The sequence below is a fragment of the Scyliorhinus torazame genome, chromosome 4 (genome assembly GCF_047496885.1).
Source record: "Scyliorhinus torazame isolate Kashiwa2021f chromosome 4, sScyTor2.1, whole genome shotgun sequence".
Taxonomy (NCBI): domain Eukaryota; kingdom Metazoa; phylum Chordata; class Chondrichthyes; order Carcharhiniformes; family Scyliorhinidae; genus Scyliorhinus; species Scyliorhinus torazame.
In genome coordinates, this window is record NC_092710.1 from 226073014 (window position 1) to 226217192 (window position 144179).

Sequence of the window (144179 nt, forward strand, 5' to 3'; positions counted from 1 at the left end):
GACCTGATAGAGGTCTACAAGATTATGAGTGGCATGGACAGAGTGGATAGTCAGATCCTCTTTCCGAGGGTAGGAGAGTCAAGCACTAGGGGACATAGGTTTAAAGCACGTGGAGAAAAGTTTAGAACAGGTGTGGGAGGCAAGTTTTTTACACAGAGTGTGGTAAATATATGGAACGCGCTGTCTGGGGAGGTGATGGGAGCAGGTACGATAGTGGCATTTAAGGGACATCGAGCCAAATATATGAATAGGGTGGGAATGGAAGAATACGGACTTTGTAAGTGGAAATGATTTTAGTTTAGGCAGGTACAATGGTTGGCGCAGACTTGGAGGGCCGAAGGGCCTGTTCCTGTGCTCATTGTTCTTTGTTCTTCAGGGTTCCCAGCTGCTGTCGCTGGGAATTTACTCACGAGGGCAGGAGACCGGCACCAAGTGTTCAGTCCGGCAAGTAAAATCTGACAAACTGGTGGCTGGGCAAGAATTCCCTGTACCAATTGGAGGGACCCCAATTCTCTTCCTCTGCATTCTCCCTCACCCCCTGCCCTGCCCACCCCACCCCCTACTCCACTTGCCAGGACCTGTCAGCCTGGCCCTGGAGAGAGCCTTGACTGACCTTCAAGTCCAGCTCCATCAGAGTTTGCTTATTTCAGGGACTCGCTGCAGTCCCAACAATAGCCACTGCTTCTGGTGGCACTGCTGGGAGCAGCCAATCAAATGTCTGGCTGCTATCGGAGGCTCATAGGTGGAGTTGGAAGACCCGCCTCAAGCCAATTGATAGCCGACAGTTGTGATATGGCTCTGGGGGGAGCCAGCAAAGTGGAGACAGGCTTACACTACTTTAATGCCAGCAGGCCAAATCCGAGCCCCAGAGCAAAATTCATCCCAGAGTGTGGGTGATGTAAACAAATTCTCTGATATGCAAAGACACAGATTTTTCTGTTGCAAAGACTCATGTTGTCATATCAGTTAAATTGAACAAATTGGGAGGCCTGCATGGGCTTTTCTCCAATTGGTGGCTTTGCAACAGGCAACACTTATTATGTGATTCTGGTCATGTACACAAGGTGGGTTAGGAGCAGTAAACTGCTCCATGATGATTTAGTACCACTCAGAGGGATGAAAGTAGAGCATATCTACAGCATGTACAACACTGACGCCTGGAGTCCAAGAGCCACATTAGTAGAGAGCCGAAACTGAAGGGGATCAGCAGTAGGTGATACTTCTGGATTCACCTAATCCGTTGCTACTTCTACTTACATTGTCAGTTCAATGAAATGTCTGATGGATTACTTTGTCGATGAGGCAAACAGAGCATCTTGAACTGATCCCAGTTAATGCTTTTGCCTGACCCTGGTGTGCTTCAGCCTCTTCACACCTGACTTTCAGACTCCTGCGAAGTGTTTGCAGTGCAGGGGAGAGCATTGTGAAAGGAGGAAAAAGGAGAATTGGAGTTGCGATCATGGGCGGCAGGGTGGCACAGTGGTTAGCACTGCTGCCTCACAGCGCTAGGGACCTGGGTTTAATCCTGGCTTGGGTCACCGTTTGTGTGGATTTTGCACTTTCTCCCCGTGTCTGTGTGAGTTTCATAGAACATAGAACATAGAACAATACAGCGCAGTACAGGCCCTTCGGCCCACGATGTTGCACCGAAACAAAAGCCATCTAACCTACACTATGCCATTATCATCCATATGTTTATCCAATAAACTTTTAAATGCCCTCAATGTTGGCGAGTTCACTACTGTAGCAGGTCGGGCATTCCACGGCCTCACTACTCTTTGCGTAAAGAACCTACCTCTGACCTCTGTCCTATATCTATTACCCCTCAGTTTAAAGTTATGTCCCCTCGTGCCAGCCATATCCATCCGTGGGAGAAGGCTCTCACTGTCCACCCTATCCAACCCCCTGATCATTTTGTATGCCTCTATTAAGTCTCCTCTTAACCTTCTTCTCTCCAACGAAAACAACCTCAAGTCCATCAGCCTTTCCTCATAAGATTTTCCCTCCATACCAGGCAACGTCCTGGTAAATCTCCTCTGCACCCGCTCCAAAGCCTCCACGTTCTTCCTATAATGCGGTGACCAGAACTGTACGCAATACTCCAAATGCGGCCGTACCAGAGTTCTGTACAGCTGCAACATGACCTCCCGACTCCGGAACTCAATCCCTCTACCAATAAAGGCCAACACTCCATAGGCCTTCTTCACAACCCTATCAACCTGGGTGGCAACTTTCAGGGATCTATGTACATGGACACCTAGATCCCTCTGCTCATCCACACTTTCAAGAACTTTACCATTAGCCAAATATTCCGCATTCCTGTTATTCCTTCCAAAGTGAATCACCTCACACTTCTCTACATTAAACTCCATTTGCCACCTCTCAGCCCAGCTCTGCAGCTTATCTATATCCCTCTGTAACCTGCTACATCCTTCCACACTATCGACAACACCACTGACTTTAGTATCGTCTGCAAATTTACTCACCCACCCTTCTGCGCCTTCCTCTAGGTCATTGATAAAAATGACAAACAGCAACGGCCCCAGAACAGATCCTTGTGGTACTCAACTTGTGACTGTACTCCATTCTGAACATTTCCCATCAACCACCACCCTCTGTCTTCTTTCAGCTAGCCAATTTCTGATCCACATCTCTAAATCACCCTCAATCCCCAGCCTCCGTATTTTTTGCAATAGCCTACCGTGGGGAACCTTATCAAATGCTTTGCTGAAATCCATATACACCACATCAACTGCTCTACCCTCGTCTACCTGTTCAGTCACCTTCTCAAAGAACTCAATAAGGTTTGTGAGGCATGACCTACCCTTCACAAAGCCATGCTGACTATCCCTGATCATATTATTCCTATCTAGATGATTATAAATCTTGTCTCTTCTAATCCCCTCCAAGACTTTACCCACTACAGACGTGAGGCTCACCGGTCTATAGTTGCCGGGGTTGTCTCTGCTCCCCTTTTTGAACAAAGGGACCACATTTGCTGTCCTCCAGTCCTCTGGCACTATTCCTGTAGCCAATGATGACATAAAAATCAAAGCCAAAGGTCCAGCAATCTCTTCCCTGGCCTCCCAGAGAATCCTAGGATAAATCCCATCAGGTCCCGGGGACTTATCTATTTTCAGCCTGTCCAGAATTGCCAACACCTCTTCCCTACGTACCTCAATGCCATCTATTCTATTAGCCTGGGGCTCAGCATTCTCCTCCACAACATTATCTTTTTCCTGAGTGAATACTGACGAAAAATATTCATTTAGTATCTCGCCTATCTCTTCAGACTCCACACACAATTTCCCATCCCTGTCCTTGACTGGTCCTACTCTTTCCCTAGTCATTCGCTTATTCCTGACATACCTATAGAAAGCTTTTGGGTTTTCCTTGATCCTTCCTGCCAAATACTTCTCATGTCCCCTCCTTGCTCGTCTTAGCTCTCTCTTTAGATCCTTCCTCGCTACCTTGTAACTATCCATCGCCCCAACCGAAACTTCACACTTCATCTTCACATAGGCCTCCTTCTTCCTCTTAACAAGAGATTCCACTTCCTTGGTAAACCACGGTTCCCTTGCTCGACGCCTTCCTCCCTGTCTGACCGGTACATACTTATCAAGAACACGCAGTAGCTGATCCTTGAACAAGCCCCACTTATCCAGTGTGCCCAACACTTGCAGCCTACTTCTCCACCTTATCCCCCCCCAAGTCACGTCTAATGGCATCATAATTGCCCTTCCCTCAGCTATAACTCTTGCCCTGCGGTGTATACTTATCCCTTTCCATCATTAACGTAAACGTCACCGAATTGTGGTCACTGTCCTCAAAGTGCTCTCCTACCTCCAAATCCAACATTACCCAAAACCAAATCCAACGTGGCCTCGCCTCTTGTTGGCCTGTCAACATATTGTTTCAGGAAACCCTCCTGCACACACTGTACAAAAAACGACCCATCTATTGTACTCGAACTATATCTTTTCCAGTCAATATTTGGAAAGTTAAAGTCTCCCATAATAACTACCCTGTTACTTTCGCTCATATCCAGAATCATCTTCGCCATCCTTTCCTCTACATCCCTAGAACTATTAGGAGGCCTATAAAAAACTCCCAACAGGGTGACCTCTCCTTTCCTGTTTCTAACTTCAGCCCATACTACCTCGGAAGAAGAGTCCCCATCTAGCATCCTCTCCGCCACCGTAATACTGCTCTTGACTAGCAGCACCACACCTCCCCCTCTTTTGCCTCCTTCTCTGAGCTTACTAAAACACCTAAACCCCGGAACCTGCAACATCCATTCCTGTCCCTGCTCTATCCATGTCTCCGAAATGGCCACAACATCGAAGTCCCAGGTACCAACCCATGCTGCCAGTTCCCCTACCTTGTTTCGTATACTCCTGGCATTGAAGTAGACACACTTCAAACCACCTACCTGAACACTGGCCCCCTCTTGCGACGTCAAATCTGTGCTCCTGACCTCTATATTCTCATTCTCCCTTACCCTAAAACTACTATCCAGGTTCCCATGCCCCTGCTGCATTAGTTTAAACCCCCCCAAAGAGCACTAACAAATCTCCCCCCCAGGATATTTGTGCCCCTCAGGTTCAGATGTAGACCATCCTGTCTGTAGAGGTCCCACCTTCCCCAGAAAGAGCCCCAGTTATCCAAAAGTCTGAATCCCTCCCGCCTGCACCATCCCTGTAGCCACGTGTTTAAATGCTCTCTCTCCCTATTCCTCATCTCACTATCACGTGGCACGGGCAACAACCCAGAGATAACAACTCTGTTTGTTCTAGTTCTGAGCTTCCATCCTAGCTCCCTGAAAGCCTGCCTGACATCCTTGTCCCCTTTCCTACCTATGTCGTTAGTGCCAATGTGGACCACGACTTGGGGCTGCTCCCCCTCCCCCCTAAGGACCCGGAAAACACGATCCGAGACATCACGTACCCTTGCACCTGGGAGGCAACATACCAAACGTGAGTCTCTCACGCTCCCACAAAATCTCCTATCTGTGCCCCTGACTATAGAGTCCCCAATTACTAATGCTCTGCTCCTCTCCCCCCTTCCCTTCTGAGCAACAGGGACAGACTCCATGCCAGAGGCCCGTACCCCATGGCTTACCCCTGGTAAGTCGTCCCCCCCACAAGTATCCAAAGCGGTATACTTGTTTCTCAGGGGAACGACCGCAGGGGATCCCTGCACTGACTGCTTTTTCCCTGTCCCTCTTACAGTTACCCACCTATCTCCAATCTTTGGTGTAACTAATTCCCTGAAGCTGCTATCTATGACCCCTTCTGCCTCCCGAATGATCCGAAGTTCTTCCAACTCCAGCTCCAGTTCCCTAACTCGGTCTTGGAGGAGCTGGAGATGGCAGCACTTCCTGCAGGTAAAATCAGCAGGGACACTAACTGCATCCCTCACCTCAAACATCCTGCAGGAGGAACATTGCACTCCCTTCCCTGCCATTCCTCTAACTTTCTACCAAGATCTGGCTAAAAACTAAATTAAATTTTTATAAAAAATAATAATAATATAATAAAATATGGTACTTACCTCAGACCAATGGGTTTTATTATTAGGTTAGAGGAGGAGGGTGGGTGGGAGACAGTACACGTGTAGCGTCTCGGGTTTCCTCTCCACCAGAATTTATTGGTGAGGGTCTTCCCAGACGTCCGCGGGTCGACTTCCTGTTCCCGCCTAAAAAAAACTAATTTAAAAATTAGCCCCTGCAAAGACAAGTGCTTTTAAAGGTTGACTTACCTCCCAGCAACCTCCTTCCGCAAAGCTCCCGCTGAAACTGACTCACCAGCTGTTCTCACGCCGAAATCGACTGGCCTGCCCCTGCAAAGACAAGTGCTTTTAAAGGTTGACTTACCTCCCAGCAACCTCCTTCCGCAATGCTCCCGCTGAAACTGATTCACCAGCTGTTCTCCCGCCGAAATCGACTGGCCTGCCCCTGCAAAGACAAGTGCTTTTAAAGGTTGACTTACCTCCCAGCAACCTCCTTCCGCAATGCTCCCGCTGAAACTGACTCACCAGCTGTTCTCACGCCAAAATCGACTGGCCTGCCCCTGCAAAGACAAGTGCTTTTAAAGGTTGACTTACCTCCCAGCAACCTCCTTCCGCAAAGCTCCCGCTGAAACTGACTCACCAGCTGTTCTCACGCCGAAATCGACTGGCCTGCCCCTGCAAAGACAAGTGCTTTTAAAGGTTGACTTACCTCCCAGCAACCTCCTTCCGCAATGCTCCCGCTGAAACTGACTCACCAGCTGTTCTCACGCCGAAATCGACTGGCCTGCCCCTGCAAAGACAAATGCTTTTAAAGGTTGACTTACCTCCCAGCAACCTCCTTCCGCACTGCTCCCGCTGAAACTGACTCACCAGCTGTTCTCACGCCGAAATCGACTGGCCTGCCCCTGCAAAGACAAGTGCTTTTAAAGGTTGACTTACCTCCCAGCAACCTCCTTCCGCAATGCCTCCGGGTGCTCCGGTTTCCTCCCACAATCCAAAGATGTACGGGTTAGGTGGATTGGCCATGCTAAATTGCCCCTTATTGTCCAGGGATGTGCAGGTTAGATTATGGGTTACGGGAATAGGGAGGGGTGGCTGGGTGAGTGGATATGGGTAGAGTGCTCATTTGAAGGGTTGGTGCAGACTCAATGGGCCAATTGGCCTTCTACTGCACTGTAGGGATTCGATGATTCTATGATCTTTTGCCAATGGGTGTGAGTTTATTATTTTAGAAAAATGCTTAAACCAGACAGATCAAACATTTATGCTGACGTGAACATTTTGCTATCTGTGGAGGTGGCAGGTTTGCACATTGCCCCCTCCATCTGCACCTGCTCCCAGCCTCCATGTCACTGTGTCTGCTGAACAGCAGGTGGCCAGACATTGCAGAAGCTAGAAAACATCGCTTTCCGCGATTCCAGAATTCAACCAAGGCACCTCCTCAGATGCATCAGTAAATTTGCTAGTTATTCCTGCTGCTGGTCCTGATAGATCCCACCCTCCTGAGGGTGTTGCTCCGTGAGACATCTGGCAGTCTCTGTGACCAGAAAATGTGTCACCTCCTTTAGCTGACTGCAGCTTTTTAATGGTTGCCTGAGTACAAGAGTTTTCAACCTTCCTCTGGAACAATCCTAGTGGGAGCAATGTCACAGCTCCCTATCTGCCTTGCACAGTAAATAATGACTTCAGGAGGAAATTGCAGGGGATAATCAGCAGACATGTGTGGGTGTTAGGTATTCTTGCTCCATTGCTAACCTGCCACTAATTAGAGAACTTAACAAACACCTTCAATTTTAAAAAATTATTTTTTTAAACTTAGAGTACCCAATTATTTTATTTTATTTTTTCAATTCAGGGGCAATTTAGTGTGGCCAATCCACCTAACCTGCACATCTCTGGGTTGTGGGGGTGAAACCCTTGCAGACATGGGGAGAATGTGCAAACTCCACACAGACAGTGACCCAGGGACGGGGTTTGAACCCAGGTCCTCAGCGTCGCAGTCCCAGTGCACCAAATGCCGCACAACCAACACCTTCAAAAGGTGGGAGCATCACTCATAAACTGAAGGAATTTAGAAATTGCTGTGTCCTGAAATTAGAAAACAAAGACTTAACACATTGGGGCCATTTTGAGCCCAATACAGCCGTCAACGAGAATGGCGACACGGGCAGGGAGTTCGGCGAGAATCGGAAAGTGCGATTCTCTAAGGCGAGGTCACGATTTCTGATTTTCCAGGCCCCTCACCGACAGCATAATGAGAAATCCTCCACAGGAGATCCAGAGCCTCATTTTAATACATTATAATATTATTAGCAAACACTCCCTCCGGGACTTCCCCACTCACTGAATATTCATTGGCCGTTGGCGTGACGTCTAGTCGACGCGATTTACAACAGCTGAATGAAAACGAGGACCTGGTGTTGCCAATCGGCACCGGAGTAATGTTGCCAATTAATAATGATACTGTTTTTAATGAGTGGAATACTATCCCACCAGCGCCACCAATAATGTTGCCAAATTAACTACATTTGGCAGTTATTAATGATACCACCACAAGGCTTTACCGGATATCGATCAAAGACCAAACAACCAGTTAGTCAGTTCAAGTTCAAAGATAGTTTATTTACACACAAGGATTACTCCGACATGCAACATAAAACACTACAAGTTAAACTACACCTAACAACTACAGTAACCTATACTTAACTTCAGGGCAACCGGCTCTTTGCAGATGAACAAGGCCTTTGTTCGGATCTTGCGTGGCTGGGTAGAAGAAGTGGCTTCGTTTCCGCTGGGCTCATCCGTCTGGTAGCGATCGTTGGTCTTGAACTTATCTTCTGGTAGTAATGCTACACTTGGTTTTAGGCGTAGGTCGGGACCAAGAGAGACAGAAATCATGGCTGCATTATCTTTTAACTGGCTTGAGTTTTCCCTGCCCCTTTTGTGGGCAGTTTCTGGGTCACTGTCGATCAATTCCTCAGGGCTCCACCCTCTGATTAGTCACATCCAATCAGGGGCTGCCACATCACTTTTGGGGTGGACATCAGTGGCCAATCCTGGGAGGGCTCCGAGCAGGAGCTCGGTGCTGCCTAGTCTGGAAGATGATGCGATGGACCTGATGGTCCCATTGTTACTTTAATCGCCTTGAAAGGCCCATTTGCAGGTGTGAATTCCTGCAGACTTCTGGACTGCCGTTTGCAAAGATACAAGCTGCAGCTTGTCTGTGTCCCAAACCTGGCCATAATTCCCATCATTCTTTGCGGGTGGCCATACTTCCCGGGATCCTTTGTAAGCGGCCATCCCAGATGGCTACACTGGTGACCTCACCTCCTAAGGAGATAGCGGAGGTGAAAACACAGGTTGATATTACCATTCAATGTGGCAGTCACAGAGTGGGAGGCAGAGTGGATGCGGGGAACCGAGTTAAGTTCAATTTATGGCCGGGAGTTGGATGTCAATCTTGGCATCTCAGGGATGGGGTTGCTCGTAGGCCTTAGTGGCCCTTCATGCCTGCGAACCTCTCGTTTTAAAGGTGGCTGGGATATAAACAGCGCTTCCCGTGTCCTCATTGCTGTGCTTGTGGTGATATTGCCCTTCCAGAGTGGCAGCTGGAAAGTGGGTGGGTGCAGCTGAATCCATACGGTCAGCACTGGGGATGCCTATGAGGTTCTTTGGTGGGATCCCATGAGAGGCCAGGCACTCTGAGAAGGGGTGTTTTCCAGACTCATGAAGCCTGAAGACTCTCACATGGGAGTAAGATGTGTGCATTCAGAATGAACCCCCACATTCAGGCAGCACTGTGAAGCCAGAGGGCATGAGCTGAATAGAAGTTCCAGGCCAAATGGTTATGGAGGCTAGGCTGTCAGAGATTAGTGTCTGGGTGGCTGGCTGTTCGAGTTGGAAGGCTTGTTTAATCCAGAGCCCTTGGGACCTGGGGTAATAAGGGTGCCCCCTAAGGGTGAAGTTGACAGACTAATTGCAATGTTCATATGAATCAGGGGCGTCATTCTCCGCCGGCGGGAGTCTCCGTTTTGCCGGCGCCCGGGGGTTTCCCGACGGCGTGGGGCTGCCCCACAATGGGAAACCCCATTGACCGGCCGGTGTTACGGAGACTCCCGCCGGCCGGTCGGGGCAAAAATGTGGCGGGGCGGGTAGGAGAATTTCGCCCCAGGTGTGCCACAAGGGGAAACCAGGGACGGAATTCTCCGACCGCCTGCCGGGTCGGAGAATCGGCGCGGCACCGCCGAATCGCGTCACGCCGCCCTGATGCCGGGACGCAATTCACCGCATTCCGCCATTGGCGCCGCCGCCAGTTGGGGTAAGCGCCGCCTTTCTGGCCCGAGCCAGCATGGGCAGGCCGCTGATTCTCCAGGCCGGATGGGCTGAGCGGCCGTCAACAAAAAGCCGAGTCCCGCCGGCACCATTCTAACCTGCTGTGGGCCAGCGGGGTCTCGGCGTTGAAGGGTCCAGGTGCGGCCTGTGGGGGGGGAAGGGGGTTCCGACCCCGGGGGGGTGCTCCGTAGTGGCCTGTCCCACGATCGGGGCCCACCAGTCAGCGGGCCTGCCTCTCTGCCCCCCGGCCTCCTTTCCTCCGCGCTGGCTCCTGTAGCCCTGCGCCATTTGGCGTCGGGGCCACCGCAGGGAAGAAGGCCACTGCGCATGAGCTAGTTGGCGCCGGCTCAACTGCACATGCGCGGACCCCGCAGCGTCGGGTTCAGGCCAGGATCGGCAGCTGGGGCAGCAGAGGCCACTCCTGTGCCGTCCTAGCCCCCTGTGGGCTGCAGAATGGGGTCCCGGAACGGGCCGACGCCGGAGTAAAACACTCCCGTTTTTACTCCGGTGTCGGCACTTAGCCACCCATTGGGAGAATCCCACCCCAGTTACCTGATCAGCTCTTTGACCCTTCCTTGATGAGTCAATTGTGCCAAAAAAGTCAGCATTGCAATGCATGAGTGTGTTACCGATTGGTGCCCAATTTTTAACCATTTGGAAGTGTAGCTGCCAAGCATTGAAATCCGAGGCTCATTTTTAAGTCTGCATAACAGAAAGGGGACACAGATGTGGCACCCAATGCAAGGCATTTCAGTGAAGTCTCTCATCAGTCAGTCCATTCAAGGGATGACGGGGTGCAGAGTCTTGTTCCCCCGAGAAGTTAGAACATACGTCAATTGAATGCATTCAATTGTCCTAACTCCTCACCCTAAGGGTGGCACACGGGCCAATGAGGCTCTCACGGGTCAATGCACTTCATTCAGCTGGAGTTGAGAGGGACAGCTATGGGGAAGTGACTATTGTGTGACAGGGGAGGGAGTGAGGCTCAGTGGAAAGGCACCCACAGAGGGGGATGCACATGTGATAGGTTATTGATTTATTTGATGTCTTTAGGTACTGATTGCACAGCTAGAGAATGGACTTATTCAAAAGGCTAGGACTGTGAAAAGATAGTCATTGTTTCAGATAATGAATAAACTATTGAACTTTAGGGTCATGTCTGCAGAAATTCAGATATTGTTTTGACAAATGTTTCATATAAATGAATAGACCATTGTATCCCAGTGCAGTTAGTAATAAGAATGCATCAAATAATTAGTTACAACAAGGTTGATGGCTAGCTGTGGTGTGAGAATCTCATTCTTGTAAGTTGACACACGAAGACACTGACGTATTCCTGATTGATACCAGTCAATCTTAAGTAATGGCCAATGTTTGATTAATAAATTGTCCTCCAAGTAACAGACATCTAGTTCAACTAACCAGCAGGTCTCAGCTGAGAATTCGAAACCAATGAGAGTAAATGAGGGACTAGACCATAGATAAGGATTCCATTAAGAGTAAGACTTCATGGTCAAGGATTCGTTCCTGAGTTCCTGCCTTCCCGAATTCTTGAATCATTTCATTTGTTTATTTTAAAGTAATTTCTTTATGCTTTTGTGATTAATGAATTCCTTAGCCATTTATTTCACCAACTTATATTCTGTTTGATATTTTGTTTCTAGGTTTTGATTTAATTCTTATACAAGTGTATTTAAGTGAATAATTAGCAATAAAGTTGTATTTTGGACACCTCAAATTAATCAGACTTTCGATTCTCTTATTAGAAGGTAGAATAAGAGATCTTACAACATGGGTGGATGTCCCAGATCCTGAGAGGACTGTGGGTTAGGTAATTGGCAGGAATCCTCATCGCTCATTTTGATGTTCTTTTCCTTGCAAATTTTGCTTCTGGAGAATCATGGCAGCAGTCAAGGTGGCAATTCTTTTGATTTTGATCAGTAACATTGACATGTCGCTGCATGTGGTGAGGAACAGCGCCCTGCAGAGGAGGGAGAGGCAGGGCCCATTGCTCCTCAGGTAGCTAGGCCACAGTTGGCAGAACCTCAGAGGAGACACTACTGGCCAAATGTATTCTGGCATTGAACTTCCTACTTCCATATGTCAGATGTGCAATGTCGGAGAAGACTGTGTCACCTGCATCACCCGCGTCAGCAGGTGTCGCAAGAGTTGAGACCACATGAACTGGGAGGTCATCCGTTGCGTGTGGCCCTTAAGGTTACTGCTGCTCTGAACTTCTACGCCAATGGTTCATTTCAGGGCTGCACGGGTGACCTATGCGGCATCTCCCAGTCAGCAGTGCACAAGTGTATAACAGAGGTCCCAGAAACGCTATTTTCAAGGGTCCACATGTACATCAATTTGGACTGGGACCAGGTGACCAGGATGCAAGCTTCATGGGCTTCGCCTTCATTGCAGTCATGCCGCAGATGCAGGATGTCATCGACTGCACCCACATGGCTCTGCGCTTTCCATGGTAGTATGGGACACCATTTGTGAAACGCATAGGATACCAATCCCTCAATATGCAGATCGCCTGTGACCACACAATGCTCAACATGAAGGTATGTGCTTGCTTCCCAGGGAGTGTCGATGATAGTTACAACTCAGAGCGCTAGCAGACCCCAGTCATTTTTGAGGGAGTGCAACAGCTGGAGGGATGGCTTCTCGGTGACAAAGGGTACCCATTAGGGAGGTGGCTGATGGCACCAGTGTGGACGCCACAAACACACATTGAGATTTGCTATAACAAGGCTCATGCGCCAACGTGTGCGCTGGTCGGACAGACGATTGGATTGCTCAAGATGGGAGCTCTCCAATACAGCCCCCAGAAGGTGTCCCACATCATAGTGGTCTGTTGCACTCTGCATAATCTGGCATTGCAGCGTGGAGAGCAGTTGGATCAGGAGGACACGGCGGAGCGCCACATCTCGGATCTGGAGGATGTCGAGGAGGGAGACAAGGGACAACCTGCAGGAGAGGAGAAGGCTGTGGCCCGCATGGGGCGCAGAGCCACAGGCACCCTCATTGACTCTCGATTTGGTGATGACCAAGCCTAAATTGTGATAGTTGCTTTGCAAGAGGCTGCTAAAGCGATTGTCAGATGCTGCTGGAGAATGATGGTAACTTGCACGGAGGATAGAGCAATACTCCTCTTATCCTCTGCAAAATATCTGATATCTAGTTGACAGAGAGCAGAACGCGCCATACCAATGAACAGGCTTAACATGGGGTCCAGAGACACCGGATAACAAACCTCAGCTGCCAGTGCCTTCTTCGAGGTAATGGATCCTGGTGATTTTCTCACCGAGTAAGGCTCTCAACATGTTCTCAGCCATTTACATCCTCATCATTGGAGAGGACTGGCAGACATGAGAGGCCTGGACGTTGATGTTGGGGGAAGGGAGGGGTTTAACCTTCCATGGATGGCGGGGTGAGGCTGCGGGGAGGAGTGTGTGGTGTGGCCTGCTTGCAGTGGTGCATCTTTACTGTGTCGTCATTGTGGGACGTGTGAGATACATTACACTGCTTTTCTCTCACTCCACAGGGATGAAGTGCCGAGTATGAGAGGGTTTGCAGAGCATGACACCATGAAAGGATAGCGTGGAGAATCTGTAAGGGTGAACAAAGTGATTTTTAATGCAAGAACGATATATCACAGGCCATCAACGGGGTACATAACCTACAACCAGAATGGGGAAGTCTTACCCTCCACATTCTGGGAGGCATTGAAGATGGTGATCAGAGGGGAGATTATTGCATCTCGCATGCTCAAAAATAGGAAGGAGTGGGCGGCTAGGCAACAGCTACTTTACTCCATACTGGAGGTGGATCGACTGTACTCCACGGCCCCAACAGTGGAATTACTGGCGGAGAGGAAAAAGCCTTTGGCCTGCTCTCCATTGGGAAAGCAGTACACCAGCTCTGCCAGACACGGGGACTGTTTATAAACATGGAGACAAGGCCAGACACCTACTGGATTACCAGCTGGGAAAGCAGGCAGCCATGAGGGAAATAGTTCGGGTTAAGGATAGGAATTGAAAACTAGTCGCGGCACCAGATGAGATTAATGAGGCCTTTGCGACCTTCTACCAAGAGCTGTGAACCTTCGAGCCCCTGGAGGAGGACTCGAAGATGAAGCAGTTCCTCAATGGACTGGACATGCCGGTAGTGGGAAAGGACGGGAGATGGGACCTGGAAGCACCATTAGAAATGAGGGAAATCATGGAGAGCATTAACTCAATGCAGGCGTGAAGACGCCATGGCTGGCTGCATTGCTGGCAGACTTCTACAAAACATTTGTGCCAGCACCGGCCCCTCACCTGCTGACTCACTATCAAGAGGAACTCTGCCACCAATGCTGGCTCAGGCCTCAATATCACTGATCCCCAAAAAGGACAAAGACACAGCAGAGTGCAGGTCATACAGACCCACCTCACTCCTTAATGCTGACGCCAAGATCCTGACGGAGGCCCTTCCGAGGCGAATGGAGAGCTGCATGCCAGAGGTAGTTGCAGATGATCAGACAGGCTTTGTCAAATGCAGACAAGTAACAGCGAACATCAGGCGCCTGCTGAACATGGTCATAACCACTTCCAGGGAGAGAACACTGGAGGTGATCATTTCCCTGGACATAGAAAAGTCCTTCAACCCCCCCCCCCCCCTCACCCTTCCCAAACCCCACCCCCTCCAGCCAAATACTCAAAAATTACAGTGGTCATAGCCACAATTCAAACATGGAACCAAATGCGACATCACTTCAGCCTGACCGAGATGTCCACCATGCCCTCCATCTGCAAAAACCACAAGTTCACCCCCACGACAATGGATGCCTCCTTCAAATGGTGGAGACAGGACAAAGGTTAGAGACAACAAAGAACAAAGAACAAAGAAATGTACAGCACAGGAACAGGCCCTTCGGCCCTCCAAGCCCGTGCCGACCATACTGCCCGACTAAACTACAATCTTCTACACGAGACATATACATAGAAGACAGAATCGTGATGTTCCAGTACCCGGAAGGGAACAAACTAAGATGTAACCAAGTGAAAAACTTCCTCCACAAACAAACAATGACATTCCTTCACAATCCCAGGACACTCATTATTGGACAGACTATTGAGTGTGAGTGAGCAAAGAAACGGGAACTGTGCGGACATATATGGATGATTATTGGAAGACGCATGCTCACCCCTGGAAGAGACAAGGGAGAAATGGGAGGAAGAACTAGGCATGGAGTTAGGGGGAGGACTATGGATCGAAGCACTGCATAGGGCAAACTTAATCTCCACATGTGCAGGGCTGAGTCTAACGCAACTAAAGGTGGTGCACAGGGCACACCTAACCAGGACGAGAATGAACGGATTCTTCTGGAGGTGGAGAACAAATGTGAACAGTGTCAGGGAGGCCCAGTCAACCACATGTTGCCACCTTTAATGATTTGTATACACCCAGGTCCCTCTGCTCCTGCATCCCTTTAGACTTGTACCATTTATTTTACTTTGTCTCTCAGCATGCTTCCAACCAAAATTAATCACTTCACACTTCTCTGCATTAGATTTATTCTGCCATTTATTCCCCCATTCACCGACCTGTCCACATTCTTTTGACATTCTAAACTAGCCTCCTCGCAGTTTACAATGCTTCCAAATTTCATACTGCAAATTCTGAAATCGTAATTGTACACCAAGGTCTAAGTCATTAATATATATCAGGAAGATAGTCCTAATACTGAACCCGAGGCAAAACTCCAACACCAGTCCAAAAAGTAATTATTAACCGCTACTCACTCTTGACTATAACTCAATTAATTTCATATCTATATTGCTACTATTCCTTTTATTCCACAAGCTCTAAATTTGTTCATAAGTCTGTATTGCGGCACTTTTTCAAAAGCCTACTGGAAGTCCATGTACACCACTTTACCTTCACCAATCCTCTCTATTATCTCATTAAAAAACTCCAGCAAGTTATTTAAACAAGATTTGACCTCAACAAATCCTTAATCCTTAATGCTTTCCTTAATGAACCTACAATTTTCCAAGGTCTATTAATTGTGTCATGAATTATCGTTTCTAGAAACTTCTGAGGTAAAACTGACTGGCCTCTGGTTGCTCGATTTAGCTTTATATTTGCAATTCTCCAGTCCTCTGGCACCAATTCTGAGTTGTAGGAAAATTGGAAGTTTATGACCAGTGCCTCAGTGATTTTTACCCTCACTGTCAGTGTCCTTGGATACATTCCACCTGGTCCAGCATGCCTATCCAATACATCCTCCTTTTATATTTTATCCCAGTAAGTGTCTCAACCACCTTCTCTTTTGTCATGACCTGCAAAGCATCTTCTTCCTTGGGAAAGACAGATGCAAAGCATTCATTGATACCTTAGCCATGAGTCCTGCCTCCATGTCTAAATACCTTGTTGGTCTCTCATCGCCTCACTACTGTTACCACCTGTTTAATGTTTATATGTATATAGAAGACTTTTGATTCCCTTTTATGTTAGCTGCCAGTCTCTTTTCATATTCCCTCACTGCTTCTCTTCAATGCTTTTATTCCTCTTTGAACTTTCTATGTTTGACTTGGTTCTCAACTGTATTATCCACCTAACATCTGTCATAAACTCACTTTTTCTTTTTTATCTTAATTGCCATCTCTTTTTCATCCAGAGGGCTCTACCTTTCCACTTCATGGGAATGCACTGCATGTCTGCTTGAACTATCTGTTCTCCAAAAACAGCTCATTCTTCAAATACCTTGGGCAAGATTCTCCACTCCCGCGCCGTTTGGGAGAATCGCCTGGTCCGCCAAAATTTCCCGGGACGCCGGTCCGACGCCCTCCCACGATTCTCCCAAGCGGCGGGAATGGCCCATTCGAGTTCCGCGGGCCGCAGGCCGGAGAATCGCCGGAGACACCCAAAATGGCGATTCTCCGGCACCCCCGCTATTCTCAGGCCCGGATGGGCCGAGCGGCCAGGCCAAAACGGTGTGTTCCCCCGGCGGCGTCCATACCTGGTCGCTGCCGTCGGCAACAGCGCGGGAACGCTGAAGTTGGTTTTGCCCCAGCTAATCTCATACTCTGGATTGTTACTTGTCCTTATCCATAACTAACTTGAAATTTATGACACAATGATCACTGACCCCTAAATGTTCTCCTGCTGTCACTTCATCCACTTGGCTAACCTTTTCCCAAGAACCAAGCTTTCTTGTTAGACTGGAAACATACTGCTGTAAAAAAAATTTCGACACACCTTAAGATCTCTTGCCCCTTTCCCCCATTTAATATCTCTGTCAGTGTTTGTATTATTAAAGTTTCCAGTCAACTCCGGTTTCAATGAACAAGGCAATGGGGAAACATCGGCTCCCGATGCTTCAGGGTAACTCAAAATAAATGCAAGGTTTGAACATATTACTTTTGTTTGCAGAGAATGGGTCCCTATGTATCAATGTATGTCACTTCTAGCAAGCGTCGATGAGCCACGTTAGACGCTTTACTGATTATCTTAAATTGGTTGTTCGCATTGCATTTCAAGAACTCAGCATTGTTCAGCAAGTGCTGTACAATCATGGAATCCTATTTAAAAGTAGACATTTTGTTTTGGACTTTGTAAGCAGAGATAGGTTAAGTATGGTCTATGTTGTCTATTATGAACAGCTGGAGGAGCATGGTATTTAATTTGATTAGCCAATAATTAGGACAAAAAGGCTACGTACCCTGCATCACACCATCATTGAAATTCATACACACAGTATGTAAAATGCCTTTTTTGCAATGAAAGTTGCATCCTATTAGTGGAAAATACCACTCCAATCATCACTGCATTGTAGCAGGGTGAAAAGGCTTGCATAACCTATTCTTTCCAGGATAATTTGATACAAACCAAGCATTCTACAGGTAGAAAAGAGGCAACCTTTGGCCCATTACGAATTTGCACAATACAATATGAACAATGATGTGATCAGGATAGCCACTGTCCCACAGGATAGCTTTGTTGTGCTTTATTTCTGCATCGAGCTATCAAGGTGAGCAAATGGCTGGAGCCCTAGTTACAAGATTGTGGATAAGGACAATTTTATAGTCCGTGGATTCAGGTTCAGTTTTAATGACACCATGTATGCCCAAATGAATGGTGTCGCCATGAGATCTGCTCTAGATCCAGCACTTACTAATATTTTTGTAGGTTTCCACGAGAAATGTACATTTGATTAAATGAGCCCTGACTTCCTCCTGGGAATATTTTCTATTTCTAGACGATACATTCAGGTTATTTAAATCTGCAGCTCTATGCAAGTTCTTACGCACCTTAATACGCTCCATCCCATACACCAATTCACTTTTGAGATGGAGCAGACTAACACCCCCCCTTTTTGGTGGATGATTTGAGAAATTCCGAATGACTTCCCCACTATTGTTTACCGTAAGCCTACCTTTGCACGTCAATATACACATTGGGATTTGTATAGCTCCAAGTGAACATTGACTGCTGACATAGTTTATGCCTCCACCTCTAATCCTGTAACTGAATTCAATGGTCTCACAATTTATAAAGGTTTTTCGCATGTTCTCAGTTTTAAATGATTTGCATTTAATCTTGTATTGTCTCCCTTTTTTCAACCTTCAATTACTGGTCTGTTGGCCAAGAAGGAAATCCTGTTTGCCTCAACTGCCAAACTGGTGCCATACCAAATAAGGTATAAAGAGAGATTACACATTTCAAATGAACTTCCCTGTCATGAACTCCGCTGCTGTTATCTGCGAGGGTATTCCAACTTGGAACACTGGTTCGTGGGATGTATATTTTTGTTTATGGAATAGTTTGAGGAACCAAGTGAAAACCCCAGTGAGCTTAAGCCGTCCAGCTGTTGTGTAACAATTATTGAAGATTTTTAATTAAATTAAAGACAAATACACATGAACAAGACTGTACTACACCAAGACAATTAATTATATCAATTACTAAACACACACATAGTTAATGTAAAACGTACCCTTTATTCCAAAATATATCTACGATCCCTGAACTCCTAAGATCCCCTTTCCCCCAAACAACACCTAGATTAAAAACATCGCTAAGTCAAAAACAACTTATAGTTATCACACAATACAGGGAGGATAATCAAGTCTGGGAAATGTCTTGCCCTGATCCAGTAAAGATATTTAAACTGCCTTTATGAACGCTTTCTGCACTGCCTTTGAGACTTATCGGCTGTTAGATGCAAAACTGGCCTTCAGGCTGCTAGATGTAAACTGGTGTCTCTGCTTCTGAGGGTGCTGGCAATTCGACCATTTCGCCCCTTTGATTCGGCATTCTATGTATTTGGCTGTCTGCCTCTCTTAACTCTAGAAATCAGCATGTGTATGCCTCCTTGATCTTCAATCATCTAGGTGAGCTGTTTCTACTAATAGACAATCCACGCACAATCCACACAGATTCTATCTGTGAAGCCTGCTAATCTCATTACTGGGAAAAACGCATCTCATTCTGCCTTTTGAAGGCTGGTTACTGCTGCCACTCTGTTGCTGGGAAGGTCACATCCCATTATGTCTTGTTAAGTTCATGTTTTGCAGTTACTAGGCAAATCCATGACATCCCCCAAATCTAAAGGGATGGTGTGGGAAAAAACCCCAAGGAAATTCACCCCTGCAATGCAATTACTGCCCTACAGTGGTTCCTGGATCAACTCAAAATTATTTATTATCTGCATATTGAGATTCTTTTTCAATCTCCAAAGGTTACTTTAATTGTGCTTAGTATATTAGTTGGATTTCGTGATGGATATAGACCGCCCCCAGCCTAACATGCTTGTCTATAATTGGATTTTATCTCCCACTCATGACGTCAAAGGATTGTGAGGCGTTGGTAGGAACATCTTTGTTTTGGTTGCTGAAAATTACAATAATTAACCAGTCCTCCTTGCAATATTCATTGTCTCTGAATCTGTCAGGTTATGGAGACAGCTCTTGTACCATTGCAAAATGTTTTTACAAATTTGCATGACACTTCAAATCAGCCTTTTTGTGTTGCATCAATAGCCTTCAAACATCTACAATTTGCATTATATTTAAAGTTTAAGGGGGGCAGTAATTGGTGATGCAATCACATCATTATGTTGCCTGTGATGCTCTGAGTTTCTTTTCTATCAGACATATTTTCCTCAGACATATGGCATATTAAACAAGTAAATGTTATTAACACAAAGATGAAAAATAGCTGTACTCCCCATGTAACACCTGCATGTCTTCTCTTTGTACCCTACTGCGTATATAAAGCAATATCACTGCTCTCTGTGGCTCCTAAACTAGCACCTTAATAAACTGGTAATCATAGAATCTACGGCATGGAGACAGGCCCTTCAGTCTTAACTGGCTCATGCCAACCGAGCCTATATAATACCCTATATAACCTAATCACTAACATTATTACGTAAAGAATCTGTAACCCTTATTTAAAACCTGTGTTATGATGACATTGAAGGTGGCAGGACAGTTGGAGAGAGCAGTTAATAAACATATAGTATTCTAGGCTTTATTAATAGGGGCATAGAGCACAAGAGCAAGGAGGTTATACATGACACTAGTTAGACCTCAGCTGGAATATTGTGTACAGTTCTGGGCACCACACTATGGGATGGATGTGAACACATTGGAGCACAGAAGAGGTTTGCAAGAATGGTTGCAGGTTTGAGAAACTAGATTGGAGAGGTTAGGGGTGTTCTCCTTGAAGCGAAGAAGACAGAGGAGATCTGATCGAGGTATTCAAAATCATGAGCAGGCTGGTTAGAGTAGATAGGGAGAAACTGTTCCCACTCATAAAAGGATCAATAATGAGAGGGAACAGATTCAAGGTGATTTGCAAGCGAATGGTTCAGGTCTGGAATACACTGCATAGAAGTGTGGTGGAGGCAAGTTCAATTGAGGCATTCAAGAGGGCATTAGATAATCACTTGAATAGAAACAATATGAAGGGGTATGAAGAAAGGCAGGGGGATGTCACTAAGCCATAATGCTTGTTTGGGGAGCCAGTGCAGACAAGATGGGCCAAATGGCCTCCTTCTGTACCATTACAATTCTATGATTCTGTGATTCTGTGATGCAGAATTTTGCAAGATGATAACCAATGCATCCAGTATTTCCATTATCATCCCCTTTAGTACCCGAGGATGTAAATTATTAGTCCCTGGGGATTTATCCTGAGGCTTTCAGCCCCACTGATTGCTATTGTACTATTTAAAAATTTCCCTCAATCCCTCCTTCTCACTTGATGCTTGGTTCCTCAGCATTTCTGGGAAGTTACTTGTGTATTCCTCCATGAAGACAGAATTAAGGTAGCTGTTTAATTGCTCTGCCGTTTCCTTGTTCTGTATTATAAATTCTCCCATTTCGGACTGTAAAGGACCGACATTTATCTTCACAAATGGTTTTCTTTTTGCATACTTATGATGGTTTTACAATCCATTTTTATGGTCTTTGCCAGTTTACTCTCCTACTCTATTTTTCCCCTCTTAATAATCTCTTGCTGCTTCTTTGCTGATTTCTAAACTTCTCCCAATCCTCAGGCTTGTTAATTTTTCAAGCAACTTTATGTACTCCTCTTTAGATCTAATACCATCCTTAATTTATTTTGTTAGACATAGTTGAGCCACATTTCTTGTTGTGTTCTTGTGCCAGAAAAGAATGTATAACTGTTGCAATATATTCATTCCTTAAATATTCACCATTGCCTAGCCGCCCCAATGCCTTTTGATGAATTCCAAAATCTATGCTAGCCTATTCAAACTTCATACCTTTGTAGTTTCCTTTGCTTAGATTTCAGATCGGACTTCGTCACTTTCTAACCTAATTAAGAATTCTATCATGTTATGGTCACTATTCCCTCAATTATTCTGCACAATAAGATTATTAATTAACTGCATCTCATTGCACAATGCAAAATCCAGGATAGTTGGTTCCTCGACTTACTGGTCTAAAATGCAGTCTTGAGGGCAGCACAGTTGCGCAGTGGTTAGCAGTGCTGCCTCATGGCGTCGAGGTCCCAAGTTCGATCCCGGCTTTGGGTCCATGTGGAGTTTGCACATTCTCCCCGTGTTTGAGTGGATTTCACCCCCACGACCCAAAGAAGTGCAGGGTAGGTGGATTGACCACTCTAAATTTTCCCTTAATTGGAAAAAAAAAATTGGGTGCTCTAAATTAAAAATAAATAAATAAATAAATTGCAATCTCGTACACAATATCTGCCACAATATTATTGCTAATTTGGTTTTCCCAGTCTATATATGAACACACAAATAGTGATCAGGAATAGGCAACTCAGCCACTCGAGCCTGCTTTGCCATTTAATAAAATTATGGCTGATCGAGGAATACCCTCAAATCGGCATCCTGTGTACCCCTGATAACCTATCACCCTCTTGCTTACCAAGAATCTATCCACCTCTGCCTTAAAAATATTCAAAGAATCTGGTGCGACATTCTCCGACCCCCCGCCGGGTCGGAGAATCGCCGGGGGCTGGCGTGAATCCCGCCCCCACCGGTTGCCAAAGTCTCCGGCACCTGAGATTCGGCAGGGGTGGGTATCGCACCGCGCCAGTCGGCGGGCCCCCCCGCTCGATTCTCCGGCCCGGATGGGCCGAAGTCCCGCCGCTAAAATGCTTGTCCCGCCGGCGTAAATTAAACCACTTACCTTACCGGCGGGACAAGGCGGCGCGGGCGGGCTCCGGGGTCCTGGGGGGTGCACGGGGTGATCTGGCCCCAGGGGGTGCCCCCACGGTGGCCTGGCCCGCGATCGGGGCCCACCGATCCGCGGGCAGGCCTGTGCCGTGGGGGCGCTCTTTCCCTTCCGCCTCCGCCACGGTCTCCACCATGGCGGAGGCGGAAGATACTCCCTCCACAGCACATGCGTGGGAAACTGTCAGCGGCCGCTGACGCTCCCGCGCATGCGCCGCCCGGAGATGTCATTTCCGCGCCAGCTTGCGGGGCAACAAAGGCCGTTTCCGCCAGCTGGCGGAGCGGAAATTCCTCCGGCGCCGGCCTAGCCCCTCAATGTTGGGGCTCGGCCCCCAACGATGCGGAGCGTTCCGCATCTTTGGGGCGGCGCGATGCCCGTCTGATTGGCACCGTTATGGGCGCCAGCCGGCGGACATCGCGCTTTTTCCGGAGAATTTCGCCCCTGTTTCCAGCACCTTTTCACAAAGTGAGTTCCAAAGATTAAGAACACTCTGATTAAATGTTTTTGCCTCATCTACATTTTATCAGGTGACCCATTATTTTTAAACAATTCTAGATTCTACCGTAAGAGTGTCGGGTGGCACGGTGGCACAGTGGTTAACACTGCTGCCTCACAGCACCAGGGACCTAGGTTCAATTCCGGTCTTGGGTGACTGGGAATCTGCACGTTCTCTCCTTGTCTGCATGGGTTTCCTACGTGTGCTCCACTTTCCTCCCACAGTCCAAAGATGTACAGGTTAGGTGGATTGACCAGGCTAAATTGTCCTTTAGTGTCCAGGGTTGCGCCAGTTAGGTTAAGAGGGTAGGGCAGGGTGCAGGTGAGTGTACCTAGGTAGAGTGTGTGGAGGGTCAGTGCAGACTCGATAGGCTAATTGGCCTCCTTCTGCAATGTAGGGATTTTATGATTCTATAATTTTATAACAAAGAGGAAACATCCTCTCCATATTTAGCCTCAGGAACTTGTATGTTTCATTCAAGTCACCTCTTACTCTTCTAACCTCCAGCGGATACAAACCTAGCTTATCTAACCTTTCCTTATAAAACAACTTACCCATTCCATATATTAGTCTGGTAAACATTCTCTGAACTGCCTCCAATGCAGTTTCATCTTTCCTTAAATTAAAAAAAATATTTTTTTAATTAAAGTTTTGCAAAGTTTTTCATAATAAATAATAATAATCCTAACACAGCAAAATAGAGTGAACATTAACATAGTGCAAAAAGAGAATTTACAATAGCAATTGACTAGACGTGACCCCACATGCCTCAGTCTTCCCACAACCTCCCAACGGAGCACTCGCCCCCCCTCCTCTAAGGGTCGCTGCTGCTGCCGACGTTTTAATTTCCCTGAGAAGCCATCGGACAGTATTATGCCCTCACCCAACAGCAGCAGCTCTGTACACTTGGCAAAATTATTTACACACATAAGTAGGCATCTGTTCGTGGTGTTGTCGTCCTTTGCTTCTCCCAGACCGAGTTCGCTGCCGTTGTCGTCTCGTTCCGCTTCTGCGCACTTCCGCTTCTGCGGCCCTCCCGTCTTCCCCGTTTTCTCTGTTCCTGTGGACGTTAAGTTTGTTAACGTTTCCCTGCCTCCCCCCTCCCTGGCTCTCCTCATCTTTCCTTAAATAAGGTGACCAATATTGTACACAGTACTCCAAATGTGGTCTCACTATGCCCTGTAGAACTGAAGCCTATATTTGTATTCACTTCCCCTTGCAATAAATGATAACATTCCTAAGTGCTTGCTATACTAACATTTTGTGATTAATGCACAAGGACAACCAGATCCCTCTGCACCTCAGAGCTCTGCAATCTCTCACCATTTAGACAATATGTTTCCTTTTTATCCGTCTCACTGAGCTCTCTCAATGTTGCGCTAATTTCATCCTTAAACAACAATGCCACTCCGCCTCCTTTCCCTTTATTCCTGTCCTTCCTAAATATTGGAAAACCTGGATATTCAGTTCCCAGCCTTCGCCACCCCACAACCATGTTTCGGTAATCACAATCAATTGTATCCATTTACATCTATTTGTGCTGTTAACTCATCTATTTTATTGCGAACGATCTGTACATTCAGATATAGTTAAACTTGTCTTTTTAACATTATTACACTTTAATATATACTGTGGCCCTATGCTGCTAGCTTTTTCAACATTTTATCATTGAAAGCTGACATCTTGGCTACAAGTGAGATATCGATGATTATTCCTTAAAGGTGGGTGGAATGTTGTTTCTTGTTTCTGTAGCATCGCCTTCATAGATGTGTTGCAAAACAGTTAACTGCAGCTATATATTCACACAACTGCACATAACCTTTGTTGAATCCGCAGTATTTAGAGTATTTTTTCTGATGATGGATAAGATGATCACTGGAGTCGGGAATTACAATATTGGTGCTCTCTGGATACCTTCTCTGTTTTTATTTCTGATTTGACCCTAATGACTGATTCAGAGATGCCAGACTGGCTGCCAGTGGCAATTGGGGTCAAATGCACTGTCATAATGAGCTCCTGACTGCTGCAGAGCTTGTGATGCGCAGTAGTCTGTGAGGGAAGATTTTCACTTGAACCATCTATGACAGAACATCTTACAAACTCGGGTGGGGTGATTAATTCTATTTCATCTTGTCACTGTGGCAGAATGGCAAATATCATTCACATGGGACAAACTAAAAATTCTCCAATGAAATGAAAAGAAATGAAATGAAAATCGCTTATTGTCACAAGTAGGCTTCAAATGAAGTTACTGTGAAAAGTCCCTAGTCTCCACATTCCGGCCCCTGTTCGGGGAGGCTGGTACGGGAATTGAACACATGCTGCTGGCCTGCTTTGGTCGTCTTTAAAAGCCAGCTATTTAGCCCTGAGCTAAGCCAGCCCCTGTCCAATTGCAAGAGCATAAAAACTATATTCCAAGACTTCATTTTCATAAGAAAATTATTAAAATATTAAAAGTCCTACTTTATCCCTTTTCTCACCACTAAGCCAAGTTTCCAATTTAGTTGATTTGTAAACCTTATTTGAAATTAAATCTACAGCTCATTAGCTATCTTTCATTTTCGGGGAAAACATGGAAAAGCAAAATAGGTCAGGCCTTTTATTCACAGATTTGCTGGGAGTTAGGTTTCATTTTAAATCAGATGGATCTACCAATTGAGAGCCAGTGATGTCAACATACTGCAGAGGTTCAGCCAACGCTGAGAAATATCCACCTATTTTGTTACCTTTCTCTATTCTTTCCATATGTGGAATCAGATTGATCAAAACACTCACTGCATTTTTTTTGAATACGGTTGCTGGCATTTTAGGCTGTAGGTTTTCACAATTATAACCAAAAAAATCAGGAAATCCATTTCTGATGCTTGAAAACAAGTTTGATTTACATTGCCTGACCTTTGTCATAGACTAAAGATATTACTGATTTGCAAACTGAAAACAACTTTGACAATTGTAAACGACATTGTACACATTTTATTCGCACAACGTTGGAAATTCATCACACTCTCAAGACTTTCACAGTTTACATGAGAAGTGCAAGTCACAATGAATATGGCATGCCTAAATCCTTCGAAAAATCAATCTGGTTAAATATAATATGGCTACATCGGTAAAAGCAAGATGCACCTATGGTATTCATTCTCAAAACTGAAATTCAATTAATGTATGTCATTATATTAATGATATGTTTTTAATAACAGTTGAATCAGGTTCCATAGCGTTGCATGGAGTCACATGATAAATGCACAATCTATTTTTAGCCCCTGTGCTGGTTCACTAATGCTACCTCTACATTCAAATTCCTTCCTCAAGGAATGTATTTTGAACAACTCTCCTGAATTTTGCCTGCATTCTCAGAGGTCGAAAAATATTCAAGACTGTTCTTCATGAGAACAATTAACCTTATAATTTAGAGGCACACATGAACTGTTCAAGCTTGACTCTTGCACTTTATGTCATTGTCCTTTCTCAGTGTATATTTCCATATTTTTAAAAAATGTATATGTGATATGTATACATGGGTTTCAGATCTGTATTTATTAATATCAAATGTTTAAAATAGTATCAATGCCAATAACATTTGAAATCTTTCCTCTAATAATGATATTAGTACCTACTGGTTGATAGATAAACTACATTGAACTGAAGGAATCCTGATATCTGTTAAAAAATGTAGTTTCAATCATTTGCATGAAGGTTTGCCACAAGGTTTCAAAATAAAATGAGACAAATACGAAAATACTACTCCTCGTTGGATAATAATAAACAGTTTTGTTTCAACATACTGCAAATCCTCTGTCATGCTTTAATAAAAATAAAAGATTTACAGCAATACTTCATCTTACATTAAGTGGTAAAGATCCATAAATTAAAAGTGGAAGATTGGAATGACATCCGAGGATGAAGCTGATTCTGATACAGTTTCCGTGGCAACATAGTTATGTTGGAAAGCACACGCATCAGTTCTCTTTTCTTTAACGTATATCAGGATTCCTTCAGTTCAATGTAGTTTATCTATCAACCAATAGGTACCAATGTCATTATTGGAGAAAAGATTTTAATTGTCATTTTGACATCTCACCATAGAAGCTGAATGGTCCAAATAAAATAATCCAGAAATACCCAAGGATGTTGGATGATTGGAGCAAGCAGGGCGAGGAGGAGAGAAAGGTCATTTTTATTAATAGCAGTACGGGAACAGCTTACATAGCTCTATTATGGCAAGCCCAGGATTGTAACATTTATAGCTACAGCCTTTTAAGTAAAATAAAAATCTTTTCGTAACTTTGGATTTTGTAACAATAATTATAAATGAAAAGCTGAAGAAAAAAAGACCCTCTGCTTCGAGCATCTCCTTGTCTTCAGCGACTTTAGCCTTCCTCTAAAGCTCTGCTCTCTTTCAAAGTCGCTGCATTACTGTCTTCACTTAACATCATTGCCAAGATATCCATACGTTCCCACTTAACCTTTGCATCTTGAAATGCTTTCCCACCTCTGAGGTTTCTGGCTGTAAAACGGGCTGTGTAGAGCTAGTAGTTGCAGCACTAAAGGAGCTGGTTCAGTTAGAAAATGACACGGTGTCCACCGTGACGACTTCCAGCATCATTTGTGCCGATCGCCATGTTTTGAATTGCATGGGTGCTCATCCATGCACCAGACATTAGCAAATTAGGCGAATCATGACAAAACAGTCAGTGTCTGGCTTTGATTTGGTGCATGATCTAACATTTTTTACTTTGCCAATCCAGTTAACACTCTCTCTTAAACGCACATTCATTCAGCTACAAGAGAGAATAGCACCCCCCTCCGCAACACCCCCACACCCCCAATCCTGCACGCCACCACTATTTACAGGCGTCATCCAACTTTCAGGTGAGGTGCTATTGAGTGCAATTAGTCAAAGCTCTGCTGTTGGAGGAGTTGATATTGTTCTTTCAGTCAGGTGGGAGTGGTGCTGGACTTTAGGAGGACTGGTATGAGTTTGAAAGGCCCCTGAGTACATGATCTGTTCCCAGTAATGGGGCTATATTTGCAGTTCCTCTTTTATTGCAGCATCTGAAGGAGATGGAGTAAAGGCAGAAGAGATGAGAAGCTGTTTGCAGAGTGAGTTAGAGGAGAAGGAGGGCTCTTAGCCGGAACTTGTACCTGTCCAAGATCTACAGAGAACGCTTCTCGGACCTGGATTTTAGCCAGGAGCCATGTCTGGGATGGCTGCACTTCATCAAGCCAGTGGCCAGTGAACTATGATACCTGGTTTAATAGGACCGATACCCCCAGAGTAGGGCAAGGATGTCATGGCACTGACCCTGACCCTGAATTTTTATGCCAGCCAATCATTCCAGGCTGCAGCCGATCACTACTATATCTCAGTTTGTCGTGCATTGCTGCATCAGGGTGGTTACTGAGGTCTTGTACACCAAGATACTGGACTTCATTATTTTCTGTCAAACAACTGAAAGAACCAGGAGGTGTGGACATGTGGCTTGACCAAGATAGCAGGCTTCCCTATAGTGCAGGGTGCCATTAACTACATACATGTGACCTTGCGGGTCTGCAATTGGAAAGGGCTGTTCTTCCTGAATATGCAGTTCATGTGCGACCACATCCAGAACACATTGATAGTGAATTCCCATTAACTTATGAATCTTTCATTCTGCACAGCATCTGTCATTCCAGCAATTCCTGAGTCACCATATTGAACCAGAGAATGGCTGTTTGGTAACAAAGATTACCTACCATACATGTCGCTGATGACTCCCCTCCACAACACAGGGAAGGAACACTTACAATGTTAGGCATGCTAAACTAGAAATATCGTAGAACAGAGCACATTTTTGATGCCGGGACCACTCATAGCCGGGAGCTCTCCAACAGTCTCCACAGCAAGTATCCTGATTCATGGTGGTCTGCAACCTAACCACGATGTGGGTGCACCCTTGCGATGAGGAGGAAGAGGAGAAGGGAGGAGACAGCAGCTGCATCCACATTCCAGATGGTTTGTTTGTGAGTGCATCATTAGGCATTGGTTCTTCTGAATGAAACTTTGATGTTCAACATTGTCCCACATTACCATCTCTATTACACATCATCATTGTGTCCTCTTGGCTACAATCCTGAAATAAAAGACAATACAAATCAGCCATTCCATACTAATGTTATCCAACTAATATTCCTATAATATATACAACATTGAACGAATCACCCTTGTGTATTCCCTTAGTGACTGTATTGTGGGTGTCGTTGTTGGGTGTAGTGTTACTCTAGTGGCTGCAGCAAGGCTGGTGAAAGGCTTTGACTTTCAATGGGGAAGACTGCAGATGCAGGGCACGATGGGCTGGGTTTACGACAGCGCGGTTCACTTGTGCTCTCAATTTTTGTGAACATGGCGTGGTGGCTGTGGACTGTGTCCAGCGCCGTCACAGTCGGGAGTGGGGGGGGGAGCTGTGCCGCTGGCAGAGGAGGGCTTCAGCGAGGGCTGGGTTTCTGGTGGGGGGCCGTACGATCTGGCAGGTCGGGTCCGCGCGTGGCCGGTGCCATGTTGTAGGTTGCCGCCGTGTGCATGCGCGACCACGAACCCGGCCTTTTATTTCGTGAAGGCCGTGTGTTTTGCATGGCTAGCCCCTCACCAGTCGGAGGCTCGGCGTTGGGGCCTCGCCGATTGTTTCAGTGTAGAACAAGACACATTCTCCGGACGTAGCCGCAAAATCGGAGGATCCAACCCCCTGCTGTTCAACGGCACTTTGACGATTGGCTTCGGCGAGTTTCTCTCCACCGAAGTCGCACTTGAGTAATTTCCCGCTGGCAAGCCCAGCAGGAAAGGTTCTTCACAGATTGGGGTGCCATTTTGTCTGGCTGCCCTGATTGTTTCCCCCCTCATTTGTGAAACCCCCTGCCCCCCAACTCAGGGAGACCCCCCAAGAACATAACTTCACGCCCCCATCCATCCGGGATCCCCCCGGGTCCAATCCCAAGCAGTGCTAACCTGGCCCCTGGGCACCTTGGCACTGCCAAGGTTCCTGGGTGCCAGAGGGAATGCCAGAGTACTATCCTACCCTGCCCCCGACAACCAGAGGTCTCTAATGACCTGGGAGACCCCCTCCAAGTGCCATTATGACTGGTCTGCATTTGTTGAAATCATTAGTGAACTGCTCCCTAACAAAGTCTCCCTGGTGCGTCCATTAGATTCTGACGGCCGGGAGAATACCGTGAATGCATATTTAAATGAACCTAATGGATAATTTAAATATGCAGATTTGGGTCACGCCCAGTGATGCCGAAATCCAGATCATGACGTCTCACGAGATTTTGTTAAATCTCGCAAGGCGCTTCGAGCGTCACAAATCTCGCAAGAGACCTCTTGCGAGGTTCAATGGCCTCATCCCGACACTAAGTAGTGGGCAAAGAGTTTGCTGAATCGCATCCTACATCAGTATTTAAAAAAAACTCTAGTTACCCATTAAATGGCGAAGGGGTTAAAACGCTTCTGTATGATCTGTATTACACACATCAGCTGTTTAGCTGTAGGAAATCAGCCCAAGGACACATCGTGCTGACAGTGGTCATTATCAAGAATGCTAAGAAGTCTTACAATACCAGGTTAAAGCCCAACAGGTTTGTTTCCAGTCACTAGCTTTCAGAGCACTGCTCCTTGAAGCTCCGGAAGCTAGTGATTTGAAACAAACCTGATGGACTTTAACCTGATGTAAGACTGCTTACTGTGCTCACCCCAGTCCAATGTCGGCATCTCCACATCATAATTATCAAGAATGACAATGAACAATGTGGGATCTTTTCACCATTTGTATTGGCGTCAGTTTGTCTGGACGGACGACATAATCATCCAGAATTGTTATTGCAGTGGACATTTCTACCTTGGGAAGGCCATCAAGTGAGGTGATTGAAACCCATATTCTTGATATCGGGGAGCCGGTGATAAATATTAGGAGACAGCATGTACATGTCTTTGCACTGATTGGATATAATAATCAAGTAAGCATCCACTTGTTGGAATTAGTTAATTGTCCTCATTTACTATGCATGGTGGAAACCTAATCACCTGCATTACTTTTAGTGGGCAAAGGTCAACCAGTTATTGCTGCACTCATTCGTAGCCTTTATCCAATTGTTAGGTATCTGTGTTTCCCAGAACCAGCTTTGAACCGTACCATAGTTTCTTGACTGTCTTTGGGTCCAAATCCTGGAACTTCCTTTCTGACAGCATTATGAGTGCACCTACACCAGATGGACTGCAAGTTCAAGAATGCAACTCATCACCAGTTTCTCAAGGACAATTGGGGATAGGGCCTCGTCGGTAATGCTTATATCCCATGAACAAATAAAAGCAACAATAATTTCCTCCATTCAATTAAGAACAAGATTTCCAATTTTGCCTTTACAAATACTGAAAAAGACTATACCAGCTCTCCCTCAAACTTCATTGTCTGTTTCGCTGGCACTCATTCTCCTCACATCTCCTTTAATCTTGAAGTAGTCTGTGTCAGATTATAGCAGAACCATGTCAAATTCTAGGCATGATAAACTGAAGGCAATAATTTTAAGATGTATGTGGCTGTCAATGACAATCTCCAACAATATCACCAATCTCACTTTATCAAGCATTATCCTGGCAGATAAGGGAGACCCAGACAAGAAACCATTCCCTTCTAATTTATTCTTCCGATTCGCTCTCATTGCATCCAACATTGAATTTCAGAAAATCATAGATTTCTTCATCTCAGTGATTAAGACTAGCTGCTCAGATGTCTCCTCCTTCATCTGTTACCTTACCCAGGATTTCCACAGACCCTGCATAGCTTTGAACCGACTCCTGCCTCAACAATTTTTCATGATATTTAGATCCTGCAGATTTAACACCCCCACCATCAACATACTAAGGGGCCAGCACCGGCCTCACGTGGAACACAATCGATTCCAATGAGAAACAGTGCTGGGTTTGCCGGGTTCACGATTGACACTCAGGAGGCTGACAAGCTGCAGCCACTTATACACACTTCACACCTCTCCAGATGAGGAGGATGGGGACGAGGGGGGCAACAGACACGACATGGGGGTTGGATATGGACGGGAGGCTGCACGACGCCACCGGCTTGGCCAGCGAGCACGTGAGGCATTGATCGCCGCACGTTTCACCAACTAGGAGGGTAGGGGCTCTCTGAGCAGGGGCACTGGCACAACCGTACCACCCCACCTCACCACCCAGCACCCCCACCTCCCACCCTACCTGACAACCTTACTTCCCACACTACCACATGCAGAGCACCCTCCAACTGCGGCACAAGGGGCTGGTCTCACACGATTGCTTGTAGAAGCGGGTGTGATCAATGCCATGGTGAATGATGACAACCCGCTCTGCGATGAGCTGTGAGCTCCACATCATTAGCCAATGTCTGACTCATGGCCCCAGCTACACCCTCTACCTGGATGGTCCCTGTATGCATTACGGACACTCCATCACATGGACATGTTGGGCAGCTGGCGGCGGTGTTCCGAGGACGGCGGGGGGAGGATTTACACACACCTGGGCTCACCGTCCCACCGACCTTCGAACACAGTGTCAATCAGTCCCCTACACGACCCCGCAGGCACCGGACATAGCACAGAGGCATCTTGCATTGGTGTAACAGTGAATTTAATTGGAATGGTAACATACAAGTACCCTAGCCCCTATAACTATACTGTGCCCTGCACCTAGGTGTCAAACTTCTTGGCCTTACGGGCCCTACCACTACGTTTCGGTGTTTCCCCAGACGGTACAGCAGGAGTGGAGGCGGACTGCTGAGACTCCTGCCCTGCGACCTGGCTCCCCGCTGGCGTGCGTTTCCTGGGGCAGCGCAGCTTGGATGGGCCAGGCTGCTCCGTGGGCGTGCTGGATGGCTTGGTGCCACCCTGTTCTGCCCGCTGCCCACCAGATGCACCAGGGACGGAATGGGGGGAGTCCGAGGATCCGCTGTGTTCCGGGACCTCCCTTGCAGGAGTCATCAGAACGGGTCCCAGAACCTCCTCCTCCCTCGGGGTGCCTGGTGGCCCCCGGGCCTCTCTATGGGGCGGGGGGTGCGAGCGGAGACAAGTCCCGAGGCACACCAACACCTGGCGCTGCCAGTCCTGGAGGCCCGCTGTGGTATCGACCAGGGCCTGAATGTTTGCAGCGGTGGAACTCAGGGAGTGGGCCATCCCTGTCTGGGACTGCGCCACCTCCCTCTGGGCTTGTGTGACGCCATCCAGCATCGGGGCGAGGCCGCCGATGCTCTCAGCGATGGCTTGCTGAAACTGAGCCATCATCTGAGCAATGTCGCCGATGCTCTCAGCGATGGCCTTCTGAGACTGGGCCGCAGCCTGCTGAGACTGGGCCACAGCCTGCTGAGACTCGGCCAGACTGCGGAGCGCGGCTGCAATGTCCAGTTGGCTCTGGCACATGGCTGCGTGTGAGAGGGCAGCCCTGTCCTGGGAGACGAATAACAGGTGCACATGGAGCCCCATGCCTTGTATAACCTGACCCATGGCCGAAACCGTTGTACCCATTGCCTCCACCGCGGATGCCACCCGTGCGGTGTAAGCCTGGGTGGCAGCCATGACCGGCACCATGCCCTGCTCCTGGACGCGGATGGACCAACAGCGTCTGCAGCTGCTGGAAGCTGGCCGTCATCCCGTTGTCTAGTCCCTGGGTGTCCACGTGCATCAGGTCTGTGAGTGGGTCTGGAAAGTCCAGGAAGCCAGGAATCATCTGGGCGGCAGCTGGGTGCTGGGGCTGGACTGCCCTCCGACTGTCCTGCCCCTCGGCTGCTCCTACCTCTACCTGCTGTACCGGTACGGCTGTGTGGTGTGCACAAATCAGTGTCCCAGAAGCCCCATCACTAAAATGCCCAACCGAGGTGAGAGTCTCTGCGATGGTGGAGGGTATGGGTGACAGCAGTGACGCCAAGTCTATGTCCTCACCAGACCCAAAGTCAGGGGTCTCCTGCGTCGAGCCTTGGCCCGATGTTCTTTGTGTCGCCCCCATCTGAGGGGCACCGTCCGGTCTGTCCGTCATCTGTCTCACCATCCTCTGTGTGTCACTGTCCTGAGTCATTGTCCTCTGTGTGTCACTGTCCTGGCTGTCGTGCGCGTCAGTGTCCAGCGTGTCCGTGTGCTGGCTGTCGCTGCCCTGGGTGTCCGTCCTCTGTTCATCACTGTCCTGGGTCTCAGTCCTCTGTGCGTCCGTGTCCTGGGTCCCAGTGTCGGAGGAAGACCTCCCTTGCCGTCTGCCATCCCCGCCATGCCGTGTGTCCCTGGGGGCACCTGGATCTGGCACTGGCCGTGGGCATGGAGCGCCAGACGGGCCGGGATGATCGGCGGAAGCTCCTGGAAGACACAATACAGCATATATCGTTAGACAAACAGACTGGGGTGAGGGGGTGGAGGGTGTGTGGGGTGATTGGGAGGGGGTGTAGTGGGGGGGGGGGAATGGGGTGAGGGGGTGGAGTGGGGGGGATTAGGGTGAGGGGGTGGAGTGGGGGGGGAAATGGAGTGAGGGGGTGGAGCCAGGCAGGGGAGTTTCACTTGCTGGTGCGCCTCCCATCTGGCAAGGGGCAACCTCCCGGTCCCTGGCTCCGTCAACAAGGTCCAGTGCCCTCTGCTTGTGTACTGTGAGGGGGTGCAGTACAGGTGAACCCCCTCCAGTTCTCGCATGCTCCCTGTGGTTGTGGCCTGTCTTATCCTGGGGGGGGGGGAGGCAAAGCATCAGAGTTAGGCGGTCCGCAGCATCCCGCGCAGATGTTGGCTAGATGATGGCATGGGAGCACTGGGCACCCAGCCAAGGCGGCTCTCAGGGGTGTGTGCAGCCCATGTGTGTCAGGCGGGGGGTTTGGCAACCCTCCTGGGGGAGGGGGGGGATTCCTGTCAGATGTATGGGTGGTAGTGGTTGGGTGATGCCAGGGGCACGTCTCGGTGTACTCACCCTGGCTGCCGTGCATCGTCAGGTCGTGCATCTTATTGCGGCACTGTTTGCCCATCCGTGGGGTGTGCCCCACCGTGCTTACAGCATTGCCCACCTCACCACAGTTCCGCCAGACTGTGCTGGCAGGGTGCCGGTGGCCACGTCTACAGCACAGGACCGCCTTCCTCTCCTCGACTGCATCCAGCAGCCTCTCAAGGTCATGATCCCTGACCTCGGGGCGGTACGGCGGGGGGCGGCTATCTCGCCGGTCTCGGGGCTGTGCGCCGCTCGCGCACATTTTATGTGATGCAGCGCCGAGTCATCGGGGCGTCACGCGAATGACGCTGGCCTGGCACCATGGCGCCCACGCTTCTCGCGCCGCCCGTGCTGGCCCAATCTGCAGGCCAGAATTAGTCCTCGGAGCGCCCGGTTCACGCCGTTGTAGAACGCGACGGCATTTACGACGGCGTGGACACTCTGTCGCGTGATTAGAGAATCCCACCCCCGGTGCTTCCAGGTAACTATAACAGCTGGAATTCTTTTCACTGCCGCTGGACTGGACTGCTTATTGTATGCCAGACATGGGATCTTTTTTCTGGGGCAGCTGTGGGGGCTTCCTCTATTTAGGTGGTCCCTGTGGGGGGTCTCCCTATTTAGGGGTTCCCTGTGGAGAGTCTCCCTGGTTAGGGGGTCTCTGTGTGACGTTCCTTTAGCTAGGGGGTTACTGTGCGCGGTCACTTTTGTTAGTGGGTCCCTGTGGAAGGTCCCCCTAGTTATAGGGCCCCTGTGGGGGTCTCCCTAGTTAGCAGTCAAGGAGAGTCTCCCTATTAGAGGAGTCCCTGGGGGGATCTCCCATTCTACCATTCTAAGGGGTCTCTGTGGGTGGATAGAGGGCTGAGTGGGTGGCGTGGGGGTCTGGTAGGGGAGGGGTGGGAAGGCTGTGCTTTGTCGGGGGGAAGGGTGGCCCTCGGATGGGTGAGTAAACCCAAAAGGAGTTTACCCACCACGAGGGCCACCACGTCAGGTTCACATTCGATTGTAAATTCCACTCAGGTGATTCCCAGTCCAGAGGCCCACTAAATGCATGCTCCTGCTGGCACGGGGGCACCATTCCCGATCCTGCTACCAGCGCGGGACGGGAGCATTGCAATCGGTTTGGCGCTCGGTGCAAACCTCGACTTCGTACAGACCCCCGATTCTCTGCCCGATCATGATTACTGATCCTGGCACCAAGGGGTGAAGAATTTATTCCGATAGCTCCCAATTTTCAAAAGACACAACTATTTCACACTTCACTTTCCTTATTACAGTCTCTGAATATGTCTTCCCCATTCGGCGTCCCACCCCTCTCTCATATTAATCTCTCTTTGAATCTCATGAATCTTATTTCTACCTTGTTACTGTGACCACAATGTGCTCTCCTCGGTCATTCAGCATAATTAAACACTCCATTTGTCTTCACTATCCCCTCTTCTGTCCATCTACATACTAAGGCAATGGTATGTATGCTCAGATTGCCTTAACGCTACTGACTGAGGGGAAAAAAAATCTACCAGTGTTTCCATTCTTCACACCATTTCTGGTCACTATTTGGCAAACTCTGTTGGAAGTGTATGGGTATGAGCCAGGAGAGGATAGATTAAACTTCATTATGATGTTCACACAGTCAAACATTCTGTCAAACATTCACTATCAAAATTGACACATGGCACGGTAACACAGTTGTTAGCCCTGCTGCCTCACAGCTCCAGGGACCCGGGTTCAATTCCGGCCTTGGGTGACTGTTTGTGTGGAGTTTGTACATCCTCCCCGTGTGTGCGTGGGTTTCCTCCGGGTGCTCTGATTTCCTCCCACAGTCCAAAGATGTGCAGGTTAAGTGGATTGGCCATGTAAATTGTCTCTTAGCATCCAAAATGTTAGGTGGGGTTACTGGGTTACGGGGATAGGGTGGAGGCATGGACTTAAGTAGGGTGCTTTTTCCAATGACCGGTGTGAACTCGATGGGCTGAATGGCCTCCTTCGGCACTATAAATTCTATGATAATGGCTTCTCAGGCAAGGGTATTGGAATGCAACTGCCCTCCCTAGCAAGATGTTAATCACTTCAGAAAGGACAGGGAATAGACAAACCATGCATTTATTTTATTAAATTCTGTTTTCAATAAGACAGAATTAAGCTTGAACTTAAATAAAGACAGAAAATACTGAAACCATTCAGCAGGTCAGCCAGCATCTTTGGAGAGAAAAACAGATGTTTCAGATCAAGGATCTTTCCCTTTGCACAAAGGGAAGTTTTCTTGAAATGGGCATACATATATAATATGTACGTTTTGTAAAAATGGAGCAAAATAATTAGGCAGCTATCAAAGGTGTAAGTTCCAAAAAATCTTTAGGATTCAAGGGGATAATCCACATAATTTTATTTCAGTGACAGGTTTGTCCACAACACGGTGCTTCTCCATTGTTCCTATTTTAATGAGTGATCTATACAAAGAAAACCATCATAGACATAACAGATTTGAAATTGCAACACTTATTAGTTTGGAAATATAAAACTAAATATTCTTGTTGGAGAAAGTCAGGAAAGATTAATGAGAGTGTCTGGTATTTTAACTCACAACATAATCAATTCATAGACTCAAGACACAAGGAAATACATCAGTAGGGCCAACTCCGAGGTCACATTAAGAAAGCGCATTTACTACACATAAAAAAAATGCTAAACTACATAAATTGAACTATTGGAAAACAGGGTTTGCTATTAGTTTGTGAATATATCATATAGTACTGTTGAGTAACTAGAAGTATATAATTGTTTGTGTACATTATCCCAAATGTCTAAATCTCACCCAACTCATGTGTCGGATCATAAGTAAACACCCACAAATATCTGGAGGCTGAAAATGGACAGGAAATGAACTCAATTGAACTTGGCAGATGTTTTACTGCTGGAACTGGTGATGGGCCCCTGGGACCCAGTAGGCTTCCTTCCTGAAAAATAATAAAAGAAGATGCCAATAGCTACCGTAATTAATTGACGGAAACTGAGACTGTAAGAATAGACCCATAAAACTGTATACGTGTGTATGTATCATGCATAAGCTCTATTAAATGTGAGGGCTTAGGGTAGGTTGAATTAACCCTCAATATTTGTGTTCAGAACAATCGCTTTCCAAGACGATAAAAAATACAGTCGTAGGTTTTTGAACACATTTTATGAAAGGGGTGTGCCTCAGATGATTTGATACATTGTTCTGTAAATTGTGAAGATATTTCAATCCTGGACTGCAGCATCCTGGTGCAAGGCTGTTCTATAAATGGGTAATTAAATATTGTGGGCTTTTGCAAAAAAAATGGATGCACAAGAAAAATGGTCGCAAAAATGCTGAAGCAAGACAAGAAATCCAAAATGACTGAATTAATTAATAATTTCTGTGCTTTACTACATAGCCATTTCAGAATTAACCCCCATTCATAGGCTGTGAGAGTCTTTAGAGCTGCTATTGCTTCACCTCAGATTTCGGCATGAAGGCCCATTCTGTCGAGCACAATGTTACTAAAATTGAAGGGATTGAAAACCCTGGGCGGGACTCTTCGTCTCTGTTGACGCCGACGCAGAATTCGTGGACTTTCACAGCAGCAAATCTAGCACCGAATCTGAATCGATTCAGCAACTGTGGAGGGGCTAGCACCGGCGCCACATGGAACATAATCAATTGCAATGAAAACAGTGCAAGATTCACCGTGTCCGTGATTGACACTCGGGAGGCTGACAAGCTGCAGCCACATATACACATTACACTCCTCAGATACACTCATTCCAGCCAACAAGGTGGCACTGGTTGTGCTGGAGCGTGCCCATACAGCTGATGGGTCGACTGGGGCCAGAGGACACTTATGGGGGATTGGCCTTGGGGGGGGTACCTATATGACCCGTGGCCCTAAGTTCACATCGAGCATGGCTGCTTTATCGGCTGTAGCAATGGTGTTCTGTGCCCATCCACCCTGACCCCACATCCCACCTCCTGGCCACCCCTGCTGCTCTACCCCCCCCCACCCCCCCCCCATCCCCCCAGCCCTGGTCGAAGCCCCCAGACCAGAAGCACATCTGTCAGCACACTATGGTGATGTTGGACACTTTCCATACCCCCTCTCTTACCCTCAGCAGCCATGGCACTGGTTTCACGATTTTTAAAAGCACAAGTATGACCCAGTTTATTGTAAGACATCTTATTGTGCCCACCCCAGTCCAATGCCGGCATCTCCACATCATGACTCTGGTATGGAGGGATATGGGCCAAATGCGGGCAATTGTGACCAGCTTAGTGGTAAAAACATGGACAAGTTGGGCTGAAAGACCTGTTTCCACCTGTAAACCTCTATCACTCTATAAGTGAATCACGCCATTGGGAACTCAGCCCATCGGAGGCAGAGCATCACGGAGGCCCCGGAGAATACCGGGTCGGGGCCGCTAGTGACATGCAAACAATGTTTATTGTACCTGCGTTCTGTAACGCATTGACTCTGCTGTCGAGGCGATGGAGAATTGCGATTTGGCATGAAATCAGCGTCCATCACAATTTTGGCGTTGGAACCGATTCTTTGTCCAGTCGTGCTTCCCAATTCCAGCATCAGCCGTTGGAGACTCCTGCCCAATGGTGGAAGTGTGTTGTAAAAAAGCAAGAAAAGCACTGAATGTGACAGAAACAGGAGATTCCAAATTTTTTCCGAACATTGCCATCTTCTAACATGAACGGTGCCATGGGGAATGCGGGTGAACCCAGCACGCAGGTCAATGGAGGATAGAATTGTGGCCCATTCAGGACTCCAATTCTGGAACTTGAAGAATTCAGACTGATTATAGAGGGTGGTTTGGCATCAAATAATGATCATGCACACTGTCACTTTGCCTGCCACACACCCCAAACCCCTGCCTACTGTCCAACAAACACTGATGTTGTTTTCATGGTGGCCTGGACTTCTATCCGACATATGCAAAGCAATTTGACCCTGGGTACTTTGGGACTGGTTAGGGTCAGGAGTGGAGTTCATCACAATTCAGTTAATGGAAGAACAGAATGTTTGGGATTTTGAAAACCGGAGTGTGTATAAGAAATCAAAATTAATCTGATTCTAATCAAAACTCAATAATGTCACCATGGATGCAATAGCAACTTGACAGATAAATCTAACAGTTAGAAAATGAACATGGAACCAAACTCAATACTACAAAACTGAGCGTAACTAATGCATGATTAGCGTAGCTGTATATTGCCAGATCTGGCTCAGAATCGACAGTGCTTGTTGGGTGTTGGGCAGGGGATGCGGGTGGTGGGGGAGGAGGAGGAGCTGGATGGTGTCAGGTAAAGTGATAATCACCTGGACAGGATGGGCTACATCCCAGGGTTCTAAAGGAGATAGCTGAGGAGATTGATGGAGATCTTTCAGGAATCATTGGAGGCAGAGAGGTTGAAGAGGACTGGAAAATGGCTAATGTAACACCACTGTTTAAGAAGGGAGGGAGGCAGAAGACAGGAAATTATAGGCCAGTTAGCCTGACTTCTATCATTGGTAAGATTTTAGAGTCCATTATTAAAGACGAGTTTGCGGAGTGATGCACTATCAATTACAAGACGAGAGTAGAGAGTAATCGAGGCTTTATTACACAGAGATGTGAGGCCTCCTACAGCTGCTGCCGAAATGGCTGCAGCTCGGTGCGCACACACATTTATACTCCGCCTCCTGCCAGCAGGCAGGGATCTACCCCCGTACCTGTAGTACAGGAGCCTTACCGTATTACATCGCATACGTGCACTATATACAACAGTGGTGACTACCACACGGAGTACCTGGAAGTGCATGATAAAAAGGACTGAGTCAGCATGGCTTCATCAAGGGGCAGTCATGTCTGACAAATCTGTTAGAATTCCTTGAGGATGGAACAAGAAAGTTAGGGAAAGGAGAACCAGTGGATGTGATCTATTTAGTTTTCCAGAAGCCCATTGACAAGGTGCTATATGGGAGGCTGTTAAATAAGTTAAGAGTCCATGGTATTCAAGGTAAGATTCTGGCATGGATTGAGGATTGTCTGACTGGCAGAAGGCAGAGAGTGGAGATAAAGGGATCTTTTGCAGGATGGCAGCTGGTGACTAATGGTGTACCTCAGGGGTTCAATTACATTATTGCATAACACATTACATTACACAAGCCAATGGTGTTACTATGATACATAACACCCCTTCCTCTTTACCCCTTTATTGACCTTGGCATTTTTACCTAATCAAACACTTTAACACAGGTCCAACACATTATGCCATAACTAACACAGTTATGCTATGGATACATATGTACATTAGTAAGACAGTCTCTTGGTTGGACACCTGTCTCATTTTGGAAGAACACAACGTTTAGGAACTTGGCTTTTGTGGGTACCAGGAGTGTCTTCCTGTACACTGGTCAGTGTTACTTCTGGAGAAATCAGCTCAGAAACTGTCTCTGGTTGTGTGGATGGTTCTGTCGTAACACGGGGCGAGATTCTCCGACCCCCCGCCGGGTCGGAGAATCGCCGGGGGCTGGCATGAATCCCGCCCCCGCCGGTTGCCGAATTCTCTGGCACCGGATATTCGGCGGGGGTGGGAATCGCGCCGCGCCGGTTGGAGGGCCCACCCCCCGCGATTCTCCGGCCCGGATGGGCTGAAGTCCTGCCGCTAAAATGCCTGTCCCGCTGGCGTAGATGAAACCACCTACCTTACCGGCGGTACAAGGCGGCGCGGGCGGGCTCCGGGGTCCTGGGGGGGGGGGGTGATCTGGCCCCGGGGGGTGCCCCCACGGTGGCCTGGCCCGCGATCGGGGCCCACCGATCCGCGGGCTGGCCTGTGCCATGGGGGCACTCTTTCTCCACCATGGCGGAGGCGGAAGAGACTCCCTCCACTGCGCATGCACGGGAATGCCGTCAGCGGCCGCTAACGCTCCTGCGCATGCGCCGCCCGGAGATGTCATTTCCGCGCCAGCTGGCGGGGCACCAAAGGCCTTTTCCACCAGCTGGCGGGGCGGAAATTCATCCAGCGCCAGCCTAGCCCCTTAAGGTTGGGGCTTGGCCCCCCAAGATGCGGAGCATTTCGCACCTTTGGGGCGGCGCAATGCCTGACTGATTTGCGCCGTTTTGGGCACCAGTCGGCGGACATCGCGCCGATACCGGAGAATTTTGCCCACGTTCTGTAATTTTGGCAGGTGTAGTTCTCAAGTCAGGCATGTCACTGTCCGCACTCTCTGTGGTGGAAACATCTGATACAGATTCTGTACTCTCACTGCATGCAGACAATAATTGGTCAGCATGTCAATGCCAAATTCATTAAATGTCAGATTGTACCGTATATGAAATCGGACCTGTTTTGGCTAGTACAATTGCTGCAGTCAATTTTTCACCTGAGGCGTTATTTCTCACAAGAACATGTTTCCCATTTTCAAAGACTCTGCTTTTGGAATGTTCTTCCCTTCCAGCCACTTACTTCTGGTGTTGTTGTCTGACTATCTCTGAAGTTGATGTGGGAGTCAAAAGGTTGAACTGTGTGCGTAGTTTCCTTGTGAACATCAGTATAGCCGGTGAGCTTTGTGTTGTTGAATGCACAGTGTATGTCTATATCATTAGAAAGCTATTAACACGTTTACATAAAGAGCCTTTATCCCTCAAAACCTTCACTGCATGCTTGAGTGACTGGATGAAAAGTTCGGATAAGCTGCTGGTATCTGAATGGTAGGGGGCAGATTTGCTGTGACGGATGCCATACTTCTTCATGTAGTCCTCGAATTTGGCTGATGTGAACTAAGTATGGTTATCGTTCACAAGTTGCTCAGGTCACCCGAATCTTGCAAATATCTAGTCAAGCCTGTCTATGGTCTGTTCGATTTCATGATGGTAACCTCTGGCCACTTTGAATACGCGTCAACCATGGCCAAAAACAGGTGTCCTTCGACTGGTCCTGCATAATCAACATGGATTCTTTGCCATGGCTTGGCAGGCCATTCCCATGGATGCTAAAGTTGTAGTGGAGGTACGCTTCTCAACACAGCACAGCACTGGCATAACCTCACCTTCTCCTCCATTTGGGCATCCAACCGAGGCCTCCAGAAGTAGCTTGTTGCCAACTCTTTCACTATAACTACACCAGGATGGCCCTCGTGGAGCTGTTCCAGGATTCTACTTTGTAGACATGGCAGAATGATTGCTCTAATACCCCACAACAATACTCCATTTTGTCCTGTCAACTCAGATGTCTGGTAAGATAGGGTTTAAGATCTGGATTCTTTCTGTGTCCTTGTGTTAGAGTTTCTTTTTGAATCATGTCCAGCACCTTCCCCATCAGATCTGTTTGGGTAAATTTCCGCATCTGAGAAGACGTTTCTGGAACATTTTTCACATGAAACAGATAGAGTATGCCGTTGAAGTGTTCATCAGATTCATGCTTATGTTTTTGGCCTTGTTGATCTTGCAGCAGCAGTCTAGACAAAGCGTCCGTGTTCACATGCTGTCCCGACCTAGGATATTCAATGACATATTGTGTGCTGACAAGATTAATGCCCAACATTGTAAGTGACTAGTAGTAAGCAAGGGATCCCCTTATGTGACCCAAAAATTGTTGTGAAGGGACAATGGTCGGTCAATAGAATAAATTGTTGACAAAATCGGTGGAACTTTTGAATACCAAAAATAATGCTGAGAGCTGGGGCTTCATTCAACCAAAAGAGATGCAAGTCCCGAGCGAATGCGTTTAGCCGAGTGTTTCCTGACGTTCGCAATGCTGAGAGACACATGGCTATTCAAAGCGACTCACATTATATAAAGGGCCTCAATGGGGAATGAGTGGCTGAGGCCGTACATAGCCCCATTTTGTACACTCGGGAGCTCCGCTCTTTACCCTCTTTTCCCCTTCCCCATTTCCCCCTTCCTTTTCTATCCTACACTTCTATTCCCCTTTCCCCATTCCAAAACCCCATTTCTCTCCCCCTTTCCTCCACTTCCCCTTCCTACTCTTCCTATTCCATGGCCCTTTTCCCCCTTTCCTTTCCCCTTGCACCTCCCCCTTTTCTCCCTCTCCCATTTACCCCTTACTTTCGCCCCTTCCCCCTCTCACTCCCCTTCATCCTCCACCTCACTCCGTCCCACCCCACCACCACGAGGATTTCCAGTTACAGGGATGGCTGGAGACTGGAAATGACGTTTTCTGGGGCAACGCTGAACAGATTTGATATTGGTGCAGGGAGCAGGATCTGGGGACAGATATTTTCGAATTTGGAGGGTGGGAGAGAGTTTGGGAGACCCAGAGAGAGTTTGGGAAGCCCCAAGGTCCGGAAGATCAGCGAATCCCAAGATCTGGAGGCTGGAGGGAAGAGAGAACTGGGTCAAGAGTTTGGAGGAAGGAGGGAGAGAGGTTAGAGAGAGGATGGGGATTGGTTGGAGGGAGGAGAGCTTGGGGATAAAGGGGAGAGGTTGGAGGGCGTGGGGGATGCTGAAGACTGGGGAAGAAGTTGGACAGAGGGGATAAGCTGAGGATGAGAAATAGTTTGGGGGAGGGGGAGAGTTTGGAGGGAAGGGAAGAGGAAAGTGCGGTGACTGGAGCATGAGAGGGAGCAGTGTCTAGAGACTGGGGGGAGAGAGGGGAAGAATTTAGAGATTGGAGCAGAAGAGGCAGGAGCGTTTAGACCCTGAGACCTCAGTTGATTGGGGGAGAGATTAGAACCTGAGAGCTGGGGAGTGGGTGGGTAGAACATAGAGGCCCCGAGTCTAAAATGAATTAAAAACTGGTGGAGACCAAGTATGTACTACATAGCGGAAATCTTCTGGGCGGCTAAATAAAAAACTGAATAAATTCAGATATTATTGAAGTAATTAAAGTCCTTGTATTTTTCAATACAGGTTGCTGAGCATATCTGATAGCTTTGATTGCAGTCGATAGCTTTGAGCACACTATCAAATTTGATATCAAACTCATTTGAAATTAGAATTATTGATGTCTAATTGTAATTGAGAGCATTGAATACACTTTAAAAACAAAAATTATGTTAAACATTTTTGGATAGCAACTGTAGACTAAATTGAAGGAGATGTAAAAGAAATGCTGCTTCACCTTAAAGACTGCTTGGGGCCTTGGACGATGAGGAGGGAGGAGGTAAAGGGTCAGGTGTTACATCTTCTGCGATGTGGTGTTGGGGGTGATGGAAAAGTGGACCAGGGTGTCATAGAATGCTGATAGGTGTCATAGAATGCTGATAGGTGTCATAGAATGCTGATAGGTGTCATAGAATGCTGATAGGTGTCATAGAATGCTGATAGGGGAAGTGAGGGAAAGCTGTGTTGTTCTTTGATTTGATTTGATTTGATTTATTACTGCCACATATATTAGTATACAGTGAAAAGTGTTGTTTCTTGCATGCTTTACAGACAATGCATACTGTACATAGGGAAGGAAGGAGAGACTACAGATTGTAATGTTACAGAGATAATTAAGATGTAGATAAAAGATCAACGTAACACGAGTTTTAGAAGCATAGGACGAGAGTAAAAGATAGAATTAGAGGGTACGCTGGGCACAGCTTGTAAGAAGTGACCTCACTCCGGCGCCATCTTGGATTTTTTTTTCATGGTAGCACCATGCTGGAGTTGGCAGAAATGACGGAGGATGATCCTTTGAATGCAAAGGTTCATGAGTGAAAAGTGAGGACAACGGGGGTTGTCAATCATGGTTCTCGGAGAGAGGAGAAGGGGTGAGGGCAGAGGGCAGAGGTGCAGAAGATGAGTTGGACACGATTTAGTGCCCTGTTAATCGCAGTCAGGGGCGAAGATCAGTTCAGGCAAAAGGAAGACATATCAGAGATACTGGGGCAGCACGGTAGCCTTGTGGATAGCACAATTGCTTCACAGCTCCAGGGTCCCAGGTTCGATTCTGGCTTGGGTCACTGTCTGTGCGGAGTCTGCACATCCTCCCCGTGTGTGCGTGGGTTTCCTCCGGGTGCTCCGGTTTCCTCCCACAGTCCAAAGATGTGCGGGTTAGGTGGATTGGCCATGCTAAATTGCCCTTAGTGTCCAAAATTGCCCTTAGTGTTGGGTGGGGTTACTGGGTTATGGGGATGGGGCGGAGGTGTTGACCTTGTGTGGGGTGCTCTTTCCAAGAGCCGGTGCAGACCCGATGGGCCGAATGGCCTCCTTCTGCACTGTAAATTCTATTCTATGATACTCTTGTGGAAGGTAGCATCATCGGAACAGATAAGATGCAGGTGGAGAAACTGGGAGAATAGGATGGAGTCCTTACAGGAAGCAGGATGTGAGGAGCTGGAGTCAAGAAAACTGTGGGAGTGGCTGGGTTTGTGATGAATATTAGTAGATAATCTATCACCATAAATGGAGGCAGAGAAGTCAAGAAAGGTTAGTGTTGGGGATGGTGTGAAGATGAAGGAAGGGTAGAAATTCAAAGCAAAATCGATTAATTTTTCCAGGTCTAGATGAGACCATGAAGTGGCACTAATGCAGTTGTCAATGCAAGGGAGAAAGAATTTTGGGAGGGGGCCAGAGTAGGACTGGAACAAGGAATATTACACATACCCTACAAAAAGACAAGCATAACCGGGGGCTATGCAGATACATGTGGACACATTACATATTTACATGAAGTGAGACAAGTTAAAGGAGAAATTGTTCAATGACAGAACAAATGCATCCAGGCAGAGGAGGGTGATGATGGATGGGAATTATTCAGGTCTCTGTTCAAGGGAGAAATGGAAAGCCCTCAGACCATCCTGGTGGAGGATAGAGGTGTAGAGGGAATAAAGCAATGCAATACAGTCAGCAAGTTGCGAAAAGTGCAAGCTCATAACAGCAAGGGGGTTAGGTCATCTAGGACCTGGAGAACAGGGCACGTAATTTAAATATTGTGAAATTAACAATGCAAGGACTGAGAAAAAATATCAAATCAGGTACAGAAAGAAAAATAAAGAGAGGGAAAAAAGGATTCAGTTGATATAGAGGTGAAAAAAGAGACAGAAAGGGAAAGTTAAAAAAATTAACAATGATATTTTTCAACCCTCCAACAATTAAAACCTGAAGGAATGAGAATACCCATTTGTAATAGTCCATTTTCAGTGCCAGAGAGGTTGAGTGGCAAAAATTAATAGTATCATATCTATTGCTTGCAATACTACTGCTTGCAAGAATGCAACTTAACTCTATGTGATGAGTTTAGTTTGTGCTAACCATGCAAAAAAAGTAGCTTCACACCATATATTTAAAAGGCGAGGCAGACAGCGAGATGCTATTTTCATAAGTTAGCCATAAAGCAGTTCAACACAGTCAGCAACTTTTAGATGTTGACATATTCTGCTCCTCAGTTGAAATTGCTGCATCATGTATACATGAATAAGTCTGAGCCTCATTATTTGCCGAGTGCCATCTTGACAGCATGTATGGCCGTGTTTCTTTCGGATCCAGCCTGAAACACAGGATTGTATTATATCAGTAGCTTTAAATTTATTACCTTCCAAGTCTATACATTTCTGTACCACCCCAGGAGTGACTGCTTTTCAGGCTGGCTTTTATCGGAGACACGATTCATTAATCTATACTGCTTGCTTGAAACCTGCTGTTATTATTATCCACCCATACTGCTTGTATCCTTGACAACCCACTGGCATTGCCATGGACACAAACCATGTTGAAGGTCCATAGATTTCATTTTCTTTGAATCAACAAAAGCAGTCATCGTTACTGGTTTCATTTTCCAAAATAATCTATTTTGGGGCTTTTTAAATGAAACACATAAGAAATGAAAACACTGGTGACTTTTAATTGAAGAACTAGAAGATATATTGGACTGAGAATTTTGGTGTTTCTTCAAAAAAAATATAAGAAAATGTTGCACAGCCACATATCTTATACACAAAAACAAGAAAAATAGCAAGAAAATATGAGGAAACCTCTGATTATAATTGGAACAGACTACAGCTTCTTTCAGTGCATTTCCTGAATTCAATGTAATCATTATACTTCCTGAAGCCATTACTTCCTGCTGTGACCCTTCTATACAAAGAGAACTGAAACTGGGATAACAAATTTTGTACATCATAATCGATCCCTTGGATCCTATTGAATTATGAGGCAACTGTGAACCCAGTAATGGGCATATTGCTGTGATTCACTGTGCCATCTGAATCTCAACCTTCGCGCGTGATTTTTGGGAAAGAATTTGAAGTGTGGTAGCGAGTGGGAACTGCTGCAAGCTTCCCAATGCTCGGCCCAGAGAGGCCGGCAACACAGTTCAACATTAATTTGTCCACTAAGGGATGTCCCATGGGTTTCATGCCTTAAATGAAGGCTCGCCAGACGATTCGATGGGACCGCGCTCGACAGCTCCCCCGTTAATAAGGTCGAGCAGCACTTAAACAGCACTTGCAAAGCCAATCCCACTCAGCTCGCAGCCATGGTGTCGAGATGACTGGCCACAAGGTTTGGAGACACAGACCCTGGCAAGGCTCATAGATGTGGTTTATGCCAGGAGGGATCTCCTGTTCTCCCAAGAGTCTCAGAGGGTGAGCCACAGGGCAACCAGTGCTGCCTGGGACGAAGTGGCAGTGGATGTCAGCTCAGGAAACATGACCAGGAGGGCTGGCTTCCAGTGCTACAAGAAGGTCAACGACCTACACCAGGCTGCATGTGAGTTGACCCCTCTCCACTGAAACACCGCTCCCCAATTCCCTCCATTTCCCCCCCCCCCCCCCAACAAACATAACTTTTGCCTCCCCTCCCTTCATCCCCCTCCCTCCCTCCTGGGATCCAACTGGGTTCCAGCCAGATGCTGAGCCACAGGAACAGGTTTACCCAAGGTTGATGGAGACGTTAGGGAGTGGCCAGGACATTCAGAGGGATGTCAGTGACACTGGGGGGACGAGGGCAGGTGGGGGGTAAGGAGTGGAGTGTGCATTGGGGGGGGCATTGGGATGTTTGGGGGGAGGGAGGGAGGGTGGGACAGTGGTGCACACATGTACGAGGAACATACCCTCACCAGAACCAGTATGCTGCCTCTGGCTCTTTGTTCTGCAATGCGGACCAACCACTGATCCCATGCCCCATCCCCCAGACATGCACCCCCATGCGCCCCCACATTACATGCCCTGCCCACACACATACCCGGCTGCAGACTTGTGTCCTGGGTTGGGGCCCATCCCCTTGGAGATCGGAGGCTGACCTCTGTGTCTGTAGTGCAGATTCGCGCAGTGTTCAAGTACAGTGTCCGTGCATCAAGGTGTGATGGGATGCTCGACAATGAGCACCAAATGCTACACGGCCTGCTCACCCACTTGGATTGTGTGAAGTGCGCACTTAACTATGATTGCCAATTCCCTATTAGCAACAGCCTTCAACTGAAAAGTCCGAGGCCTCTGCGGTCAGTGGGAGTTACAGGTGGTCAGTGGGGCTGACAGGCAGGGGCTAGGGTTGCCCCCAGAATAGAAATCCACGGTCCAGGGGTTGGCATGGCGACTTTGTACATGTCACTCCCCCACCTCGCAGCAGAATCTCCCCAGCTCCGAAACCCTGAGCACCGCATGGCGGTCCACCCCAACTGGGGCTGCACATCCCCGGTTGCCCCCTTCTTGAGCACAGGGTCAGCATGCCCAGGGACCCCGGGCCAATTGCCAGTAAGTGAAGATAGGTGCTCGCAGACTCATCTCCCCGCAGCAGCCCATCCACCAAGTTCACATTTGCCAAAAGTAGTACAAATCAGCGTCAGCGTGACCGCTTGCTGGGGGGCCGTTGGATTGGGGAAGGCCGATGGATAAGGGGTGGCTCCCTTTAATTGCATGGAAATAGGGCTGAAGTGGCGATAATTTGTTTCTTGCCATGCTACGGCGAGATCCCAATTTCCCTACGGGAGCGGGTCGGTTGCATTGCAAACTGTTTGACGCACGGCAGGGTTCTCGTTTTCGGCCTCTCCAACTATTCACTGGCCTCGTTTTGCTGTTGCTTGAGCACAACAAGGCCGGGGAATCGTCTCCTTAATCTCTTACACATGTGCCCGAAGTGGCATCAACTTTTCCAGCCATTTCAGAAGGCATGAGAACTATTTTTAGCCGACATTTAACATCAGAGAATCAGAACCCAATTGAAGCCACATTAATTAAGCCAATTAAAACTTTTAAAAATGTGCAATAGGATTTGTAGGTCAGTGGGTCTGAGTTCATTTTTATCCTCCACCTTTGTTTCTTCACATTGAGGAACTATAAAGAAGCAGAGCTTTAGACAAGTAAGGGGAATACAGTACAAATCTGCCAGCGAATCAGAAAAACCAGACGTCCGTAAGAATATGTCTGTGCGCTCCTGCAGGAAGTATGTTGCGACTAACTGGCACCTGCTCTCCAACTTCTCCATCTGCCACTCTTTCAGCTGTGCAACTCCCACGAGCTTACTAATCACAGGTGTTATTTGGAACATTATGTAAGTTGGCAGATCATTGTGTAAATTAACAGATCTGGAAAATTAGTTTGGATCTATGTTATACATGTTGGATAGGGAGGAGGCAACAGTCCAGTGGCCTGGTGCTAGAATCAAGGAGGGGGAAAAAGACAGCTGCCATATTTCAATTCCGTTTGCTGACACTTGAGTGCGGAATAAAAGAAGAGTTGCATTGTCGGTGGTAGCATCCTTCTGTTGTACTAACATTCTCCTTGTCCTCTGGCCAACATTCCAATCTCAATCAACCTAACCCAAAAATGATCTAATTGATTAATCACTCCACTGCTGTTTGCAAAGATCCTTGCGTTTTCCACCATTAAACAAAACTATTGCTTCCAGGTTGAGCGCATTATTTTAAAAATGTCAAGGCCATAGAGAGGGTGAAGAACGGACTCATTAGGTGACTTCAATGATCTTCGTTCAGAGAAACTGAAGAAACTAAAGTTTTTCTTTGGAGCAAAAGAACATAGGAAGAAGGAGCAGGAGTAAGCCATTCAACCCCTCTGGCCTGTCCACTATTTAATAAAGTTATGAAGCAAGAAGGAGATTTAACAGAGATTTTAAATGATAAGTAGTTTCATGAGGTAAATTGAGAAAAATTATTTTCACTGTTCATTGACTTGGCAAGTGAGGGAATACAGTTCAGATCATAGAATCATAGAAGTTTACAGCATGGAAACAGGCCCTTCGGCCCAACCAGTCCATGCCGCCCAGTTTTTACCATTAAGCTAGTCCCAGTTGCCCGCACTTGGCCCATAACCCTCTATACCCACCTTACCCATGTAACTATCTAAATGCTTTTTAAAAGACACAATTGTACCCGCCTCTACTACTACCTCTGGCAGCACATTCCAGACACTCACTACCCTCTGAGTGAAGAAATTGCCCCTCTGGGCCCTTCTGAATCTCTCCCCTCTCACCTTAAACCTATGCCCTCTAGTTTTAGACTCCCCTACCTTTGGGAAAAGATGTTGACTATCTACCTTATCTATGCCCCTCATTATTTTATAGACCTCTATAAGATCACCCCTAAGCCTCCTACGCTCCAGGGAAAAAAGTCCCAGTCTATCCAGCCTCTCCTTATAACTCAAACCATCAAGTCCCAGTAACATCCTAGTAAATCTTTTCTGCACTCTTTCTAGTTTAATAATATCCTTTCTATAATAGGGTGACCAGAACTGCACACAGTATTCCAAGTGTGGCCGTACCAATGTCTTGTACAATTTCAACAAGATGTCCCAACTCCTGTATTCAATGTTCTGACCAATGAAACCAAGCATGCCGAATGCCTTCTTCACCACCCTGTCCACCTGCGACTCCACCTTCAAGGAGCTATGAACCTGTACTCCTAGATCTCTTTGTTCTATAACTCTCCCCAACGCCATACCATTAACTGAGTAGGTCCTGGCCTGATTCGATCTGCCAAAATGCATCACCTCACATTTATCTAAATTAAACTCCATCTGCCATTCATCAGCCCACTGGCCTAATTGATCAAGATCCCGTTGCAATCCTAGATAACCTTCTTCACTATCCACTGTGCCACCAATCTTGGTGTCATCTGCAAACTTACTAACCATGCCTCCTAAATTCTCATCCAGATCATTAATATAAATCACAAATAACAGTGGACCCAGCACCGATCCCTGAGGCACACCACTGGTCACAGGCCTCCAGTTTGAAAAACAACCCTCTACAACCACCCTCTGTCTTCTGTCGTCCAGCCAATTTTGAATCCAATTGGCAACCTCACCCTGGATCCCGTGAGCTTTAATCTTCTGCAACAACCTACCATGCGGTACCTTGTCAAAGGCTTTGCTAAAGTCCATGTAGACAACGTCTACTGCACTGCCCTCATCTACCTTCTTGGTCACCCCCTCAAAAAACTCAATCAAATTTGTGAGACATGATTTTCCACGCACAAAGCCATGCTGACTGCCCCGAATCAGTCCTTGCCTTTCTAAATGCTTGTAGATCCTGTCTCTCAAAATACCTTCTAGCAACTTACCTACTACAGACGTTAGGCTCACCGGTCTGTAGTTCTCAGGCTTTTCCCTGCTGCCCTTCTTAAACAAGGGCACAACATTCGCTACTCTCCAATCTTCAGGTACCTCACCTGTGGCTGCCGATGATTCAAATATCTCTGTTTGGAGACCCGCAATTTCCTCCCGAGCCTCCCACAACATCCTGGGATACATTTCATCAGGTCCCGGGGATTTATCTACCTTGATGCGCTTTAAGACTTCCAGCACCTCCTCCTCTGTAATATGCACACTTCTCAAGACATCACTATTTATTTCCCTTAGTTTCCTAACATCCATGCCTTTCTCCACCGTGAATACCGATGAGAAATATTCATTCAGGATCTCACCCAACTCTTGTGGCTCTGCACATTGATGTCCTTGTTGATCCTTAAGAGGCCCTACTCTGTCCCTAGTTACTCTTTTCCCTTTATGTATCTGTAGAAGCTCTTTGGATTCTCCTTTGCATTATTTGCCAAAGCAATTTCATGTCCCCTTTTTGCCCACCTGATTTCCCTCTTAACACTATTTCGACAATCTCTATACTCTTCAAGGGATCCACTTGATCCCAGTTGTTTATGTACGTCATATGCCTCCTTCTTCTTTTTGACCAGAGTCTCAATATCTCGAGTCATCCAGGGTTCCCTACTTCTACCAGCCTTGCCCTTCACTCTAAAGGGAATGTGCTTACCCTGAACCCTGGTTAACACATTTTTAAAAGCCTCCCATTTACCAGCCGTCCCTTTGCCTGCCAACAGTCTCCCCCAATCTACCTCTGAAAGTTCCTGTCTGATACCATCAAAATTGGCCTTGCCCCAATTAAGAATTTTAACTCTTGGGCCAGACCTATCATTCTCCATAGCTATCTTAAAACTAATGGAGTTATGGTCACTTGTCCCAAAGTGATCCCTCACTAACACTTCTGTCACTTGCCCTTCCTTATTTCCCAAGACGAGGTCAAGTTTTGCCCCCTCTCTAGTCGGTCCATCCACATACTGAATGAGAAATTCCTCCTGAATACACTCAACAAATTTCCCTCCATCCAAGCCCCTAATGCTATGGCTGTCCCAGTCAATGTTGGGAAAGTTAAAGTCCCCTACTATTACCATCCTATTTTTCTTGCAGCTGTCTGTAATCTCCTTACATATTTGCTCCTCAATTTCCCGCTGACTATTTGGGGGCCTGTAGCACAGTCCTATCAAGGTGATCTCTCCCTTCTTATTTTTCAGTTCCACCCATATAGACTCAGTGGGCGAACCCTCGGATATATCCCCTCTAAGTACTGCCGTGATGTTCTCCCTAATCAAAAACGCCACTCCCCCTCCTCTCTTACCTCCTATTCTATCCTTTCTATAGCATCTGTACCCTGGAACATTGAGCTGCCAGTCCTGCCCCTCCCTTAGCCATGTTTCAGTCATAGCTATAATATCCCAGTCCCATGTGCCCATCCATGCCCTGAGTTCATCCGCTTTGCCCGTCAGGCCCCTTGCATTGAAATAAATGCAGTTTAATGTAGACTTTCCTTGCTCTCGGCCCTGCTTTCTCTGGTCATGCTTTACACACTCTTTCTTCCTGCCTTTTGTTTCCGTCCCCACTGACTTCCTACATTGGTTCCCATCACCCTGCCACATTAGTTTAAACCCTCCCCAACTGCACTAGCAAACACACCCCCGAGAACATTGGTTCCGGTCCCACTCAGATGCAGACCGTCCGATTTGTACAGGTCCCACCTCCCCCAGAACCGGTTGCAATATCCCAGGAATTTGAAACCTTCCTCTTGCACCATCTCTCAAGCCACGTATTCATCCTAGCTATCCTGTCATTCCTACTCTGACTATCACGTGGCACTGGTAGCAATCCTGAGATTACTACTATTGAGGTCCAACTTTTTAGTGAAACTCCTAACTCCCTAAATTCAGCTTGTAGGACCTCATCCCGTTTTTTACCTATATCGTTGGTGCCTATATGCACCACGACATCTGGCTCTTCACCCTCTCCCTCCAGAATGCCCTGCAGCCGCTCTGAGACATCCTTGACCCTTGCACAAGGGAGGCAACATACCAACCTGGATTCTCGTTTGCGTCCGCAGAAACGCCTGTCTATTCCCCTTACAATTGAATCCCCTATCACTATAGCTCTGCCACTCTTTTTCCCGCCCTTCTGTGCAGCAGAGCCAGCCACGGTGCCATGAACCTGGCTGCTGCCACCTTCCCCTGGTGAGCCATCTCCCCCAACAGTTTCCAAAACGGTAAATCTGTTTTGGAGGGAGATGACCGCAGGGGATCCCTGCACTGCCTTCCTACTCTTCCTCTGTCTGTTGGTCACCCATTCCCTATCTGCCTCAGTAATTTTAATCTGCGGTGTGACCAACTCACTGAATGTGCTATCCACAACTTCCTCAGCATCGTGGATGCTCCAAAGTGAATCCATCCGCAGCTCCAGAGCCATCAAGCGGTCTAACAGGAGCTGCAGTTGGACACACTTCTTGCAGATGAAGGAGTCAGGGACACCAGAAGGGTCCCTGAATTGCCACATCTCACAAGAGGAGCATGACACGGGTCTGAGCTCTCCTGCCATGACTTAAACCTGAAGTTAAATTTGAACTACACTACACAGCTAAGAGAAAGTCAAAGAGAGAAAAGAAAAATCATTTACCAGTCACAAGCCAATCACTTACCTGCTGGCTGTGATGTAATTGCTCCCGAGACTCCCTCACAGGTCTGCTTCTCTGCACCTCCTTAAGATGAGCAACAAATTCCCTTAACCAGTTAATTAATTTACTTAATTAATTGGTTTTGTTTTGGTTTTTTTGGAAACTCAACCCCAAACACCAAACTCCAAAAAAAACACAGCCCTCACTCACCTCTTACCTGAACTCAGATATACTCTGTTTGCTTCCAGCACCCCGTTTCTAAAGGCACTTCAGCCACACCTTTTGTATCCTTCCTGATTTACAATCAGCCAATAGGCCTGCTCCCGGCACTGAACTCCCGAAACTAACGGCTCACCTGCAAGGTAAGGAACTTTTTAAACAGCACTTACCTCTCCCAGCAGCACTTGCTCCCTGTGGCCGCTCCCGGCACTTAACACCCAAAACTAACGGCTCACCTGCAAGGTAAGGAACTTTTTAAACAGCACTTACCTCTCCCAGCAGCACTTGCTCCCTGTGGCCGCTCCCGGAACTGAACTGCCGATAATTACCAAAAGAACCAAGAGACAAGTTAGAAAAAATACTTTTGCACAAATGATTGGAAAGCTTGACCACAAACAGGGAACCAAGAAGAATTCACAATACAAAGAACAAAGAAAATTACAGCACAGGAACAGGCCCTTCGGCCCTCCCAGCCTGCACCGATCCAGATCCTTTATCTAAACCTGTCTTCCATTTTCCAAGGATCTACTTCCCTCTGTTCCCCGCCCGTTCATATATCTGTCCAGATGCATCTTAAATGATGCTATCGTGCCCGTCTCTACCAGCTCCGCTGGCAAAGCGTTCCAGGCACCCACCACCAATAGGTTCTCAAAGAGAAGTGAATAGCCTTCTCTCATGCTGAAAATTGTGATAGTTCTCTGACAAGAGTCATCTTATGTCAAAATAACTCAATGTCGTTTCAGATATTTCTGAGAGATATGTTATTATATAACCTGTGCTGTTGTTTATTCATTTAAATGTGGTTTAATTCTATGCTTTTTAGTTACAAGATAAGTTTGATGTTATTTCTTTGAGATTATTATGTTGTGACATAAATAAAGCAGGCCTGAAACTTTGTAATTCTTCTGACTCACTCCCAGAAATCTGATGCCTTCACCGTGAGTGGAACAAGAAGAATTTGAAGCTAAATAGCTTTTATGTTTTATATACTTCCTTTGGCACAATATAGCCAGAACATCTACACTCATATCCTTGTTCATCCTTCGAGGCAAGGATGACATGTGAAAGGCGGAGTGGATGGAAGTATTATTCTGTAAACTTTTAATTTTGTAGGCAAGCTTACTCCTTAGCTCAAGAGAGTGTGCTGCTGAGATAAATTAATTTAGCCACTGTGGAAAGGTTCTGATCATGAACTGAGGCATGCATTAGAAAGCAAGCCCATGCTACAATGCATATCCAGCTCTGAGCTGGCAGTTAGTGCGCAATCATTGGCAGACAGGAAATAGCAAAGTATGCCTTTGGAGACCTTAGTCTTTGTCTGGAGTCATCACAGATTGAGGACCTTCCCATCCATGCACTTTCTTATTTCAATGCCAGGATCACCTCAGCATGGAAGGCATTGGTGAGAATGGCAGAGAAAACATGTTGAAGAGGGCTGGCATTAGCACAAGCACTGTTTAATTTCATTAGTGACTGGGAATGGGTCAGATGACTCACCATTATCCGCGACATGCCTCTATGGAACTGTGAAACCATTGTGATAAATTTCTCAGGATGGCAACATTCCTTAATCCAACTATCTTAATGGCTGAATGTGTCAACGGCCTTGGCCAGGTCAATAAACGTGGTGTAGAGATCCATGTCCTGTCTTTGACATTTCTGTTGGAACTGGCTAACTGGTAAATATTATATCAGTGATTCCTTGGCCTTATGTGAAATTGCACTGACTCCTTAGCAGCAGATCATGGTTGGGATATTACGCTAAGTGGTTTAAAAGGATTGTGAAGTATTTGTTGGGAGTTGAGAGGAGTGAGATTATTTTATGGTTGTTGCAAGATTGGCGAGTTCCTCTCTGCTTGTTCAGATGGATAATGGAACCATCTTTATATTCCCGCAGGATAGACAAAAAGAATTCAATGAGCTTCTTGAGCAGACATTGACTTCCAGCCTTGCAGACCACAGATGGAATAAAATCAGCTCCTTGGGTTTTCAATGAGTTTGGTTGTCTTTGTCATTTTTAACAGTGTGGGAGGGTCATGAAGGGACTGGCACCCTGGCAGCCTTTGATTGCTTCTCCATTGATGCATGAAGGACAATTGAGGATGTGGCTAAAGTGCTGTGCAATTGGAAATCAATAGTGGACAGGGGAGTTGCGAGAGGACTATGAACAGTTTGAAAAAGAGATATTGATAGGTTAAGTAAGTGGGGAAAAAGTTGGCAAATAGAGTATAATGTGGGAAAATGTGAAGTTATTAATTTTGGAAGGAAGAACAAAAGAACAGAGTATTATTTAAATTGAGAAAAACTGCAGAATACTGCAACACAAACGGTCTTAGGGGTACTTGTGCACGGAACACAGAAAACTAGCACACAAAGAACAAAAGAACAATGAAAAGTACAGCACAGGAACAGGCCCTTCGGCCCTCCAAGCCCGTGCTGACCATGCTGCCCGACTAAACTACAATCTTCTACACTTCCTTGGTCCGTATCCCTCTATTCCCATCCTAGTCATGTATTTGTCAAGATGCCACTTAAATGGACTTCCGGTGGTGATCGCGAACGGAGCGGCCGCAGCAAAAATGCTCCCGCACAGCCACAAAATCACGGCTTTTTTGGGGGGGTTCTCCCAGGGAATTTTCAAAAAAAATTAAAAAATTCTTTAGGCCCTGCGAATTCGGCCCTGCCCAGGCACCAAAGCTCCGATCCACGGAGCTGGAGAGGGAGAGAAAAAAACAGGCGAGACTGGTCCCGGTGAGCTGCACGTGGAGGGGGAGCGGGGATCGCTCAGAAACGGCCTGAAAGTCGGAGCACGGAGAGGATCACAAGGACAAAATAAGAATTTTTAAATTCAACCTTCCTTGTTCCTCTCCTGCAATTTTTTTTTAAAAAAGAAAAACATTTTTAAGGGGGGGGGGAAACTTTCCCCCCCCAAATCCCTTTTTATATAGAAAAAAAATTGTTTTTAAAAGGAAGGCACAGACAGAAATATGCCTCCAAATAATAAATTGAGGGGACGGCGAGATGTAAGAAGGAACAGCAGCAAAGGCGAAGGAAAAAAGCAGGAGCTGTGGCCGCGCAGGCAGACAACCCCACGGGGCGAGGCGGAGGTTCAGGCGAATCAGGAAGCGGAAAAGCTGGTGAGTTGAGCAGCGGAGCAGGAACAGGACGCAGCGACCATCACCCCCCCCCCCCGCACAGGGGGAGGAATGGAGAAGCCTGCTGAAAACAGAAATAAACGCCATAAAGGAGGAGATAAAAACGGAGATAAACGCCATGAGGGAGGCACTCAGGACGGAACTCCACACAATGATGAAGGAGATGCTGGCGGAGACAACAGAAAAAATGCAGCGAACCATCGATGGCCTGGAAAGGAAGGTGGAGGCGCAGGAGAAAACTATTCAGGAGTTGGAGAGGGCCGCCTTGGACCAGAGCGACACGATGGTAACTCAGGAAACCAAGGTGAAAAGGCTGGTAACGACCCAGGGGATCCTAAGAGGGAAAGTGGAGGACCAGGAAAATAGGTCCAGACGGCAGAATGTTAAAATAGTGGGTTTGCCAGAGGGGATGGAGGGCAGAGATCCAACAGGCTACGTCACCCAAATTCTGGGCAAGCTAGTGGGAAGGGAGAAGTTTCCAAACCCCTCAGAAATCGACAGGGCGCACAGGGCGCTCCGACCCAGGCCCAAAGCCGGGGAGCAGCCCAGAGTGATTATCGTGAAGCTGCACAGGTTCCAAGACAGGGAAAAAAATCCTAAAGTGGGCCCGGCAGACGAAAGCGAGCACGTGGGAAGGGAAGACCATAAGGGTGTACCAGGACATTGGGGCGGACCTGTCCAAAAGAAGGGCTGAATTCAACAGGGCCAAATCAGCACTCTACAAAAGTAATGTGAAATTTGGGATGTTATTCCCGGCCAAACTCTGGGTAACATTTGAGGGGAAGGAGCTGTTTATTAACACCCCAGTGGCAGCGGAGGAGTTCGTTAGAGCAAACAAACTGGGGGAGGGACAGCCACAACGGCCATCATGAAAGCGACAGGGATGGAAAAGAAAGGAAGAATTGGAACAAAGAGCAGCGGGCAGACCGCAGACAGAGACAATAAGACCACAAACTGTACACACGTGTTTGGTGCATTGTGCGGGACTGTGCTGACCTGTTCCCGGGCTCGTTCCACCTCTCAATGCAATGGGGGGGAGCGAAGCAAGGTGAATGAGGGTGAAAAAGGTGGGACAGGAGGGCGAGACAAGGGCTAAGCAAAAGGACCAGACCAGGGCAAGTGCTGGGGAGGGGGCCACTGTGCTAGCGAGGAGGGCTAACACGGGAGGGCAGGAAGAGAGGAGGGCAGCGGCGCACTTCTCAGGGGAGAGGGAGCGCCTGGCACAAAGAGAAGGGGGGGCAGGGCAGAAGGGGGGAAGAACACAGGGGGGGGACACAGGAACAGGAACTAAGCGGGGGGGAGAACGCAGAACAAAAGAGAAGCAAAGGGAAGGGTGAGGTAGATAAGCAGCACGAACACAGGCCCCGGCAGGCATGGAGCAGGGCGAGGAACCAAGACGGTGCCACAAACAGCCACTTGGGAGGGCTTCAGGACGAAGGGAGACCCTGGAGTGCAGGGGCGCAGCCACATGGCGTACACACAGCCGGCGCCCATGGTGGGTGCCCCCTGGACAAAAGGAAACCCCGGAGCCCTGGGGCCCGGCCTCATGGTGAGAGCGGTGACCACGGCCATTTTGTACGGCCCCCTAACGAAGGGAAACCCCGGAGGGCAGGGGCGCATCCACCAGGTAAGTATGGGTAAGCATCCACCAGGTAAGCAGGACCGGGGGCGGGGGGGTGGGGGGGCGGTCAAAAAAACCCCACCAGGATTGTTACCTGGAATCTAAGGGGACTCAACGCCCGGTCAAAAGATCCAGAGTCTTCACCCACCTAAGAAGCCTGAAAGCAGACATAATCTACCTACAAGAGATGCATCTCAGGGAGAAGGATCGAGGCTGGTAAGGAAGGGCTGGGTGGGACAGACATACCACTCATGCTACGGGACGAGGGCGTGGGGAGTAGCAATATTAATTAGCAAGAGGACGAGGTTTATGGAAACCAAGACAGTTATGGACCCAGGTGGACGGTACATCATGGTCAGCAGTGTCCTGGAAGGGCATACTGGCAAATGTGTACGCTCCCAACTGGGACGACACAGAATTCCTAAAGAAGACCATGGCAGAAATCCCCGACCTTGACACACACTGACTGATCATGGGGGGCGACTTCAACTGTGTACAGGACCCACTGACCGACCAATCAAATTCCTGCACCCGGGAGAGAAGGAATTTTGATACTTCTCACAAGTACACAAGGTATATACCCGTATCGACCTCTTTGCAGTGGGGAAATCGGTGCTTCCAGGGATCACGGGAACGGAGTACTCCGCGATCGTTATCTCTGACCACGCTCCACACTATATGGATGTGAGGTTGGAGACAGGCTGTGCCCAGCGCCACACATGGAGGCTGGACACCGACCTCCTGGCCGACAAGGCCTTCTGTCAGAAAACATCGTGGGCCATATGCGACTACGGGAGTAACAATCCAAACGGGGAGGTCTCACCCTCCACGTTCTGGGAGGCACTGAAGGCTGTGATTAGAGGAGAGATCGTAGCCTACAAGGCAAGCAGAGATAGGGAAGAGAGGGTGGTCAGGCAACAACTGGTGGACTCCATCCTGGAAGTCGACAGAAAATACTCCGAGGCCCTGACCGTAGGGGTGCTGGCAGAGAGGAAAAAGCTGCAAATGGACTTTAACCTGCTATCCACTAGGAAAGCAGTGTACCAACTCCATCAGACACAGGGGACCTTCTACGAACACGGAGACAAGGCTGGCCGCCTATTATCTCACCAGCTGAGAAAGCAGGCAGCCACAAGGGAAATAGCGCAGGTAAAGGATAGCAGAGGCAGACTGGTAACAGAACCAAAGGAGGTCAATCGGGCATTTGAGACCTTCTACCGGGGACTGTACACCTCCGAGCCCCCCAACGGGGACGCGGGGATGAAACTGTTCCTAGACAGAGTGGAACTACCAGTTGTGGGGGAAGACAGATGGGGGGAGCTGGAAGCACCAATAGACCTGGGAGAAATCATGGAGCATCAGCTCCATGCAGGCGGGGAAGGCACCGGGACCCGATGCGTTCCCGGCGGACTTCTACAAACAATTTGAACCAGTCCTGTCCCCACACCTAAGGGACATGTTCGCGGGCTCACTGGCAAGGGGCACCCTGCCCCCCACGCTAGCCCAGGCCACAATTTCACTGATACCCAAAAAAGATAAAGACCTGACAGAATGCGGATCATACAGACCCATTTCACTGCTGAACGTGGATGCGAAAATACTCGCAAAGGTCCTGGCCAAAAGGCTGGAGGACTGTGTACCAGAGGTGGTCACAGTGGACCAAACGGGCTTTGTCAAGGGTAGGCAGCTCACAGCAAACATCAGGCGGCTGCTGAATGTAATAATGACCCCCTCCGGGAGAGAACACCAGAGGTGATGTCTCCCTGGACGCAGAAAAGGCCTTCGACAGAGTCGAATGGAAATTCCTCCTCGAGGTACTGGAACGGTTTGGGCTAGGAGCGGGGTTCACCGCCTGGGTGAGGCTCTTGTACAACGCTCCCAAAGCGAGCGTCCGAACTAACACCACCAGCTCTAAATACTTCCAGCTGCAGAGAGGAACAAGACAGAGCTGCCCCCTGTCCCCACTCATGTTCGCGCTAACCATCAAACCCCTGGCGATAGCCTTGCGGGACGCGAAAAGCTGGAAGGGAATCCGGAGAGGAGACAGAGAGTACAGAGTCTCACTCTATGCAGATGACCTGCTCCTCTGTGTCTCAAAGCCACAGGAGGGACTGAAGGCAATACTGCAAATGCTGAAAGAGTTTGGAACCTTCTCGGGCTACAAACTTAACCTGGGGAAAAGCGGCGCCTTCCCAGTGAACCCAAACGGGGGAGGGAGAGAGCTGGAGGGGCTCCCGTTCAAAACAGCCCAGAACAGATTCCGCTACCTGGGGATCCAGATAGCCAGAGACTGGACACAGATCCACAAGTGGAACCTGACCAGCCTAGTGGAGGAAGTAAGAAGAGACCTTCAAAGGTGGGGCTCACTCCCACTCTCCCTGGCGGGGAGTGTGCAGACGATCAAGGTGAACGTACTGCCAATGTTCCTCTTCCTGTTTAGATCCATTCCGATCTTCATCCCCAAGGCCTTTTTCCAAAACGTAGACTGTCTAATCATGGCATTTGTGTGTGTGTGTGTGGGGGGGGGGGGGGGGGGGGGGGGGGGGGGGGGGGGGGCGGCGGGGGGGGGGGGTAAGAACCCGAGAATCCCGAAACAGACACTGCAAAGAAGGAAAATCAAAGGAGGCTTGGCCTTACCAAACCCACAATACTACCACTGGGCAGCAACGGCAGAAAGAGTGAGGGGCTGGGTACAAGAACCTGACACAGATTGGGTACAAATGGAGGACGCATCCTGTAAAGCAACAACCCTCCGGGCCCTGTCTACAGCAGCACTCCCATCCCCCTCAACAAGATACACAACAAGCCCAGTGGTAGCGGCCACGCTGAGAACATGGACCCGGCTCAGACAACACTTCGGGATAACTAAAATGTCCCCCATGGACCCCATCTGCGGAAATCACAGATTCCCCCCAGCCATGCTAGATACCACCTTCAAAAGACGGAGGCGGGACGGGGGCACATTGACAATCGGGGACTTCTACGTAGGGCACAGACTGGTGACACTAGACGAACTGACGAGGAAGTGGAGGCTAGCAAAAGGACAGGAAATGAGACACCTCCAAATAAAACACTTCCTCCGCAAAGAGACTTTGGGGTACCCTGGGGCCCCAGAAAGCACACTACTAGAGGACTTAATAGGCACAAGCAACGAGAAGGGGGGGCTATGTGGGAAAATATACGGACAGCTACTGGACAGAGCCCGGACTCCACTGGACGAGATCAGACAAAAATGGGAGGACCAACTGGGGACAGAGGTAGGATGGGGACTCTGGAGCGAAGCACTGAGCAGGGTGAACTCCACCTCCTCCTGCGCAAGGCTAAGCCTAATGCAGCTCAAAGTGGTGCACAGAGCGCACCTGACCAGAACCCGAATGAGCAGGTTCTTCCCGGAGGTGGAGGACAAATGTGAGCGCTGCCAGAGGGGCCCGGCCAACCACACCCACATGTTTTGGGCTTGCCCCAAGCTTGCTGGGTTCTGGACAGCCTTCTCCGAGGCAATGTCCAAGGTTGTGGGGGTGAGGGTGAAGCAATGCCCAATAGTGGCAATCTTCGGGGTATCGGAGCAGCCAGAGTTACACATGGGGAAGGGGCCAACGCCCTTGCTTTCGCTTCCCTAATCGCACGCCGGAGAATCCTGCTCGGCTGGCGATCGGCAGCACCACCCACAGCTGCAGACTGGCTCGCTGACCTTTCGGAATTTCTCCACCTGGAGAAGATTAAGTACGCCACCCGAGGGTCAGAGGAAGGCTTCCTGGATACTTGGGGGAAGTTTGTCGGGCTGTTCCAAAACCTGTTCGAGGCCAACAATGAGGAGTAACCTAATAAGAATTTTTTTTAAAAATTATTAAAACACCAAGATAGACGAGTTACTGAAAAACTGCAACCCGGTGGGGTGGGGGAGGTGGAAGGAAGGCCGGGAAGCCACGAGAGATGATTCCACTCTGTCCGGAAAATAAAAGAAAAGCACAGCCGAAGCCGGGGGGGGGGGAGGGGGGGGAGGGGGAGGAACCATAGACCGATCCAGAGGGCAATGAAAGGCACGTAGGGTCAGTTAAATGAAGGACAAACTAAACCTCTGTATAATAAAGGAAATTAGTGCAGGCAAGAAACATGTGATATGTATCTATACAATTGTTTATAAATATGAGAAATGCGAATACATTTTTTTTTTTTAAATGCCCCTTAAATGTCACTAAAGAACAAAGAAAAGTACAGGTGCAACAGGTAAAGTGCTTTCTGCTGAAAAAAAGTGGAAGTGAAAGCACTTAACTGCTTTTGTTGTGGTCATGAGCTATCAATCATAGCTAGGTTTATAAACATTGTGTTTAATCGCATGGCAGGGTACTTGAGATCTATTCAAGTATAAAGAGAAATTGAATTAAACAATCCAGATATATGGCTGTCTGGAAGCTGTCAATCACAGTCTAGTAAAAGCTATTTCGCACTGATGTGAATAAAAGCCTTGCAGATCAAAGGTTCTGATAGAGTTTAAACCCTGGTTATGCTTTCCAGGAAGCTTCAAATGCTGCTTTCTTTGTCTGAGGCAGCGGGTGGGAGAGCCAAGTGTTTTTTAAAGCAGTGATTTTTTTTCATTGTTCCTGTCTGGCTTTCAGGCAGGGATGACTGATGGGGGGGATCTTTGTAACAAAGGGAGTTGTCTCTGTTATGCGGGGGGCTCTCTGGTTGGTCTCTGTCATGGGGTCTCTGGTGGGGTCTCTGATGGGGAATGGTGGGGGGTTTGCTGGAGTCTTTGTTATGGAGGACTCTGGTGGGGTTCTCAGGTCCGGGGCACTGATGGGGCGTCTGTTGGGGGGCTGTGGTAGTGGGGTTCTGATGGGGTCGTTGTTATGGGGTTCTCTGGTGGGGGGCTATGATGGAGGGTCTGGTGGGGCTGCGTGGTGAGGGTGGGCAGGATTTGCATTGTGTGAAGTGGGGGGGGGGTAAGAACCCGAGAATCCCGAAACAGACACTGCAAAGAAGGAAAATCAAAGGAGGCTTGGCCTTACCAAACCCACAATACTACCACTGGGCAGCAACGGCAGAAAGAGTGAGGGGCTGGGTACAAGAACCTGACACAGATTGGGTACAAATGGAGGACGCATCCTGTAAAGCAACAACCCTCCGGGCCCTGTCTACAGCAGCACTCCCATCCCCCTCAACAAGATACACAACAAGCCCAGTGGTAGCGGCCACGCTGAGAACATGGACCCGGCTCAGACAACACTTCGGGATAACTAAAATGTCCCCCATGGACCCCATCTGCGGAAATCACAGATTCCCCCCAGCCATGCTAGATACCACCTTCAAAAGACGGAGGCGGGACGGGGGCACATTGACAATCGGGGACTTCTACGTAGGGCACAGACTGGTGACACTAGACGAACTGACGAGGAAGTGGAGGCTAGCAAAAGGACAGGAAATGAGACACCTCCAAATAAAACACTTCCTCCGCAAAGAGACTTTGGGGTACCCTGGGGCCCCAGAAAGCACACTACTAGAGGACTTAATAGGCACAAGCAACGAGAAGGGGGGGCTATGTGGGAAAATATACGGACAGCTACTGGACAGAGCCCGGACTCCACTGGACGAGATCAGACAAAAATGGGAGGACCAACTGGGGACAGAGGTAGGATGGGGACTCTGGAGCGAAGCACTGAGCAGGGTGAACTCCACCTCCTCCTGCGCAAGGCTAAGCCTAATGCAGCTCAAAGTGGTGCACAGAGCGCACCTGACCAGAACCCGAATGAGCAGGTCCTTCCCGGAGGTGGAGGACAAATGTGAGCGCTGCCAGAGGGGCCCGGCCAACCACACCCACATGTTTTGGGCTTGCCCCAAGCTTGCTGGGTTCTGGACAGCCTTCTCCGAGGCAATGTCCAAGGTTGTGGGGGTGAGGGTGAAGCAATGCCCAATAGTGGCAATCTTCGGGGTATCGGAGCAGCCAGAGTTACACATGGGGAAGGGGCCAACGCCCTTGCTTTCGCTTCCCTAATCGCACGCCGGAGAATCCTGCTCGGCTGGCGATCGGCAGCACCACCCACAGCTGCAGACTGGCTCGCTGACCTTTCGGAATTTCTCCACCTGGAGAAGATTAAGTACGCCACCCGAGGGTCAGAGGAAGGCTTCCTGGATACTTGGGGGAAGTTTGTCGGGCTGTTCCAAAACCTGTTCGAGGCCAACAATGAGGAGTAACCTAATAAGAATTTTTTTTAAAAATTATTAAAACACCAAGATAGACGAGTTACTGAAAAACTGCAACCCGGTGGGGTGGGGGAGGTGGAAGGAAGGCCGGGAAGCCACGAGAGATGATTCCACTCTGTCCGGAAAATAAAAGAAAAGCACAGCCGAAGCCGGGGGGGGGGGAGGGGGGGGAGGGGGAGGAACCATAGACCGATCCAGAGGGCAATGAAAGGCACGTAGGGTCAGTTAAATGAAGGACAAACTAAACCTCTGTATAATAAAGGAAATTAGTGCAGGCAAGAAACATGTGATATGTATCTATACAATTGTTTATAAATATGAGAAATGCGAATACATTTTTTTTTTTTAAATGCCCCTTAAATGTCACTAAAGAACAAAGAAAAGTACAGGTGCAACAGGTAAAGTGCTTTCTGCTGAAAAAAAGTGGAAGTGAAAGCACTTAACTGCTTTTGTTGTGGTCATGAGCTATCAATCATAGCTAGGTTTATAAACATTGTGTTTAATCGCATGGCAGGGTACTTGAGATCTATTCAAGTATAAAGAGAAATTGAATTAAACAATCCAGATATATGGCTGTCTGGAAGCTGTCAATCACAGTCTAGTAAAAGCTATTTCGCACTGATGTGAATAAAAGCCTTGCAGATCAAAGGTTCTGATAGAGTTTAAACCCTGGTTATGCTTTCCAGGAAGCTTCAAATGCTGCTTTCTTTGTCTGAGGCAGCGGGTGGGAGAGCCAAGTGTTTTTTAAAGCAGTGATTTTTTTTCATTGTTCCTGTCTGGCTTTCAGGCAGGGATGACTGATGGGGGGGATCTTTGTAACAAAGGGAGTTGTCTCTGTTATGCGGGGGGCTCTCTGGTTGGTCTCTGTCATGGGGTCTCTGGTGGGGTCTCTGATGGGGAATGGTGGGGGGTTTGCTGGAGTCTTTGTTATGGAGGACTCTGGTGGGGTTCTCAGGTCCGGGGCACTGATGGGGCGTCTGTTGGGGGGCTGTGGTAGTGGGGTTCTGATGGGGTCGTTGTTATGGGGTTCTCTGGTGGGGGGCTATGATGGAGGGTCTGGTGGGGCTGCGTGGTGAGGGTGGGCAGGATTTGCATTGTGTGAAGTGGGGGCTCTTCAATGGACTTTGGGGGTACCTACCTTAAATACGTACCTCCTTGACCAACTGTGAGGTCCACCTTTACGGGGCCATGTTAACCAATCCACGCCCGCGTAACTCCCGGACCAGAGGACTGGAGAATCACGGAGGCGTGGAGAATTGGGTGTCCAGCCTGGGGAGCAACAACTGGGGGGCCGGAGCATTGGGTGTCCAGCCCTCACAATAGCAGCCCAAAATACGCACCCCTCTCCCCTTCAAAAGAATGGCAAAGTGTGGGAAGGTCTCGCCGTGAAATCTGCCTTCAGAGAAACACGATGGTTTTTTTTTTTTTTTTTTTTTAACAATACAGCGCAGTACAGGCCCTTCGGCCCACGATGTTGCACCGAAACAAAAGCCATCTAACCTACACTATGCCATTATCATCCATATGTTTATCCAATAAACTTTTAAATGCCCTCAATGTTGGCGAGTTCACTACTGTAGCAGGTCGGGCATTCCACGGCCTCACTACTCTTTGCGTAAAGAACCTACCTCTGACCTCTGTCCTATATCTATTACCCCTCAGTTTAAAGTTATGTCCCCTCGTGCCAGCCATATCCATCCGCGGGAGAAGGCTCTCACTGTCCACCCTATCCAACCCCCTGATCATTTTGTATGCCTCTATTAAGTCTCCTCTTAACCTTCTTCTCTCCAACGAAAACAACCTCAAGTCCGTCAGCCTTTCCTCATAAGATTTTCCCTCCATACCAGGCAACATCCTGGTAAATCTCCTCTGCACCCGCTCCAAAGCCTCCACGTCCTTCCTATAATGCGGTGACCAGAACTGTACGCAATACTCCAAATGCGGCCGGACCAGAGTTCTGTACAGCTGCAACATGACCTCCCGACTCCGGAACTCAATCCCTCTACCAATAAAGGCCAACACTCCATAGGCCTTCTTCACAACCCTATCAACCTGGGTGGCAACTTTCAGGGATCTATGTACATGGACACCTAGATCCCTCTGCTCAGCCACACTTTCAAGAACTTTACCATTAGCCAAATATTCCGCATTCCTGTTATTCCTTCCAAAGTGAATCACCTCACACTTCTCTACATTAAACTCCATTTGCCACCTCTCAGCCCAGCTCTGCAGCTTATCTATATCCCTCTGTAACCTGCTACATCCTTCCACACCATCGACAACACCACCGACTTTAGTATCGTCTGCAAATTTACTCACCCACCCTTCTGCGCCTTCCTCTAGGTCATTGATAAAAATGACAAACAGCAACGGCCCCAGAACAGATCCTTGTGGAACTCCACTTGTGACTGTACTCCATTCTGAACATTTCCCATCAACCACCACCCTCTGTCTTCTTTCAGCTAGCCAATTTCTGATCCACATCTCTAAATCACCCTCAATCCCCAGCCTCCGTATTTTTTGCAATAGCCTACCGTGGGGAACCTTATCAAACGCTTTGCTGAAATCCATATACACCACATCAACTGCTCTACCCTCGTCTACCTGTTCAGTCACCTTCTCAAAGAACTCAATAAGGTTTGTGAGGCATGACCTACCCTTCACAAAGCCATGCTGACTATCCCTGATCATATTATTCCTATCTAGATGATTATAAATCTTGTCCCTTATAATCCCCTCCAAGACTTTACCCACTACAGACGTGAGGCTCACCGGTCTATAGTTGCCGGGGTTGTCTCTGCTCCCCTTTTTGAACAAAGGGACCACATTTGCTGTCCTCCAGTCCTCTGATTGAATCTGACAAGTTGCCATTTTCTGGGAGGATTCTGCCCAGTTTCTCTGCATCTACCCTTTGAATTCCTTTAGAATTTTAAATACTTTGTTTAGGTCACATCTCAGCCATCTAAACTTGATGGAATGAAGCCAAGTGTTTTGCAATCTGTCGATATTTAATTTTTTATGCCCTGAAATCATTCCAGAGAATCTGTGCTGCACCCCTTCCAAGGTCAATATATCTTTCCTCAAATTCAGTGCTCAAAATGCCACCAGATAGGGTTTCACCAACTAAAGCATTATTTCCTTGCTTTAATATTTAAATTTCTTAAGATAAAGACCAATATTCTATCAGCCTTTTGAACGTAGAAGTGCCCGAGAGCAACCAGAGATGGCTGGTTATGTTTTTCCTCCCTCATTGTGAAAAAATTGTCTATCACCCGTTCACTGTCTCCTCAAAAACATCATGTGCATAACTAGCAATTATGTAACATTTCCATACAGAAAAAACACTTGACAGAGGATCAAAATGAAAAAAAATCAGACAACAAAGGTTAACAACCCATAACTTGAGTAACCATAGCCTACCACTCCATGTAGCATCAAGTTCGAATTCCAGTGTGTACCATGCCACTCCTGAAGTGTCATCTTAAATGTCAGTATTAAATTCCTCACTCTGTGATTCTCAGGACATCCATTTTTCAAAGCTTTATGCAGCTATTCTGCATTCCCTTCAAGAAACGTAGGAAAATTTATTTACACATATCTATTTTCTTTATCTTTCACAGTGCACTGCATGTGAGCATGAGACTATTTTACACAATTCTATTTATGAAAAGTGATTACAGATGGCATTACTCAAGTCCCTGGCAGATGCACAACCTTGTTGTTTTACAGTTCTTAGTCATTCATTGTCTGTTTCTATTAGTTCGGTCAGTAGTAACAGTATAGTGTTTCTTTGTCATTCAGGATGCAAAAAATTACTCATTAACTCTCAATGTCCTTTTCCATTGTTTTAGAAAAAGGAGTGGAGTCTCAATGCGGGGGGATGAACCAGTTGGCCATCTTTGCACGTAATACCATATAATCCTGAATTAGTTAGGAACAATTCAAAGAAGTGCCAACAAAGCATTCACAGATCTTCTTCCCTTTTGAGCTATCCAAGTCTGGATATATTTTCAAATGCCAGGTTGGTTCTGTGCAAATATCCCATTACATCTCCTTTGTTCTAGGATTTGTGAATTTTATATTGGAGACATGAACCATGCTTCCAACGATATCCTCTGTCACTGATGAAAAGAGGTTGACATTAATTTAAAGGGTCACAGGAACAGTCCCAAAGTTTTGGTCTGATACTTCCTTTTTTACCTCATCCAGAATAAATACTGATGAATCCAGAATTCATAGAGGTGGAAGAGATGTTTTTTTACCAAATAAACAGTATGTCAGTGAGCATACACCAGACATCACAAATTAATAAAGCAGATTTTTTTTCCTATTTCAACAGATGCATTTTTGGCAAATGCTCTGATTAATACATTATTTATCCCATTGGAGAACTCTGAAAGGTGCCAGTAACACTGAAAAACAGTGTGAGCCTGAAGCTTTAGTTCATTACACGGGGCAAACGCAGGTTACGCATTCTCAATTCATTTCCAAACACCTTTTTTTAATTCAACGTGAGGACTGTTAATATTGGATACTGCAAGCATCAAGGCGGGAATTGGAAGTTAGGAATTTTCCCAACATTGTAATCCAGCCTCTGTATCAACAATGGCAGCAGATCTGGAACTGGCGATGGTGAAGGGCCGATGCCCAGGTTAAAAGGCCCGGCCCCATTTCCAGAAACATTGGCCATGCTTTTCAGATTAGTACGAAGCCCTCCTCAATGCCCCCCAACCTCTTTCATTCCTTCACCCCTCACCCCCTTCACTTCCCTCACCTCTCACCCGTTCACCATTTTGATCTCCACGTTTAGCACAGGACTAAATCGCTGGCTTTGAAAGCAGACCAAGGTAGGCCAGCAGCATGGTTCAATTCCCGTACGAGCCTCCCCTAACAGGCGCCGGAATGTGGCAACTAGGGGCTTTTCACAGTAACTTCATTTGAAACCTACTTGTGACAATAAGCGAATTTCATTTCATTCACTAACCCACTCACCCAGTATGTAACTTATAAACAAAGCTCACAAACCTAGAATAACGTTTGGAAGCAGTTGAAAAGCTCAGAAATCTGTCAAAGTAAGCAAACTACTCTCAGGCAGGCACACAAAAAAACATTATCCTCTTCGGAAGGTCAAGAGGGCTAGAATACAAAACCAGGGATGTACTTCTGAGGCTGTATGAGGTTCTGGTCAGACCCCATTTGGAGTATTGTGAGCAGTTTGGAGCCCCGTAGCTAAGGAAGGATGTGCTGGCCTTGGAAAGGGTCCAGAGGAGGTTCACAAGAATGATCCCTGGAGTGAAGAACTTGTCGTATGAGGAACGTTTGAGGACTCTGTGGCTGTACTCATTGGAGTTTAGAAGGATGAAGGGGGATCTCATTGAAACTTACAGGATACTGCGAGGCGGATAGAGTGGACATGGAGAGGATATTTTCACTTGCAGTAAAAACTAAACCAGAGGACAACACCTCAGACTAAAGGGACGATCCTTTAAAACAGAGATGAGGAGGAATTTCTTCAGCCAGAGGGTGGTGAATCTGTGGAACTCTTCGCTGCAGAAGGCTGTGGAGGTCAAATTACTGAGTGTCTTTAAGACAGAGACAGATAGGTTTTTTATTAATAAGGGGATCAGGGGTTATGGGGACAAGGCAGGAGAATGGGGATGAGAAAATATCAGCCATGATTGAATGGCAGAGCAGACTCGATGGCCAAGTGGCCTAATTCTGCTCCTTTTTCTTATGGTCTTATTGTCTAAATCTGTCAAAGACATCAGGTGAAATTCTCTGCATCATACTGCTGGTAACGGAGTTCCCGGTGAGGCGGAGGATCCCGTGGTAGTAAATAAAACGGGATCATCACTGAGTGAACCATTGATTCATAGAATTTACAGTGCAGAAGGAGGCCATTCAGCCCATTGAGTCTGCACGAGCCCTTGGAATGAGCACCCAACCTAAGCCCATGCCTCCACCCTCTCTCTGTAACCGAGTAAACCCAACCTAACCTTTTGGACATGAAGGGGCAATTTACCACGCCCAATCCACCTAAACTGCACATATTTGGACTGTGGAAGGAAACCGGAGCACCCGGAAGAAACCCACGCAGACACAGGGTGAAAGTGCAAACTCCACACAGCCAGTCACCTGAAGTTGGAATTGAACCCGGGTCTCTGGAGTTGTGAGGCAGCAGTGCTAACCACTGTGCCACCGTGCTGCCCAAGTGATCACCGTTTCCGATACCCCGACGCCCCGCAGGTGGCAGGATCAAGGTTCGCACCCTGCGATAATGGAACAAGCACCATGGGCGGGATTCTCCAATAATGCGGCTATGTCCCCACGCCAGCGACAAAACACAGGCGGTTCACTCTGGACTTTCCCTAAGAAAGTCCAGAGTGATTCTCCAATTTGCAGGAGGGTTGCAGGGCCCTGGAGTTCTTTACGCAGTTCTGGTTGCAGATATAGGGTCTGCACTTCTGGTCGGGGGTCCGCGCACGGCGGCGGCCTGCGGTGGCCGCCCCGTGCGACTTGGCGGACTCAGACTGCGGAAGGGCACCAGAAATGTAGGTCCCCCCGAGATCATGCAGACCCGCGGGTCGGTGCCACCCGATCGCTTGCCTGACCGTCTATGAGGCCCCCCCCCCCTCCCCCCCCGCCCCCTGGTGAAGGATCCGGCCACTACCCCACCAGGGCAGCCGTGGACTGAGTCTACAACTGTGACCGGCTGTTCCCGACAGGAAAAACGTGGTTAAAACCATGCCGTCGGAAACTCGGCCAGTTGTCCTCGGAGAATCGCCGCGGGGGCCTCTTTCAATGGCCCCCTACCGGCTCCACATAGACCAGAGAATCGCGGGAGCGGCGCCGCGCCTGATTTCGGCATCAACGCCCATTCCCCGCCCCCATGCCGATTGCGATTTCGGCACGGAGGCTCGGAGAATCCTGCCCCATATTCTCCAGGCCTGCATAATTCTCCGCTCCTCTGGACCGCGAATCACGTGGGTGAGGATTACTCCAGGTATGGACAAATGTGGCCCTGACATGGCTGTTGCCCCCAAAGTCCATCCGAGGGCCACCCACACCCTCCCACAATGCAAGATCTGCCCACCCATCCCTGCCAGACCTTCTCTACCGCTCACCCCAGAGACCCCCAAAATAAAGAGACCCCCCAAAGACCCTCTAAATAAAGAGACCCCCCTAAATAAGGAGCCTCCCACAGACTCCCCAGAAAAGAGACCCCTGTCATGCAGGCCCCCAGAAATGCAGCCTTAATGTAAGCCTACTTGTCACAATAATAAAGATTATTATTATTAAAAGCAACCCGTATCTGGAGGTTAGAGAGCAGTCCAGACAGAGGCAGTGAAAAAAATATTGTTGTAACACTCACCTGGGCAATCGACTTGCTGGCTCAGACTTAGGAAGCACCATGTGTCAACTCCAGGAAGGAGAACCATTCAGCTGTTTTTAAACCCCTTAGATTCTTGAGGCTGCAAGTCATTCATTCATTTGCCTTACTAGGTTGTGATGGACAGCTTCCACAAACACACAGCTGTCAGCTTTGCTTCATTCATCTTCCTTCCTGGTTGAGTAACTCTGAAGTGCTCCAATACTCAATGAACGAATGGCTCAAGGATCTGAGGGCTTCAGCATGTGCCACACTACTCCCAGTAGGCTATAGAAACTAAAAATAGCAACACAAACCATCAGACACTTCTACAAACTCATCAACAACCTGTCTAAATCATTATGCAACATTTAAAAATATATATTTTTATTGGTATTTTCCAGTTTTTACAGAGTAACAGTTCAAGTGCCTCTGGTATATCCAAACAGGTTTGTTTCTTATTTACAATGCTTTTTGCATGAGGTCCCCCCCCCCCCCCACCACCGCTCCCTTCATCCCCTCCCCTTCCCTCGTTGGTAGTTTAGTTTCCCCCTTAGTGTTGCCGTCTGCCCTCTGTGCCATGTCTTGTGCTCTGCTTTTTTTCTGCTGGCCTTGCCCTGTGCGTCCGTCAGATTCCCTTCCCTCCTCTCCACCCCCCACCGCCCCTTTCTCTTGTGTGTGCCTTCCCTTGTCTTCCTCCCTCTCTTGCTCCCCTACGCCCTCTCTTCCTAGTCGCTGTTGGCCTTGAACAAGCCTTGGAACAGGCTGATGAATGGCCCACATACTTTGTGGAAGCTCCCGCCCGACCCTCGGATGTTTTACTTCATCTTCTCCAGGTGGAGAAATTCCACCAGGTCTGCCAACCAGTCTGCAGCTGTGGGTGGTACTTCTGATCGCCAGCCGAGCAGGATTCTCCGGAGTGCAAAATCCAGGGTGTTGGCCCTCTTCCCCGTATAAAAATCTGGTTGGTCCGATACCCTGAAGACTGCCCCTCTCGGGCACGGCTCCACACTCACCCCTACACCCTTGGACATCGCCTCGAAGAAGGATGTCCAGAACCCAACAAGTTTGGGGCAAGACTAGAACATGTGGGTGTGGTTGGCATAATATACAACAGTTGGTGATCTTTTAAATAGGTGTTGCTGGTCTGGGGAGGGTCTTCCTGCTGCAGAGTACATGTTCAGTTCTGCAAGGTTAAGCATTTGGATCAAAAATGGTACTGCTGGCATTAAATCAAAGATACATGTCTACTCTGCATAACCTTGGCACACACTCCCCATACAGCGCAAACACACTTACCAAATAATGACCAGTGCGAGAACCAGTACCAGTACAGTCGGTGGAAGCTTGTTTGGATCCAAAACATTTTCTGGATGTTCAGGCAGTGATTGTGGTGTATATGGATTCAGAAAGGCATTTGATAAGGTTCCCCATGGTAGGCTTGTGGCGCACAAAGACTCCGTGAGACAAACAGAGTGAAGTCGATGAGGCTTTATTAAGCGTGTCTGTTCCCCAGCAGCCCGATAGTAAACTGGCATGCGGGGGAAGGCACCGGCTTCTTATACTTCGCCTTCAGGGCGGAGTATGAGGTCAACGGCCAACCAGGACCCGGGATCTGTCAGCCAATGACATTAGGGCTTCCAGTCCCACATGACCCCCAATACATACTACCACATTCACCCCTTGTCAAAAATGAACCCGGCGGGGTGATGCTTCGTATGGTGGTAAGGGTTTACAGTACTGGTCCTGGGAGGAGAGAACAGTTACATGGTAGGACCGTATTGGACAGTATCGTCCTGTTACAACTATTTACAGAGGATATATGAAAACAAAATGTTCATTGGACAGTCCATCTTTGTTTTACATCGACGCCACGAGTCGGTCGGGCGGTCTGGTCGTCCGTGTCGATCGCCTCGGCCCCGGCGGTGGTGGTGGTGCTTGTACCAGCGTTGTCGCCTCCGGGAACCGCACGGTTTTAGCTGTCGGTGCTAAGGGGAGGGGGGCTGATCCTCCTGGGAAGGGGGCGGTCGCGGGGTGCGGCGGTGGCAGGAAGGGGGGCGGTTGGGTTGATGGTGCCGGGGGGGGGGTGCGTGGTGCCGGCGGGCGCCAGATCCCGCAGGGAGACCGTGTCCTGTCGGCCGTCGGGGTACTCCACGTAGGCGTACTGGGGGTTTGCGTGGAGGAGGTGAACCCTTTCGACCAACGGGTCCGCCTTATGTGCCCGCACGTGCTTTCGGAGCAGGATGGGTCCTGGGGCCGCCAGCCAGGTCGGCAGCGACGTTCCAGAGGAGGACCTCCTAGGGAAGACAAGGAGACGCTCGTGAGGCGTTTGATTAGTGCTCGTACATAATAACGACCGGATGGAATGGAGAGCGTCCGGGAGGACCTCCTGCCACCGTGAAACTGGGAGATCCCTGGACCGTAGAGCCAGTAGGACGGCCTTCCAGACCGTGCCGTTCTCCCTTTCTACTTGCCCGTTCCCCCGGGGGTTGTAGCTGGTCGTCCTGCTTGAAGCTATACCCTTGCTGAGCAGGAACTGGCGCAGCTCGTCACTCATGAAAGAGGACCCCCTGTCGCTGTGGACGTATGCGGGGTAACCGAACAGTGTGAATATGCTGTTCAGGGCTTTAATGACTGTGGCCGCGGTCATGTCGGAGCAGGGAATGGCAAAAGGGAAGCGGGAGTATTCGTCCACTACATTAAGGAAATACGCGTTGCGGTCGGTGGAGGGGAGGGGCCCTTTGAAATCGAGACTGAGGCGTTCAAAGGGACGAGAAGCCTTAATCAGGTGCGCTCCATCTGGCCTGAAAAAATGCGGTTTGCATTCTGCGCAGATGTGGCAGTCTCTTGTGACTGTACGGACCTCCTCTAAGGAGTAGGGGAGATTGCGGGACTTGATGAAGTGGTAAAACCGAGTGACCCCCGGGTGGCAGAGGTCCTCGTGGAGGGCTTGGAGGCGGTCAATTTGTGCGTTGGCACATGTCCCGCGGGATAGGGCATCAGACGGCTCGTTCAGCTTTCCGGGCCGGTACAAGATCTCATAGTTGAAGGTGGAGAGTTCGATCCTCCACCGCAAGATCTTGTCGTTCTTGATCTTGCCCCGCTGTGCATTATCGAACATGAAGGCAACCGACCGTTGGTCAGTGAGGAGAGTGAATCTCCTGCCGGCCAGGTAATGCCTCCAATGTCGCACAGCCTCCACTATGGCTTGGGCTTCCTTTTCCATTGAGGAGTGGCGGATTTCTGAGGCGTGGAGGGTTCGGGAGAAAAAGGCCACGGGTCTGCCCGCTTGGTTAAGGGTAGCCGCGAGAGCTACGTCAGAGGCGTCGCTCTCGACCTGGAAGGGGAGGGACTCGTCGATGGCGCGCATCGTGGCCTTTGCGATGTCCGCTTTGATGCGGCTGAAAGCCTGGCAAGCCTCTGTCGACAGCGGGAAAGCCGTGGTCTGTATTAGGGGGCGGGCCTTGTCTGCGTACTGGGGGACCCACTGGGCGTAGTATGAAAAGAACCCCAAGCAGCGTTTCAGGGCTTTTGGGCAGTGCGGGAGGGGAAATTCCATGAGTGCGCGCATACGTTCGGGGTCGGGGCCTATTATCCCATTGCGCACTATGTAGCCCAGAATGGCTAGCCGATCGGTGCTAAAAACGCACTTGTCCTCATTGTACGTGAGGTTCAAGGCTTTGGCAGTCTGGAGGAATTTTTGGAGGTTGGCGTCGTGGTCCTGCTGATCGTGGCCGCAGATGGTTACATTGTCGAGGTACGGGAACGTGGCCCGTAACCCATGTTGATCAACCATTCGGTCCATTTCCCGTTGGAAGACCGAGACGCCGTTTGTGACGCCAAAAGGGACCCTTAGGAAGTGGTATAATCGCCCGTCTGCCTCGAAGGCTGTGTACTTGCGGTCACTTGGGCGGATGGGGAGCTGATGGTAGGCGGACTTGAGGTCCACGGTGGAGAAGACTTTATACTGGGCAATCCGATTGACCATGTCGGATATGCGGGGGAGAGGGTACGCGTCTAGTTGTGTGTACCTGTTGATGGTCTGGCTATAGTCACTCATTCAGAAAGTCAGGGGCATTGGATACAGGGAAGTTTGGCTGTCTGGATACAGAATTGGCTGGCCAAAAGAAGACAGCGAGTGGTAGTGGATGGAAAGTATTCCGCCTGGAGGTCGGTGACCAATGGTGTCCAATAGGGATCTGTTCTGGGACCTCTTTGTGGATTTTATAAATGACTTGGATGAGGAAGTGGAAGAGTGGGTTCGTAAGTTTGCCGATGACATGAAGGTTGATGGAGTTGTAGATAGTTTTGAGGTCTGTTGCAGGTTACAACAGGACATTGACAGGATGCAGAGCTGGGCTGAGAAGTGGCAGATGGATAAATGTGCAATGATACATTTTGGAAGGTCGAATTTGAATGCTGAATACAGGGTTAAAGGCAAGATTCTTGGAAGTGTGGAGGAACAAAGGGATCTTGGGGTCTACGTACATAGATCCCTCAAAGTTGCCACCCAGGTTGATAGGGTTGTTAAGAAGGCGTATGTTAGGCAGCACGATGGCGCAGTGTTAGCACTGCAGTCTCACGGCGCTGAAGTCCCAGGTTCGATCCCGGCTCTGGGTCACTGTCCGTGTGGAGTTTGCACATTCTCCCCGTGTTTGCGTGGGAGGGGGTCAGCACGGCAATGGTGCGACCCACAGCGCTCCAGCTGCCGATCCCAGCGTCAGATTGATGCCGCAAGACCACGCATGCGCAGTGGGACTGGCGCGATTTCCGCGCATGCACGGTGTCTCCCTTCTCCGCGCCGGCCCCGATGCAACATGGCGTAGGGTTACAGGCGTCTGGCGCGGAACAAAGGCGGCCCGCAGCCCGAGAGGCCGGCCCGCCGATCGGTGGGCCCCGATCACGAGCCAGGCCATAGCGGAGGCCCACCCCCCCCCCCCGGGGCCGGACCCCCCCCCCCCCCGAACACTTCTACGGCGAGGTCCCGCCAGGTAAGACCAGGTTAGAACGGCGCTGCCGGGACTCGGGATTTTCGGTACGGCCGCTCGGTCCATCCCGGGCGGAGAATCGCCGGGGTGGCCCCGTAGAGCGGCCACGGCCGGCGCTGCGCCGAACATGCTGACGCCAATGACACTGATTCTCCGGGGCAGCATGGCGCGATTCGCGCCGGTCGCGGCAATTCTCTGGCCCAGCCCCGGGCTGAGAGAATCCGGCCCATTATGTCCAGTTCTGGTCGCCTCATTATAGGAAGGATGTGGATGCTTTGGAGAGGGTGCAGAGGAGATTTACCAGGATGCTGCCTGGACTGGAGGGCATGTCTTATGAAGAAAGATTGAGGGAGCTAGTGCTTTTCTCACTGGGCAAAGAAGGAAGAGAGGTGACTTGATAGAGGTGTACAAGGTGATGAGAGGCATGGATAGAGTGGATAGCCAGAGACTTTTCCCCAGGGCGGAAATGGCTGTCCGGGGGGGACATAATTTTAAGGTGATTGGAGGAAGATATAGGGGAGATGTCAGAGGTCAGTTCTTTACACAGAGAGTGGTGGGTGTGTGGAATGCACTGCCAGCGGAGTAGGGACATTTAAGCGACTCTTGGACAGGCACATGGACAGCAGTAAATTGAAGGGGTGTAGGTTAGGTTGATCTTAGATTAGGATAAATGGTCGGCACAACATCGTGGGTTGAAGGGTCTGTACTGTGCTGTACTGTTCCATGTTCTATCATTATGTCTGACATGAACAACCGAGATGCATAAGTCATCTGGATGAAGGGGCAGTGGATCCTCTCCTCTCTGGTGTCAGCCAACTTTGCTGTCGGTGACTGCTCTCTCCTTGGGAAATCCGAGTATTTCCAGGGCCTGTTCCTCACAGTGGGTGAAGACTCGAATGTCTGGCCCTTTCCCAAATATTATGGGCTATCTCCTCCAGCAGGGATAAAGACAGGACATTGTGAGCAGCACGATTAATGGGTGAGGGGAGTCTGTAGCAGGTGGCGTGTGTGGGCACCGCACCTAAACGTTAATGATTTCTGCTGGTGGGTGCCAGTGGTTCTGAAGAACAAGCACGAAGATTGGATGTAGGGAGGGTGCAAGGTGTCAGGAGAGGGATTTTGGGAATTTAAGGGGTGGCATGCAGAATTGATGCCAGGAGAGAGGTGGTAACTTACCATTGCAGCTCGTTGAAGGTCGTTGATCTTCTTCCGATATTGGACAGCGGTCCTCTTGTTCATGCTGCCCACACTGACAGCTTCTGCTAGAAGTGGCTGATGTGACCATCAATTCACGCGAAACCGAGAGTAGAAGTAAACTGTGGCTTTAATGAGCTAGAACAGTGTCTGCCTCCGACTGGTCTGCTCGTGAGTGCTGCCTATAGGGCTACTGCTCTTTATACCTCCCCTCAAGGGATGGAGCCAGGGGCGGAGCCCACAAGGCACCAACATGATACATTACAGGTAATATCTTACAATGGTCCATAGGTGGAGCCCACATGGGCAACAGCGTGATACAATTATATACGTGGTGAATGGTTACTGCAATGCGTTCACCACAGTGGCATTGCTGGAGGAACAGGGGGCGAGATTCTCCAATAATGGGGCTATGTCCCCACGCCCACGAGAAAACCGGCTCGAATCACTCCGGAAGTTTTTCTAAAATGTCCTGGGTGATTCTCCATTTTTAAGGGGGCTTGCAGGGCCCCGTAGTGCTCCACGCAGCTCCGGCTGCCGATACGGGGCCCTGCACTTCTGGCCGCGGCTCCGCGCATATGCGTGGCGGCCACCTGCGGCGCCGGCCCCGCGCGACATGGCGGACCCACACAGCGGGCAGGCGCCGAAGAAGTAGGCCCCCCCAGATTGCGTGCCAGCGCGATCGGTGGCCCCGTGCGACTGCTGGCGATTATCTGGTCGCGGGTCCGACGCCCCATTCTCCGCACCCGCGCGGGGCACGACTGCGGTGCGGAGGTTCATAGATTATCATAGAATTTACAGTGCAGAAGGAGGCCATTCGGCCCATCGAGTCTGCACCGGCTCCTGGAGAGAGCACCCTACCATCTCAGTTTGGAGAATCCCGGCCAGGGTGTCCTTCCTCTTATCCACAGCATCGAAAAACTTTGTGAGGTTGTCATCCCCAAAGTGAGGAGCAGATCTGCACACTGCCATTGTTGTATGTTGACTGGGGGTGAGTGGTGAAGGAGGGCTTAAAAGCAGCTCCCCTTGTTAGCAGGGTGAATGAGATGGCGAGGGAGCCAGTAATGTTGAGTGTCTCATTTCTGGTATTAACTGCCGTTGAATACAGACCGCAATCTCGCCAACACGGTCGTCGCAAACCTCCCTGTCAAGCACGCTTTAAACTGGACTTTAACTAGAGTCTTCTTTAACTAGTGTCTTCTTCAACTAGAGTCTTCTGAATCCCGCTCATTATCTGTAAGGTACAAATTCATGAGTATGACTATATCAGTCTGTGAGATAGCTCTCCCAAGTCCCCCGATATTAATAAGAAGGAAGTGGCAGTTTGAGTATTTCATCATTATAAAGATGACCTGTTTGCTTCTGCCTCGTAAATAATACATTTAATAAGGGTTGAGTTATTTTAAATTTAAATTAATACATTACCATGGCTCGACAAAGCTCACTGCATAAAAAATGAATGTAGACGTAAAAGTTGGTTGCAATATGTTAACCATTCTCACACATTAGTATTTGCATTCACCAGTAAATTATTTGGTCTACTAACTACATCACAGTAGATTTTATTGCTGTTACGATATCTCATCATTGGAAAATGCTGAGATTTTTAACAAGCAAGTAAAGGTTGCTTGCTTTCATTACACCATACATAGGCTTTCAATTGTAACATACAAATGATTCCTGTAAAATGACCTTGGTAACCCTTCTCACAATGTACATTATTTTCCTGCACCAACTCAGTAACAATATTGAAGAGCTAATTGGAGTTCATGACATGTCTTGACCTGAGTAGGAATGGAATGCGTTTGGTTTGGCTGTGAATGCAGAGCATGCAGTGAATACTAATAGGAAAGGCAGCAAAGCAAGTGCACTCTGATTGAACTTGGGATCTCTGTTGGGTCTTGCCATTTTTATTGCCTGTGTTGAGACCAAATGTATTGAGACCTGACTATCATGGCCGATATGTGACTCCAGGTCAAATGCCCCTGAAATCAAACCATTCAATTCCAACAAACCATTACAATGTCCAAAGGGAATGAAACTGGATGGACCACCTGGCATCGACCTAGGCACCAGAAATGACAACGGCATCCTAGTCCTGTCGACCCTGCAAAGTCCTCCTTATTAACATCTCAGTGGCTTGTGCCAAAATTGGGAGAGCTGTCCCACAGACATCCTGACAGAGTCATACTCATGGAATCATACCATATGTACAATGACCCACTGACAAGACAGGCACACCAGAGCTGATGGCACAGTGGTATGCAGTAGGGAGGGAATTGCCCTAGGAGCCTCAACATCAACACAACAACTCTGGATCCCACAAAGTCTCATAGCATTAGGTCAAATATGGGAAAATAAACCTCCTGCTTGCTACCAACTACACTGACCCCGCCATTCCCTCCTCACTATCCCCTGATGAATCTGTACTCCTCTATGTTGAACACCAGCGGAGCAATCACTGAGATGGGAAAGGCTGAGAATGTGCTTTGGCTGGAGGACTTCAATGTCCCTCACCAAGAGTGGCTTGGTAGCACCACTACAAATCCAGCTGGTTGAATCTAAAAGGACACAGCAGCTAGACTTGGTCTTTGTCAGATGGTGAGGGAACCAGCATGAGGAAAAAAACTTCCTTGACCTCATCCTCACCAATCTACCATTCACAGATGTTTCTTCCCATGACAATATTGGTAGGAGTGACCACTGCACAATCCTTGTGGAGACAAAGTCTCGGCTTCACATTGAGAATATTGTCCAGTATATTGTGTGGCACGAGCACAGTACTAAATGGGATATATTTCAAACAGATTTAGCAGCTCAAAACTGGACATCCATAAGGTTTATCTCCCACACTACCGTTACCATCAAGCCAGAATATCAATATTGGTTCAATGAAGAATATAGGAGGTCAAGCCAGGAGCAGTACCTGGCATACCTAAAAATGAGATTTCAATCTGGAGGAGCTACAACGCAGGACTGCTTGCATGTCAAATCGCGTAAGCAGCATGTGATAGAGAGAGCGAAGAAATTTCACAACCAATACAGCTCTGCAGTTCTGCCACATCCAGCCAATAATGGTGGTGTCAAGTAAACAACTCACTGGAGGAGGAGGTGCCACAAACATCTCCATCCTCAATATGCAGGAGACAAGTGCATCAGTGCAAATGACAAGTCTGAAGTATTTGCTTAAATCTGCAGCCTGAAGTGCTGAGTGTATGATGTGTCTCGGCCTCCTCTTGAAGTCCCCAACAGTGTAATTGCCAGTTTTAGCAAAATCAATTCACTCCACATGATATCAAGAAGGTAAAGGACACTGCAAAGACTCTGGGTTCTGACAATATTCCGGCAGTAGTACTTAAAACTTGTGCTCCAGAACTTGCCACACCCCTAGCCAAACTGTTCCAGTATAGCTACAACACTGGCATCTACCCGGCAAAGTGAAAAACTTCCCAGGTATGCCTTGCACACCAGAAAAAGCAAGATAATTCCAAGCCAGCCAATTACTGCTGTATCAGTCGACTCTTCACTTGCCTGAATGAGTGCAGCTCCAACAAATACTCAAGACTCTTGACACCATCTCGGGCAAAGCAGCCCACTAAATTGGCACCATATCCACCGCCTTCAGCATTCATTCCCGCCACCATCAATGCACAGTAGCAGCAGAGGGTACCATCTACAAGCTGCACTGCAGCACCTCACTATGGCTCCTTTGACAGCACCTTCCAGACCTGTGACCTTTACCCCCTAGAAAGACGAGGGCAGCAGATGCATGAATACGTCATCATCTGCAGGTTGCCCTCCAAACCACTCACATGACTTGGACTATATTGCTATTCCTTCACTGTTGCTGGGTCAAAATCGTCCCTAACAGCACTGTGGGTAAATCTACACCACATGACCTGTAGCAGTCCAAAAAAACGGCTCACCACCAACTTCTCAAGAGCAGTTGGGGATGGGCAATGAATGGTGGCCGAGCCATGACACATAACGTAATGAAAGAGTTTATAAAAATAATTTCTTCAAAGAATGCATTCTGTTTTTTCTGAGCAATAAAGTTGCATACACATTTTTGAGAGAATTTATTTCAAGATGTAGAATAAAAAAAAGGAAACCTGTTGGAATTGTTCCTAGATTTCTAGTACTGTCTTGTGGTGTTTAAAAAAATCCTTTTTAGCATGCTTCAGTAAGTAATTATATTTGTAAATAGATCTATTTTGTAGATCAGACTGTTTCGAAGAAAGCCTTTCAATTCTGCGTGACATTCATCCTCCATTCAACATCCTCAAAAAACCCAATCATTGTGCGTTAATTTATTTTTGTGCAAGTGGGTGGGTTTTGAATGAGTTCGAATCTGGCCTACTCGTTTATCTCATTTCTATTTGGAACTTTCTCTGCATAAATTGGCTTACATGTTGCACAAAACAACAGTGACGACTTCAGCAGTACTTAATTTTCTCTGATGCACATTGGGACATTCTGAGAACTTGACAGTTCCAGATGCTATATAAATACAAGCTGTTTCTTTACTTTTGGTCCCAATATTAAATATCTGCTTCTTATCTTCAGTGTGCAGTGCATTCTATTTTTTTTTCTAATATGTTTTTTCACTGGTTAAAGAATGTTTTATGACTTTTTATTTACAGCTACTTGCCAATTTCCACTTTCTGTTGGTGTAAACTATGGAATACGAGATATTGATAGCAATGTGGGACAATGAGATGTTAATTGAATGTGCTGAGAACTGGCAACTTGAATATTGGATGATTATTAAGTGGCAGAAACCTGTCAACTTCAAAGGAACTGTTTTGCACATTAATGGTACTCTCCTTTGAAATATCTTATAAGAGGAACTATATTTTCTTTGTTAATTTTTACCCAATATTAACCTCCAATATAGCAAACTAAACATAATTCTCTTATTTCAGAACACAGTGCTGATCAAAGAATATGCATAATATAACAATAATAATAATCTTTATTGCCACAAGTAGGCTTACATTAACATTGCAATGAAGTTAGTGTGAAAATCGCCTAGTTGCCACACTCCGGCGCTTGTTCGGGTATACAGAGGGAGAGTTCAGAATGTCCAATTCACCTAACAGCACGTCTTTTCGAGACTTGTGGGAGTAAACCGGAGCACCAGAGGAAACCCACACAGACATAGAGAGAACGTCCAGACTCCGCACAGACAGTGACCCAAGTCAGGAATCGAACCTGAGAGCTTGGTGCTGTGCAGCAACAGTGATAACCACTATGCTACCGTGCTGCCCTTGAGTATTGCTGAAAAAAGAGACATGCTGTTGAAGATGTTTGCCTTGCACTCATCAGGATAGATGATAGAATACCAAATGTATAATCGCCCTAACGTGAGCCAAGTGATGAGCTGATTGATCTCCCCATGGGGCTCGTGGAATATTAATTTTCTGCTAATAGGTGGATGCCCATTAGCTCGGGCCCATAGAATTATCTCTTAAAAGCCGGCCCTGATTGGGACCATCAAAATCGATAGTCCCAGTTGGGACCTTTATGCTGTATGCTATGTTCCGGCATTTCCTTTTGGCTGAAAATAAATTGCCGTTTGGATTTACCTTTTTGGGTCTCCTGAGCTTTTATTATTGTAAAAGGAACAACAATTTATACTGCATGAGTATAGAGTGCTGATTGTTTGGCAAGTGAACTCTAATTTATAGTGGCATTGCCATGGAGAATGCAGCAGGGAACAGTTAACTGTCAATATTTTGTTGAAATTTAAAACAGAGAGGTCAACTCTGGTTTGTCAAGGCATTGCATCCCCCAAACTTTCATTTCAATGAAAAAAGGTGCAATGCATGTTCATGCTCCTTTTGGCTCCAAAGGACAGGGCGCTCTGTGTGAGTATATGCAACTTCTTTTTTGTAGGCGTCAGTGGTTTTGGTGCAGCTGATTGGCTTCCTAAGCCATTGCAGAGAACATTTAAGAATCAATCATATTGCTTTGGGTCAGACCAGGTAAGGGCAGCAGATTTCCTTCCCTCAGAGATATTAGTGAACAGATGGGGTTTTTACGGCAATCGACAATGCTTTCATTACTGAGCTCTTTGATTCCAGATTTTATTCAATGAATTTTGACTCTGCTGACTGCTGTGGTGGAATTCAAACTCATATCCCCTGAGCATTAGCCTGGGCCTCTGGATTACTAGTCTGGTGCATTACTGATATGCCATCGCCTCCCTCTGGAGCATTAATTTATGGAGTTTAATATATCACAACCCACAACAAAGTGAATGAACAGCCCATTCACAAATGTGCTGTTATTCATTTGAAGTAAATCTGTCAAACAACAGTGATTGGCTAAATGATACCATCAATACTTTTCATCTTTCAACGAAAAGTTGCAAAGCCAGCCACCTGGGATGCTGCTGAGAAACATAAATATACATTATTTACATGTGTACATTTAACATTTAATTCACACCTAGTTCAAAGCATTTGTAACTTAAATTTGTTTCTGATCAAAAGCAAACAGTCTAATTACTGCAGTTCGGAGAACACCAACTGCCTTTTTGAATCTTTGCAATTCTAATTGTAAAAGTGCTTTTAAATCTCTGTATGCTTCATGGTATTAGCTCTGGTGACTTGGGAATAGTTATTCAACAATAGGTCCACAGGGCTGATCACTGGTGATGTAGCACCTATTTACAGAAGACGGGTTTGACTTCAGTCTTAGAATATAGAACATACAGTGCGGAAGGGGGCCATTCGGCCCATCGAGTCTGCACCAACCCACTTAAGCCCTCACTTCCACCTTATCCCCGTAATCCAATAACCCCTCCTAACTTTTTTGGTCACTAAGGGCAACTTATCATGGCTAATCCACCTAACCTGCATGCCTTTGGACTGTAGGAGGAAACTGGAGCACCCGGAGGAAACCTATGCAGACACGGGGAGAACGTGCAGACTCCGCACAGACAGTGTCCCAGCGGGAAATAGAACCTGGGACCCTGGCGCTGTGAAGCCACATTGCTATCCACTTGTGCTACCATGCTGTCCTACAAAGGAAGTATTGAAAGGATGTATGTCAGAGAGGTTCAATAGAGGTGGATGATATCTGACGTAAATATGGAACAGCATAAGTAATTTGAGCATGTGTTTTGCATCCACTCAGTCTCTGCTATAGTTGCATTGTTGACCTTTAAGGGATCACTTTGTAAGAAATTATTGCCTGAAACTGACCAGTTTACGGTCTCAACCAATGCAACCTTAGTCGTGTTGAATGGTGACAGTTTTCCACATTTCTCTCATGAAACCTTTCAGTGCAAACAGCAGATGGACGCTTTATGGAACATACCTTGGAGACCTGGTGCACTGGAATCATGGCCTCTGAAGTATCAGAAATATTAGTTTTTGTGTGACTTATTTTCACCTGAAGTTCTGAGTGGATAAAATTTTTAGTCCAGTCCAATGTTGTGAGTTGTCAAAAATGCAGTTTAAAAAAAACAAAAAAAATGTAACAGTCTGTAAATATGAATGCATAAACTTATGAGACTTCTAGTTCACTTATCACCTGAAGATCATATTGTCTTGCAATGCTTCCACTCTTATTTATTTGGTCCATTTGTAGTCAGGAACCTATGGAGTAACTGCCGACCTAATCATCCATAAGAATTCAAAATAAGAAATTAAAATATTTGGTTAGCAGTTTGTTATTCTGTGTATTTGTGTTCTGGAAAGATGTTGATAAATCCCAGTAGAGTTTAGTGCCATGTTTACACGGCAGAGCTTCTTCCACTGGAATACACTGAGACTGCGAGAAATCTGAATTCGCCGTTTACACCAATGGACAGATTCATCACCATGTGTGGAGAATCTTGCTCGTGTCCCAATGCTTTCAATTCCTGTTTGTAACTTTAAGCTTATGATCAACGGCCTACCCCAATATGATGGAATGTTTGGACAAGCCAGCAATATGCAAAAGTCTGACATGCTGGAGGATGAATGGGAGGAGATTCTGTTTTTCTGATTGCGTCTCTGCATTTAACAATTTTGAACTAAACCTGCAGCACTTGTGGTTTACATCCAGTGACCGCCGATGTGATACAGATGAGGTAGCCCCTGGGTTGAATCACTGGTCCAAGCTCTGTTAACTATTTTCAGCCATGTCAGCAGAAACGATGGCCAGGATTTTATGAGGTCCCACGGGGCATGCTGGGAGGCAGAGTGAGTGTGGTGACAGGAGGTGGTGTGTTCCTTTCTTCCCCTACATGACCGGCATTTTACCAGCTAGGGGAAAACGGTGAGCGGTGGTCCGATCTTAGGCCAATTGAGACCCCAAGTGAATGGTTAATTAAGGGCCATTTAAGGGCCTCTTTTTACTGTTACTAGTATTGACCATTGGTGTGTGAGCACTGCACCACGTAGAGAGATTCCCTTGTGAATGAGGGATGAAGGCGACTCTCCTGATTGGGCACCCTGTGAGCCACAGAGTACTGTCTTCCTGGCTGCAAAGGTCGTCCCTGCTTAAATAGAATCCCTGCCCCAGATCTGCACCCTCACCTCCTGCTTCATTGAGCCTTTAACAGTGGCCATGGTGAGCCCAGCCTGACTTAACTTAATCCAGGGGCCTCGTCCATGTGACTACTCAGGGCCTCCAGTAGTTCCCACAATGGCCAGAACTTGCGCTTGGCTGGCCAATTCTTTTTTAAAAAAAATATATTTTATTCAAGTTTTTTGGCCAAACATAACAATACGTAGTGTTTCTTTTACACAACAATAAAGCAATATAAATAACCGTGGCCAGTTTTAAACAAATAAATAAGTAATATATAAACAAAAACAAAAAACCAAACTAAATGGCAACTGCCTTGTCCAAAATAAATACTCTCCAAAAATACAATCCAGCAATCCAATATACAATTCCATATACCAAATACCTATACTATACAGTAACCTCCCTGAGAGTTCGTCCGATTCCGCCCCCCCCCCCCTCCTCCGCCAGCACCCCCCCCCCCCCCCCCCCCGGGTTGCTGCTGTTATCTACTTCTTTTCCATTCCCTCTATCTTTCTGTGAGGTAGTCGACGAACGGTTGCCACCGCCTGGTGAACCCCTGAGCCGAACCCCTTAACACGAACTTAATCCGTTCTAACTTTATGAACCCTGCCATATCGTTTATCCAGGTCTCCACCCCCGGGGGTTTGGCTTCCTTCCACATTAACAATATCCTGCGCCGGGCTACAAGGGACGCAAAGGCCAACACGTCAGCCTCTCTCGCCTCCTGCACTCCCGGCTCTTCTGCAACCCCAAATATAGCCAACCCCCAGCTTGGTTCGACCCGGACCCCCACCACCTTCGAAAGCACCTTTGCCACCCCCACCCAGAACCCCTGTAGTGCCGGGCATGACCAGAACATGTGGGTGTGATTCGCTGGGCCTCTCGAGCATCTCGCACACCTATCCTCTACTCCAAAAAATTTACTAAGCCGTGCTCCAGTCATATGCGCCCTGTGTAGCACCTTAAATTGTATCAGGCTTAGCCTGGCACACGAGGACGATGAGTTTACCCTACGTAGCGCATCAGCCCACAGCCCCTCCTCAATCTCCTCCCCCAGTTCTTCTCCCCATTTCCCTTTCAGCTCATCTACCATGATCTCCCCCTCATCCCTCACCTCCCTGTATATGTCCGCCACCTTACCGTCCCCCACCCATGTCTCTGAGATCACTCTATCCTGCACTTCTTGCGTCGGGAGCTGTGGGAACTCCCTCACCTGTTGCCTCGCAAAAGCCCTCAATTGCATATACCGAAATGCATTCCCTTGGGGCAACCCATATTTCTCCGTCAGCGCTCCCAGACTCGCAAACGTCCCATCTACAAATAGATCTCTTAATTGTACTACCCCAGCTCTTTGCCATGCTCCAAATCCCCCATCCATTCTCCCCGGAACGAACCTATGATTGTTTCTTATCGGGGACCGCACCGAAGCTCCCGTCCCTCCCCTATGCCGTCTCCACTGCCCCCAAATTTTCAATGTAGCCACCACCACCGGGCTTGTGGTGTATTTCTTTGGTGAAAACGGCAACGGCGCCGTCACCATTGCTTGCAGGCTAGTCCCCCTGCAGGACGCCCTCTGCAATCTCTTCCACGCCGCTCCCTCCCCTTCTCCCATCCACTTACACACCATTGAAACATTGGCGGCCCAGTAGTACTCACTTAGGCTTGGTAGTGCCAGCCCCCCCCCCCCCTGTCCCTACTACGCTGCAAGAATCCCTGCCTCACTCTCGGGGTCTTCCCAGCCCACACAAAACTCATAATGCTCTTCTCAATTCTTTTGAAAAAAGCCTTTGTGATCACCACCGGGAGGCACTGGAACACAAAAAGGAATCTCGGGAGGACCACCATTTTAACCGCCTGCACCCTACCTGCCAATGACAGGGACACCATGTCCCATCTCTTGAAATCCTCCTCCATCTGTTCCATCAACCGTGTTAAATTAAGCCTATGTAATGTACCCCAATTCTTGGCTATCTGGATCCCCAGGTACCGGAAGTCCCTTTTTACCTTCCTCAACGGTAAATCCTCTATTTCTCTGCTCTGCTTCCCCGGATGCACCACAAATAACTCACTTTTCCCCATGTTCAGTTTATACCCTGAAAAATCCCGAAACTTCCCAAGTATCCGCATTATCTCTGGCATCCCCTCCGCCGGGTCCGCCACATATAGCAACAAATCATCCGCATACAGAGATACCCGGTGTTCTTCTCCCCCCCTAAGTACTCCCCTCCACTTCCTGGAACCCCTCAGTGCCATGGCCAGGGGTTCAATCGCCAATGCAAACAATAACGGGGACAGAGGACATCCCTGCCTCGTCCCTCTATGGAGCCGAAAATAGTCAGACCCCCGTCCATTCGTGACCACGCTCGCCATCGGGGCCCTATACAGCAACTGTACCCACCTGATATACCCGTCCCCAAAGCCAAACCTCCTCAACGCCTCCCACAAATAATCCCACTCCATTCTATCAAATGCTTTCTCGGCATCCATCGCCACCACTATCTCCGCTTCCCCCTCTGGTGGGGGCATCATCATTACTCCTAGCAGCCTCCGTATATTTGTATTTAGCTGTCTCCCCTTCACAAACCCAGTTTGGTCCTCATGGACCACCCCCGGGACACAATCCTCTATCCTCATTGCCATTACCTTGGCCAGAATCTTAGCATCCACATTCAGGAGGGAAATGGGCCTGTATGACCCGCATTGCAGCGGGTCTTTTTCCTTCTTTAGGAGGAGCGATATCGTTGCCTCTGACATAGTCGGGGCAGCTGCCCCCTTTCCCTCGCCTCATTAAAGGTTCTCATCAGTAGCGGGGCCAGCAAGTCCAAATATTTCTTATAGAATTCAACTGGGAATCCGTCTGGTCCCGGAGCCTTCCCCGCCTGCATGCTTCCAATCCCTTTCACTACTTCCTCCATCTCAATCTGTGCTCCAGCCCCACTCTCTCCTATTCCTCCACCTGAGGAAATTCCAGCTGATCCAGAAAGCACAACATTCTCTCCTTCCCGTCCGGGGGCTGCGCTTCATATAATCTTTCATAAAATGCCTTGAACACTCCATTCACTCTCTCCGCTCCCCGCTCCATCTCTCCCTCCTCATCTCTCACCCCCCCCCCCATCTCCCTCGCTGCTCCCCTTTTCCTCAGTTGGTGGGCCAACAACCTACTCGCCTTCTCCCCATATTCGTACTGTACACCCTGTGCCTTCCTCCATTGTGCCTCTGCCTTACCCGTAGCCAACAAGTCAAATTCTACATGTAGCCTTTGCCTTTCCCTGTATAGTCCCTCCTCCGGTGCCTCTGCGTATTGTCTGTCCACCCTCAGAAGTTCTTTCAACAACCGCTCCGTTTCCCTACCCTCCTGCTTTCCTTTATGTGCCCTAATAGATATCAGCTCCCCTCTAACCACTGCCTTCAGTGCCTCCCAGACCACTCCCACCTGTACCTCCCCATTATCATTAAGTTCCAAGTACCTTTCAATACCCCCTCACCCTTAAACACCCCCCCTCATCTGCCAATAATCCCATGTCCATTCTCCAGGGTGGAAGCTGTTGTTTTTCTTCCCCTATCTCCAGGTCCACCCAGTGTGGAGCATGATCCGAGATGGCTATAGCCGTGTACTCCGTCCCCGTCACCTTTGGGGTCAGTGCCCTTCCCAAAACAAAAAAATCTATTCGTGAAAATACTTTATGTACATAGGAGAAAAACGAAAACTCCTTACTCCTAAGTCTACTAAATCTCCAGGGATCTACTCCTCCCATCTGCACCATAAAATCCTTAAGCTCCCCAGCTGCAGCCGGCCTCCTTCCGGTCCTGGACCTCGATCTGTCCAGCCCTGGGTCCAGCACCGTATTAAAGTCTCCACCCAATACCAACTTCCCCACTTCTAGGTCCGGGATTCGTCCTAACATAAGCCTCATAAAATTGGCATCATCCCAGTTCGGGGCATACACGTTCACTAATACCACCGCCTCCCCTTGCAGTTTGCCACTCACCATCACATATCTGCCCCCACTAGCCGCCACTATAGTCTTTGCCTCAAACATTACCCGCTTCCCCACTAGTATGGCCACCCCCCTGTTTTTTGCATCTAGCCCCGAATGAAACACCTGCCTCACCCATCCTTTGCGAAGTCTAACCTGGTCTGTCAGCTTCAGATGCGTCTCCTGAAGCATAACCACATCTGCCTTAAGTTTCTTTAGGTGTGCGAGTACCCGTGCCCTCTTAATCGACCCGTTCAGCCCTCTCACATTCCACGTGGTCAACCGGGTTGGGGGGCTCTTTACCCCCCCCCCCCCCTTGACGACTAGCCATTTCCTTTTTCAATCCAGCTCCTCACCCGGTTCCCACATAGCTGTATCCCCCCCAGGCGGCGCCCCCCCCCGCCCGGACCCCCCCCCTCCCATACCAGCTCCCCCTTCTCCCCAGCAGCAGCAACCCAGTTAACCCCCCCCCCGCTAGATCCCAAGCTAGCGTAATTGCACCCCCCATGTTGCTCCCAGAAGTCAGCAAACTCTGGCCGACCTCGGCTTCCCCCCGTGACCTTGGCTCACACTATGCGAGGCCCCCTCCTTCCTGCTTCCCTGTTCCCGCCATGATTACCATAGCGTGGGAACAAAGCCCGCGCTTCCCCTTTTGGCCCCGCCCCCAATGGCCGGCACCCACAGCTCCTCATCCTCCCTCACCCCCTCCCCCACGACATGGGGAAGAGAGAGAAGTTACAGGGTCGCAGGTTTAACAATCTGGGAAGTCCTCTCTTCCCCCTTTTCCCCCCTTCATCCCACAAATTCACCCCCCCACTTTAGTCCCAAACGTTCTTTTTCTGGCCCGCTCACTCCAGCTTCTCCTCGACAATAAATGTCCACGCCTCGTCTGCCGTTTCGAAATAGTGGTGTTTCCCTAGATGTGTGACCCACAGTCTTGCCGGTTGCAACATTCCGAATTTGACCTTCCTTTTATGCAACACCACCTTGGCACAATTAAAGCTTGCCCTCCTTCTCGCCACCTCCGCACTCCAATCTTGATACACGCGGATCACCGCATTCTCCCACCTACTGTTCCGAGTTTTCTTGGCCCATCTGAGGGCCATCTCTCTGTCCTTGTATCGGAGAAATCTCACAACTATTGCTCGAGGAATTTCTCCAGCCCTCGGTCTTCGCGCCATAACCCGATAGGCTCCCTCCACCTCCAGCGGACCCGTCGGGGCCTCCGATCCCATTAACGAATGCAGCATCGTGCTCACATATGCCCCGACGTCCGCCCCTTCTGCACCTTCGGGAAGAACAAGAATCCTTAAGTTCTTCCTTCTCGCATTGTTCTCCAGCAACTCCAGCCTTTCCACACATCTTTTGTGTTGTGCCTCGCGGATCTCCGTTTTCACCACCAGGCCCTGTATGTCGTCCTCATTCTCAGCAGCCTTTGCCTTCACGACCCGAAGCTCCTGTTCCTGGGTCTTTTGCTCCTCCTTTAGCCCCTCAATCGCTTGTAATATCGGGGCCAACATCTCCTTCTTCAACTCCTTTTTGAGTTCATCTACGCAACGCCGCAGGAACTCTTGTTTGTCAGGGCCCCATATTAAACTGCCTCCTTCCGACGCCATCTTGCTTTGTGCCTGCCTTCCTGGCCGCTGCTCTTGAGGATCCACCGCAATCCGGCTACTTTCCTCTCTTTTTTCCATCCGTGTCCAGGGGGCATTCCCTTCTGGATTACCGCACAGTGTTATTTGCCGTTAAAATTGCCAATGGGGCTCCTATTAAGAGCCCAAAAGTCCGTTTCACCGGGAGCTGCCGAAACGTGCGACTTAGCTGGTCATCGCCGCACCCGGAAGTTCCCGGCTGGCCAATTCTAGTGGCACGATTGTATCCCTTAAAGGGATGGAAGCCCTGCTGCAGACAATTAATTGCCTGAGGAACATAAAATGCAATTCAGGCTTCCATGACCTGCCAAGCTGGAATTGCCATTCTGAGGAAGATGGCGACTGTTGCCTCATAAGATGGTGGGGAATGACATTGAGCTGGAGATGGAAATCCTGAATAGTATTTCCAGAAACCTCATCTGGAAGTCATCTAAAGTGAAAACATCAGGTGAATCCCCGCCTGATGCTGTTGGGTTAACACCAACAGCAGGAAAGGTAAGGAGGTCCTTCAGTCGACAGTTAATTAGTGGCGGGGTGGGAAGGCCATCTACAGAACCTCCCACCATGGACTTAATCAGGGTGCAGGTGAGAGAATGGCAGGGCTCCCCTGTCACTCTCCCACTTGATGAAATGACCCCTCACCATCAAACTTGCACCAAGGGGAAGTGCAGAGGATTATGTTCACTATATATAAAACACAGTTGACAACAGGTGTTCATCCCTCCACAGCCCCTCCCCCCCCATCCCCCTGTGTCCCCTGAATCTCCCCACCAAGCTTCTGTTGCTCCTGCGTGGTCCTTCGATGTCTGTGGCCCTTTCCTCCCTCAGGAACCACACAATATAATTTTTTTTGCAAAATAAAACTGTGCAGCAGGCAGCACCTGCCAACAGTGTTTGCGATTCAAGCTGAACTATAATGCTGGGCACAACTTGAAAGATCCAACCACCCAAAACACTTCAAACATGCCTAAACCATGCTTAATTATAACATAGGTGGCCAACTGGATCTTATTGTATTGAGGCTCAGCTCAAATCCTAAAATGATACGAAGCTGTCAATTAACAGTGGCTGCAGAGTATAACCTTGAATTCCCAATAGCCAACCAAAGATTTCACTTACTGAGTGGAAGAGTACTAATTTGCTGGCTGAACCTTAAGTAGAAATTATTATGGTTATTACTGGGGAATCAAATTTTCACTTGCAAGATATGTAGTACTGCTGACTTTAAATGAGTTTTACACTGAGAGAGTGAAAACATTTCTTGTTGATTACTTTGATGAAACTCGGCAAATGGTATTTAGGGACCAACCTTTAATTCCATGGACCTTTGAGAATCACTACTGCAGCGCTCTCACTTTCTGCCACTAGTGTTGTTTATTCTTCCATGGGATGTGGGAGTCACTGACCTGGCTAGCATTTCTTGCCCATCCCAAATTGCCCTTCAACTGAGTGGCTTGCTATGCCAACAAAAAGCGCACTTAAGTGTCACCCACATTGCTGCGGGTCTGGAGTCACATGTCGGCCAGACCAGGTAAAGGGGGCAGAATTCCTTCCATAAAGGACATTAGGGAACCAGATGTGTTTTCAAACCAATCAGTGATAGTTTCGTAGTCACCATTTCTGAGACTAGCTTTTCAATTCCAGATTTACAATATTTGAATTTTAAATTCCACCAGCAGCTGTGGTGAGATTTGAACCCATGTCCCCAGAGCATTAGCCAGGGCCTTGAGATACTTTAATTGTATTCATTCATGGGCTGTGGGTGTCGCCTTTACTGCCCACCTCTAATTGTCCTTGAGAAGGAGGTGGTGAGCTGCCATCTTGAACCACTGCAATCTATGTATTGTAGCAACATCCACAGTGCTGTTAGGAAAGGAGCTCCAGGATTTTGACCCAGCAGTGGATGAAGCCATTTGCTTTCATAAATTATGCCTCTATGCTTTATTTAACACAATCTGTGCACAGCTGATTGTCAAATCTTAGGAAAGGAAAGAAAATCCAGCCTTTGCCTTTGTTAGCTTAGAAACCACCTTCATCCAAGTGGATGAAAGTACTGACTGGTGCAGTACGAAGCTACAGGCCAGCTTTGACCCCGAAGAAGTAATTTGCAATATGGTATTGTGCTTGCAGGGATAGATGGTCGGAAAACCAGAGCCACAATGTTATCGCCCAATCTGTGAACTTGGGGATTAATTTTCTGTTCTATGCTGGTTTGGCCAATCTCAACAAACCTAAATTGATCATTACAAATGTGCTTAGTCTGGACTATGGAAGGGAAAAATAAGCCACGATTCCTGCCATTTATTGCTACCCAACAGTCTTTGTTGGAAAGTGAATATTTCCAGAAGTTAATTAAAAACAGTATCAGGCTCAGTCATGATATTCTCCCATTCATCGCTGTCAAGTAACACACATGAACGCTGGTCGCTTATCCAAAATTACTTCTATTTTTGTTTATTCATTGAGGAGATGTGGAAATCACTGGCAAGGTGAGTTTGTTGCTCTTGAGTAAGTTATGATGAGCTCTCCTTGACTCACAACAGTCTGGATGTGATGATACTCCTGCAGTGCTGATGGGTATAGGGAATTTGGTACAGTGGCAGTGAAGGAATGACAAAATATGTTCAAGTCAGACGGGAGTGTGACTTGGGAGAACATAGAGGTGATGGTATTCCCATGGATCTGTTACTCTTGTCCAACTTGGTGGAAGTGTGCTTGTGGGTTTGGGGTATACCTTGCATGGAAAAGGCGGGAAAAAAATACGAAATTAAATTAAATCCCTCCTGTTTTTTTAGTTTCAAAACATACATATTTTTCTCTAATTTACAAATACGCATATTTCCATTTCATTGAAAATAACAGCATGGTGACACCTTAATAATTGTTTAATCGAGAAATGCAAACTGTTGCTAACTTTTGGTTGGTTCAATTGGCTCTGTTTTATAACCTTTGCTCTTGAGTCGCCAGGTATCTTTATGATACCGCCACGAGGGTCAAGTTCAAGTAATGATCAATGACTCAACACACCAATTAGTAAGATTCAAATCAAAGCACATTTATTATACACAGTAAATCGCTACTCATGCATAAATTCTACTTCTAAGCTATTTCTACAACTAAAAGGCCTATACTTAGCTTTGGACTGGCCCACCAGGTCAGGGGAACAAATGGCCTTTCGTTCGGATTCTGAAACAGCGGGATTCAAAGCCGGTATGGACTGGTAGCTAGGAGCGCCTATCACATAGCGAGCGTCGACTTGAGACTTACTTCAGTGATGCGGAAGCTTGGACAGTTCACTCTCAAGGGTTGGTTCGTGTTGCTGAGTGACCCTGTCAAGAAGAACAATTTGAACTTGGGGGCTTAACTTTATAGTCCCCAGGGGCTTCCCGCCTTTCGGGGCGGACTCTGTACCTGGTTCCAGGTGATTAGACTTTGTTCCAATCGTTTGGTTTGATTTCTCCAATACTGGAGCGGTTCCCTGATCGATGGGTGGTCTTGAGGTGTCCGTTAACCCCTTTTGTGTTGGCTCCTGCTGGCGCCGGGGAGTCTGGCTTCGCTTTGTTTGTCCCAAATGTTGCGATTGTTCCCGGGGATTGCTCATCAGTATGTAGATGGCTGCTACATTATTATGCAGATGTCTGCTTGTATCGATGCTGTCTGGGCTTTTGCAGAGTTTAATACACAATAAACTTGCACCTGCTGGTTTCTGCCTGTGTTGGCTGAATTTCCCTGCAGCCTTTGCTGTTCTCCATTTTAAATCGGGACTTGGCCAACTCAGGTGGCTACAAAACCTACATTGTAATGGTGCTGTAGAATGAAAACCAGGTTTACTAATTGCAACACAATTATAAAGAAATATTTGTGGAGTACTTTCTTTTGAAAAATTGTAAAAAATTAAGATATATTCATCGGGCCGATAAATGGCTGCTATTTTCTTATTGAATATGTTTGGAATTTTACCAAACAAGCATTTGCAAATTTCATCATCGACTGAACAATGGGCTACCTTTAAACAGAAGATATTCCCTGTACAGTTCCTGTCCGAGGCAGGGGAAAGGTCGGACAACAAAGCCAGAGTTCACTGGATGATGAAAGGAACAGAGACCAAAATGAAGCAGAAAAAGGGGCCATATGACAAATGCCAGACTTATCATGCTAGTCAGAACCAGGCTGAATATAGGAAGTTCAGTGAGGAGGTGAAAAAAGAAATAAGAGAATCTAAAAACAGAGTGGTCCCCTGACCTGGTGGGCCAGTCCGAAGCTAAGTATAGGCCTTTTAGTTGTAGAAATAGCTTAGAAGTAGAATTTATGCATGAGTAGCGATGAAGGAAATTCCAAAGATTTTATATTGGCATAGCCATGATAAAAGGATGGGAACAGGAGAAGTAGGGCTGTTTTTGGACCACAAAAGGTACTGAAGGCAGCAGAAGACATTGCCGAGTTATGAAACAAATACTTTGCCTCTGCCTTTTCCAAGGAAAAAAATACTGCCAAAGTTGTAGTGAAAGAGGAGGTAGTCGAGACGCTGAATGGGCTAAAATTGATGCAGAGGAATATTAGAAAGGCTGGCTGTATGTGACGTTGATAAATCACCTGCACCAGATCTTAAAAATCCGAGAATACTGAAAGAAGTAAGCATGGAAATTGCGGACGCACCACCCATAATCTTCCAATCCTCCTTTGATACAAAGGATTGTAAAAGTATAAATGTTAGAAAAAGGTTGTAAGGATAAACCTACAACTACAGACCAGTCAGTTTAACTTCAGTGCAGTGAAGACTTTTAGAATTTGTAATCCAGGCCAAAATTGGACAAGTATGGATTAAGTAAGGAAAGTCAGCATGGATTTGTTAACCATTTGTTAACCATTTGTTAAACGGTTAACTAAATTGATTGAATGTTTCAGTGAATTACAGAGAGGGTTGATGAGAGTAATGCATGTGGTGTAGATGGATTTCCAAAGACATTGGATAAAAGTGCTACATAACAGACATTTCAGCAAATTTGAATGAAAGGAACTGTGGCAGCAAAGCTACAACATTGACTGAATGGCAGGAAACAGAGTGTCGTACTGAGTACACAGGGTGGTGGAATTGATGGACAAATGGCAGATGAAATTTAATATGGAGAAGTATGAAGTGATACAATTGACTGAGTGTAGTGATAAATGGTTATTTTTCAGATTTGAGGAACGTTTATATTGGTGTTCCCCAGGGGTCAGTGTTGGGACCCTAGCTCTTCCTGATACATTTTAATGATCTAGACTGTAGTGTGCAGGGCATGATTTCAAAATATGCAGATGGCACAAAGATTGGAAGTATTGTCAACTTTGATGAAGATGGTCTTTAACTTCAAAAGGACATAGAGATATTGGTGGATTGATAGACAAATGGCAGATGACATTCAATGCAGAGAAATGTGAGGGGATTCATTTTGGCAGGAAGAATATGGAGAGACAGTATAAAACGAAGTATAAATAAAAGGAGAATCGCTTAAGGAAGTGTAGGAACAAAAGGTGCTATTTAACTAAACGGGAATAAAGTCCCATAGCAAGCGCGTTTAGTTTGCAGCATCGAGAAGCACGTTATCTAACGTTACTCGGGTTAGATAGGGGGCCTGAATGGGGAATGCATGGCCGAAGCCGCACATGGCCCTGTTTAGTGCACTGAGGAGCTCCGCTTACTGGAACTCCTCAGTGTAGTGAGAGATCAGGGCAGCATTTAAAAATGGCATTCTGATCTTTGGAGCCCCTGACGCGACCCACGGCCCCTCCCAAGCCCAACTCACCAGCCCCTCGCCAGCCAACCGCCCCCCCCCTCCCCAACACCTGCCCAGGGTACCTCCAACCCGATCACCACCATGTAAAAAATACCAGCTTGGTACCTTGGCAGTGCCAACCTGGTACCCTGGCAGTGCCCCTGCCAGCTGGCAATGCCACCTGGGCACCTTGGAAGATCCAGGCTGGCACCCAGTTGGCATGGCCAGTGTCAGACTGGCAGTTCCAGGGTGCTCAGATGGCACCAGCAGTACCACGGTACCACCCTACCCAAAGGGCAAACACCTGAGAGACCCCGACGAGTTCCATTCTATCCGGTCCCCATTTGTCAGGACCAATACTGAATGGCGCTGACCCGAGGTCTCTGAAGTAAAGGCGATAGATCCCAATGCCTCGGGAAACTGCTTATTAAAGTGATACTAGCTGGCTTGCTCTAATATGCAGTTTTGGCAAAATATGATCTCGTGAGGCTTTGCGAGCTGGGTAGATCCCGGGAGAGAGATTTCCCGACTTCTATTGGCTACGTTGCGTCATGGCGGGGAATAGCCGTTCGATCACACCCAAACCGTGTATATGTATATACGTCATTGAAGATGGCAGGGAATGTTGTTGCTTCATTTCCCACACCTCGTGGGGCACAAGGCAGGCTTTCATTTGTTCGAAGGGGCACCACTTTGCATGGCTGACCAGAAATTTATCCTGCTCTTGCTGCTTGCCATTGGGGTGTTGAATGATTTTGCGGGTTGATGTTCAACCTGTTTGACTGCCTTATGAACACACCTTTCTTAGCCATCAAGTCCTGGGGTGGGACTTGAATCTGTAGCTTCTGCTCAGAGGCAGGGGCATTGCTCACTGCACCACAAGATCTCACAAGGCATGGTGGTAGCAGTTAATAAAGCATATGTATCCTAGGTTTTATTAATAGCCACATTGAGTAGAAGAGTAAGGAGGTCATGTTGAACTTACATAAGACACGAGTTAGTCCTCATCTGGAGTACTGCATCCTGTTCTGGGCACCATATTTGAGGAAGGATGCAAAGGCACTGGAGACAGTACAGAGGAGATTCACAAGAATGATTCCAGGGATAAACAACTGTAGCTATGACAATAGATTGGAGAGGTTGGAATTGTCGTCCTTGTAGAAAGGAAGGTTGAGAGGTGTCTTGGTAGAGGTGTTCAAGTTCTGGAGGGGTATGGGCAGGGTAAATAGTGAGATACTGTTCCCTCTCAGGAGTGCATCAAGAACCAGAGGGCAGAGACTCAAAATAATGGGCAAAAGGAATAGAAGTGATGTGAGAAAAATCATTTTTACCCAGAGTATGTTGGAGTCTGGAACTTCCTGAGAGATTGGTGGAGGCAGGTTAGATCGAGGAAATGGATTGCTATCTGAAAATAAGTAAAGTGAAAGGTTAAGGGAATAAGGCAGGGGACTGGGATTAGGTAGAATGCTCTTTCAGTGAACCCATGTAGACTTGATGGGCTGAATGGCCTCCTTCTGCACTGTAAAGATTCTGTGATTTTAGCTGGAAGGAGGTGCAGGATCGAGGGACAGGGGTTAGACCAAGGAGAGCCAATGGATGTTATCTATCTTGACTTCCAAAAGGCCTTTGATAAGGCGCCTCACGGGAGATTGCTGAGTAAAATAAGGGCCCATGGTATTCGAGGCAAGGTACTAACATGGATTGACGATTGGCTGTCAGGCAGAAGGCAGAGAGTTGGGATAAAAGGTTCTTTTTCGGAATGGCAACCGGTGACGAGTGGTGTCCCGCAGGGTTCAGTGTTGGGGCCACAGCTGTTCTCTTTAAATATTAACGATCTAGATGACGGGACTGGGGGCATTCTGGCTAAGTTTGCCAATGATACAAAGATAGGTGGAGGGGCAGGTAGTATGGAGGAGGTGGGGAGGCTGCAGAAAGATTTAGACAGTTTAGGAGAGTGGTCCAAGAAATGGCTGATGAAATCCAACATGGGCAAGTGCGAGGTCTTGCACTTTGGAAAAAAGAATAGAGGCATGGACTATTTTCTAAACGGTGACAAAATTCATAATGCTGAAGTGCAAAGGGACTTGGGAGTCCTAGTCCAGGATTCTCTAAAGATAAACTTGCAGGTTGAGTCCGTAATTAAGAAAGCAAATGCAATATTGTCATTCATCTCAAGAGGCTTGGAATATAAAAGCAGGGATGTACTTCTGAAGCTTTATAAAGCATTAGTTAGGCCCCATTTAGAATACTGTGAGCAATTTTGGGCCCCACACCTCAGGAAGGACATACTGGCACTGGAGCGGGTCCAGCGGAGATTCACACGGATGATCCCAGGAATGGTAGGCCTAACATACGATGAACGTCTGAGGATCCTGGGATTATATTCATTGGAGTTTAGGAGGTTGAGGGGAGATCTAATAGAAACTTACAAGATAATGAATGGCTTAGATAGGGTGGATGTAGGGAAGTTGTTTCCATTAGCAGGGGAGACTAGGACCCGGGGGCACAGCCTTAGAATAAAAGGGAGTCACTTTAGAACAGAGATGAGGAGAAATTTCTTCAGCCAGAGAGTGGTGGGTCTGTGGAATTCATTGCCACAGAGGCGGAGAAGGCCGGGACATTGAGTGTCTTTAAGACAGAAGTTGATAAATTCTTGATTTCTCGAGGAATTAAGGGCTATGGAGAGAGAGCGGGAAAATGGAGTTGAAATCAGCCATGATTGAATGGTGGAGTGGACCCGATGGGCCGAATGGCCTTACTTCCGCTCCTATGTCTTATGGTCTTATATATGGAGAAATGGTTGAAGGTGGCAGGACAGCTTGAAAAATTATTAATAAGGCACACAGAATCTGTATAAATGGAGTACAAAAGTAAGGGAGTCATAGTGAACCATAATAAAACACTGGTGTGGCTTCAACTGGAGTGTTGTGTCTAATTCTGGACACCTTCTTTAGAATCAAAGAGTCATTACATCATCAGCACTGAAGGAAGCATTTTGGTCTGTCAAATTCATGCTGGCTTCCTGTAGAACAACCCAGTTAGTCCCATATCCCTGCTCTATCTTGTAGCCCTGAAAGTTTATTTCCCTTAAGTTTCCATATCATTTCAATTGAAGTCCATTTTCTATGTCCTATGTTCTATGTCCTTGATGGCTTCCACTTCCACCACCCTCACAGGCAGCGAGTTTCCAGGTCATTACCACTTGCTGTGTGAAGAAAGGTCTTTTTCACATAACCCCTGCATCTTTTGACCAAAGTCTTAAATTATGTTCCCTGGTCGTTGTGCAATCAATTAGTTGGTAATTGCCTTTGTCTATCTTACCAAAACTTGACATACCTTGTACATCTCTATCAAATCTCTCCTGAATCTCCTATGCTTTAAGGAGAACAATCCCAGCTTCTCCAACCACCCAACCTTGCAGCTAAAATCCTTCATCCTTGAAACTATTTTGTTAAATCTTCTCTGCACTCTCTCAAGAATCCTTACATACTTCCTAAAGTATGGTGACCAGAACTGGGCACAATACTGTAGATGTGCCCAAAGCTTTATAGAGATTAAGCATTACTTGTCTGCATTTCTACTCAATGCCTTTATTTGTGATAACTTACATTTATACAGTACCTTTCACAATGATCCAAATTGCTTTATACCTAGTTAAGTACTTTTGAGTTGTAGTCACAGGTATAATGTAGGTAATGTTATTGAATGGCAGAGCAGGCTCAAGGAACTGAATGGTGTAATGGTTCCCGTAACAGCCTCCCCAAACAGGCGCCGGAAATGTGGCGACTAGGGGCTTTTCACAGTAACTTCATTTGAAGCCTACTTGTGACAATAAGCGATTTTCATTTCATTTCATTTTCTTGCTCATAATATGCATGTTCGTACGCCATTCTGGGATGGATGAAATGAACTGGCCTAGATGATCAAAATCATCAATATTATCTTGTGAATAGAGGGTTGAATCATGGCTGAAGTTCTGTTTATTTTGATGCTAGTAAAAGTTTACTGTGGGTGGACTTTGTGGGATGAGTTTGCCAGGGCAGAAGCACGTAATGGGCTCATAGTGCATCAGTAACTTATTTTACACTGCACATGGTTCTCAAGGGTCTTTTCCATTGACTTCAATCTTGTCCTTTGTCTACTTAACCCACTCAATCCTGATGCTTTTTATTAGTTTTTGAGGCAATGCAATGTCGTGATGAAGTTGAGCTGCATAGTAGATATTGAAAATATATTATAGTGAGAAAATACAGATATAATTCCGAACCATTTAGTCTTTGTCCTCTAGCCTCCTGAGGCCTCCTATGCTCCTCACTGACAGTGAAGACCTATATTGTTCAATCATTCCACATTGTTGCTCAGGAGTCATTGGAGCTTTTATCCTGCGAAATTAGTGAAAAATCCAATTACACCCCTAGTATGAAATAGTTATCTTGAATAATATCATGCATCCAGGCAGAAGAAAGTCTTTTTTTACTTCTACAGAATCTTGTGCAGTATATCTGGGCTGAAGATATTGAATCATTGTGAATTTGCTGCCACTGTGTCCATATGGAGCAATGTACAGAGCATGTTAATGAGGCTGAGGCAGCCACCAAAATCAATGTTAACACCTTGTCGTGTTGGGTGTTCTGGTTCACAAACAAGCCAACAATGCTGGAAGTGGTGTAACGCTATTTTATTAACTGTTCAACTATGTTAACATACTGTAAACGTGGGTATAAGCAATACCAGCTTAACTGTGGACCCTTTCCTATCACTAGCTATGGTGAGGCACTCAGCACATGGTGAATGTCTGTGATGCAGGCTGTGAGCTCTGTGCTCTGAGCTGGCTGCTGCTAGAATGAACGGGAACTCTCCTGTCCCCTGTCTTCATAGTGCTTGTGCTCTCACTGGTGATTGGCTGCGGTGTTATGTATACTGGTTGGTCCTACTGCATGTCCATCAGTGTGTGTATGTGATTGCACCATAATGTACTGATGTATATTATGACATCCCCCTTTTTCACAAAGAACATGTGCCTCTGTGAGAATAAATAACATGTAATGAGTGTATCTGACCATGTGTGTGCAGTATTTACATAATTATGTACATGAGGCTAGTCTATATACACGGGAAGGTGCCTGGTGCAGAGAAAAGAAAAACAAGGTGTTACACCAACAACAAAACTAATAACGAATGCTATGAACAAACTGATGAAATGCTGAATCAGGATGAAAGAACAAAGCATTGAGTCCAACATTGTAAGGCTCATAAATCAAGTCTCTGAGGTGGGCGACGAATTTGGGTTGACCGTCTGGGTGGCACACCACTCGTCGTCCGGATCAATGCTGTGTACCGACAGTGGCTGGTGCTTTCGATTCGGGGACAGCCTGTTCTTGGTTATGGTAGCGACTTGAAAAGGCTCCCTGTTCTCGGTGTCACTGGCCTGTATGAAATCAGGATCGGACTCTGTTTGGGGGTAGGTAATTGCTTGTTGCAGGGTTCTTCGGAGGTTTATTTCATTTCCTGGTTCAATTTGAGGCATTGTGCTGTCATTCCAGGTGAAGGAAGGTTGTTTTACAGCTTTAAAATATTTTTTCTTTGATTTGGGACGTTTCCAAACGTTTCCATGCACGGCGTTGCGCAAATGCGCAAGTGCAGCCCCTTTAGAAAGATGGCCGCCGACCAAAATCGTTCTCTGCTACGGGATTTAGGCCTCGGGGTGAGTACTGGCGCTTCTCTTACCTTTCCTTGTTGGTTGGAGTGTGTTTTCCTCACAGTATTTGCTGAATTTGTCCAGGACTGCCTGGAAGTCGCTCCTGTTTTGCCCCTTGGAGAACGTGAATTTTTAAAAGATTTCTTCTGCTCTGGCACCGGCGATGGTGAGGAGAAGCTCTGTTTTTTCAGGATCGGCCAGGTCTTCTAGTTCGGCTGTGTTGCTAACTTTTGGTTGGTTCAATTGGCTCTGTTTTATAACCTTTGCTCTAGAGTCGCCAGGTATCTTTATGATACCGCCACGAGGTTCAAGTTCAAGTAATGATCAATAACTCAACACACCAATGAGTAAGATTCAAATCAATACACATTTATTATACACAGTAAATCACTACTCATGCATAAACTCTACTTTCTAGGCTATTTCTATAACTAACAGGCCTATACTTAGCTTCGGACTGGCCCACCAGGTCAGGGGAACAAATGGCCTTTCGTTCAGGTTCTGAAACTGCTGGATTCAAAAGCTGGTATGGACTGGTAGCTAGGAGTGCCTATCTCGTAGCGAGCGTTGACTTGAGACTTACTTGCTTGGAGGCCGCTGGACAGTTCACTCTCAGGGGTTGCTTCGCGTTGCTGAGTGACCCTGTCAAGAAGGACGATTTGAACTTGGGGGCTTTACTTAATAGTCCCCAGGGGCTTCCCGCCCTTCGGGGTGGACCCCGTACCTGGTTTCAAGTGATTGGACTTTGCTCTAATCACTTGGTTCGATTTCTCCAATACTGGAGCTGTTCCCTGATTGTTGGGCAGTCTTTAAGTGTCCGTTAACCTCTTTTGTGCTGGCTCCTGCTGGCGCCGAGGAGTCTGGCTTGGCCTTGTTTACCTTAAAATGTTTCGATTGTTCCCGGGATCGCTCATTACTATGCAGATGGCTGCTTGTATCGATGCTGTCTGGAATTCTGTAGAGTCTAATACACAGTAAACCTGCGCCTGCTAGTTTTTGCCTGTGTTAGCTGAACTTCCCTTCAGCCTTTGTGGTTCTCCATTTTAAGTCGGGAAGTGGCCAACTCAGGTGGCTACACTCCCTCCTTGTGATCCTAACGCGAAGCGTGAAGGATCACATAACTGCGTTGTCTTCATTCCCTGACCCGGCGAGCACTCTTCTATGGCGTCTACACTGACCATAACTATGCAAGAAAATTTTAACTAACATTCTAAGTGGCGCTATGTCAAAACAGGGACATGCATTACAAAATAAGAAAAACGGTACCTCTAACTATCCTCAATAAACTACACTCACTCAAACATTCAATCATATTAACTTCTTAAACAATACACACAAAATCATGGCACCATTATTCACAATTTTCCTGGCTTGGCAGTCAAGCTCAGGATTGTACAATCGCTCATGAAACACATTTCTTTATTCACAAAAAGCAAATGTTTTTTATTATAGATCGCGGTGGTCGGGGGCCTGGTCATAACCAAAAATAGGGGATCTTATCCTATATACAGGGGTGCGAGCGCGGTCGGCTCTCCTTCTCCATTTCCTCATGCGAATAGTCTGCACGATGCTGCAGAGTATCGCCAATACTAGTAGGGATTCTATTAAGTAGGACAGGGAGTACCAGGTTATAAACCTGTCACACCAAGATGGTGTGGTGTCGCTTGTGACTGGGCTCTGGGTGCTATGGAAAAGTGAAACATTAACGCTGGGGGGGGGGGGGTTGGGGTCAGGGGGTTCACGTTCGCGCTCAACCAAATGTTCATTAGGGTGATGAGCAACACGGAGGATGCCCTCATTGTTCTTCTTCTTTCTCTTCTCTTCGCTTCGCTGGAGCTTCTGGGGTTCTGTGGGATCAAGCATAACGTCTGTTACTATCTTGGTTTAATATCTCGTCTGTTAGTATGTCTGTCCTTCAGTGCCAATTATCCCTTTACAATTCGTCACCATGCGTGACTCCCTCATTTAAAAAAAAAACTGAATATTCAGGACCAGACACACTTAAAAGTACTGAACCAGTGCGAGCCGTCTCGCAGGCTGTGCGATTTACCATCCAAATGTTTGAGGAGGTAAATAGGTTGTCAACCTAAGGGTCGCCTGAAACAAAGCAAAACTTTTTGAACCAAAAGTGCCGAAATGAGGTGCGTATGGGCCGTGACGGTTAAGAATTGGGTGGAATCCCCAGGTAGGACGGTGATCAATGACGTGCGTGCTTTACCCGAGCGTAGCTGACCAGAGGGGGTTCCCAGGCAGGGCGGGTCCCAAGCCGTTTCTCCACTGCCTGAGCAACTGACAAGAACGGGCAAAAATGTAGTCATCGTGGGGGGTTGCCGTATTGGTTCTAGCTTCGAACCAGAAGAGCAGTTACGAACGGGGTCTGGCAAGCTCTCAGTGGTTTCTGCCGATGAGCGTGCTGGCAAGTTCTCAGAGGTTTCGGCCGAAAAATAAGTCGTGGGGCCGTGGAAATTTTTTTCTATCTTACAAACAACATTTAACAATACCACGACAAACAACATTAATCAACATGCTGCAGGTGCCATCAGAAAGGACACCGTTTTATCCCAAGCGGTTCCTTTTTTAAAACATCATCTGGACACCTCAGTTATCGGTTGCGAACAGGGTCGCAAAGGGGTTCTCGCTTTGGGAGTCCGACTCAAAGTCGTCATCTTCTCCCAGATGCCAAACTCTCGAGTGTATAAGGGCGGATAGGGCTGCATGGTGCGATTTGGGATCCATCTCGTCATTTCGGACGAGTCTGTATGAGTTATCGCGGTGCCAAAAGGTGATGTTTAGTTCTGTGGTGACGGAGTCGGGGTCGTAATCGTAGGTCAGTGGTCGGTGTTGGGGTTTGTTTAGGAACGTGATCATTAAGGGATCACTTGAATCGTGTTCAGATTCGCTGGGTGTGGGGCCTGATGTATGGGGATAGTAGGGAGGCGTGCTGTGGCTATTGTCTGTGTCACAGTCACTGTCGCTACTGCTGCAGTCTGTGGGCATTCCGGGGCGGAGTGTATAGCTCGGGGGTGGAGTCGGGGTTGAGTCCATGGCTGGGCTGGATGTGTTGGGGGAGGGTAGGGTCACGTTGGCTGTGGGCGGGGCGTGGTCTGCTGCGTCGAGCATGACGTGGTGTGTGTGGTTCGACTGTGGTCCATATGCCTTAAGCTGGTTAATATGGAACCACGCATATTTCCGTTGGAAAACTTTATTTTGTACATGGAGGGGCTTACTTTGTCCGCAATGGAGTACGGACCCGAATATTTAGGTGACAGGAATGTGCTGGGGTTGTATATGGAGAGCGTGACTTGCTGTCCTGCACTGAATCAGTCGCATGTACTGTCTTATCGAAACAAGCCTTGCTCTGTTTCTTTCGTGTGCCTAATTGTACCACGGCTGCTAGCTGAGCCGTTTTAACATTCTCTACCAGTTGTTCCACTGCTTTCTCGTGTGTGAGGGCCGTCACTTTGGGGCTGGTCAAATCTAATCCCAATAAAAATTCTGTGCCTTCCATGTGGCGTCTGGTCATGAGGGTGTGTGGGGTGTAACCTGTAGATGTTGAAACCGTATTTCGCAAAAACATCAGCGCAAAAGGGAGGACTGACTCCCAAGTGGTGTTGTTTTGCTGGACCATTTTTCGGAGGGTAGCTTTTAGGGTCCGATTCATGCGCTCCACGATACCACTTGACTGGGGGTGGTATGTGATGTGGAATTTTTGGGTAATGCCAAATATCATGAGGACGTTCTTCATGACACGTCCCGTAAAATAGGAACCTTGGTCGGATTCAATGCTGCGGGGGAGTCCCCATCTCGTAAAGGTGTGGTGGGTTAGGATCTTGGCTGTGGTCTTTGCCGTGTTTGTTCTGGATGGGATTGCCTCTCCCCATTTTGTAAACGTGTCTATCACAAAGAGTACATACTTATAACCATTCCAGCAAGGGGGCAATGGTCCTATAAAATCAATTTGGAGGTTAGTCCAGGGGCCATTAACGGGGCAGGTGTGACTAAGTTGAGCTTTCTTGGCGTATCTGTCCGGATTGTTCTGGGCACAGATAAGGCAATTCCCAACGTAGTGCGTTACGTCTTCTTTTAAACTTGGCCACCAACAGAGCTGCCTGAGGTGGGCTGTAGTGGGATCAATTCCCTGATGTCCATGACCATCATGGAATAAACAAATGAATTGATTCCTGTCCTGTTCAGGAACCACATAAAGGGTGTCTTTTAACACCACACCATCATGTATGGTCAGTGCATTTTTAAACTTATCGTAAGGTGCCGTAAATTTTCCTTTTAAAATCTCCCTGAGATTGTTATCCTGCTTCTGGGCCTGCACTAAATCCTCGATCCTAGTGTGCGAGACCTGAACTGCATTCACTGGTGCGCTTTCGGGGGGTGTCCAAAAATATCCGTGCCTGGAACCTGCTTTAGCCAGTGCGTTGGCTTTTACATTTTCAGGGGGGGAGGAACGATGGTGACTTCGAACTTTAACAATTCCGAATGTCCTGTTCTGTGATTTCTCTAAAATGTGACGGAGCAATGGGGCTGAGGGGAGGGGTTTTCCGTCTGCGGAAACAAATCCTCTTGCTTTCCACAGGGGTAGGAACTCTGTAAGGCTATTGCAGACATAAAGGCTGTCCGAGTATATGTCTGCTGGGCTGGGGAAGGAATCTGGGTGTTCTACAATGTACGCCACAGCTGCTAGTTCTGCCACCTGCGTGCCTAAGTGTCCTGGAAGTTTTATTGTGATTTCTTCGAGGGCGCATCCCTACGCGTCCTCGACATAAATGCCGCATCCTGTTATGCGCTTCCCTTCTAATATTGTGGAAGATCCATCCACATATATTCTTATGGGTTCGCACGTGTCTGTGTGCTTGGGGCTCTGAGTTGAACTACCTATCTTTCTGGGGGGTGTTTTCGCAATAAAGGGGCCTGTGTTATGATGTGGTGAAATAATTTCACATTCGTGGGGAGTGCCTGGGTACTGTAGGTTATCTGCTAAGAAAGTGTGGGTCTTGGTCCTTTTAACAGTGATGTCCCGTCCCTGCAAAAGAAGGGTCCATCTGGCTGCTCTTATTTGACTGACTGTACCATCTTTAAGTCGTCCGTCCAGTAAACGTTGGGTGGGGGCATGTTCCGTCAGGATTGTGATGGAGTTCAGTCCGGTTATGTAAGAAAAATACTGAACTGCCCAAAAAACTGCGAGGAGGTGCTTTTCACAGGCTGAAAACCCCTGCTCCATAGCATTTAAAACTCTGGAGGCGTAAGCCATGAGTCTTAATTTTTCTTGCCGTTCCTGGAGGAGCACGGCCAAAAGGGTGCGGTCTGTGCTTGTACCTCTATTGCATAGGGGGAAAGCGGGTCTGGAACTTGTAGTGCGGGGGCTGCTATGAGTGCTCTTTTCAACGAGTCCACAGCATCCACATGCTGCAGAAGCCATTCCCAAGGGGCTCCTTTCTTGAGGAGGTCTGAGAGGGGTGCTGCCTTGCTGGCGAAACCGTCAATGTGGTTTCGGCAGTAGCCAACCAGTCCTAAAAATGACCGGAGGGCTGAAACGTTCTGGGGAAGCGGCAATTTGGCAATCGAGTCAATTCTTTTGTGCTCGATCTCGCGTTTACCATGCGTGATAATTGTACCCAAATATATCACCTTGTTTTCCTAAATCTGGGCCTTTTTGGGGTTTATTTTACAACCAATTTTCTGTAGGAGTTCCAGGAGTTCGGCCAGAAGCTCGATGTGCTCTGCCTTGGTGACTGTCTGCAGTAATAGGTCGTCCACATACTGGACCAGACATTCGGGGCGAGAAAATTTTGACAAACCATTTGCCAACTGTCTGTGGAAAATGGAGGGGGTGTTGTGGAATCCTTGTGGAAGGCATGTCCACGTGTACTGCTGATTTCTAAAGGTGAAGGCAAATTTGTATTGGCACGCTTTTGCCAATGGAATGGACCAGAATCCATTACTGACGTCCAAAACTGTAAGGTATTGTGAGTTGAGTCCCTGTTTGAGCATGGTCTCGGGACTTGAAGCTACCATGGGGGCTGCTGCGGGGGTGACTTTGTTGAGTTCCCGGTAATCGATGGTCAGTCGCCTTGATCCATCGGGCTTTCTCACTGGCCAAATTGGGGCATTATTAGTGGAGGCTACTGATCTGAGTACGCCCTGCTCTAATAAGCTTCGATAATTTTTGCGATTTCTCCCTCTGCCTCTTGGGGAAATCCATATTGCTTTTGGGGTCTAGGGTCAGGTCCTGTGATTTGAACGGAACCAGTCATCCGGCCACAGTCGTGTTTGTGGGTCGCGAATGCTGTCCTGTGCTTCTGCAGAACTGCCCTAACCTGCTTGTCCGTGCTAATCGTAGTCGGGTCAAACCAAAATTCGCCTACTGTGCTAATCTTGTTTGCATATTCTCCTATTGTGAGCGTTGCGGGGGCTCTTGCGGATTTTGCCATTTTCCAGAAACATTGATTGACTGGATCAAAGGACAGATTCTGGGAATTCATAAAATCAATGCCCAAAATGTGCTCTGCTGTGTGGGGCAGGTCGACTAAGACTATTGGGTGCTTGGTGGTGATGTTGCCGATTTGAATGGATACAGGGGCTGTGATGTGTCCCTGCTGTGGGTGGCCAGTAAAGCTGCTGAGGGTGATGGTGGCTGTAGTGGGCCACGTGTCCTTTTGAAACATGGTGGAGGAATTTATTGTGGTGCGGGACCCTCCTGTGTCCCAGAGAAACTCGATGGGCTGTCCCCGTATCTTTGCTGCAACTACTGGTCGGCCGGACCTACCCCAAAGGATGTCGCAGACCCAACTGGGGGAGCCCGAACACCATCAGTCCATTCCGTTCGTGTCGGTCTGCTCTGAACGGGTGCTAACACTATGTATTGGCTTTGTCCTGGTTTTATTTAGAGTGCCTGTCTGCTGGGCTCTCTGTTGCTTTTGTGGGGCATTGCATTCTCGTGCAAAGTGTCCTAACTGTCCAAAGTTGTAACACCCCTGTGGCTTTTGTGGGGGGCTGTTCTTGCCTTCATTTACCCATGCGGGGTTCTGGTGTGTTTTAACTGTGTGTATGTCTGCTTCTGCCTGCCGTTCTTCGGGATTTTTGTTCGTGGGTTTGTTTTGAACAGATTGCTCCCAGGCACGGGACAATCTTTTTACAAACCATTTCTCATTATGAGACTCCTCTGAGGGATCATAATTGGCACAAGCTTTTTGTCCTGTTTCTGTGGCATGGGAGATAAGGGTGAGGGTCCATTTGGCCATGTTGTCTGGGGACAAATTGGCATGGGCTACGTCTCCAAAAACTGCTGCGAAATGGATCCACAAGCGTCCAGCAAACGCTGTGGGGTGCTCGGTTTTCTTTTGCCTGCACTTATTGAGGCCTTCTATGGGGTCACCCCTGTTATACCCGATCGTGTCTAGGATCGTGGTATGCATTTCTGCAAGGGTGCCTCCTCCTACATTCTGTGGGTCGGGAAGGGCTGCTACGACCGAAGGGTCTAAACTCAAAACTGTGAGCTTTACTTGCTCTTGCTCATCCAGGCCGTACATGGTAGCCTGCTGTTTTACTCTGGCAAAGAAGTGGTGGGGGTCTGAGGTGGGGAGGAATGGTTTGATTTTATCGCATGCGTCCCGTAATTGGGTCACTGTTAAGGGGGTGGAGTATAGAAATTCCGCATCGTCCGATGTGGCTGTGCGGTGGGTGGTTACTGGGTTCATTGGTGCCTGAACTATCTGCTGCGTGGGGGGTTGGGGCGCTTTTCTCTTCTGGGGCTTTCCCTACGCACATGTTCCCTGAACCTATCTCTGCGCGGTCTCATTTAATTCTTCCCAATCCGGGCCGTCTTCCTCATCTAACTGTGATCCAAAGGTTTCCTGGAATCCTTTTTGAACTGAAAGCAGAGATTGCAGTTCTGCAATCTGCTTCCGGCACTTTGCGTGGCCTTCTGAGCCTTGTCTTTGCTCCGTGGTGGTAGTATGGAGTGCTCTTAACGCTGCCTTCAGGTCACTACACTGCCTCTGCAATGCCTCTACCTGCTTCTCTGTTTCCTCTCGTACCAGGACTGCACATTGCATGTCCTGATAGGCCTTTTCGTGCTGGAATTGGAAGCTGCTTAAGTGCGCCAGACAAGACTGATGTGCCCACTTGGCATCATCCACCTCTCTGTCCTTTGCTGCTAACTTCTTTCTTAAGTCTAGATTCTCTTTCTCTATCTCGCCCACATCGACCTTACTCATTCGATGTGCCTCCTCTATCTCTCTGCGGAGCGTCCGAGCGACCTCCTCTGTGCCTCGCAATTGTGCCAAACAGGCCACGATTGCCATCGGCTTGCGAGCTTTTCCCAAGCTTCTCTTATGAATTTCGCTCAGGTTCTCCCACCAAGTATGTCCTATACTCCCGGGACCTGTTTCCTCATTTTCACAGAATTCGCTCCAAAGGGGCCATCCTTTCCCTTTGAGGTACTTTCTGATTTCTTCTTCCCAAATGGGACACTGTCCTACTCTACTGCTGGTCGCTGCGACTACGAATTCTTCAGGGTTCATGAGGCATTGCATTGCCTGCATTGCCATCTTTCCTCTCTAAATACTTCTGGACTAGCTGTGTTGCCTTCATGGAACAATGGTTACAATGGGCTGATTTGCCACATTCTGTGCTGTAATCATTCTAGATTCCAAGGCAAAGGGTGTTTAACCTAATACACTGCCATTAAGTCTGATTAATCATCTAAAGTTTCTTGTAAAATGGTCAGATATCCATTATGCAGCTCAATTTTGAGGTGGAAAGGTTTCACAGCTCAATTAGAATGTAACCCCATTCTAATACAGAAACAAACTTGTTTAGAAATGTATTAGGGCAAAATTCGAATGGTTCCAGATGGTACAATGGGTTGTTAGTGTGCCACATTGCCAGGCAATCATCTCCTCCAGCAAGAGAGTATCCAACCTACTCCCCTTGGCATTCAAGAGCATATACCATTGCTGAATTCTCAATATCAATATCCTGGGGATCACCATTAAGCTTACACAAGCATTTGGATTTATTGTAATGAATAGTATTTTTGCTGTGGCGAAAAGCAGAGAGGAGGTTTAAAAAGATTTTCTAGTGGAAACAGGGAAAGGACTGATTGGGTGAGCTGATGCCAGGCACCTTGCCCTGCTGAAGGGAACAATAAGGGATGTGAGTGAGCTCCCCCACATTAGCAGGTTAAGTGAGGTCACTGAATTACTTTATGAACTGCAGTCAGGTTCTGAAGAACAAGTTAAGTCTCTGTTTACAACCAAATCTCCGTGGGCTCATCTGAAAACTGAGGCACCTTCCTACTCATTTCCTTAATTGCTAAAAGATGACTGAAACTCTTCCAACCTTTTTTTCTACTTTGGCCACATAAGTGCATTGTTCCTTTAACTGTTGCAGGCCTTTAAAACCTACAGCAACAACAGATTTCCTCTCTTCTGTTCCACTACCCAATCCCCACAATGGGCCATGTTGTCTATCCCAAGTTTGTAAATAAGGGTGAACGCATAAACTAAGTTGGCTTCACTTGTGTTCAGCTAGCTACCTTGCCCTCTGTTGGATCCCGACAGAGTGACCACAAGGAAGCGATGATGGAGGCAAAGAAAAGGTTTAATTAACACAATCTTACTATCTACACCCCCACGCCCTGAAGGGTCTCCTGCCCCGACCCACATTCAGGTCAGCGTTGTTATGTCTGCTGGGCACCCCTTGTTAAAGGGAAGCCTGTCCTCTTATCGGGAAGCTCGTATTCATCCAACGTTATGGGGAGCCTCACACTCCATACCCCATGACTCTGGGGAGGATTATAACACCCTTCCATCAGTTTCACACCAGAATGATAAAGTTGACCTTATCGTAACATCAGTTAACAGCTTGTCACTGTCGTGTTAGGTGTTCTGATGCACAAATGATCCAACACGACTGTAGATGGTACAACTCTGTTTTATTGTCGAATAACGATAACAACTAACTACTGGCGTGGGTACGTGCTTCACCAGCTAACCTGTGGACCCAGCCCTATCACTATCTTAGTGAGGCACTCAGCACATGGTCTATGTCTGAGTGGCGCGCTGTGAGCTCTGTGCTCTGAGCTATCTCCTGGTAGAATGAGCAGGAACTGTGGTGTTCCCTGTTTTATAGTGCGTGTGCTCTCACTGGTGATTGGCTGCGATGTTCTGCGTGTGCTGGTTGGTCCAACTGCCTGTCCATCAGTGTGTGTGTGATTGCACCATGATATGCTGATGTGGATATCATGACATCCCCCCCTTTCACAAAGGATATGTGCCTACATGATAATGAATAGAAATGTGTAGTGAGTGCATCTGAGTATGTGTGTGCAATATTTACAACATGTACATGAGGCTAAACTATATACAGAGGAAGGTGTCAGGTGCAACAGAACAACAAGGTTGTACCAATAACAACAAATGCAATCAACAAACGATGAGAGAAAACTTCTGGAACAATGAACGACAAGAAAAAAAACTCGTTAACAGTACTGTAAAACAATTCAGTGAGTCCAATGTGCTAACAGGCTCATAAGTCAAGTCTCTCAAGTGGGTCTGCCAAATTCGGGTTGACCGCCTCAAGGGTGGGTCAGGATCCACCGGCTGAGGAATGGGCCTTGCCACGGGCGAGAGAGGAAGAGGCAGAGTTGGTGGAAGCTCAACAAAGTTGACATCTGGGACAACAGGCGGGCATGGCACCGGTGCGTGATCTCGTAGCGAGCGCGGAACCAGACGAAAGGCCTGCCGATTACGGCGGCGAATGGAGCCATCAGGCATATGAACCAGGAATGAGCGGGGAGCCACGTGGCAGAGAACCTCGGCGGTTGCCGACCAGCCACCCTCCGGTAGGTGTATGCGGACGTTGTCTCCAGGCGCTGGGGCAGGAAGATCAGTCGCCCGAGCATCATGTGCCACCTTCTGCTGAGCACGCTGTTGTTGCATCCTTCGCAATAGTGGAGCATGGTCGGGGTCAGGAACATGAATGGACGGCACAGTGGTCCTGAGGGTGCGACCCATCAACAGCTGGGCTGGCGAGAAGCCCGTGGACAGTGGGGCCGAGCGATAGGCCAGCAGGGCTAAACAGAAGTCAGATCCAGCATCAGCAGCCTTGCAGAGGAGCCGCTTCACAATGTGGACGCCCTTTTCCGCCTTGCCATTCGACTGAGGATGCAAGGGACTGGACGTCACATGTGTGAAGTTGTATGAAGTGGCAAAGGAAGACCATTCTTGACTCGCAAAGCAAGGCTCGTTGTCAGACATGACGGTGAGCGGAATTCCATTGCGAGCAAAGGTTTCTTTGCATGCCCGGATGACAGCTGATGACATTGTGTCGTGCAGGCGTATGACCTCCGGATAACTTGAGAAGTAGTCAATAAGAATAATGTAGTCCCTGCCGAGCGCATGAAAGAGGTCCACGCCCACCTTCGCCCAGGGGGACGTGACCAACTCATGGGGCTGAAGGGTCTCAGGGGGTTGCTCTGGCTGAAACCTCTGGCATGCGGGGCAGTTGAGCACCATGTTGGCGATGTCGTCGCTGATGCCCGGCCAGTACACATCCTCTCGGGCCCTCCGCCTGCACTTTTCAACTCCGAGATGGCCTTCGTGCAGTTGTTGGAGGACAAGCCGGTGCATGCTGTGTGGGATCACGATCCGGTCCAACTTCAAGAGGACACCATCAATGATGGCCAAGTCGTCCCGGGCGTGGTAAAATTGTGGGCACTGCCCCTTGAGCCACCCTTCCGTCATGTGGCGCATCACACGTTGTAGAAGGGGGTCCGCCACGGTCTCACGGTGAATGTGGGCCAGACGTGCATCAGTGGCCGGCAGATTGGCCGATGTGAAGGCTACCTGTGCGTCGACCTGACAAACGAACCCCTCCGAGTCGGGCGGTGTGTTGACCGCCCTGGACAGAGCATCTGCGATGATGAGATCCTTCACCGGGGTGTAGACAAGTTGGAAGTCGTACCTCTGGAGCTTGAGCAGAATGCGCTGGAGGCGAGGGGTCATGTTGTTGAGGTCCTTCTGAATGATGCCGACCAGGGGGCGATGGTCGGTCTCCACAGTGAACTGCGGAAGACCATATACATAGTCGTGAAACTTGTCGATGCCAGTCAACAGGCCTACGCACTCCTTCTCAATCTGCGCATAGCGCTGTTCTGTGGGGGGTCATAGCCCGCGACGCATAGGCGACCGGAGCCCATGATGCGGTGTCGTCCCGTTGCAGGAGTACCGCCCCAATGCCAGACTGGCTGGCGTCAGTTGAGATCTTTGTTTCCCGTGTGGTATCGAAAAACCCCAGTACCGGGGCAGTGGTGAGCTTGACCTTGAGCTCCTCCCATTCACTCTGGTGTGCGGGCAGCCACTGGAATTCTGCTGTCTTTTTGACCAGGTGGCGAAGAGCAGTCGTGTGCGAAGCAAGGTTAGGAATGAACTTCCCCAGGAAGCTGACCATCCCGAGAAAGCGCAGCACTGCCTTCTTGTCTGACGACTGCTGCATGGCTGCGATGGCTGCCACTTTGTCGGCATCCGGCCGCACACTCAACCGGGAGATGTGGCCCCCTAAAAACTTTAGCTCAGTCTGGCCAAAAGAGCATTTGGCTCAGTTAAGGCGCAGGCCCTGATCCCGTATCCGTGCAAAGACACGCTGCACGCTCCTGTGGTGTGGTGGACCAAATGATAACGTTGTCTACGTAGACGCATACCCCTTCGATGCCCTCCATCATCTGTTCCATGATGCGATGGAACACTTCGGAGGCCGAAATGATGCCGAATGGCATCCTATTGTAGCAGTATCTGCCAAATGGAGTGTTGAAAGTGCACAGCTTCCTGCTGGACTGATCCAATTGAATCTGCCAAAAGCCCTTTGAGGCATCAAGCTTGGTGAATATTTTTGCCCGAGCCATCTCGCTCGTGATTTCTTCCCGTTTGGGTATGGGGTAGTGTTCCCTCATAATGTTGTGATTTAAATCTTTTGGGTCGATACAGATCCGGAGCTTGCCGGAGGGCTTCTTGACGCACACCATGGAGCTGACCCATTGCGTTGGCTCCGTGACGCGGGAAAGCACACCTTGGTCCTGCAGGTCCTGCAGCTGCTGCTTGAGGCGGTCCTTGAGTGGTGCTGGGACTCTACGAGGTGCGTGAATGACCGGGGTGGTGTCCTGTTGGAGCCGTATTTTGTATGTGTAGGGCAGTGTGCCCATGCCCTCGAAAACCTCCTGGTTGTGCGCGAGGAGTGATTGGAGCTGCACCCTAAAGTCTGCATCCGGGAAATCGGACATGCCTTCTGGAGACAGAGTGTGTACCCGCTGAACGAGGTGGAGGATCTTGCACGCCTGTGCGCCTAACAGAGAGTCCTTCGAGGATCCAACTATTTCAAATGATAATGTGGCTTTGTGTGAGTTGTGTGTAACATCGAGCTGGCAGGACCCCGTGGCCGGGATGACGTTTCCATTGTAGTCAACCAGCTGGCAGTGGGATGGCAGAATCGGTGGTTTAACCTTCAAGGTCTGGAAGGCTGACCATGTGAGGAGATTGGCGGAGGCACCAGTGTCCAGGCGAAATGTGATCTGAGATCGGTTGACCGTTAGGGTGGCACACCACTCATCGCCCGGATCAATGCTGTGCACTGGCAGCGGCTGGTGGTTCTGACTTGGGGACATCCGGTTCTTGTAGATTACCGCAATGCGGAAGGGCTCCCTGTCTTCGCTATCGCTGGTCTGCATACTATCTGGATATGACTCAGTGTATGAATCGCCCGCATGTCCCTGCGAGGCTGGCGGAATTGTTGGGAGTTGGCAGTTCGAGCTGCTCGTCCACAGGCCCATCCTGCCACATCGAAGGTATTGTCGCGCTTTGGCCGGACATTGCTGCTTTAAGTGGGTGGAGCCACAGTTGCCGCACGTCGTGATGTCATGGCGTTCGTTGCGCCACCGCGCATGCGCGGTGCGGTCCTGCGTAGAGCGCGCCTGCGCATCACGTTCCTCTGCGTCAACGTCCCCTCTTTTGGCGTGTACAAGCGCTGGAGGCCTCGGAAAGCACGCAAAATGGCTGCCCTCGTCCGGGCCGTGGGCCGGGAGGAACTTGATCGACTGGACCCGCTCCGTCTCGTGGGACCTGTGCTGTGCCGCTTCGGCCGCCTGGATTTGGGAGTACCGGCTGGTCGCGATCTCAAGGAGGACGCAGGTCTCGATGGCAGTCGCTAGGGTGAGTCGCTTTATTTTAAGGAGCTGCTGGCATAGGGTGTCCGAGATGACCCCAAAAACTATCTGATCCCGTATCATGGAGTCAGAGGTGGCCCCATAGCCGCAGGACTGCGCGAGGATACGGAGGTATGTTAGGTAAGATTGGAAAGGCCCATCCTTACCCTGCAGGCGTTGCTGGAATAGGTACCTCTCGAAGCTCTCATTGACATCCACGCTGAAGTGTTCATCGAACTTCAGAAGCACCGTCTTATGTTTTGTTTTGTCCTTGCCCTCCGCGAATGCCAGGGAGTTAGAGATGTGGATGGCGTGTTGCCCCACCGTGGAGAGGAGGTAGGCGATCTTCCTGGTGTCCGATGCATTCTCCCTGTCTGCGGCTTCGAGGAATAGCTGGAAGTGCTGTTTAAACAGCTTCCAGTTTACGCCGAGATCACCAGCGATTCGGAGCGGCTGCGGCGGGCTGATGTTTTCCATGGACTAGGATGGCGGATTTCTGAAAGGGTGCAGGTAGGTCTCACAGTCGCTGGTTCGCGTCCACTACTGGTATCATGTCGTGTTGGGTGTTCTGATGCACAAATGATCCAACACGGCTGTAGATTGTATAACTCTGTTTTATTGTCTAATCAACAATAACAACTAACTACTGGCTTGGGTACGTGCTTTACCAGCTAACCTGTGGACCCAGACCTATCACTATCTTAGTGAGGCACTCAGCACATGGTCTATGTCTGAGTGGCACGCTGTGAGCTCTGTGCTCTGAGCTATCTCCTGGTAGAATGAGCGGGAACTGTGGTCATCCCTGTTTTCTCGTGCATGTGCTTTCACTGGTGATTGGCTGCGATGTTATGTGTGTGCTGGTTGGTCCAACTGCCTGTCCATCAGTGTGTGTGTGATTGCACCATGATATGCTGATCTGGATATCATGACAGCCACTGCCACGAACTTCACCAACTTCCATTAAGCGAGATTTTTGCTCAGATATTTCAAACAATTGAGTTTGCCAGGAAGTTTTTTGAATTCCCATTGACAAGCAATTAACATCCTAAACTGCTGTGACACACACACAATCTGTGTTGTTTTTAGGCTCAGTAATGTACTAGCAAACCAAATAGAGCATTATAACCCTTAAGAAAAATAAAAGTGCCAAGGTGATATACAGCTACCCTCTTCCAGCACAATCACTTTGGAGCATTTGAAAAGACCTTTGAAAGACCCCAATGTGAGTGTGAACAGGACAGGGTAGACCTAGTTGTCAAGTCCTTCATGTTTGATTGACTAAGTCAAGGAGTACCGAGGAGATTAGTGTATTTAGTATTTAATATTTTAACGGAAGAATCTAGCGCAAGGGACTATGTAGTTCATTTTAACTTAAATTTATTAAATATTTATTTTAGCGTAATTAATTAACTAGAAATGTCAGACAAAGGGGTGCAGTATTCTAACTGTGGGATCTGAGAGTTCCGTGATGCTTCCAGCATTCCGAATGACTACATCTGCAGGAAGTGTTCCCAATGGCAGCTCCTCACAGACCGCATGGTTCGGTTGATGCAGCAGTTGGATGCACTTAAGAGCATGCAGATAGCGGAAAGCATCATAGATAGGAGTTATAGAGATGTGGTCACACCTAAAGTGCAGGCAGACAGATGGGTGACCGCTAGAAAGGGCAGGCAGTCAGTGCAGGAATCCCCCGTGGCTCTTGCCTCGCTAACAGTATATCGCTCTAGATACTGTTGGGGGGTGGCCTATCGGGGGAAAACAACAGCAGCGGCCAGAGCAGTGGCACCATGACTCGCTCTGTTGTTCAACAGGGAGGGTCAAAGCGCAGAAGAGCAATAGACATCGGGGACTCCATAGTCAGGGGCACAGATAGGCACTCCTATGGTCGTGAAAAAGACTCCAGGATGGTGTGTTGCCTCCCTGGCGCCAGGGTCTGGGATATCACCGAATGATTGCAGGGCATCCTGAAGGGGGAGGGTGATAAGGCAAAGGTCATGGTACATGTTGGTACCAATTACATAGGTAGAAAGAGGGATGAGGTCTTGCATCAAGAATTCAGGGAGTTCGACAATAGAATGAAGAGCAGGTCATCTTGGGTTGTAATCTTTGGATTACTCCCAGTGCCTTGTGCTGTTGGGAAGTGTTTAAACTAGTTTGGCAGGGGGAAGGGACGCAGACTGATAGAAGAATAGGGGCACAGTATAACATAGAAAAGCAATCAGGTGGGAGGGAAGACAGTGGTGGAAAGTTTCAAGGGAGTAAGACAAGACTGGATGACCTCCACTTTAATGCCAAGAATATTAAAGGTAAAACGGATGAGTTAAGGAAGATGATTGACACGTATAATCATGATATAATAGATATGACAGAGACATGGTTGAGTGAGGGGCAGGATTCGCAGCTCAAAATCTGGGATATAGAATCTTCAGGCAAGACAGAGGAGGGAATAGAAGAAGAGGAGTCATTGCATTATTAGTTAAGGAAGCAGTTACTGTGGTAAGGAGTGACGATATCTTGGAGGAGGCATCAAATGAAGCTATGTGGATCGAGCTTTGGAATAAAAAAGGGACAACTACGTTGCTAGATGTTTATTATAGACCCAAGACAGTCAGCAGGAAATTGAGGAGCAAATATGTGCACGATTTGCGGTGGGGTGTAAAAACATTAAGAGGGTAATTATATTAGGTGATTTCAACTTTCCCAAAATTAATTGCTTAGAATGAGCAGAGTTCGTAAAATGTACACTGGAGAACTTTTTAGCTCAATATGTGGAGGCTCCAACAAGGGATGGTGTAGTGCTCATCATAATTCTGGGGAATGAAGTCTGACAGGTGATTGATGTGTTGGCTTAGCAGTAGGAGACAGAGGGTGATTATAATTGGCTGCTTCAATGTCTGGAAACCAGTGACCATTGGCATACCACAGGGATCCGTGCTGGGCCCCCTATTGTTTGTCATTTATATAAATGTCTATTTGGGCTGGTTGGGTCAGTAAATTTGTGGATGACACAAAGATTGGCTGGGTGGTTAACAATGAGGTTGAGTGGCTTGGCTTGCAATAAGATATAGATGGGATGGTCAAATGGCCGGATAAGTGGCAGATGGAATTTAACCCTGAAAAGTGTGAGGTGATACACTTTGGAAGGAGTAATTTAACAGGGAAGTATACAATGAAAGGTCTGACACTGAAAGATTCTGAAGAACAAAGGGACCTTGGCGTGTTTGTCCATAGATCTCAGAAGGCAGATGGGCGCGGGACATCTCTGACCGGCTTGAAAGGATACTGGAAAGGGAGGGGGAGGATCCAGTTGTTCTGGTCCATGTCGGTACCGACAACATAGGCAAGTCTAGAAAAGAGGACCTGGGGCGAAATTCTCCGGAAACGGCGCGATGTCCGCCGACTGGCGCCCAAAACGGCGCAAATCAGACGGACATCGCGCCGCCCCAAAGGTGCGTAATGCTCCGCATCTTTGGGGGCCAAGCCCCAACCTTGAGGGGCTAGGTCGGCGCCGGACGAATTTCCGCCCCGCCAGCTGGCGGAAAAAGCCTTTGGTGCCCCGCCAGCTGGTGCAGAAATGACATCTCCGGGCGGCGCATGCGCGGGAGCGTCAGCGACCACTGACAGCATTCCCGCGCATGCGCAGTGGAGGGAGTCTCTTCTGCCTCCGCCATGGTGGAGACCGTGGCGGAGGTGGAAGGGAAAGAGTGCCACCACGGCACAGGCCCGCCTGCGGATCGGTGCGCCCCGATCGCGGGCCAGGCCACCGTGGGGGCACCCCCCGGGGCCAGATCGTCCCGCGCCCCACCCAGGACCCCGGAGCCCGCCCGCACCGCCTTGTCCCGCCGGTAAGGTAGGTGGTTTAATTTACGCCGGCGGGACAGGCATTTTAGCGGCGGGACTTCGGCCCATCCGGGCCGGAGAATCGCGCGGGGGGGCCCGCCAACCGGCGCGGCGCGATTACCGCCCCCCGCCAAATCTCCGGTGCCCCTGGAGGTATTACAGTTTAATTCAACCTTCCTTGGGCGCGATTCTCCGACCCCCCACCGGGTCGGAGAATCGCCGGGGGCTGGCGTGAATCCCGCCCCCGCCGATTCTCCGACCCGGCGGGGGGTCGGAGAATCTCGCCCCTGTTTAGAGATTAGAAAGAGCTAGGATTCAAATTAAAAAACAGGTCCTCTAGGGTCATAATCTACGGATTACTGCCCGAGCCACGTGCAAATTGGCATAGGGAGGCAAGAATAAGGGAAGTTAACACGTGGCTGAAAGAGTGGTGTGGGAAAGAGGGGTTCCTTTTCATGGGACACTGGCATCAGTTTTGGGACAGGGGGACCTATACCGTTGGGATGGTCTCCACCTGAACCGAGCTGGGACCAGTGTTCTGGCGAAAAGAGTAAATAGGGTGGTCAATAGGACTTTAAACTAGAGATTGGGGGGAAGGGAAAGTCAGGGAACCAAGAGGTGAAGTAATCAGTGGGAAGTGTAGCTGCTTAGGAATACAAAAAAGCACGAAAAGACAGAACTCAGGAGAGGTTACAATAGTCCCCATCCCACAAAATATGACACAGTGTATGGAAAGGCTCAGTAAACCAAGGTCCATCACACTAAGAAAACAAAAAGGGACGGTCAATAGAGAATTAAAGGTGCTATATTTAAATGCGCGCAGTGTACGGAACAAGGTAGATGAGCTTGTGGCCCAGGTTGTGACTGGCAGGTATGATGTGGTAGGTATGAGACGTGGTTGCAGGGGGTTCAGGACTAGCATTTAAACATCCAGGGATTTACAACCTATCGAAAAGACAGAGAGGTGGGCAGAGGGGGCGGGGTTGCCTTGTTAATTAGGAATGAAATTAAATCAATAGCACTAAACGACATAGGGTCAGATGATGGAGTCTGTGTGGGTAGAGTTGAGGAACCACAAAGGCAAAAAAACCATAATGGGAGTTATGTACAGGCCTCCTAACAGTGGTCAGGACCGGGGGCACAAAATGCACCACAAAATAGAAAGTGCATGTCAGAAAGGCAAGGTCACAGTGATCATGGGGGACTTCAATATGCAGGTGGACTGGGTAAATAATGCTGCCAGTGGACCCAAGGAAAGGGAATTCATTGAATGTTTACAGGAGGGCTTTTTGGAACAGCTTGTGATGGAGCCCACAAGGGAACAGGCCATTCTGGACATAGTGTTATGTAATGAGCCAGACTTGATGAAAGATCTTAAAGTAAGGGAACACTTAGGAGGCAGTGATCATAATATGTTAGAATTCAATCTGCAATTTGAAAGAAAGAAGGTAGAATCAGATGTAAAGGTGTTACAGTTAAATAAAGGTAACTACAGAGGCATGACGGAGGAACTGACGAAAATCGACTGGGAGCAGAGCCTAGTGGGAAAGACAGTAGAACAGCAATGGCAGGAGTTTCTGGTAGTAATTGAGGACACAGTACAGAGGTTCATCCCAAAGAAAAGAAAGGTTATCAGAGGGGGGATTAGGCAGCCATGGCTGACAAAGGAAGTTAGGGAATGCATCAAAGCAAAAGAGAAAGCCTATAATGTGGCAATGAGTAGTGGGAAGTCAGAAGATTGGGAAGGCTACAAAAACAAACAGAGGATAACAAAGAGAGAAATAAGGAAAGAGAGGATCAATTATGAAGGTAGGCTAGCCAGTAACATTAGGAATGATAGTAAATTTTATTTAAATACATTAAAAACAAACGGGAGGCAAAAGTAGACATTGGGCCGCTCCAAAATGACGCTGGTAATCTAGTGATGGGAGACAAGGAAATAGCTGAGGAACTAAATAAGTACTTTGCGTCAGTCTTCACAGTAGAAGACATGAGTAATATCCCAACAATTCAGGAGAGTCAGGGGGCAGAGTTGAATATGGTAGCCATCACAAAGGAGAAAGTGCTAGAGAAACTAAGAGGTCTAAAAATTGATAAATCTCCCGGCCCAGATGGGCTACATCCTAGAGTTCTAAAGGAGATAGCTGAAGAAATAGTGGAGGCGTTAGTTATGATCTTTCAAAAGTCACTGGAGTCAGGGAAAGTCCCAGAGGATTGGAAAATCGCTGTTGTAACCCCCCTGTTCAAGAAGGGAACAAAAAAAAGATGGAAAATTATACGCCAATTAGCCTAACCTCAGTTGTTCGCAAGATTCTAGAATCCATTGTTAAGGATGAGATTTCTAAATTCTTGGAAGTGCAGGGTCGGATTAGGACAAGTCAGCATGAATTTAGTAAGGGGAGATCGTGCCTGACAAACCTGTTAGAGTTCTTTGAAGAGATAACAAATAGGTTAGACCAAGGAGAGCCTGTGGATGTTATCTATCTTGACTTCCAAAAGGCCTTTGATAAGGTGCCTCACGGGAGACTGCTGAGTAAAATAAGGGCCCATGGTATTCGAGGCAAGGTACTAACATGGATTGACGATTGGCTGTCAGGCAGAAGGCAGAGAGTTGGGATAAAACGTTCTTTTTCGGAATGGCTACCGGTGATGAGTGGTGTCCCGCAGGGTTCAGTGTTGGGGTCACAGCTGTTCTCTTTATATATTAACGATCTAGATGACGGGACTGGGGGCATTCTGGCTAAGTTTGCCAATGATACAAAGATAGGTGGAGGGGCAGGTAGTATGGAGGAGGTGGGGAGGCTGCAGAAAGATTTAGACAGTTTAGGAGAGTGGTCCAAGAAATGGCTGATGAAATTCAACGTGGGCAAGTGCGAGGTCTTGCACTTTGGAAAAAAGAATAGAGGCATGGACTATTTTCTAAACGGTGACAAAATTCATAATGCTGAAGTGCAAAGGGACTTGGGAGTCCTAGTCCAGGATTCTCTAAAGGTAAACTTGCAGGTTGAGTCCGTAATTAAGAAAGCAAATGCAATGTTGTCATTTATCTCAAGAGGCTTGGAATATAAAAGCAGGGATGTACTTCTGAAGCTTTATAAAGCATTAGTTAGGCCCCATTTAGAATACTGTGAACAATTTTGGGCCCCACACCTCAGGAAGGACATACTGGCACTGGAGCGGGTCCAGCGGAGATTCACATGGATGATCCCAGGAATGGTAGGCCTAACATACAATGAACGTCTGAGGATCCCGGGATTATATTCATTGGCATTTAGGAGGTTGAGGGGAGATCTAATAGAAACTTACAAGATAATGAATGGCTTAGATAGGGTGGACGTCGGGAAGTTGTTTCCATTAGCAGGGGAGACTAGGACCCGGGGGCACAGCCTTAGAATAAAAGGGAGTCACTTTAGAACAGAGATGAGGAGAAATTTCTGCAGCCAGAGAGTGGTGGGTCTGTGGAATTCATTGCCACAGAGGGCGGTGGAGGCCGGGACGTTGAGTGTCTTTAAGACAGAAGTTGATAAATTCTTGATTTCTCGAGCAATTAAGGGCTATGGAGAGAGAGCGGGTAAATGGAGTTGCAATCAGCCATGATTGAATGGGTGGAGTGGACTCGATGGGCCGAATGGCCTTACTTCCGCTCCTATGTCTTATGGTCTTATGGTCTTATGGCAGGTTAATAGGGTGGTGAAGAAGGCAAATGGGACACTCACTTTTATTAATAGAGGCATAGTTTACAAAAGCACAGAGGTCATGAAGGAGCTGTGTACAACTTTGGTGAGGCCACAGCTGGATTACTCTATGCAATTCTGGTTGCCACATTATAGGAAGGATGTGGTTGCACTGGACGGGGTGCGGAGAAGATTTACCAGAATGTTGCCTGGGATGGAACATTTAAGTTATAAAGAGAGGTTGGATAGGTGTGGGTTGTGTTCTCTGGAGCAGAGAAGACCTGATTGAGGTGTACAAGATAATGAGGGGCAAGGACAGGGTGGATAGGAAGCAACTGTTCTGCTGAGTTGAAAGGTCAGTTACGAGGGGACACAAGTTCAAAGTGAGGGGTGGGAGGTTTAGGGGGGATTTGAGGAAAATCTTTTTTACCCGAAGAGGGTGACAGGCTGGAATGCACTGCCTGGGGGGAGTGGTAGAGACGGGGTGCCGAACGTCCTTTAAAAAGTTCCTGGATGAACACCTGCACGCCATAACATTCAAGACTATGGGCCAAGTGCTGGCAAGTGGGATGAGATGGGCAGGTCAGGGCCTTTCATGCATCGGTGCAGACTCGATGGGCCAAATGGCTTCTTCTGCTCTGCAGTATTCTGTGATTCTGTTATTAGATAAGAATGTTGGATACAATATATGAGGGCAAGGTTGTCTCATTCTTTGACGAGCAATACCACACACATACTTAATATGGTTGCACGTTTTGTATGAACACATCACGGAAAAAAGCATATTAGTTATTTCTGCCTTTAACTTCAGTGGCTTATGACTGGCTGTAAGCATGAGTTAAAGAAACTATGAAGTGCTCTTGCTAGGTTCAAATGTTCAGAATAAAAAAAACTGTTCTAAATACATCGGCTCCATAGGCACTGACTGCCTAAATGTTCAGTCTCACTTATTCCTTGTGAGTAAGTAATGTGTGGCAGCTATTTGATCGTCAGGCCCCAGGGAGGAATGGGGTAGGCGCCCAAAAATGATGCTGAATGCAGGCCCCCACTAACTGTACATCCACCACTGACACTTGCCGTTAACACCTTTGCTAGAAGGGCATCCATTTTACACATTTATTGACTCTGAGATGTATGATTTCTGGACTAAAAGCTTCTTAGCTAGGGCAGCACAGTGGTGCAGTGGTTAGCACTGCTGCCTCACGGCGCCCAGGACCCGGGTTCGATCCCGGCCCCAGGTCACTGTCTGTGTGGAGTTTGCACATTCTCCCCGTGTCTGCATGGGTCTCACCACCACAACCTAAAAAGATGTGCAGGGTAGGTGAATTGGTCACGCTAAATTTCCCCTTAAGTGGGAAAAAATAATCGGTACTCTAAATTTATAAAAATAATAAATAAATAAAAACTTCTTAATTCACTTGGCTAGACAGCTGATTCATGATTCAAAGTGAGGCCAGCAGTGTGGGTTCAATTCCTGTACTAGCTAAGATTATTTATGAAGGGCCACGTACTCAACATTGCCTGAAGTGTCGTGATCCTCAGGTTAAATCACCTCCAGTCAGCTCTCCCCATAAATCCCAGTCACCTGGGATTATGATTTTCATAGAATTTACAGTGCAGAAGGAGACGATTTGGCCCGTCGAGTCTGCACCGGCTCTTGGAAAGAGCACCCTACCCAAGGTCAACACCTCCACCCTATCCCCATAACCCAATTTTTGGACACTAAGGGCAATTTATCATGGCCAATCCACCTAACCTGCACATCTTTGGACTGTGGGAGGAAACCAGAGCACCCGGAGGAAACCCACGCACACACGGGGAGGATGTGCAGACTCCGCACAGTCAGTGACCCAAGCCGGAATCGAACCTGGGACCCTGGAGCTGTGAAGCAATTGTGCTATCCACAACGCTACCGTGCTGATGACTTTACCTTACCTTTACTGCGATGTTCATGTGAAACTGGCACGAATATAAATTCAAATTATTTATTATTTGCTATCGCTTAACAATGATATTTTATAATTTCAACAGCTTTGATAAAACCCGTGTTTTCAACCTAAAATGTAGATATAAAATTCTTCTATGAAATCTTTATCTCAGTGGATATTCTTACCCATTGTAGATTTCAGGACTGTTGTGAAAGTGTTTACTGCTGTAGAAAGTGGGGACCATCAACAGTGTCCTCTGTTATGTGAAACATCGGGTGACTATGGGTGGGATTCTCCAATTGCCGACGCCAAAATCATGTTCGGAAATCAGCCGCAGAATCCCTTTTTATGCCATAATTGGGGGCAGTGCCATTTTTCAGACGCTCCGCTCCCTCATAAACAGCATACTTGAGGAGTATGGCATCACCTAAGGCCCTCCCCAATGCTCCGCCCACGATGGGCCGACTTCACGACGGTGTGGGACATGTGTCCTCTCCATAGACACCCCCCGCCCACTCACAGACCCCTCCTCCCTCGGAAAAGAGACTCCTGTCTGAAAGCCAGAGAGCAGTCCAGACACGGGCAGTGGGAAGCATTGTAGCTATAATACTTATGTTGCAGCTCCATTTGTCCAGTCCTGGAAGGACAGCAGCTGTACCTCTGTCTGGTTCTCACCGATCCATTAGCTGCAAGCCAGTCATACATGGGGGAAGGGGATGTTTGGGGGGCACTCAGGTAGGGCTCTGGGTAGGCGGTTTATTGTTGAGGGAGGTGGCCCTCAGATGGTCTCGGATGTAGGCCTGACATCGTGGAATTCGTGGTGGGCCAAGGGGCCCCATTTAGCCCACCGTGAGGTCAGCCATGTCGGGCCATGCTGGCAAAAACCCCAAGTGGTCCGTGCCCACTTAATTCCTGGCCGCAAGAATTGGAGGTGTTGCTCTGTTTCGGTCCCAACAGCGTTGCCAATACTGTGGGTATTTCTATTTATCTTAGTGAAGCACAAGCCTTTCCCTTATATCGATCAAATGACTACACAACCAGTTAGTTAGTTCAAAAGATGGTTTATTTACATACACAAGAGTTATCTCAACATGCAAACACAATATCTACTACGAGTTAAACTACACCTATCAGCTACAATAACCTGTACTTAACTTCAGGGTGACCGGCACTGTGCAAATGGATAAGGCCTTTATCTGGATTTCACTTGGAAGGTTCAAAGAAAGTGGCTCTGTCTCTGCTGGGCTCATCCGTTAGGTAGCGATCGTTGGTCTTGAACTTAGCTGGCTGTTCCTGCTGCAATTGGGTTGGCACAGGCTGGATCCAAAAGAGACAGAACACATGGCTGTGTCCTCTTTTATCCCTCTGGGATTTCGAGCTCTTTGGGGCGGTCCTTAACCTTGGACCCAATAGGTCGACAGGGCTCTGATCACTGTCTTTGATTTTGGCCAATAAAAGGGGCGGGTGCCTTGGTGGCTGGGTGGGTCCTTAGCGGTTATTGACCTTGACAGTTGTGCTTTCTGTGTAAGGGGAGTGGCGCCGATCAGTCTGTGGCTGTACCGGTTGCTTGATTGGAGTTCTATTGTCCTGGGAAAATGGGCCAATAAAATGCAAACGAGCGGGGGTTTCGATCAGGTCTGGTTACCTATGTTTTAGATACACATGGACTGTGTATCTGTCTGAGTCCTGGGTTGGCCATAATTCCCATGGTCCTTTGCAGGTGGCCATCTTAGATGGCTACAGAAAGTTGTGGGAGGCAATAGGGTTCTGAGCCGCTAAATAGATGAAAATGGGTCATTAAGATCCATTTACATTTATCTCCATGCTTCTGCTGGCGTGCCGCCTGGACCTCATTCCCCCCGCCGGCGGGGGGTCGGAGCATTGCCAGGAACATTTTGCCCTGACACCCGATTCTCCGTCTCATCGGGGAATACCATCTGGGCATCCCTGGATGGGAAATCCAGCCCTATATTCTCCCACTGGAGGAGAATGGCTACGGATTTGCGCTTCTTCTGGGAAATCACAAAGCAATTGTATCCCTCGCCATGCAAATTTGTGGAATACGAGAGATTCCCACTATCAGGCTGCCATTTTGAACAGACGGCCAGATAGCGAAGTCCTTAGGCTGGCAACCTCCACCCCCCACACAGCCCCTGCACTGCAAAGCATTCCCCTACCCCCAGATTTTCCACAAGTATGGAGGTGATCTGATTTGCCCCATGGACCCCCTAAATAGGGAAATCCCCCATCGTGACCCCTAAATAGGGAGACTCCCCACATGGACGCCCTAAATAGGGAGACCCCCATGGGGACCCCCTCAATGGGGAGACCTCCCAGGCATCCCCAAAATAGGGAAAATCACAAAGGGACCCCCTATTGAGAGAAACCCCCACAGGGATCTCCAAATAGGGAGACCCCCAAAATCCCCTAAATAGGGAGACCACCCACAGGGACCCCTCTAAATAGGGAATCCCCCACAGGGATCCCATAACTAAAAGGACCCCCACAGGGATCCACAGAAAATAGACCCTTGTCTGGAAGCTAGAGAGCAGTCCAGGCAGCGACAGCGAAAAACACTACAGTTGTAACACTCACCTGGAAGCATCATATTTCCATTCCTTGAAAGAGAGGAGCTGTGACCTGTGTTTAAATCCCTCAGATCCTTTAGATGCGAGCCAACCATTCATTTCTCGTAGTGGGTTGTGATTGACAGCTTCCACAAAACAGCTGCTAGCCTTGCTTCGTTCAACTTCTTCACTCTAAGTGCTGTACCACAATGTTTACAAACATCAACCACATCAAAGAGAGTAAGTTATATTCCAATCACACCCCTTCACGCTTGAGTGATTTTGAAGTGCTGAGTTGGAAATTGGCAGCACTTAACTCTTTTTGATGTAGGGGGTCCCTTTAGTTATGGGGTCTGTGTTGGGGGTCCCTATAGTTAGGGGGCCCTGTGTGGGTCCCTTTAGTTAAGGAGTCTCTGTGGGGGTCTGTTTATTTAGGGGGTCTCTGTAGGGGGTCCCTTTAGTTAGTGCTCCCTGTGGGCGGTCTCCTTATTTAAGCAGTCCCTGTGGGGGGTTCCTTTAGTTAGGGGGTCCCTGTGGGGGAGTCTCCCTATTTAGGAGACCCTGTGGGGATCTCCCTGTTAATGGGATTCCTTTAGTTAGGGGATCTCAGGTGTGCTGTGGAGGGGAGGGGGGGTATGGTAGGGAAGGGATTGGCAGGTAGTGCATTGTGGGTGGCGGAAGGGTGGCCCTCGGCTGGATTTTGGCCCACCGTGAAGTCCACCACGTCAATTTCACAATTGGTAACATCTGTAGTGAGATCCGCCCACGTGATTCCTGGCCTGGAGGACCAGAGACTCTCATTAGGACCCATTTGCATTCATTAGCATCCTCCCACTGGTGTGCGGGCAAGAACCCTCGTCCCGCTGACAGCGAGGGGCCGGAGCATCCGCCACGAACCTCGATTTTGGCTGGACGCCCAATTCTCTGTCCGATCGTGATTTGCGTTGCTAGCGTCATGGGGCGGAGAATCCGGGCTATCTTTCCACGCATATATCAAAATGGACAGCAAATGACCAGGTCTCTGAAATTGTTTACTCCACATGAAAACTACAACCTTTTTCATCATAAAGATTCACCACTAAGAGTTAACAAAGTAGCTTATTGTGCATAGTGTTTCATGTAGCATATCTCATAATATTGTATTCTGATGAAAGTTTGCAGTTATTATGTAAGTCAACAAAAAGATAACAAAGGGGAATGCTGTGGGCTCAATTCCGGTTCTGTAGGTTTGCCTGTTTCTTTGGCATTGGATCCAGTCCCCAAGAGACTGAATCAGACATCTGCTGAAGACGAGAGTATTTAGAAGCACCGTGGCTTCTTCCTGAAAGGGAAGAGGTCAGCCTTGAGTGGAGAGTGCTCCATGGAAAATCAGCTAAACATAACAAAACCTCATTTATCTTATGTTTGTTTCAGCATGCAGCAGGGAGTGTGATCTTGATCTATTATTTCACTGTCCAACACTCTTGTGAGCCTTCGTTATATATGTAATCCACTTGCATTATGAAAGCAACAAACAAGTAACTCTTAATGTAACTTATGCAAATTAAAGCCAAAACAAGTACAAATAAAAATAGCTTAACAAAATTGTTACAAAATAAAAGTTTAGGGTGAAAGAAAAAGAAATCATGAGTTCTCTGAGGAAGTCCCGAGCCATGTTTATAAAGGGGAACCTGGAGATATGATTCTTCAGAAGGGTTTCCAGAAGGCATTTGACCAGCTGTAACATCACATTTTACTGCACAAAATAAGAGCAAATGGTTAAGGGGGCTATATGTTAGCATGGATAGAGAACTGGTGAGCTAATAGGAAACAGAGAGTAAGCATAAATGGGTCATTTTAGGATTGGCAAAATGTAACGAGTGCAGTGCCACAGGGATCCATGCTGGGGTCTCAACTATTTACAGCTTGTACCAACGGGTGAAGGGACCGAATGTATGGTTGCTAAATTTGCCGATGAGAGAAAACTAGGATTGAGAGTAAATATTGAAGAGGACATCAAGAATATGCAAAGGGTCACAGATAGGTTAAGTGTGGGGAAAAAATTGGAAGATTGATTATAATGTGGGAACATATGAGCTTGTCCATTTTGTCAAGAAGAATAGAAAAGCAGCATATTATTAAAATGATGATAGATTGTAGAACTCTGCAGTACCGAAGATTCTTGGTGTCCTGATACGTGAATCAGGAAAAGTGAGTATGCAGGCACAGCAAGTGATTAGGAAGGCAAATGGAATGTTGTTGTTTATTACAAGAGTAAGATAAATATAAAAGTAGGGAAATGTTGCTACATTTGTACAGGACATTGGTGAGACCATCTCTATAGTACTGTGTACAGTTTTGGTTTCCTTACTTACAAAATAATATAATTGCATTAGAAGCAATTCAAAGAAGGTTGACTCAACTGATTCCTGGGATGGGGGGGTGATGTTATGAGGAAAGGTTGCAATGCTTGGGCCTCTACCCATTGGAGTTTAGAAGAATGAAAAGTGATCTCATTGAAACATTAAAAATCCTCAAGGGACTAGACAGAGTGTATGCTGACTGGATGTCCATCCTTGTGGGGAAGGGGGACATAGTTTAAAAAATAATGGGTCTCCCATTTAAGATGGAGATGCTGTTAATTTCTTTTCTCTCAGAGGGTTGTGAGTCTGTGGAAATCTTTACCTCAGACAGCAGTGGAGGCTGGATCATTAAATATTTAATAATAATCTTCATTAGCTTCACAAGTAGGCTCACATTAACACTGCAATTAAGTTACTGTGAAAATCCTCTAGCCGTCACACTCCGGCGCCTGTTCGGGTACACTGAGGGAGAATTCAGAATGTCCAATTCACCTAACAAGTCTTTTAGGACTTGTGGGAGGAAACCGGAGCACCCGGAGGAAACCCACGGAGACACGGGATATTGTGCAGACTCCGCACAGACAGTGACCCAAGCAGGAATTGCACCTGGGACCCTGGTACTGTGAAGCAACAGTGATAACCACTGTGCTACCGTGACGCTCTTTTTAGAGGAGAGTTGATAGATTCTTGATTGACAATGATGTCAAAGGGTATAGGGGCAAAGAGGAAAGTAGAGTTGCAGCCACAATCCGATCAGCCATGATCTTATCAAATGGCAGTGTAGGCATAAAGGGCTGAATAGCCTTCTCCTGCTCCTATTCCGTACATTCTTTTGTTTGAATGCTTTGAAGAAAAGGATCACAAAAACAACCAGGTTATGTTTCTGAGAACTGGCATAAACACCCAGAGGTAGGTTAGTTTTTATTGGACAAGGTTCATGAAAGCTTAGTAAATGGAAGTGGTTGACAATAGGCTCTCACTTCTTTTCTATTCTCTGCAGATACATGATCAGAACTGAAATACAGCTGTCGTAGTCTGATAGCCAGCTGATGTTTGAATAATAATGGTGAACAGACTTGTCCTGAGCATTTTTGATGGGCTGAGGTTATTACGAGTGCCTGATCCATGGCTTTGTGCCAAATCTTAGACATGGAACTAAGTACCACACTGTGAAATTTGAGATTCAGCACAGGAAGACCAGGATGGCACAGAGTGGGTGGAAAAAAAGAAAATGCTTGAGTAAAAACCTGTTGTCTTGGTAATATTAGTATGCTTTATATAATGACGAATCCTATTACATCTTTGGGCTAAAAAATACCATGACAATCTCCAAGATATATTGTATATTTTACACCTTCAATTGTTGGTGGGGGGGGGGGGGGGGGGGGGCGGGGGTTGCAAAGGCGTCAGGGTGTTTGGCGGTGGATGATGGACACTGCATTGGAATAGCTGAAGAGAAAATAATTAAAATAATTTATTTACAAACATTGAGTTTGCTGGTAAATTTTATTTTTTCATTTTTTTTCCTGTTTTTTCTCTTTATTAGTCAACAGGTTTAACGTGCACCCTTTCATTCACAGTAAAATGTATTAATGTTCTTCACATTTGAATCATCAGGAGAATATACAAAACACAAAGTCTGGATTTCATACTATTATTACTTTCAACAAAAATAGTGCAAAGGTAGATAGAAGTGCATGCGAGCTGAATAAGTGATTTAAGAAAATCAAAAACATAGCACGTAACAAACCATACATGTCACCTTATAACATTCCCCATCCAGTATTTCACAGAAGGTATGGATTAAAAACCAATAAATAAAGCTGGGCTTTTTTGGTGTCAGCAGAATTGCACCTGAATTAAGATTGCTACTTTGCAATCTAACAGGTCCAAGTACGTATGTATGTTGACCTTTAATGTTCCTGCATCAGCAAACGTTCCAAAATTTGAAGAAAAATATTGCTGCCCTTTATTAATATCATTTATTCTGTTTTAAGCATATATCATCCTCTGTCAATTTACAACTACTGCCCTAATCTTTGTCAGCAACAAGTTTACCTTTACTGTCCAAATCAGCTGTATATTGTTTATGGATGCGAACATAGATATTTGCTCTGTGTGCATGGTTTTGTGTGGGTGTTGAGGTCAAGCAGAATGTAAGTGAAACGTCTTCCTGTAACTAGACTCATTCCACACAGGAAAATGCTTGTCCTTCTGCAACGTTTAGTCTGAAGGATTTCCTTTGCATTTAATGAAATTGTACTTCACTCACTGCAGATTTTGCCATGAAAAATAAACGGCATTGAAATGTTCAGCATGGATTTCAAAATCTGTACAATCAATAATAAACAGGATATCCAGTCTCAATCAACCCTCTGGGTTTAATGATATTTAACCAGCAGCTCCATTATCTTTCATTTTAACTAACCTTTTGCTCAGATTCCTAAGATTTGAGGTGCAAAATGCAGAGAGTCAGACTGAATAATGAGTGCAGTCAATAAGGTCCTGTGTGCCCTTTTCCTTTCTGTTATGTGAGGGATCACTGCAACAATGGCAGAGTTCTGTTGATCTCATGACCAGCAGCAGTAGTAGCTTTTATTTGTTGCACTCGTGTCTGGCTCAAACTGCCAGACTAACAGACATACCCAGGAGACATCTCTGAAACAGAAGAATTAGAGTCATTCTCTGTTAATGTTTTGATGACATGTTACATTCTCAGCAGGCTACAAAAGTGACGGTGACTGTGAATGTAAGAGCTGTATAAATATGTATAACGAGATAACTAGTCAAGAAAATGGAGGCTGCATTTCCTCCCATCAGGGAGAAACAAAATACTGGTGCATTCAGTACCGTGAAGTGACTTGCTGTAGTTCCTTCTTGTCATAATGCATGTCATTTCTATACCATTGACATCACATCGAGGTTGTTCTGAGGAACAGAAAAAAAAATTACAAAACATTAAATTGCATAATAGACTTTGGCATGAACAACCAACTTCATTGCGACTGGGGGGGCTGCGGCAGACGTTATAGGATTGAAAATGGCTTCCAGCATTCAAAAAGAACAAAACGAATATGTGTGCAATATATATTACACTGTATATGCTGGAGTCTCACATGATATTTTTTAAAAAATCAAAAAACAACATCGGAACCAGACAACTTTATATGTATAACTGTCACCATGTTGACTAAATAGCTGTTCACATAGAATTTGGTTTTCTATATTCAGTGTAAATTATTTACAGGGAAATAAATGATATCTTCCCTTCTGAACTTGACCTAATGCTGTCAGTTAGCGTTTGGATACATTTCAGAGCAAAGTCATTACTGCTTCATCCCATGTATTTGTGGCACAATTTGTGGCCAATGTGAAACTGACAAATCTATTTTCACAGTTTGCAGGCTATGGGTAAAAGAAAATAAATATTAGTCAAAATATAGTGAAAGGAATTTGAACACAAATAAAATGTGGGAGAGGGAAGGCTTAAGGAAGACATCCATACACATATACACATTTCCAATGTCTAAAGCTAAAGGTCACTTATTTGACTTGCTGGTTAACCTCTTCTGCCCTTACACCCCATTATACTTAATGCTGAGGTCATGTAAAATGCTGTACACAAGATGCGCTTTATTCAAAATCAATGTATTGCTACTCTTCAGAGAATCAAAGAATTGTTACATCATCAAAGGAGGCCATTCGGCCCATTGTGTCTGCTTCAGCTTTCAAAGCAGCAATTTACCTCTCCTATCTCCTCTCGAGAACCTGTTTTTCCGTCCTTTTCAGGTAACAGTCTATTTCTCTCTTGAATACCTTAATTGAACCTGCCTCCACCTCACTCTCAGACAGCCCATCACAGCACTTAGCCACTCGCTGCGTTAAAAGGTTTTGCCTCATGTTACCATTACCTTTTTTTTGCCATATATCTTAAATCAGTGCCCTCTTATTCTCCATCCTATCATCAACAGGAACATTTTTTCCCCTTTTTTTGTGAGGGCCATGAACAATCCAGCATGAGTTGAAGGATAAAAAGAAATAACATTTATTTACAATAACATATATATACAACAGCAGCAACTCCCTTGCTGCTCACTCCTCTCTAGCTGGTTCCAAACTGGCCAGCTTTATTTATGCAGGGAATCTGCCAATGATTTCTCCGCCCCCCTCATTGGGGAAGCTCATACTCCCAAAGGACTGTGGGATTGCCATTAGTCCCAAGCCAGTGGTAAGCAGGCAGGTTATAACATCCCCTCCCCCTCCCCCCCCCCCCCCCCCCCCCAAAGTCCAAGGAATCCACCGAAGACTCTGGCGAAGGAGGGCGCGGACTCGTTTTGCTGCAGGCCGGACACTATTTGCACGAGGCGCTGGATTGGGCGGCGTGTAATGAGACGGAGAATAGCGCTTCCATGATGAATGGCATAATGGTTGTACATCCACGACCCGTGGGCTCCCCCTCTGAGGCGTCCTGTGTCTCCATCTCGGAGTCAGCGTCTGCTGCCTCCGTCATCTCGGCGTCTCTATCTCCACGCGGTTCTGCAATGACCTGCTCAGGCTTCGAGTGCGGCACCAGAGGAAGATTGTGAGGAATACACTCCACTGTGTCTGGTCTCTGTGGCTGTAGAAATGAGCTCCGGGGGCGGGGAATCTTTAGAAGAGATGTTCATTTGGACCGAACGTGGTCTACATGCTTGCGCTGGGTAAGAGATAGGGCTCGTTTGGCGAAAGATAACGGCAGGGACACACTGGGCACCACCAGCAAAATTTTGAACGAACACTGGGTCACCGGGTGCAAACTGCCGAATTGGCCGATGCCGAGAAAAACCCTGTCCCTGCCGTTCTTGAGTGCGGCGTACTTTTGCGCCAATGTCCGGGAAAACCATGCTAAGGAGGGTGCGAAGTCTCCGGCCCATTAGGAGTTCCGTGGGAGCTACCCCAGTCACCGCATGTGGAATGTGGAGTGGTCCTGTATGAAAACAAAAAACGAGCCAGTCTCGTGTCCAGAGACCCAGAAGACTGCTTCTTTAGGCCTCGTTTGAATGTCTGCACCACGCGCTCCGCCAACCCATTAGAAGCCGGGTGGTATGGAGCGATATGGATATGGCGTATACCATTCATCTTCATGAACCTCTCAAACTCCTCACTTGTGAACCGAGTGCCGTTGGCCGTGACCAGCACCTCGGGGAGGCGATACGTACTGAAAGACAAACGCATCTTCTCGATTGTTGCACAGGATGTTGTGCCTACCATCTTATGCACCCCTAACCATTTAGACTGGTCATCGATTAATAAAAGGAACATGGATCCTTCAAAACAAAAAGGCCGGCGAAATCCGCATGCATGCACCATCCTGGCCATTCCCAGTGATGTAGGGGCGCGGCCGGTGGAAGCATCTGATGCTCCAGGCAAATGGAGCAGTTTTGGGCCACCTTCTCAATGTCGGTGTCGAGGCCTGGCCACCAGACATAACTCCGGGCCAACATTTTCATTTTGGTCACACCCGGATGCCCATTGTGCATGTCCCTTAGTATCAGCTCCTGTCCTTTTTCCGGGACAATCACACGCGTCCCCCACAAGAGGATACCGTCTTCCATGCTAAATTCTGACAGCTTGGAGGAAAATGCCCGCAACTCGCCTGGGAGTTGTCTATGCAGGACTATGTGCCGAACCTTTGACAGGACTGGCTCTGTCAGGGTCCACTCATGGATCTGTGTTGCCATGACAGGCAAGGAGTCCATAAAATTTAGGGTTGCAACCACCCTACCGGTCGTGGGGGTCAACATGGGGCCGGTCGATAAAGGCAATCGGCTCAGTGCATCGGCATTCACTATCTGGGTTCCTGGTTTGTGCTCCAGAGAATAATCGTAGGCAGCAAGCAACAAAGCCCAGCGCTGGATCTGTGCAGAAGCAATGGGCGGTATTGGCTTTGGGAAAAGTCCCAGCAGAGGCTTATGATCAGTCATGATAGTGAAGTGGCAGCCATAAACTTACTGATGGAAGCGTTTCACTGCAAAGACCACCGCCAGGCCCTCCTTCTCAATCTGCGCGTACTTCTTTTCCGCTGCAGTCAATGTGCGGGAGGCGAAAGCTATTGGCCGCTCGGCCCCGTTCTCCATCTTGTGGGACAGGACAGCCTCAATACCATACGGGGATGCATCACACGTGATGAGCAAAGGCTTTCCAGGATTATAGTGGACTAGTAACCCAGACGACGACAATTGTTGTTTTACCCGCCAGAAAGCGGTTTCTTGCGGCTGACCCCAAACCAGGTGTGATTCTTCTTTAGCAGAAAGTGCAACGGGGCCAGCGCAGTTGCCAGATTGGGGAGGAACTTCCTGTAATAGTTTACGAGGCCGAGAAAAGAATGAAGATGCGAAGTGTCAGTTGGGGCGGGGGCCTGTTGAATTGCGCGCACCTTCTCTACAACGGGGTTCTCTACAGCGGGACTTCGGCCCATCGCGGGCTGGTGAATCGCCGAGGGAGGCCCGCCGACCGGCGCGGCCCGTTTCCCGCCCCCGCCGAATATCTGGTGCCGGAGAATTCGGTAACCGGCAGGGGGTCAGAGAATCCCGCCCCTGGTTCTAGTCAAGGCAGAATTTGTTCTGTAGAAGTTCAACACAAATTCCTTGCTTTTAAACTCTAAGTCCCTATTAATAAAAGCTAGGATACTTCATACTTTATTAATCCTTCAATAAGTTACATATATGTACACCCAGGTCCTTCTGCTCCCACATCCCCTTTAAAATTTGAATAATTTTTCTTTATTTTATATTGTCTCGCTGAATTCTTCCGACCAATAACTTGTCTGCATTAAATTTCATCTGCCACTTGTCCACGCATTCCACCAACCTCTGTCCTTTTGAGATTTTAAACTATTCTCCTCAGTTCACAATGCTTCAAAGTTTTGTATCATCTGAAAGTTTTGCAATTGTGCCCTGTATAGGTGATCAATATATATCAGCAAGAGTAAAAGTACTGGGAAACCCCCCGACAAATATTCCCCCAGTCCGAACAACATCCTTTAATCTGTACTCTCTGTTTCCTGGCATTCAGCCAATTTTGTATCCATGTTGCTACTATCCCTTTTATTCTATGAGTTCTAACCTTTTCCTATAAGTCTGTTGTGTGGCACTTTATCAAACGCCTTCTGTAAGTCCATGTGCTTCAAACCAACAGTATTACCCTCAACAACCTTCTCTGTTATCTCATTGAAGAAAGTCCAACCTTTCACATCCTTTTTCATACAAGGGTATAATATCTGTAATTCTCCAGCCCTCTGGCACGAACGTGAGTCTGTGCCGACTGAAAAATGAGGGCCAATGCCTCTGCTAGTTCCACTCTCAGCATCCTTGGATACATCCCATCCTTCCTGGAGTCTAAGTACAAATAGCATAACCAAAATCTACTCCTTATCTCCTCCATATCAGTTTTAAACACTTCAACTGTGAAAACTACCTACTCTTTCACCATCTTCATTAGTAAAGACAGTTGCAGAATGTTCACTTAATGCCTCATTCAGTACCCCTGCCTCCATGTGTAAATCCCTTTTCTGGTCCCAAAACAGCCCCACTCCTCACCATTCTTTTACCATATATATGTCTATTTTAGATACACTACTATTTTGGCTGTGAAGTGGGAAATGGTTCAAAAGGGCACTTGGCAAGAAGCTGGCTGCCTGACACACAAGATGGAGACACAGAGAATAAAGCAGACATAACTGATGCCTGGAGTCCAGCGGGATGCCAGCAGGACAGATAGGAACAGATCCAGGACAAAGATCCAAGAGCAGACAGGAAAATTAAGAAATACATAAATGCGGGACACCACTTGAATAAAGCTGACTTTAGCCAAGGTGTACACAATGATATGCCAATACGAATGTCTTGGGCCATTTCTTAAAACAAAGGGACAATGGATACTACCTTCCTGCTGCTGGCTGTAACCTGTAAAACCTCTTTGACTGTGGCCATGTGTAAATGGCAAAATGCTTACAAATAGCGATGTACAATCTATCAAATGTTTAAACATAACAAGGTGGTAATTGTTTTGTATCTGGGCTCATTGTGAACCCAAAGTATAAAATGAATGACTGCCATTCAAACCGGGAGAAAGGCTGGCTACTGTACCGCGGGGTACGTATGCTTTCTCCCGAAGCTTTGTGTAACAATAAAACTGCATTTATCTGATCACAGTAAGTCTGACTCTTGAAGTGGTTGATTTTTCCCACAACAGCTGTTAAACATTTTTCGTACTATCTCTTTGTTTCTCTTACATGTTTTTTAGTTACCCCTCTGAACCTTCTACATTCAGCTCAGTTCTCAGTTGTATTGTCCACCTCTGTCATTAGCTAATTTTTTCTTCTTCATCTTAATCTCTGGTTAGAATTCTCCGGCCATTCGCTGGCGGCAGGATTTTCTGGTCCCTCTGGCAGACGTACCCTTGCCCGTGGTTTTCCAGTGGTGTGGGGTGGTTTAAATGGGAATTCATATTGACAGCGGTGGAACAGTGAATCCTGCCACCAGCAAACGGCACGCCACCTCCCACTGCCAGGAAATATGTGGCTGGGAGGCTGGAGAATCCCGCCCTCTGGACTTTTTTTGCCCATCCTTTCCACTTTGTGTGATAATATCTTGCCTGTGTTTGAACAACCTTTTCTCTGAAGGCAGCCACTGTTCAGGTATCGTGTTATTTGCCAACCTTTTGATTCCAATTTATCTGGGTCAGTTCCATTCTTATTCCATTGAAGCTGGCTTTCACCCAGTTAATTATTCTTACCCTGGATCATTCCTTGTCCTTTTTCATATCTAACCTAAAACATATGATACAATGATCACTGTCCCCTTAATGTTTCCCTACTGACACTTAATCTACTTGCTCACCTCATTCCCAAGAACGTGGTCTATCAATGCCTCTTTCTCATTGGACTGAAAACATACTGCTGAAGAAATTTCTTCTGACTACACTGTGGGAACTCTTACCCCTTTCTGCCTTGTAAATTGGTTTATCCCAGTCTATATTCATAAAATTAAAATCCTGCATTCGATAATTTGTGCAACTCTCTGTAATCTCCTAGTAAATTTGATCCTCCACATCTTTCCCACCAGTTGGTAGTCTATTGACTGCACAGAAAAATGTAATTGCAGCTTTTTTGTGCCTTAGCTCCAGCCAAATAGATTCTGTCCTTGACCCCTCTGGGACTTCCTCTCTCTCCAGTCCTGCAATGTTATCCTTAATCAATGCTTCCACCTCTCCTCTTTTCCTTCCTTTCCTATCTTTCCTGAACACCATGTATCCAAAATATTTAACACACAGGCTTGTCCTTCTTGGAGGATGGGTCCCTGTTCTAGCAACAACATCATATTTCCACATGGTAATCTGGGGCGAAATTCTCCCCCAACGGCGGGATGCCCGCCGACTGGCGCCAAAGCCGGCGCAAATCAGACGGGCATCGCGCCGGCAAAAAGGTGCGGAAGTCTCCGCATCTTTGGCGGCCTAGCCCCAACATTGAGGGGCTAGGCCGACGCCGGAGGGATTTCCGCCCCGCCAGCTGGCGGAAATGGCGTTTGTTGCCCCGCCAGCTGGCGCGGAAATGCGGCGCATGCGCGGGAGCGTCAGCGGCCGCTGTCAGTTTCCCCGCGCATGCGCGGGAGCGTCAGCGGCCGCCGAAAGTTTCCCGCGCATGCGCAGTGGGGAGAGTCTCTTCCGCCTCCGCCATGGTGGAGGCCGTAGCGGAGGCGGAAGGGAAAGAGTGCCCCCACGGCACAGGCCCGCCCGCGGATCGGTGGGCCCCGATCGCGGGCCAGGCCACCGTGGGGGCACCCCCCGGGGTCAGATCGCCCCGCGCCCCCCCCCAGGACCCCGGAGCCCGCCCACGCTGCCTGGTCCCGCCGGTAAATACCAGGTTTGATTTACGCCGGCGGGACAGGCAATTCCTGGGCGGGACTTCGGCCCATCCGGGCCGGAGAATCCAGCGGGGGGTCCCGCCAACCGGCGCGGCTGGATTCCCGCCCCCGCCCAATCTCCGGGAGCGGAGACTTCGGCGGGGGCGGGGGCGGGATTCACGGCGGCCAACGGCCATTCTCCGACCCGGCGGGGGGTCGG

The 144179-nt window shown here is 47.7% G+C and overlaps 1 long non-coding RNA gene across 1 annotated transcript; it reads right to left on the reverse strand.

The window, feature by feature from the left end:
• Window positions 1–27918: 27918 nt before the first annotated feature.
• LOC140411709 (uncharacterized) lies at window positions 27919–69948 on the reverse strand. Its single transcript, XR_011940957.1, has 3 exons — window positions 69779–69948; window positions 47261–47471; window positions 27919–29174 (listed from the first exon to the last, which is right to left on the reverse strand). It is a non-coding gene; the product is annotated as an uncharacterized lncRNA (long non-coding RNA).
• Between the last annotated feature and the right edge of the window lie 74231 nt (window positions 69949–144179).